The sequence below is a fragment of the Homalodisca vitripennis genome, chromosome 7 (genome assembly GCF_021130785.1).
Source record: "Homalodisca vitripennis isolate AUS2020 chromosome 7, UT_GWSS_2.1, whole genome shotgun sequence".
Lineage (NCBI taxonomy): Eukaryota > Metazoa > Arthropoda > Insecta > Hemiptera > Cicadellidae > Homalodisca > Homalodisca vitripennis.
The window spans coordinates 47,160,509-47,304,687 of record NC_060213.1 but is presented as its reverse complement, the minus strand read 5'-3'; the positions used below and the strand labels follow the sequence as shown (position 1 = coordinate 47,304,687).

The 144,179-nt window shown below is 33.6% G+C and overlaps 5 protein-coding genes across 5 annotated transcripts; 4 read left to right on the top strand and 1 right to left on the bottom strand.

Annotated features, from left to right (window-relative positions):
* The first annotated feature begins 26,157 nt into the window (after window positions 1-26,157).
* LOC124366704 (peroxisomal membrane protein PEX14-like) lies at window positions 26,158-31,025 on the top strand. The gene is made up of 4 exons (XM_046823302.1): window positions 26,158-26,198; window positions 26,724-26,889; window positions 27,097-27,332; window positions 30,702-31,025. The coding sequence occupies exons 1-4, from the start codon at window positions 26,158-26,160 to the stop codon at window positions 30,883-30,885; spliced, it is 627 nt and encodes a 208-aa protein (XP_046679258.1). The 3' UTR covers window positions 30,886-31,025.
* Window positions 31,026-46,418: 15,393 nt separating this feature from the next.
* On the top strand, window positions 46,419-85,207 carry LOC124366703 (tRNA pseudouridine synthase-like 1). Its single transcript, XM_046823301.1, has 6 exons — window positions 46,419-46,607; window positions 52,810-52,938; window positions 75,849-75,980; window positions 78,193-78,357; window positions 78,690-78,930; window positions 84,721-85,207. The coding sequence occupies exons 1-6, from the start codon at window positions 46,561-46,563 to the stop codon at window positions 85,060-85,062; spliced, it is 1,056 nt and encodes a 351-aa protein (XP_046679257.1). The 5' UTR covers window positions 46,419-46,560; the 3' UTR covers window positions 85,063-85,207.
* LOC124365818 (dual specificity protein phosphatase 19-like) lies at window positions 85,114-85,729 on the top strand. The gene has a single exon (XM_046821856.1). It carries the CDS (start codon window positions 85,114-85,116, stop codon window positions 85,720-85,722), a length of 609 nt encoding a protein of 202 aa, XP_046677812.1. The 3' UTR covers window positions 85,723-85,729.
* Window positions 85,730-95,971: 10,242 nt separating this feature from the next.
* LOC124366701 (probable chitinase 10) lies at window positions 95,972-128,901 on the top strand. Its single transcript, XM_046823300.1, has 18 exons — window positions 95,972-96,353; window positions 101,816-102,004; window positions 102,514-102,725; window positions 102,896-103,028; window positions 103,630-103,760; window positions 103,930-104,118; window positions 105,007-105,123; window positions 105,533-105,692; window positions 110,162-110,351; window positions 111,005-111,237; window positions 112,818-113,276; window positions 119,264-119,452; window positions 119,563-119,774; window positions 119,880-120,012; window positions 120,215-120,336; window positions 124,582-124,770; window positions 125,806-125,922; window positions 128,694-128,901. The coding sequence occupies exons 1-18, from the start codon at window positions 96,071-96,073 to the stop codon at window positions 128,850-128,852; spliced, it is 3,417 nt and encodes a 1,138-aa protein (XP_046679256.1). The 5' UTR covers window positions 95,972-96,070; the 3' UTR covers window positions 128,853-128,901.
* A 1,421-nt stretch (window positions 128,902-130,322) lies between these two features.
* Window positions 130,323-140,573, bottom strand: LOC124365817 (probable chitinase 10). Its single transcript, XM_046821855.1, has 8 exons — window positions 140,186-140,573; window positions 139,175-139,363; window positions 138,726-138,937; window positions 135,115-135,247; window positions 134,825-134,955; window positions 133,432-133,620; window positions 132,797-132,913; window positions 130,323-131,778 (listed from the first exon to the last, which is right to left on the bottom strand). Exons 1-8 carry the CDS (start codon window positions 140,331-140,333, stop codon window positions 131,623-131,625), a joined length of 1,275 nt encoding a protein of 424 aa, XP_046677811.1. The 5' UTR covers window positions 140,334-140,573; the 3' UTR covers window positions 130,323-131,622.
* Between the last annotated feature and the right edge of the window lie 3,606 nt (window positions 140,574-144,179).

Here is a 144,179-nt window from a genome sequence, read left to right as displayed (position 1 = left end):
CGCAACAGTTTATTTGAAACAGGGAGGAAAGTGATTTATGATTTGTAGTCTTAGTTGTTCTAAATCGCAACAGTTTATTTCAAACAGGGAGGAAGGTGATTTCAAACAAACTGGAAGATGATTTGTACAATTCTAGAAGGAAAACAAAATATTTCACGTGTTACTTGTCGCGTTTTTTAGAAATTTTACAATATAACAATATGTATTCAATGTGTAATCACAATACATTGTTATAATTTGCCTATATTCTTTCTTTAATTGGAAAAATTTTATATTGGTATACGGCATGCTTTTTATTATTAATCTCATTGTTTCCGTTGTTCTTGTTTTTTTTTATCTATTAGACTATTTTCAATGGTTAGTAATTGTAATGCTTGCAATTTTCTATAACGATTGTAACTGTAGCGGTGTCTGGTACTCCTTCATTATTGGAAATATAATTAGTCTTTAAATAAAACACTTTGGTAACTTATATGTAAAACTGTATTAAGTATTTTAGTTTGCTTGCACTATACAACGCAGAGATAAATACTAGGCTATTGTTGAGTCCCTCTATGTAATATTAATTGGGTATTAATGTAATACAGATAGCTGTTATTGCCTACGCTATTTGTAATGTAGAAAGCTCATGTTCTCTACTCTAGTGAGTTTAGTTCAGAAACTAGGGATTGCCAGAGAAGGAGGAGAGTGGCGCTTGCTCTATATGAGCAGTGGACCCTTGTCCGTAGGTAAACCTATTGTTCTTCCCACGTACGAGGCGATAAGTCTAGGGCCAGAGTCCATTTATGATGACCCTACCATAAACATGGGGTGGTCTCTTGGTTTAATGCAGACCTATTTTCTATTCTATCTGGGGGTGAAAGTTTTGTCCCTTCCCAAGTTCCCACGCTCTGTGAACAAACAATTCTTAATAGGCGATCCTGTCATAAAAATATTACAGACAAGGAGGTCGTGGCACTGGGGTTTTTGGAATTGCTAGTTCGAGGAATTCCCGGAATTCGCTGGAATATACCCCGTCCGCACCACATGTGAGATCCCAAAAGATTATTCACCAGTGTCCAGTATTCGTAGTCGCCACTTGCCAATCGGTCAGTTCGGTTCAATATTCAGTTAATACTTCATTAGTATCCGTCAATGTTTGTCTGGAAAAGTTATCTATTGTAGTTTGTAGTTGCAGTGTTGACAGTTTTTGTATGTTTTTTTAAAATACTTTGGTTTATTATAAGTGTACATTAATAAACCTCTTAAATCCAATGTAAGCCGTAAACATAGCCCCATATGGTCGTAGGCTATTATTCTGTAATAGTAATAAAAACTCCAATACGTAAAACGATCTTTTGCTGGCAAAACCATTATCCAGTAGGGATATGCCAGAAGTTCAAGAAAATGAAAATGGTTCTGATTTAAGAGAAAGTAAAATAGAACGTCATAATTCAAATATCCAAATTAAAAATGCACAAACTGCATCCGGTAGGTAAATGAAAAAAAAGCTACACAAATGTATTTTGAAACTGTTTACTAATGACTTTCAACCATTTTCTGTTATAGAAATAAGGGGTTCTGACAGTTTGTTCAGGAATTGAATCCGTAATACGAAAGTCCTAGTAGAAAAGTTATTTCTAATCACTTTATACCAGCTGCAATGTAGAACAGAAGTGATGCTAGGGTTAAAAAATGTCGTTAAAGTGTGCCTTACTACTGATTGGTGGTTGTATGTAACAAATGAAAGTTGTTTGGCCCTAATTGTATTATTTTTTTGTTTAAATCTTAATAATTTTGTTGACAATATAGGGTTGGTACACATTTAGTGGGTGTAAAATGTTTACTCATCATGTTACAAGAAGAATAGCGTACTTCTAGTATTTTACTAACATGTTTTTTCATATAATTTCAATTTTAAACATATAGTTATAATTTTTAGGGATGGCATCAATGCCGAAGAAAGGTCGTCCATCAACTTTTCCAGTAGATGAAACTAGGCGTCTCATTTCAACACACAGGGACAAAATTGTGGTAGATGGAAATGTTGTCGGAAAGAAAAACCACATATGGAATGACATATCTAATGCCATCAATGCAATACCCGAGCTGAAAACCTCCGTATCTGCATCTAATGTTTATCTTGTGGTGAAGGAGAACAGGTAGGTTCAATGATTTTATATTAAAGAAGACTTTTATTATGCATGTTTCTCGATAGCAGGTGCTCTATAGTTGTACCACTAGAATATTATATTTGTGCCACGGTTTGCTAACTTTCATAATCTCATTACTTTTTACGATATTAATCTGTAATAAGTTTAACCCTCCGTAATCTTTGGTAGCCATTGGTACAAAGAACCTACTTTTTGAGAAAATTAGGGAAATTTCGTCTTTTCAGGGGGGTAATATATATTTTGTAAAGTTCTAAAGAGTTTGAGGTTGTTTTCATAATAGCGTTTAATAGTATTTTCATTGCATTAGATAGTTTATTGATAATTAGTGCAATATGAATTTAAAATTAGGCAATGGCGTTTTCTATGCAACCTGCATTACACTACTCATCAAGCACTTTAAAATAAAAATTTTCTAAATATTAAATGTAAACAAATGTTTCTGCCTCTTTGATGAACTTCAGCTGAGAGTATTAACAGCTGTTAAGTATCAGTTCGCTTTGTATTAGATGTCGTAGCGCAGTCTGTCGGATCCGATATAAAACACTCCAACATCAACAACTATAATTAAAAAATTATTTAAATAAACTTTTTTAAATTTGACCGAATTGTGAATCTAAACCATTCTCGAATTCCACTGCAAACAATAAAAAAATTTCATCAAAATCTGTCCAATAGTTTCTGAGTCTATAAAGGACAAACACACAAACATTCATTTATATATATATATATATGTACTAGCAGTTACCCTTCAGCGGCGTATATATATATAACTTGCCGGGTGAATGTGCTACCAATTACACCACAGAGCGCTTACTTTTTCCGATTCAATTATTTTGTATTTGGCCGTATCTGCCACATATGTTTTTAAATATGCAAACTAACATATGATCGGAAGACCAAATTCCTGTCAAACAACTTTGATTTACATTAAACAGTATAAATGGCAATAGCCTTATTTAATTTCAATAAACATTGAATCACAAAAAGTACTTGTTCCGCCGGTATTTGGTCTTCCGATTATATGTTAGTTTGCATATTTAAACACATATGTGACAAATACGGCCAAATACAAAATAACTGAATCGGAAAAAGTAAGCGCTCTGTGGTGTAATGATAGCACATTCACCCGACAAGTGAGAGATCCGGGTTTGAGTCCCGGTGGAGCAAGTACTTTTTGTGATTAAATGTTGATTGAAAAATTAAATAAGGCTATTGCCATTTATATATATATATATATATATATATATATATATATATACATATGTATAATTTCAATAAATATATATATATTTATTACTACTTCATTGCTGAAATCCTGCTACTTCTCTTATCCTGATGTCTGTTTTTAAAGGTACGGGCTCTTAACTACCCTTCTTCACCCTAATGGATCTACCAGCTCTGTGGATTCCGCGAATGAAGAACAAATATCCTCGTCCAGTAACGAAGAGGAAGTTTCAGCAAACTCTTCCAGTGATGAATTCGCAGAAGAAGTAAAAAAATTTAAAATAACTTTAAGCAGGGAAGACTGGAATGATATTGGACCAGAACATGCCACATACAAGGACGGGAAGACTGGTAAGAGGACATATTTTCAATTAAAACGACACACATGGACACACGTTTTCAATTCATATTTATGGAAATATACAAAACTGCCATGTAAACTTTCGTACTCCAGAGGGCGAGTATCAATGTCAGATGTTTTGCATGCTATTACGATTGTTGGTAATTGCACATTTTGTAAATCAAAACTTCATGCCTTCATGTCCAAATTGCCAGAAGAAGGGGAAAATGCTGAATTCGTCTGCAAATATGAAGGAAAATTTAATATTGTACACCCAAAAAATTTAAAAAGAGATTTAGCTGGACATGCTTTAAAAGTAGCTTTGGATGATGTTGTAGACAAAAATATAGCATCAACCGCGTACCAAAGATGTCAAGCTGATAAACTCATGTGTTTTGGAGAACCAGAACCTGCGCATTTGCCCTCTACAAGTCAGTTAAGACGTGCAAAAGCCAAACATCTTAGCTCTTTACGAGCAGATGAAAACCCCATTGTAGCCCTGGGGAAAGCTATGCATACTTCTAGATTTGTTAACATAATAAGAGACGTTAGTTATGACAAATTTTCAGTTAGGTACCATAGTTCTGCGCAAATTCATGTATATAGACAACACTGTAAGAACAACTTTCCTGTTTCTGCATCAATTGATGCCACTGGAGGAGTAGTAAAGCGCTTGGAAAGAGCTCCGGGAGTAAAGTCAGGAAACATATTTTTATACAGCTTTGTGGTTAGAGACAAAGAGTCACAGAAAATATATACAGTTTGCAACCTTCTTTCGGAGAGGCACGACACAGAAACATTGCGCCATTGGTTAGCATGCTTCCTCCGGTGTGATGTAACGGCACCAAATGAAGTAGTGGTTGATATGTCCACAGCTATCATGTCAGCCTGCGTCCAAGCTTTTACTTCATTGCCGTCACTTGAAGCTTACTGTGGACGCTGTGTACAACTTTTGGGTCTTACAGAAGAATGTTCTGTGCCTGACATACCAAACTGTTTCGTTCGTAACGATGTAGCACATGTTATTAAGCTAGTTACTACTTGGAGATGTTTAAAAAATGCATTAAAAATAACAAAGCAATTTTACGTCAGGTGCTTATGTCAAATTTTACAATCCACCAGCATCAAAGACGTAAAAAATATTTTAAAACATGTAATTACAGTTGCCATATCACCTACGGAAGGCTCGGATATGGCAGGAAATGATACACCATGTGAAGAAAGTAAACAATTTTTAATTAAAAAAATTGGAGGATTTCTACAACAGACGAGGATGTCACTGAACAGGAAGAAGTAACAAAACCGAGAATTCCGAAAACACAGGGTATGAAATGTTCAGGGAAAGAAAACAACATATTTTATCGCATGGTAGTCTCAATTATTGAAAATGCTGAGGATAATAGAGTTGTTGGCAACCGAGGAAATCAGCAATATCTTCCAGATATTGTTAAGAAAATCCTAGAGATATCACCACTAATACCTACTTGGACAAGTATTATGGTTCCTATCTTTGAATATGGAGGCATTACGGCCAGTTCAGCTGCGGTCGAATCTGAATTCAATATATTGAAAAACATAATTTTTAAACACGTGACATTGCCTATGAGAGTTGATGACTTTGTTTTTCACCACATCTTGTCTATTGAAGGGGCTATGAAAATTGCTGCTGCAAAGGAGAAAGATGATTTCAGCAAAGATATGCTTGATGTTACTTCTGATAGAGAAGTAGAAAAAATCCAAGAAAGAATTAGAGAGTCGAGAGAAAAAGAAAACTGGAGAGGACTAGTGACTGGAGTTGAAAGTGGAAAAAGAAAACACAGCTCATATCTTCAACCCAACACGGAAATTACACTTGCTAATATGTCAAGTGCACGGGCCTTGGTCACGATTGGTCTACTTAAAAATGGAAATCTATTTGGACTTAAACCTTTAACAATTGGCAAAGAAAAGGTTATATTATCAAACACCTGTGCATTTGACAGTCTAGTACAATTATTTTGTATAGCATTTTCAGATAGTGTGCAGTTCAGAAACAAAGTACAAAATTCTGAAAATATATTTATGAAATTTGTGAAGGATATGGTACTGAATGGCATCTCAAGAAAAACATACTTGATAAGAGGCGAAATATTAATGGCTGAGTGCAAAGGAATTACTACTTTACCAGAGGGTATTAAAAGAGTACCATGTGAGATATGTATTTCACCGTTGGCCACACAGATGTTGCGTTCAGAACCTCCGGTTAATGAGCACAGTGTATGTACGACTACTAACTGTCCAAGAAAGGAATATAGTTTTGGAAGAGTACCTTTGACTGTTTACATAAATTCTCAACGAGAAATTGGTTTTTTGCAACAAACAATTGACCAAGAACTATACACAAGAAAAGCCAATTGTTTATTCAGCTTGGAAGTTACAGAAGGTGTATCATTTCGATGCCAAGGTCAGAGGATAATCACAATGAATCCTTCCGACTATCTTATTTTAGAACTAATAGAAACCGTTAGTAGTTCAAGTTTAGTACAGTGCGTACTTAAGGTACGAGACCTGCCGCATTCATTAAAGGTCAATGAAAGAGAATTTATCTTACGTGGATGTATCGGTTTTATTGGTTCAGACAATATAAGAGATGTGGGACACTATGTAACCTATGCGCAAAGGAATGATGGAAAATGGGAAACGTATGATGACTTACAGAATAAAATAATTCCTACAGTAACGAAAGACAACATTAAATGCCAACTCGTACTATACACCATTTAAAATCAAAATTATGTAATAAAATATTAAGTAATGTAATACTAAAGGTTCTGTATTTTTATTGTGCTCTGTAGTTATTAATAAGTTAAAAATATGTTTAACTAATATTTGTGTAGCCTATTATTTTTAAAGTTCAATAATATAATATTATGTTCATTAAATTACATTACAACTGCTCAACTAAATGTACATAAGTTGTCTATCGTTATCAGAATTGTATTGTATATTTAGTTTTAATTAATTTTATATTTAAAATGTTTTAAAGTTAATGTATAATATTATTATTTTTATATTAACATATGTTGAACAGAGAAGGGTGTTAAAAATTTGGTGTACTATGTATGTAATTGTTTTATTCATTTATAAAATATTTAAATATTCAATACGAATAGATAGTGGATATAATAAAACATGATATATTCTTATTGATTGTATTGCAAGAGATGGTAATTTATTAAATAATTTATTTTCATTCTCTAGTACGGTAAATTTATTAAAATTGTACATGTTTATAGTTTAATTAAGGGATTATGTTGTCTTTAACACATCAAAAAGTGGTTACAGATTACATTTTTGCTATTTGTAAAACTGCTGTATTACAAAACAAATTAGAATTTAAAAAGCGACATTTATATTACCACCAATAAACTGTACATAAATTAAAAACTGTGTAATGTTTTTTAATCATATTTGCCGACGTCAGATAGCGGTCTCCATTTATTGACAGTCTCAAGCACATCAACTTTTTAGATTTTTACTTCGATAATGAAGTAGTCCTAAAATATTAATAGCTCGTGTTGAGTGTTACAAAAGTAGTATGACAACGTAAAACAAGTTTTATTACTTAATTTGTGGACCACGACTGTAAGTGTCTATATGTTCTCTGTCTGCAGATTATTAATTTATTAATGGTCCAATAATAATAAAATAAATTAATTCGTTTAATCATTCTTATTATCGACCAAGGATTGAGTGCCCCTTGGTTTCCTTATTGGTAAATACCTATGATGGTACAACAACTTTATAACGTTGTACACAATAGTACAAAAATGGTACTAAAATATGATGTAACTGTAACATAAAATATCAACGTAAGGTCTAACTTTTATTCAGTTTATATATAGTAATTTATTAATAAACTAGTCTTGTGCAATATTATTCATGGGTGTTACAAAGAGGTACTAAAAAGGAACAAAAAAAATGGTATTAAATTAACAAGAATGTTAATTTGGAATGCAAGTGTCTACTAATTCCCCGGTTACATATTGCATTTTATTAATATACGAGTGTGGTACATCATTATTTATTGGTATTACAAAACGGTACAAAAATGGTAGAAAATATAATGTAACTTTAACATAAAAATGTTGATGGTGGGTGCAAGTGTCTACCTGTTTACCGGTTCATAGATAAAGAACATTAACATAGTACTTTATCAATAAACAGTAAGGAGTTCTTGTATTTTTAATAAATGAAACGTTTTAAAAATTCTGGAAGTGAATGGAAAGACCAATCTTTTTAGATCGGGAGCAACCGACGAACACCTGCAACCCTCATAAATTATGAAGGATATCTCTACTGTTGACAACAATAAGACCATAAAACCCTCCAGATGGCCTTCCGTTGTCCAGCGGCACGTCGCTTCGGCCGTCTTGGACCTTGGCTGGATTTGGCCTTGCAATATTCACACAGTTGTGTTGAATTGTGTGGATACCGATATATTACATACCTTCTTATTGGGAAGAGTATAGAGCAAGTTCTATGTTACTTATTATATTTTACTAGGGTCGATAAGACACGAAAGTAGATTTTCCATGACATAAAACATTGATGTCGGGTGCAAGTGTCTACCTGTTCCCCGGTTTATACATAGTACTTTATTAAAAAACTATTGAGGTACAAAATTATTTATTGGTATTACAAAAAGGTACAAAAATAGTACAAAATTATGATATAACTTTAAAATAAAAATATTAATGTCGGGTGCAAGTGTCTACCTGTTCCCCGGTTTATACATAGTACTTTATTAATAAACTATTGTGGTACAAAATTATTTATTGGTATTACAAAAAGGTACAAAAATGGTACAAAAATATGATATAACTTTAACATAAAAATATTAATGTCGGGGAACAGGGGGACCCACGTCTGGATGAGCTGCATAGCGGACATGCATTTCATTCTTTGTAATCTAAATAATGCTAAATATTTAGGAGAGATTTATTACCAACGTTAATCTATTGAAGAGTAAGGCACATCCGCAAGTTATGTTGTTCACTATATTCCACTTATTAAAGCAATGTTTGGTACGTAAATTAAAAAGGGTATGCCTATGTGTTGAATTTTGTGAGTAATAATATAAATTTATAACGGCGTAATATAACAAAAAAAGCAATGCCAGCATAATTACAATCTAAAATGTACTAAAATTTATAAATATCTATCAACGTAATACAACTAGTTCAATAACAATTTTACATTAATTTTATTCAACAGCAATAATAAATATATACTTTATTTAGAATAACACTAACAAATATTTGAATGATATTATTTTAATATTGTGTGTGTGTGTGTGTGTGTGTGTGTGTGTGTGTGTGTGTGTGTGTGTGTGTGTCTTAGTTTTCTTAGTTTTTTTTAATATTCGTGGGGCTAGAAAAAACTATATCTGTATCTCTGTCTGCCTATCTGTTTGTCTGTTTCCACGGTATCTCGAAAACAAACTCACCTATAGATTCAAATCTTGCATGTAGCTTCATTTATATATGAGGAACACTGAGTTCTATGACGGTGCATATCCAACCACGGAATTTAGCTGAGTATCATTGATGCCTATCACTCAGTAGGTAACACCATTTCTCTTTTGTGTGCCGGAAGGATGTAAACATTTTTTTTCTGTATGATTGTACGTCTCCTATCTGCCCACTAGACACCTCTAGAATTAAATGAGCAATAGATTTGAAATTTTGCATACAACCTCAGTGAAGCCTTTTACAACACGAGGTGTGGCGTACTCTTGCCTTGTAATTAATTGAGGTAACGGTAACAGACAAATAGTGGTATTAAGTGTAAAACACCAGCATAACAAATGCACAACCATTATCCAACCTTCTCAAGGAAAGAAACGCCTTTTTTAGATGATGTTTAGTATCGCAGGAGAGATCGTGATGAGAACCAAAGAGGTTTCCAAGGTTACATTAGAGTTCTCCTGGTGTTCTAACCTGGCTCGTAACATTTGCAAAGTACTAGGCTTCTATCCACAACCATACTATGGATTACGTGAATTAAACAACAGATGAACTTTCCCTAACCTTATTGAGTTGCATTTCCCCACAGGAATTTCTCCTAATCAGGTTCATCCTTCAGAGCCGGTTGTACTGGCGGTCACCTTGAACCTGTTAGCACAATGTTTTAATTTGAACCTCTTTTGCACTCTTATTTTTGTCGGAGAATAATGAGGCATGTGGAGTTTTAAAGATATGGCAATACGCAACTAAAGTTTTTTGTAAATTCCACTTATTGGGGGAATTGTCGGGAGATTCTTTGCACTTTTTCCAATCGTGCCTCCTAAAACTTCCGGAAATACAGAAACCAAAAATAAAAAATATATGTATATATGGGGTTATGTAATATAACGCGAGCTTATTAAATATACACAACTGCCTAATATTTAATATATCTAAAGTGGACTTAATACAGACTAAGTATTTGCATACATATTGGATGAGTTCGTAAAGTAGTCTTAGCCAATAAAATGTTTCAAGATGGTGACGATTCGCATTTGTCGCAACCAAAATTTTATTTATTCCCAATACTTATCTAAAATGACACATTTAAAAACGTTACATAATTATAAACCACTTTTATCCTTTCGCATTTTTATCATTTCAAGAAGGCTGGGACCTGTAAAATGAGACATCTTCCATTATTTTACGACCAAAATATGGGAATAAAAGGTCTGAGTTAACCGTAGTGTTCTTATAGTGTAAATCCAGGGAGGTTTTACTACAACAGGTCCTTTAGGTGATAGCATGTTTTGGCTGTTTAATATTAAGTAGGACATGGTTCCCACGAAATTACATGATCAGAACAATTTCAGAAGGATATCACAATAATATCTGAATTCCTTTTGTAACATAATTCCCAGATAATCAAAACCATCACTCCATACAAAAGTTTATGTATACATACTTTTAAACACGATATCTACGAAATTTCTTACTGGTTCACAATAAACTGTACGCAATGATTAGACTTTTCCTTTTAGTGTTTCTCTTAGGACAAGAAGCTGAGAAATTGCACGTTTAGGTGGAGATCAAAATGGGAGGATGTCAAAAGGGTTTTAAAAAATTAAAACAAAACCTTTGCTCAGATCACAGTGTCAGATAAGTGTCAGCTTAACATATACAATAAGGTGCCGACTTTCAGTTTCTTTGTCTAGTTGTCTAACGGTAATATAACTATTACTTGTGATTCTAACGATTGGTTCTAAATTAATCAAGCTAGGAAAAATATAATCTGGGGAAGAATTTTCGTTTTAAACCTAAATTTTGTAAACATTTTTCATGTCTTCAGAAAAGGAATTTTAAAGTGGGGAGAGTTAAATTATATCCACAATTGAAAAAATCCGCCAAAAAGAACTACCTCAAATAATTTATATTTCGATGTTTAGACTTAATTTTGAAGAATTTTCATTCTTTACATTGTCAAGATTTGTTTAATTGACCTCCATTTTATGTAAATACATGCTACTTTCTAAGGTTTTAATTACAACTCAAATTTGACTCCCAATTTTAGTTTTTTTACTATATCGCTTTGATGGATTTTTCCTTTTAATTTCGTTCAGTTTGCATGTTACACATCATTCTTAGGCTAATTAGTGTTACTTCTTTACTAATAATTAATTACCTGGAACGTCAAAATAGTATTTGCTTCTATACAGAACAAGCAGCAGTTGAATTCTCAAATAGCATCTTCATTGTATCATTATGTACTTAAAAGCTAAACGTGCTATTTAAGATTTTTTACACTTAGAGATGTCCGATGATCTTTGTTAACTGTTCTCCCTCCTAAGGAGACGAAATACAACTGATAGTTTAAAAGGATACTGTTGTATCATTTTTATAAGCAGAGTTTTACTTTGGGAGCTTAAGTATTAAACACTTGTGAATACAGATGCATTTATACACACAGTGATCTCTTTGAAATCTGAAGCATGTTTGTTAAAAGGAACAAAATAAGTTTAATCTAATTACGTCCATAATTACGTTTCTCCATGAGTGAATCGAATAACAATAAATTAAACCTAAATTGGCCGGAGTGTTTCAAGAGCAAAATAACGTGCAGTAATTACATTCAGTTTGACCTTATAATGCAATTATAAAAACAACTCTGTGCATCTTCAAAGGATTCGCGAGATAAAAGGTCAACATCACAAAGAGTGTTATTTTTGTTTGGTAATCCTAGTCAACCTTTGCAGTATTCTATTACTCATACAATTAGCGAATCTTCCCTTTATAAAGTAAGGATTCGTATTCTCCCCATGCAATTTCTTTACAATCAAATATATTCAGTATTAAAATTGATCTATTACAATATTTAACGAATCTACATTATGCCTTTTACAAGTTTCTTCTTTGAATTCGACTGATTCTAACGTAAGTTAAATGCAAAATACTGGATAATATTTTAACACAATATATATATATATATATATATATATATATATATATATCTATATATATAAAAATGAATGTTTGTATGTTTGTCCTTTATGGAATCGTGAACTATTGGACCGATCATGATGAAAATTTGTACGTATATGTATTTTTCCACGGAGAAGGTTTATAAGCTATGCCCATCCCTTTCCCGATTCAGGATTCCGCCCCACTGGTTACAGAAATACCCATAAGAAATGCATTGCAGCAAACATATGTTAACGTCTTTTCAAATTTTTAATCAGCTGTTCTTTGTAAACATATATTACACTTATAGTTTTAAAGCATAGAGTAAGCTTAAGAGAAACGACAAATTTTGTTTAAACTGTTTTTGCAATCACTGTTAAACATAGACTTTACTATCCAGATAATACAATTCAAATTTGACGTAAAAATTCACCTTTAACTGCAATATTTATTTAATATAAACCATGCTCATGCTTGATCAGAAGAGTAATGCAGATATCATAATTACTATCTTACGTTGGCTACAAATATAAAGAATGTTATAAAATCAACCTTAGTTGTTTTTTTTTGACAGAAGTATGGTTCTCAAAACTCCGTGTGTACATATTCTCTCGATCGAGACAACAAAGCAAGCTCAATCGTGGCATCGGAGATATAACTAATTTAATCTAAAATTTATTATAGTAAAAAAAAAATTTACTAAGTAATATAAGGACTTAGGTTCTTAAGATTTGCGTGCGAAGCCGTGGGTAACAGCTAGATAGAGGCAGGAATATGGTACATACCTTCATAATACGCCCAAGAGGCTCACGATGGAACGACTATCAATTATCTCAGCAATGTTTAGAATGTGATAGAAAAAGAATAAGTGAATATAGTGTACTGTTTTCAACGGGAAATTGCGTGCGAAGCCGCGGGCAACTTTTGCAAAAAATTATTGAAATGCGCAGCAAAGCGCGCCGGGCCCGCTAGTATATATATATATATATATATATTAATTTCGTAAAGCGTTAACTTTTTATGTTTGAACAAATGTGTTCAGTAGTTTACCATATCCTTAGGTTACTAATATATTGAAATAGAAATGTATTCTTTCTTTCGTTAACAGGGTCATTGAACGCATGATAAAGTATTATTAAACCTGAAAAACTACATAATAAGCTTTGTGTGTTGATCATGCGCAAATTATAAAGTACATTTCACCGATCAATTTCACCCAAACTTTATATCAACTCATATTACACAAAAACGAGTCTTTAATGCAGTTCAAGAAACAGTAGCCTCGTAATCTTAATACTGTAATTATTAGGGAATACTCTGTGTGCATTGATGATAAAATACTGTGTGTATACAGCTTGTCCTAGAACTCTGTACCAATATTTTCAGGGATCATTCTTGAACCAAAGACAAACCAAAATATTATATTAAAACTTTTGAAAACTCAAACAGAATTTTCACCATTTGGTTTTTTTCATTTAACTATTTTTAATTTGTGAACGTCTTGTCGAAATAAGTTTAAAATTAATATACACCTTTATAACGTAAAAGCCTAAATAACAGAAAAATTTAATTTTTGTACCCTTTATTTTCAAAATTAAGGCTACCTAAAATCTTTAAATATCTTAAAAACGACATGTGATCAAAGTCACAGTTATTTCATTTTAGTCAGAAAATTTAATTATAAATCCAGTGATATCAATTTTAAGCATACCGGTTCAAATTATTTGTAGATTATAAAAATCTGTATTTTCTTATGTTTTTATCAAAATAATCCTACATCTTGCAATTTTTTTTTGTCTCATTTAAGCATCGGCGTCAGCTATGTCGGCTTCGAAGTGCACTGGTTTTTTATTAAAGTACAAAGTACATGATTGGACCTCTCCGGGATTTGAACCCGTGATCTCTCGGTTAGAGAGCCGAGACTATAACCATTAATCTACGGAGGAGGACTACTTCCTGCAGTAGGAAGGGATATTATGACCACGCTTAAACGATGTAACATAATCAGCTGATTAGAACAGCTAAACTTAAAACAGCTGATTGTTGTGCCAACAAATAGTGCTGTTATACAATGACATGGATATGGATAGTACTCGGTTTTTTAAAAACGCATTATCTCCCTTACTTATCAACCGATGTTCTTAAACTTGGTATCATTGTATTTTTTAATTAAAATGTAATAAATATGACTTTTTTATAATTTGTCGTTTTTAAGATATTTAGGCTTAAATATCTTAGGAAGCCGCCAATTTAAAAGGAAGGTTCTAAAAAAAATTTTTAATCGTTGTGTTATAAGGGTAAATCCCACATTTCAGCTTTTTACAACAAGCCGTTCTCAGATAGAAAACAGTTACAGTTAAAACCAAAAAGCGAATTATTTAGTTTTCCAGAGTTGTAATATGATATTTTGTTTTATCTTTGGTCCAGGAAATTATGCTTGAATGTATTGGTAGTAAGTTCTGAGACACCCTGTATTTTATCTATAGTTTGTTATCCATCAAAACAAGAAGAATTATGTATTTATTTATGGCGTGTATTACTTTAAGGTGAATGTATATTATTAAGATATAATCTTCGAAATGAGAATCATTTCACACTTCAGTCAGAATTATATGAATTATTTAATGTTTAGGTTTTTATCAAACACTTTGTTGATACAATTGTTCTAATTTTATATCACAATATAGACTAGAAGAGCTTACAATCTTCGAAATGATATGAGTGTTGTGATGTGTTACGAGTCATTCTATATTAAAAATAGCAGCTATCCGCGGCTTTGTACGTAATTTCTTATTGAACAACAGGTCCGCCATAGGAATATCTTTGGTAAATGGCATAATAAACACTGAGATAAGTCATGGTTGCTGGAAAATATTATAACCTTCAGATTATTTTTTAGAATAAGTATTTCAGTTTAAAGAGCAATAGTTTGGGGCTCTGAAATTAGAGAATGAAACGAGCTTTATGAGTGCCTACGAAATAAGCAAATTTATTTTATGCGCAAACATTCCATATTTCATTGAATACCTCCAACAACTTCAGTAACACTTAAACCATCTTAGTTCAATGTGGAAGAATACGTGTGTAGTAATCTTAATGAAAGCATAATGCAATATATCTTATATCCTTTAATCTTAATGCAATATCATGTAACTCTATGGCAGTTTTGAATCGGAAGTTAACTTGTTTAAGGTGTATATATTTCAGTGTTCGTGGTTTAGAGATTTTAAAGTTAAACAAAATTGACACTGGTTCTTATTTTAGATTTAGCGTGTGAAGAAGCATTCCTAGTTTGAATCAACTATATTTCACATAGTACAGTATAGTTGTCTTCTAGCCATGACCAATGAAATATATCCATTAAAATATAATTCTTCCAAGGAATGCAAACTCCATTTTAAACCCTATAGATGGTTGATTTGCATGAAAGACATTTTATTTATCTATTGCGAACATGAAACACCATCAAATGTCATATTTCCTAGGATATCGAGTAGGTGAAAAACAAAATATAGATCCTCTTGTGGTTGCAACCTTTCAACCCCTATTGATGTTTGGTCGTTATGAAAATCCTTTACGTGTACCAAACTAGAACTTTCTTAGATATCGGGAAGTTGTAGAATTAGTGATGAGTGTGTAAGGAGGTTTGGCTTTTATAAATAAATAAATAAATATATATATATATATATATATATATATGTGTGTGTGTGTGTGTGTGTGTGTGTGTGTGTGTGTGTGTGTGTGTGTGTGTGTGTGTGTGTGTGTGTGTGTGTGTGTGTGTGTGTGTGTGTGTGTGTGTGTGTGTTTGTTGTTATTGTTGTTGTTGATGTTGATGTTGTTGTTGTTGTTGTTTTGTTTTATATATATACGTTCGTTGTTAAAACAACATCTTTAAGGATACAAATTTTGATGTCTCATTTGATACATATTGCTTTGGCTATTAAACCCAAAAATGTTATATTTTGAAAAAGAAAGAGTAGGTACAAGTGGATAGATAATTTTTCCTTAATGTCTCAGTTAAACTCAAGGAAATTAATAATTTATTCTCACTCAAAACTTATAATTCATTAAGGTAAATATAGCCTAATCCCAGCAATTACTGTATACGGACACACCATGTAAGCCAGAGTGGCCAAATATTTTTTACCTTGTACTTCCAAATTTCAATTTTTTTATGTGTCGGAATCAATCAAATAATTTAAAGACATTAGAATCTTTATATCCTCACTTTAGCATGTCTCAAAGTCCCGGAACAAGTTTGGTGCTATAAAAATTATACCAATCCTAAGCGTGAACATTTTTTTCTTGTGTGCAAGTAAAACTACACAGCGCAGTACTTTTAGCATAAAATATAAATTATAAACCTTATAAAAATCTTCAATATTACAGAATGGAGAGGATGCTCCTGGAGACATTTTGCTAATATTTAAAAGACAGGAAGAAGTCACGTTAATCAAGATATTGCTTCCCAGACCCTTCCAATATAATATTGTGTACCGTAAGGGTAAGTGATAGGTCCCCGGCTATATTTTGAGATAAAAATCATGATATTACTAAGTGCGTTACTTTTTCACATTACACTAACGAAAAATGCTAACCAAGGAAAAATTGGCAAAGCTCGGGTGTGGTTAACAGCTTGTAATAGACAAAAAAAGACACACAAAATAATTTTGAAAACGATAAAACAGTGGACAGTGTGAAACCCTGGAGGATCTTGTACCTACAGCTGTTTTGGGTTTTATGATCAATGTATGTTTGAAGTTGTCTAGGACCTTCTGTGATATCTTCTGGCTACTATGAGTATTGCAGTCTTATTTTCTCTAGACTAAATGGCCTAACAGTATATAGTAATTACCACACCTGTTTTCATATTTTCAACAATAAATAAAATTAAAATTAATTGGCCACAAGAGAAGATAGTCATCCACATAAAATCTTTGATAAGCAATTTTTAAAAATCCTTTATTTTAGATGAGAAATTAGAAAGATTCTTGTCCAGCATTGGCAAGTGGTAAACTTGTCTATAATGCTCTACCACTCTTGCATAAGGATCCTACATTTCAGGAGGTTCCGGACGGCCTAAACGCCGTGCTCAGAACGTGGAACAAATCCATCGTCAAGTTATGCCATGCCAGCAAAGTAAATTAAAACAACATATAAAATAGTGACGAAGTACATTCATAAAAGGTGTTACCGCTCAGTAATAATGATTTTTTCAACAAATTTTAATGAAATAATTAATACGTAAAAAACTACAGCACATCGCGCTGGTTTCAATATAAACAATGAATATACACATACATAAAAGATAATCTATAAAAGAATAGTGGCTACACTGAGTAGCCTACACTCGAGCAGGTGATCATCTGTTAGCAGCTCAAACTGCTAGGCTTTTATTGTCATTGTCAGTTGGTTTTGTTGGTTATGTTGTCTAGTCTTTCAGTTGTATTTGGGTGTTTGTTTGATTGTAACAGTGACTCGCAAACTGCCTAACAATGTATGTTAATTAGGATATGATTGATCATTTTCCTTAATCAACAGTTTTAGACATGGGAAACCCTGACAGTGATTCCCATAATGAAGATAATGAAAACATTAAAAATAAAGATGTAGACAAAGATTTCCAGCCAAGAGAAGCGTTGGTAAGTAAAACTAATAATAAATTGTAAAATGTTTAAAAGGGCAAAATACAAGATAATATTTTTGCAATTTTATAAACAGTTTTAGTTAACTCCTAAAGCTAAACGTAAGTTACTTCAAAACACAAAGTAACTACACAAGGAACAAAATAGTTCATACAAAAGTAGCATTAAAACTTGTCTTATAAACGCCCCAATGGGGGAGACTTTAATGAAGGGCCTACACTCTTATTCAATTGCTATTATTGAACAATTTGTTGTATTATACAACTTCCATATGTAAAATTCATGCACAATAAGAGTTATATTAAATTACCATAAGAAGAATCAATCAATATAAAAGTATCTATAGTCCTCAATAACAATCATATGTTTGAAATTAAAATATGAATTTAATATTTACAGTAATAATATCAAAATAATAAATGAACCAGAACAACCAAACAAATTATTACATCGAAAAATAAGAAAACTCATAAAGAAATTGATAACAAATCGAAAAATAAATGATAACATGACAATAATTAGAATAGAAAATGGAAACTTTTTGAACTATCTAGCCTATATGTTTTCTCGGGTAGGGTACGATAAGCGGACCCGGTTTTTGTATCGAAATTGGCAAACGATATTACTTAATCATAACCATCAATAAAATCAATCGATCTTGATCAATTATTTTGAACTGTTAACTTAAATAATCTATACCAACAGCTGTAAACACTTTCAAATAATACATGTAGGGTAGTATTACATAAGTAATTATAATCATTACAAATTTCAGTCAATTTTAGAAAACTACACCACATTGCTTTGAAAGATGATAAGACAATGTTTTTCGTGGCTTCAAGATGTTGGACTCGTACCAAAAAACCCATTATGTGAAATTTGTGGGAAAGAAACAACTATAACTGTGAGAGGAGCAAATATGGTCGTCTTCAGTTTTCCTAATTTTGGTTATAATAATTTGTTGATCATTGTAAGTATTAAATTTATATTTTAATTTAAAACATATGATTGCTATATTGAGGACTGTAGATACCATATTGATTGGTAAGTTAGTCTAGGATTTGAGATGCGAATATTATGTATCGATGACTAAATTCTTCGATATAAAAACCGGGTCCGCTTATCGTACCCTACCCGTTTTCTCCTGGGTAGCAATTTTTAACTGCTTTTAGGAAATGGTTGAACGCGTCCTCTTCAAAAAATCATACTGTACCTCTCTTTTACATAAATATTCGCAGAGATAATCTGCAAGAAGGTGAGCTGGTAGGCTATACCACTTTTCAAACTGTGTTTTATCACTCTCCACAAGCTTTCAACTGTCTGAGTGTTGGCACCAATTGCTGGGTTTAAAAGGTTTTTGTTATGATTAATGGTAAAATGGACAAAACCATAGTCACTCAATCTAAAATACGTTTTCCACATGTCTGTGACTATGGTTGTTCCAGGCTTTACATGTTTTAATACGAGAGGAATGAGGGTTTTTGCATCTCGTTTGGGTTGCAGTATAATAAGAGGTCTCCACCACAATAGAATCATATTTTTGATAATCTAAACTATTGAAAGAAAAAATGTTGACACGAATTACGTTATAGATACTTTAAGTTATAATATAATTTAGCTGTTCTAAATCTAAAATATTAATAATTTATTGATGAATAAAAAAACTATCTCGTTATGTGTAAATAAACCTACGTTTACACATAGTTTATGGCCTACGCATTGTATAACTGTTTTGTTATACAATGTAACAAAACAGTTTAACATTTAGTTACGTTTTACTGTTTTTAAGGATAAATGTGATGTTTTTACTCAAATACCATATAAGTGATTATACTTGGATTGAATTAATTTGGAACAATATTGTTATTTAATACATTAAAAAGAGCTGATAAACATTAATTGTATATATATATATATATATATAATCGGGTTTCACAGTGTATGTGGTCGCCTTCCGATTCCCTAACATTAATTGTAAATAACTGTAATTAAATTGGTTTTCTATTTCATAGTTTAAGTACTTCTAATTGATAATTTGATACCCTGATATGATTGCAATGGTGGCCTCTTACTATACTGCAGCTTTCGTTTGTTTTCAGGACCAATCTCAATTCTATACCTACCACCACGTTTTTATCCTGGTATGGTTTCAATTAAACCTAACATCCAGATTCCTTATACCAATCTCCCTTTGTTATGTTTTCGTTTTCCGATTTTGCATTATCAAATTCCACTACCACTCCAGGACCTCCAAGCTTTTCTTCCCTATTAAACTGTTCATCAATCCATACAAAACGACAGCCAGTCAGGTTCTTCTTGATGGGCTATGTAAATCCAAACTACACTCAAGAATTAAAAAGTTATAGTTTGTCTGATTTCTGGAAAAAAGTACATCAAACTCACAATGTTGCGCAGTCCAAACTTTGATCCTTGAAAGAAACGATACTTCAGTGCATTTTTACTAAAATTATGTCCACCTTTACCTTCTTTTTTGCATCTGAAGACGGCCATATTTGCTGCTCTCATAATTAAATTAGTTTCTTTCCCACAAATTTCTAATAATGGGTTTTTCGGTACTAGTCTTCCATCTTGAAACCACGAAAAACATGTTGTATCATCTTTTAAAGCAATTTCGTATAGTGTTCTAAAATTGACTGCCATTTTTAATAATACAAAGTCATGTATGTAAAATTCAAATATTACATGTATTATCTGAAGGTGTTTACAGCTGTTGATATAGATTATTTTTAAGTTAATTGTTCAAAATAATTAAGTAATATTGTTTGCCAATCTATATATATAAAAATGAATGTTTGTATGTTTGTCCTTTATGGAATCGTGAACTATTGGACCGATCATGATGAAAATTTGTACGTATATGTATTTTTCCACGGAGAAGGTTTATAAGCTATGCCCATCCCTTTCCCGATTCAGGATTCCGCCCCACTGGTTACAGAAATACCCGTAAGAAATGCATTGCAGCAAACATATGTTAACGTCTTTTCAAATTTTTAATCAGCTGTTCTTTGTAAACATATATTACACTTATAGTTTTAAAGCATAGAGTAAGCTTAAGAGAAACGACAAATTTTGTTTAAACTGTTTTTGCAATCACTGTTAAACATAGACTTTACTATCCAGATAATACAATTCAAATTTGACGTAAAAATTCACCTTTAACTGCAATATTTATTTAATATAAACCATGCTCATGCTTGATCAGAAGAGTAATGCAGATATCATAATTACTATCTTACGTTGGCTACAAATATAAAGAATGTTATAAAATCAACCTTAGGCTAGTTGTTTTTTTTGACAGAAGTATGGTTCTCAAAACTCCGTGTGTACATATTCTCTCGATCGAGACAACAAAGCAAGCTCAATCGTGGCATCGGAGATATAACTAATTTAATCTAAAATTTATTATAGTAAAAAAAAAATTTACTAAGTAATATAAGGACTTCGGTTCTTAAGATTTGCGTGCGAAGCCGTGGGTAACAGCTAGATAGAGGCAGGAATATGGTACATACCTTCATAATACGCCCAAGAGGCTCACGATGGAACGACTATCAATTATCTCAGCAATGTTTAGAATGTGATAGAAAAAGAATAAGTGAATATAGTGTACTGTTTTCAACGGGAAATTGCGTGCGAAGCCGCGGGCAACTTTTGCAAAAAATTATTGAAATGCGCAGCAAAGCGCGCCGGGCCCGCTAGTTTTGATATAAAAAAAACCTGTTCCACTGATCATACTCTCCCCATATTACTTAATATGATCAATATTTATTGCTTGTTTAGGTCGTATCAAATATACAATTAAAACTCTTGATGTACTAAGTCGCATCCAAATTTGTCAAAGCATTATAAATATTATACTATATTATTGTACTATATTATATCCGGTTTTAAGAGTTGACAGCAAACTCAGAGTTTCATGAATGTAGATTACTCATAAAACAAAGTAATAGACTTCATTATGAAAGAACTGTTTCAATTATTACCATGTAATATACCTTCTGGTGATGTTTTTAAACTGTACTATTTTTCCATGAAGTATGATATAATAGGACTGCCCGAAGACCAAGTGCCAGAGAATAGGTTTTGTGGCCAGTTCTTGAATCAAAGAATTATGAGAGATATTGGGGAAGATCTTGACCATATTATATGTATTTTAGTAAAATGTCATGATTTAGCTTTGAAGTCATTTGGCTACCGGTGTTAGACAATTCTTTTATAAAATTGTATTGTTTAATAAATAGTATACCTCATTGGCTAATTGAAACATATAAAGGCTATAATAAATGAATTATGAAAAATTACCTGATTTATGTATTTATTCAAATATATTACTTGAGTCGTCCAGTTTCAAAAGGCAATATGTCCATCTAAACTAAATTTTCAGGAATGAAAAAAAACTGTCATTTGTTTATGTTGCATTTGGTAAATTTCATTATTATACTAAAAAATCTACAGAAAAATACTTCATTTTATGTATTAATTGTAGACAAATCCAAATTTAATTACGTCCTTAATTCCATAAAAACCTTTGGACATAATGCGTTTTGCAGCAGTTTGCTGGACAAAATAAAATCACTTTTGCAGCATTTTTTTTATTAAATCAGTTTTGATTAAATTTTTATAATACTAGTAATATTTTGTAAAAAATATAGGTGAGTAGTTATTATACTCTTAAAATGGAATTTGTGGTGAAAACAAAATAATACATTAAAGATAGATTTATTAAAAAATATAATTTATTTACAATAAGATGCATTTATGTCAATGTAATTAAATTGGAATGTCCGCATTTTCCTCTTGGATGTCCCCAAAATCTGAATTATCAGTTTCTACGTCTTGTGCAGCAGTTAACCGTAGCTGTTCTTGCTGATTTAAAACATTACGGAAAAATCTCAAGTCGTCTCTTCCACACCAATTTTTCGTGAAATGTTTTGAAAGGAGTGTTTTAATATCATTCAACTTTGCTTCTTTTAGAAGGACTCCTTTTTCAATAACTGTAGGGTTCAAATTCTTTACAGTTTTCCCTCACTTAGCTATACTTTTGCCTTCTCCTGTATTTTGGTTGTAGTGCAATTCCCCTCTTACTACGCATCTATCAGGATTGTTTTTTGTTCTTGACACAACAATCCGTTTACAAGGCTGCATTTTAAAATGCCAGCTTGCAGGTTTTTTTTATTGCCTCTGCAACAGTACTCTTCCAATCTAGAACAGGACAGTCATCCCCCAAATGAATAACTGTTGCGTGTTTTTGAAAAATTTGGATATAGTCTTCATCAGTCAGTAAGGTATCATGTTTTTTTATATCTTTTTCAATTTTCCCAAAGACTTTGTCCGGAGGGATAAATTAATGGCCAACAACAGGGAATATAATTTTAAGAGTAGGTGGAGCATCACATAATAAAAAACTTTGACATCACGCCAATCATTATTGAATTTTTATTTTGACCTCCGCAACCATCAGCAAGTAGCTTAATGGTGCGGATACCTGTCAGGTCAAGCACCTTTAATCTGTGATACACAGCGGATGCTACTTGGCAAGACCCCTTTTTGAATTCATTTTCAAGCCAAATATATGAAAATACATTGTCTTTTGAAAGACGCTCAGGTCCTTCAGAAGGTCCCTGACAAATGCAAAAATTGTAAATATACGTTTGCCGTAGATAATATGCAGACTGATCTGGAATTTTAGGTATTACTTGATTTTTCTGACAGTAAAACTTTTAATTTCATAATCATTTTCAGTTCTTACTTGCTCATAAAAAGCATCAGCCTTTTTTTGTGTATAATTAACTGTGTTTTAAGGGTTTGATTCCTATCAAGGTCTGTACAGATTTTCATTTCTGCTTTCAGAGACAAACAAGTTGCGCAACAATTGATCACTGGAGCCCCAAAACCGATATTGTAATGGGTGTTACAAAAGTTACGAAAAAAAATCATATTGTACATTAAAATCATTTGTACATGTAGCTTCATACTGATTACATAGTTTACGAAAGCTCAAGTCACTTGAAAGGTATTGCCGGTGGACATTTTTCCCTCTGCAATAATGGCTCTCTAGAACTGGAACAGAGTCTATAAAAGCCTTTATAGCTTTCTTCCTAGTTAGGATCTGACCTGATTTTTGTCTCCTCCTCTAGTTTCTACTGGTTCAGTTCCGCTTTTTAAAAATTCTCTACACAGTCTATGATCAAATCCGTATTATTTTCTCTTGAATTTTAAAATGATAATCTAAACTTGTTGCAACAAGTTGGCTGTTAATTTTCCTTTAAAAATTACTTAACATCAATACTTTTGTACATTATGTAGTTTTATGTTGCCAACTAACATTATCTTTTACATGCTGTTAATTTATTTTGAGTTTATGCATTTTTAAACTGTAATACTTATAAATGTTAATGCATTTTATTTATTTGGACATAAATAATAATGTACAATTTTTAGAAATCATATTTGTATATTTGTTGGCTCAATTATAAATAAAAAATTGATTGTTGATTTTTAATAGCACAGTATAAAATAAAATAATACATATCACTTTATTATATGTTTCATCAGTAATGATAATAGAGTACTGGTAATTGGCCGAGCATTACATCACTCGAGGAACTGGAGAAATGTAATTTCTATCTGTCTATCCAACTATAGTTAGAGAACGAACTGACCTAGAAACTGAAATCAAGAATGCAGTTTCATTTCTATTTAGGCAATATCGAGTTCGATGACGGTGCATGTCATTCCATGGGATTTGGCTGAGCGCAAAGAAACTTATCGCTCAGTAGGCTGACACAATTTCTATTTTACATGCCTAAGGAGAGGAGATGTAAAAATATCTTTTCTCGTTGATTGTCTGTCTGTCTCTCCACAAGATATCTCAAGAATAAAGGAGCTCTGGATTTGAAATTTTTCAAGCAATCTCAGCCTGTTACGTTTTAATGTACTACTTCCATGTTCATGGTTGCAAAACTTGAGTCTTAATTTAAATTGTCTAAAAGATAAAATGTTATACTTCAGGATTTTATAGTATTACAGGTAATTTGCACCTTGCAAATTCAAGTGCAAACACTTGATGAGGGAATTTTGTATTTTACAGATCAGCAAAGCCGTGTTATTCCTGACTAATAAGAAACTGGTCCAGCAAGATCCACACCATCTGAGGATGTTCTTATTAAAAAAGGATTAACAGAAGATGAAGCCTCAATGGCATTCCAGCGAGCAGAAGTCATAAAATCCGTAAGTAGCAGTGTAAAAATTTAAAAAACTAGTCAATCTCTGTTTATGGATTTGTGTGTAATTTGACATTGTATGTATATTTATGAATGAATGTGGGGTTAATAGGTCTGTACTCCACTGACACCTGAACCCTAGATGACCTGTAGACTCGTAAGATAACACTCTATATAATATCAATTGGTTTTGTGACTGTTATTGAATATATTGTACCCATTTATAAAGAGAGATATGATAATATTTAAATTAAGAATTTATTGAGTATTTTTAAACTGATGAGTAAATTAGTTACAGGTCTTACTCTGAGTGGTGAACTTAAAATCAGTCGCTTATTTTTAACCCTTTAAGGCGTATGGACGTCATGTGACGTCTTCCTTTGATAGGCTAAAATGAGTCCTGGGTGAAATCCAAAAAAAAATACCAAAAGAAGTAAAAAATTGAAATCTTAAAAATCTCTTAAAAAATGTTTATTTACATTTCAAAGCTTAATAAAAAAGGATTACGTGTTCTACAAGTCAATATTTCAGTACTTTTTTCAAAATCAAATGTCTTATTTCCTCACTACAGCAGACTAATCAGTATTGTCTGCCATTTGGACAACAGTAACAAACTGGATGGTTGCTCAACAAATATGTCACTTTCACAAGATAAATATGGCCACAGTATGCAGTATACAAGGAATGGCTAGTATAATGTGGCGGCATATTCTGACAGCAAAGTGATGCGCGCGCGCGATGCGACCTTGAGTCGGTGGCTTCTACCTGGTCTCTACTATGATCTGGTGGTAAAACCAGATTACAAGTGAATGCAAGCACAAACATGGAAGTTAAATATGTTACCGATAGATGAAACCACTTTACAGACAAATATACCTAAGGGCAATCAGTAATAGCAATGCATTTACGATAATATAAAAATACAGAGGCTTAATGTCATATGACGTCCTTACTCACTATGTAGAGTTTACACACTCTCCTTAAAGGGTTAACTAAAAACATTTCATCTTGTAAAGATGTTCAGTTCGCTTAGGATTGGTAAGTAGAGGATAGGAGCCGCCTCCTGTTGAGATCCCAACAGGAAGGATGGTGAGGAATTATATATCAATTATGTCACCTCTGAAGGAGAGACCTGCTCTGTTCCAGCCTCTGTATTCAAAGCGGGCATGGGCCAGCACTCCCTCATATATAGGCTAGTAACAGCCTCTACCTAAGTGAGCTACACTCCTCAGGAGGGTTCACTTCTAGCTGGTTTATACCTTCCACTTAAACATATAAAGAGTACAGAAAAAACGTGTGTCACCTAAATCTAAGACGATCCTATGGATGTACAGGAGCAGCATATTAACTCAAATGTAGAGATATTGGTTTCCAAAGGTAGATCGATAGGTCTAGTTTTTAGAAACTATTTTTTAAAATAGTTTTTAAAATAGTTTTTAAAATTCTATTTTAGAATTCATGGAGCTCCATAAGTGTCCAACGTTAAGACAAGACAATATCTGCCAACACAAGCTACCACGCCCTGGTCTAAGAGATGGCTTTCTAATCTAATCTGTTATTATTGTTATCTTAATCTGTGTGTTCACTCTATTGGCAAATAACAGAAGCTGTTTCTAGTAATCATTGTGGCATGGCTGATATTTGCAACAACATTGACAGATTCGTTTGTGTTCCAGCAAAGTGTGCAGGCTGAGTACTCCCAGTCTCTTGTTCATCCCGCAGCTGCCGCCTCCTCTACTCCCCCCTGCTCCAGTGACATCGGTTTGGTCAACCGTTCATAATATCATCACCACAGTCACGTCTATAGGGGGAATCTTGTACGCCCTCTACTGGCTTTGGAAAGTAAGTAGATCAATCTGTAATGTTCAAGAGCCGTTTGATAAGCCCTAGGAAAGTCAGGGAGTCCTGCAGCGTTTTAAGAATATTTTAAGTTAGTAGATTTCCTGGGCGAAATGACACCGGTTGTTGGCCATATTGGATTATTTGTACTGTAAGTAGTGCTCGTTTGAATCATTTAACGTTTTATTGACTCAGTTGTGCGTGTTTCAGACTTACATATCACCTTGGTTATTTGGCTGTAAGCCAAAGAAGAAGCCAATAGAAGCTTCACTGTCAGATCTGGAGGCCGCAGTAGGCAACTGCGTAACTGATATACAGATTATCCGCACTAGCCTGGATACTCTGGCGGAACAGAAGGCTTCAGAGTTGACACAGGGAGTCGTCGTGTCACGGATACAAGAGGTCAAGTCCGAGATTGGGAGCCTCAAGGCGCTGTTGTTGAACAGGTGAGTTTATAAATTATTTACCAATTTGAGACAATATCTGTAGAGTTTATGCTTTATTTACAACTATTAATTGATCTCCTTTGAATGCTCATCAGTTTACTGATGGTAGGAGCATTTATCCCATGAATACAAATACGTCAACGTCTAGTTTATTTTGCTTTGATGTGAAACTTTCACTGTGGTAAAACACACATATTACGTGTTCTCAGTGTGATGCCAGTTATGAACTGTATCATTAATCTATTAAATATTGTTATAATGAATCTTTATCAAGTCTTTATACAATAATATAGTCCCATAAACTATTGTAATTGTACACTTTTTAATGTTACCTATTTTCTTTATGTTTATCTGAAATCCAATATTAATTCTTAACACCTTCACTGCGGTCATATATAGAATGACACAGACTACTCTCCATACTATTCTGCTCAGTAAAGCATCTGCCGCATCTAGCCATAACATTCTCCTGATCATGCTTCAGCTGTGCATGGAAGGCAGTTGTTTTCCATTTCTATGCAGTTATGTATTTGAAATGCATGCCTGACTGAAGTGCAAACAATAAGTAATTCTTTATATTGGGGCGCAAAACACGTAGCCAGGGATAAAGTCATCCACAAGGGTTCCCAAGTACATAAACACATTCCCCCTGTGTTAATGACTATTAACCTTTCCAGCGTTATTGACGCGGGTCCACGGCGGGCCACTACAAGCTCAAAACGTTATTGCCGTGGATCCGCGTTTTTGCATTCTTTATTTTCTTACTGCTATGTTAGTTGAATATTTTGCCGCTAGATCGTTCTGGTAGTCGAGCGACAAACAGACGGGTTGCCCTGCCTCGAATTCTATTACAATGGGAGTGGCAGTGGCTTCTAAATTCGCCAAACACTGTCTAGCGGGCTTACGCCCCGTGGCATCCACAAAGTCATTGACGGGAGCTCCCGTCAAGGCATCTAGCCAGTTAGTTAGTGAGAAGCGTCCGGTACACGCACATGTATTTCGGTTATCGCTAATTTTCTGTTGTGTCCTATTCTTTTTAAAGTAAATTATTAATATTATATACAGCAGTGTCCAGTGTTTATTTAGTGTTTTTTTACCATTATTCGTGTGCAATGGCGAATCCAGACGATTCGGAATTTGAAGATTTGGTAATTCTGAACAATTACTTGGTCAACCGCATATTTTACTACGGTCATAAGGATGTTGCCAGAAAGCAAGAAACATAATTTCAAGCCCCACAGGGCCGTCCTACAGGTTGCAGAGCGATAAGAAGGTTCAAAGTCCACGCGATAACAGTGGCTGCGGGAGACGCACGGAATGCCAGTTGTGACATCCCGCCACCAAATAAACACTCTTTGTCTACTTTTATATTTTTCTAATTTTATTAGTTTGTAATATAGTATATGTTTATCTGTAAAACTGTGTTTCATTCCCCTACTTACTGAATAAATGATACAAAAATTAGTGACAACTATACTGCTATTCTACAATATTCTCAAAAGTTAAAAATTAGCCTAGGAAATCCAAAAAGGGCTAAAAAAATTTTATTTACCATTAAATAACTCTATTTTGAGATACAGAAACAAAAATAAATTTAACTTTACACATTGGAAATTAAAAAAAATTTTAACTTAATCAAAGATCAGGATCAGTTTTTTATGACGCTTAAAGGGTTAGTCTTCAAATCATTAGAGTAAAAAGAATTTCCAGGAACAAACAAGAAACATTAGGCTAGAGTTATGTAGATTAGAGATCAATTGTTAACGTACGGTTTTGTTCAAAGATTTCCCACCACCAGTATTTTTACAGTAGTAAATAGTGTATGTTTAAATACGAGGGCAGTCGAGAAAGTAACAGACGCTTTGAAACTAAAAAATTAACGAAACGGAGACAATAACAATTTTTATTATTTACCTTTTGAAGGTAAACTCTTGGACTATTTTTCTACATCATCGCGATTTAAATTAAGACGTTTTTCTTAACGTGGTACAAGCTTTTCAATAGTATCTCTGTCAAAATCTGCCGCCTGCGAGTTAAACCACTGGTTTACTACACCAGCACGCAGTTCAGTGTCAAGTCGTTGTGTGAGGAACCATGTCTTCATTGCTGGGAACAGGTGATATTGGCTCAGGGCCAAATACGAGCTGTATGACAGATATTGAATTGAAAACTTCCCATTCAAGAGCTCTTGGGTATGATTGGCCATGTGTGGACAACCGTTGTCATGGAGAAACAAAATTTTCTTCCTTAGTTTTTCCCGACGCTTGTTTTGTATCACGCATCTTAAGTTTCTGAGTGTTTGCCAATACCTTGCTGAGTTGACAATCTGGCCACATTCAAGAAAATCAATGTAAATCACTCCATGACCGTCCCAAAACACAGTAGCCATGATTTTTCTTGCTAACAGTGTTTTCAAACACTTCCTTGGTTTCTTGAGTGAGTGCATGTGTCCCCATTTCATTGACTGCCGTTTGGTTTTACAGTTGATGTACTTTACCCAAGTCTCATCACTGGTTACAATACAATAGATGACTTGGTGTCCACTTTTGTCATAGTCTTCCAGAAATGTCAATACTGCAGCAAGTCTCTGTTTTTTGTGGTCTTCCGTTAGGATTTTCGGAATCCAACTGGCACAAAATTTGTGGTAGGCCTATCCAAGTTTATGTGAAATTGGGGGGAAATATTCTGAGAGTTCCGTAATCTTGAAATGACAATTTTCACGGATTGTTTCTTTGATTTCAACACAGACTGATCACTCACAAGACTAGGCCTACCACTACAATGCTCATCATGAACACTGGTTCGTCCATTTAAAAAATCAATAAACCACTGCCTCACTCTACTCTTTCACTCATTATTACAATAGGCAAAATGTACAATGTACCACAGTTGGTTGCATACTGACTATAGAAACACTCTGACACCAACGAGATGGCGCTAGTCCCGCCCACTACTGCCCCATGTCAAAACATCTGTAACTTTCTGGATAGCCCTCATATACGCCATTACGTATCATGGCAATAAATAATATTTGATTTCTTCCATACTAACAATCATATCTTATTTATGGATTTATTTTTCCTGATAGTAAATTATCTTCTACGTATTGTTATTGTGTAGTAGTAAGTAGCTGTTGAGTTAATTTTTAAAATCTGATAATTTTTTCATTACGTTATATTTAATTAAATTTTAAATTGATTTAAAATCATAATAGGATTATATACAAGGATAATATAATCCTAATTTTTTATAATAGGATTATAAAAAAGACAATACTAAACCATGACTTGAAAGAAATTTTGATGCTCTACTTCTTCACTTTAATCTTTACCATTCACAACTAATCAATCTTATGGCTGTTTGGTTTAGAAGTCAGTTTCCTGCAACTCCAGCTCCGCTGGGGATTCCTGCCTGGCAGCTGAGAGGAGAGGATTCCACCCACATAGAACCTCGTGAACGGGAGGAAGGAGGCTCGGGAGGTTCTGGGTCGCCCGCCAACACCAACGGCAGTGACAGTAGTCTGGAGATCGTCAAAGATCCAAACAACCCGTGAGGAGACCCGTGAGATGTGACAGCACTGTGCTCGTTCCTACCGATACACTGGTCTCAGATCGAATTTATCTCATTGTTTTGTATATACTGCATTCTTGTGTGGATGACACGAATATGAGAGTAAATGTTAAATCATCGTCATTGTATTAATTTCATTTTTATTTACATTCGAACCTTGTTTTCCGCTTCTCATTATTGATTTAGTTAAGTTGTTGTCCTTCCAATCTTTGGTATCCATATTATATTCCATCAGTTTATTAGGTTAATAATTAACAGACCAGTTCGGTTGTAGGTTAAATTGTTTTTGAATGGAATTGTTATAGAGATTTTCAGTTTGTAGCGTGTTCCTTTCAGTTATAGGTCAGAACTTGGCTTCTAAAACAGGTGAGCTAGAAAAATAAAAAGGTAAAATACTATTTCAACATTGTAACAGTAAACATTAACATATACAATGTAGTTTTTATTACGTTGACAGAGCCCTCTATGCTGTGTGGCCAAATGATTTTTGTTTCCTAGAAATAATTTAAATGAGATGCGAATTAGTTGTTTTATAAAATCTCCAGTTACCAGATGCTCCAAAGTTTAACAGAATCAAGACAAGAATTTATAGATGTACTCTTGATTGTTTAAAAAAGTACTAATGAAGTGAAATCTGTTTTTTTTTTTTTTTTCAAGAAAAAAGTTGTGGAAAATTCCTAGCAAGTATAGTGGCTTATCCTGAGGTTTTATGGGATATTCCAAGTCTATCTTCTCCATCCCCATCTGTTAACTTCAAACAGTTCAGAATTTTCAAATCTTCAGGTATTTGTAATAACAACACATTAGAATATTTTGGCAAATTTCTAAATTACCCACTATCCTTGAAAATATATTGTAGTGGCATCTTATAAATTTTTAATGAGATTAACTATAGATTAATACCTCAAACTAAAAGCACTCCTGTATCTAACAATACTAAAAAAAACTAATTTCTGCCCGCTATGGCCAAAATTGGTACCATTTAAATGAAGATCTTACTTTGATCGTGTGCTATGTTGGATAGTATAGAGTTCACTTGGAGATCTCTAATTTTAACCGTTATTGTTTTTTATCAAGCCCTTTAAAATGGGGTGTCACACATTGGGATTACTGTTTAAGATCTTTTACTTCTACAAATTCTAATTATTTTATGAGAGGTAATCGTTTTCTAATAGTAACCCTATCATATAACACCTCATTTTTCAAATCTTTATAAAAGAAGAATAATGGTTTGTGTGGTGTGGATGGTTTTGTCTGATCAAGACAATATATATCTTATTTGACATGTTACTCAATAGGTTGCCCCACTTAAAAATTTAAGAGTTGTCCTTTTACTCCCATTTGGAAAGTGAGAGATAATTTTGAAATCCATCAATAAATTCCTTGAGTTATGTTATTACATATCCTTAAAAAGGTTTGAAAATTCTCGTTCAAAATTTAGGTGTGGTATGTATGGTTCACTCAGTATTTGTTACACTGCTAATAATTTAATGTTTATTACCAGTAATAACTTACTAAAATGTAGGAATGTAACATTAAAAGTACAATAATTTATAAATAATTCTAAATGTGTAATGTAATGTAAAGGAATGAATATATGTATGTGACTTGTTTACTTGTGTCATACCCAAGCTCTGCTGATGAATGTTTTGTTTAATCCAACATTTTTAAAATTGGTTGGAAATTGTTATATTTTTTCTTATTAATAAAACATTATGGGTTCTTATCTAGATAAAGAAAATTAATGAAGCTTAAATTGCTAAACATATTACTTACTGAGGGTTGCCATAAATAAGTAGGCTTATCATAGTTAACATTGGCTAATAGTGTAAAGCTTGGTCCGTAAACACAGTCAATAATTCAAATTTGTATACTATTCCTAATTCAATGAATATAGGTACTTAAAAAAATATCTGAAGCAAAAAATGTTGAAGGCCATTGCCTGCAGATAAGAACAAATATATGATTTAAATATAACTGAAATCTCCAGTAAATAAAGTTAAAGATTTAAATTTTTCCTCTTAGTTTTAGTATTTTATAATATACTTTAATGTTTATATGAAATCAAAATACAGAGTTATATTCCAAAGTTGTTTCTGATACTAGTGGTATAAATTTTAACTCTGTGGTGGAATCAAAAGAAAATAAAATATCTCTGATTCTGATATATATATATATATATGTAATTAATAAATTATTTATATATTTACCTTAAATGCACTAACTGCACATTTCAAGCCACTTGCCTTATTTGGTGACCAGGGTTATTTGCAGTTCTAATGCTTGTATCTTTTTCCTCTTTATTGGTATGAAATATCAAAACCTATATATATTGAAATCTTTGTTTAGTTGTCAATATTTCTGAGGGAAATTACAGTGTGGAAGCTTTGGGAAGAATATAGTTTCATATTTTTATTGCTCATAATCTATAGCGGTATAGTTACAATAATTATTATTAAGCAGTGGTGTGTACCAATTGTATCAAAATGTTGCCCAAATATGTATTAATTGATAATTTAATTGTGCAAAGGAAATATCTTATTATTATTTAATACTTCATTAGAATGGTAATGATAACTTAATATGTTGTATCTTTTGTGTGCTGTATCTTAAAGAGTGGAAGACTTTTTTATCATTATGTATCAAAAGTGTGATTTTCTATTTATCTAATAATTTTCTGATGTTTTTTGTTATTGTTGAAATAAAATATGTGAAATTTGTTTTGTATGTGGTTATTTACTAAGCAAGTTTACTTTTAGGTTAATATTTTTCTCTTAATCAGGTTTCATGCTAAAGTTATAATACCTAGATTATCTCGTTTCAGCAGAATTCTGGCTGTTTCTGAATTTTGTTCCAAAGTTAAGGCGAGTATCACATTATGCATATTTTTAGCTGTAATCTGAATGCGGCAACTGAATTTATAAACACTCACCATTAAAATAAAGACAGTCACATTTTGCATTCAGCGACAGCATTTAAAACGTAACTTGGAGCATTCTCAGTCTCCATGACAAATTTGCTCAACTTGTGAAAGCTGTCATGTTTAGCGTTCTTGTCACTACAAATCAATTCCTCTCCTCCCACTGGATCCTTCTTCCTTCATTCGATGTGTTAGTCAGTCTCAATAAGCTATTTTGTCAAAACACCTGGTTATTTGTGCCAGTTATTATTTTTTTTAGCTTTCCAAACTGTTTGTGTAAAGTTAAATTACAGCTTAATTTACAGATCAAATTAGTAGGCCTACATAATATTTAAATTTTTACTAACAGAATTTTATGATTCTTTGCTAGGAGTTACAAGTTTACTACTTTAAGGAATGCTACGATTGTAAGTTTTATCCCATAAGAACAATGACTTAAAAGTCTTTTAATCACTTTTTTGTCACATATTTACAGAACAATGTTTTTTCTGGTAAAGTGTATACATTTTGAGTAGGTATTTAAACAATAAAATACAAACAAGTTTGAGATGTTATTCGGAATATAATAATATACATAAAAATAAATATAATATCATACAAAAATAATCAAGAAAAGTTTGGATCCATACTAATTACACTTAAAATTGAGACACCTCCCATTACTCTACAACCACAAATAAGAGAGTAAAAATACTTACTTATTTGTGTTATAATTTTTCTTATGGGACCAAAATCAAGATGGCCTCTTAAGATTACTGCCAGTTGTTCTCTTGCTGGTATACATATAATTGTAACTTGGTATCCTTGTTAGTAGCTTTATGTAGTATAGGTAAATCAATTTCTCACATAAGATAAATCCATTAAACAATGAAGCTCTCAAGCAAAAATAAGAAAAAAACATGACCTAATTTATTAAAGTATGTTCAGTAGGAGGCATGTAGTTGTGCCTGTGCCTTTGTGGATGGTGGTAAGGCATAGCACGGGTAGAACTGCTTGCGTTTTTGAAAACAGACTAAGCACTGCCACCACTTACCTTCCCGCTCGCAGGTGATTATACAAAGACCTATATTTTTACATATGGCTGTACAATTTGACCTGCTTCAGCCACGCGCACAGCTACATCCTCCTACTGTATGGTACTGGCCTTTAGTGAGACTCACTGTATTTACTATGAGAACACTAAATCTTCTCTTTTTTAAAGTTAGAACTCACAGCAATAGCTAGGACCAAATCTGGTTCACTGAGCGAAGACATTTTACCTATTGATGAAGATTTGTGCAAAGCCAGCATTTCAGTCGTAGTGACAAATACACATAACTCGTCACTCACTGGTCTAAAACTGTTGAGGAAGATATAGAAATAAAATTTTAGGAATTATAAATAAATCTGCACTGATAAACTTTGTAGCTCCCAGCGTATCCTACTCTGATTTTCAATTCAAATTCTTAAAACATATATTTGATAAATCAAAAACACAATTACATACTTAAGATCTTTACATTTCCAAAAGTGTAGGATAAGTATTGAAACATACATAATCAATTAAATAATTTATTATTGTGTACTGTAGGTATCTCACGTGTGGTATAGCGGGGTAGATTCGAGTGAATTCCTCGTACTAGCCATTCCAAAAATAGGCGTTCATACTCAGGGTCGAACTCAGCTTTAGCGAGCCCCAAAGAGATGTTCGGCTGAACGCCGTCATATACTGCCACCCGCATCCCTACAAGTGTGGCGGGGCCGGCCTGGACTCCCTGAGGGCCCGTGTCCCGGTAAAATTGTCCGAAAAACAGGCCTACTCACTGACTATGAAATATGCCATTTATTTATGTTTATTAAGGACCTGACGGGCCCTTCTTAAAATCGTGTCTGTCTGTCAACTCATCTGATCTGTGCAGCATTTCTTGATAGAAAAGTTATGAGAGATTAAAACTTGGTAAACAGAGTGGTACAGACTGCCTGTGATATAAAGTTATCACAGAAACTAACTTTAACACTCTTTCTTTCTCATCCTCCCCTAATTGTACAGCACAGAATCCAACGTTTATTATTGTCAACTTTGTAAAATGCCCCAAAAGAGTCCAGCTGTGGGATAAAGGGTTTTATTGAGTAATTTTAAAATGTAACCCTAGATTGTGTGACAGATCAATTTAAAGGTTTATTTACACTGATAATTTTTGGCAAAAATATCTTTAACCATATTTACAGAGTGTACCAAAATGTTTTAAATAGGCCTTTAAACTATGTTAGCATAATAAAAATGGAACAACACCAATTGTTTTCCAAGCTTATTATTAAGCATAATGTAAGTGAAAGTGTGGTAGGAGCGCTTTTAATTGTGTTTTCTAAACGTAAAGGGGAAGACTGCAGACCAGTAAAATGGTCGATTGTAGCTATTTGAGAGAACTATTCAGCTATTCAGAGCTAATAGGCTTTATGAACATTAAAAAATGTTTTTAAATTTAATTCAATACAAAAGTAATTTTAAACATTTCTTGAACCAATCTACATAATTATGTTTTCTTTTTTTGCTTCCGTTTTCAAACAGTAACAGACAAGTTAAAATGTGAAATGACTTTCTTTGAAAAGGGGTTTTTTATTAGTTATACAATTTTATTGTATATTGCTATTTAAGAAACTTTGAATTTTAGGCTTTTTTGTATTCTTTAAGTTTGAGCATTTCTTTTGATTTTCAAAACGTAATAAATAGTGCACCAACCGCACGTTCCTTAAAGAATAGCTCAATAATAACATAGTTATGGTGGGAAGGGTTGATTCAGTGTGAATGTTAAGTTTAGCTTCAGTTGACCTTCTTCTTAGTGCAGCGTTTGGAATTGAACATTGTCACAGATCTTACTCCTGGAATCGAGAGTCATGTTATTCTGAAAAACCCAAAAACATCGGTTACAAGAAGTACAAACTGCACTATTTACATCGTTTCCGTATCAGATTCACAGTTTTATTTGTATTCTTCATATGAACGTTACTCCAGATTCCAGGAGTCAAATCTGTAATAACGTTAGATTCTAGACACTGCACTAAGAGGAAGATGAACTGGAACTAAACATTGAATCAACCCTTTCCATTGTAACTACGTTATATGTCGACAACTCGGTTCCTCCACCTTGCTTATAGATCGTGTCTAAAACATCGTAGTGCACTCAATTGTGCACCTAATGATACAATGAGAATACCTCTTCACGTAGATTACACTACTTTTTTCATTCTATGTGTCTCTGTTGTCGAAATGATGTAGAGTTCATTTTGAGCTTCTTCATTGGTTTCATTTTGAGGATTGCTTTACAATTAAGGAGAACTACTGAACAAGACAAGTTCAGAGATGTATGTGAAATCAGTCATTTAGAGTATCATGGTAGTTGATCAAGCCACTGACTATCTTAAAGGAAAAGAAGAGATCAAAAGTTTCTCTTGTAAATGAGAGCTGTAAGAGCTGGTATTGTGCAATGCATTGAATATCTACATAAAGAAAACCTATGCAGCTTCTGACACTCATCAACCGACTTCTGAACCATGTCAAGGACATTTCTGTGGCCTATCTGATGGGGTATCCAAATGACGTACAATATTCTAGCACTCCAGTACTGGATACTAGAGAAAATGCATTACTAAAGATAGGAGCAACAAGTCCAAGGATAGGTGGCCTAGCATACATTTTTGCAAAGTGTAAACCAGATTTCAGGCCAGGTGGCATATGCACATTAAACACATTAGTATGTGTTTTTGATGTGGTATTTAAAATTGAGAAGATTTTTAGACTTAAAACAAGTCATAACCTGATACATTATTCATAACACAGCATTGTTGTCTCTTTATGAATAAAAATATTATATTGTAGACTATCATCCTGAACCTCAAGCTACTGTCATGAGTGTGATGACATCTCATCGGACCACATCAGTGATCAGTAAAGAGGATCTACTTGCAAACAAGTTATTTAATAAATACATCTTGACCCGAGGCGTAGGTTCTGTCAGATATCGCTCAAACTATATATATCGTGTGGGGGACAAAGGCAGCTATCCATAAATAAATTAAAAATTACAATTATTAAAAAGTACGTAAGAACAAAGTTCTTGAGTCATAAATTAAAAATAACATTAAGATCTCCCGTCACAAAGCTAAATCCAAATTACTGAGCCAGTTTAGAGACCCATCCTCTAAACCACTCAGACCAGCTAGACCACCAGAAAACAATCGCAAAGGGCAGTCCTTTACAATGTGCTCCATTGTCTGAGAGTTTGCGCTACAATCATACGTCTGGTCGTCAGTAATACCCCACTTAAATTTCCAGTGATTGCTTCTTCCAACCCCAGTTCGAAAACGATTCAATAAAACCCATTCCTTTCGAGGAATTTCCAAGCCACCCGCTGCTTTCGTAGGATCGGATATCAAGAACTTGTTCCGTCCATCGAATGATTCCCAGGATGACGCCCAGTTAGCATTAGGCGTAAAGTTCTCCTCTATCACTTTATCAACTGGGATGCTGTTCGTACTGATGGCTTGCGTGATTTGAGCCGGCTATCTTGCTGAGGAAGGTCGCGCGTAACGGGCAATTCGGGATTGGACACGATCTTATTGAACTCTCTCAGAAGAGCCTCTTTGCGTCTAATCTCAGGTGGTGCTATATTGCTCAGCACTGGGAGCCAAGGTGTTGGTGTTGCCATGAGAGTTCCAGTAATTGTCCTCATGGCCCTGTTAAGAACGACATCGACCTCTCGCACATGTGCACTATTAAGCCACACAGGAGCACAATATTCAGCAGCGGAGTACACAAGGGGAAAAAAAGTGGTACGCAGTACTTTTGCGTTGGCCCCCCAAGTTGATCCAGCAAGATGCTGTACTATATTAGCCCTTGTTTTCAGCTTTGCTGCTGACTTTTGAAGGTGACTTTTAAAAGTGAGAGATCGGTCTAAGGTAACTCCCAGATACTGCGGATGTTCATTATGTTTCAATTTGACACCATCAAGAGTTACATTTAACTTGTAGTTCGCCAGTCTGTTATTTAGGTGGAAACATGATACTTCAGTTTTAGTAGGATTTGGATTTAGCTTCCAGGCTCTAAAATAATCTGCGAGGACTGAAAGATCATCAGTGAGTGCCTGTTTTGTTTTCTTTATGTCCTTATGTTGGTAGGCTAAGGCAATATCATCCGCATAAATAAACTTTCTGGATAACGTTGTCGGGATGTCGGCAGAGTACACGTTGAACAACAAAGGAGCAAGTACTGAGCCCTGTGGAAGGCCATTTTTATGTTGCCTGAAAGAACTTTCCTCACGGCCAAGGCATACTTTTATAAGCCTGTCGCTAATCATTGAATTAAGAAGCCGCAGAAGGAAAGGGCAAGGAATTAGATTATAAAGCTTTACTAAAAGGCATTTTTCTCCAGACAGTGTCGTAAGCTGCAGTGAGGTCTCTAAAGACTGTAGAGGTTTTTGTTCTCTTTTCAAAACCATTCTCAATAAAAGTTGTTAGCGCATGCACCTGGTCGCAGCAGTTACGACCAGGTCTAAAGCCAGCTTGATCTATAGGAATGCTGGCATTGAGAATGGGAAATATTCTATTATAGATCAACCTCTCCAGCAGCTTATAACACACACTCATCAGGGCTATGGGCCTATAGCTCTCAATACGCTCTGGGTCTGTGTTGGGCTTCAAAACGGCGATTATTTTAGATCTTTTAAATGCTGCAGGCAGGTTACCTGTAGCCAGTATTTCGTTGAACACCGTAAGAAGCCAGTATTTAACTTTGATTCCTGAGTACTTTAGGAATTCTGGGAAGACATTATCGATACCGGCTGCCTTCCCAACTGACAGAGCGGTGATGGCCACTTCAATTTCATCAAGTTCAAATGCTCTCGATATTTCCAACGGAGCTTGCCGACTGCTTTTAAATTCGTTTAACTTGTAATTAACCAGCTTGTCAGATGGGTGGCGATCTGACTTGGACAAAGTAACAATACGCTTTGCTATTGCACAGGGTTTCGGATGTGACAAAGAACTGTTCGTCGAAGGCTGGCCGGTGGAGAGCTTTCTCAAGAGGGACCAAGCTTTACGGCTACTATGGGTAAAGTTAAGATTTTCCATTGTGTGTACCCACTTTTCTCTTCTTGCTTTGTCAAGAGATTGTAGCAGCCGATCATCTGTTTCTGTGTTCCCTGTGTGATTGAACTCACTGTAAAGGTCCTCACACTCTTGACTCCAACCTGGCACATAGCTCTTTCGAAATCCTCGTGGAATGCACAGTTTAGCAGTAGCCAGGACTAGCTTTGTGAACCGGTCATAGTTTCTTATCGTGGGAGGGATGAACCTGATGCCATCATCAAGCCTGGATGTAAAGGCTTTCCAATCAGCTTTGTTAAAATTCCAGCGAGGCCGAGGGAACGATCTTACAAGAGGAATCTTGATTCCGGCTGAAATAAGCACAGGCCTATGCTGAGAATGAGGGAAGGCACCAAGAACTTTCCTCCCAACTGCTAAAGGCTGAAGAGAGCGGTCACAAGAGCAAAAACATAGGTCTGGAGTATAACCACGACGCCAGCGGGCTGAATAAAAAGTGTGGGCGTCTTTGGCATCATGTATTAATATTAAGTTGTTATTTTCAGCCCAACTAGTTAAACTCGTACCATTGTCGTCATCCGATGAGTATCCCCACGAGCTGTGATGACTGTTAAAGTCCCCAATGTAAAGGACGGGGTGTCCAAATATGGGAAGTACTGTGTCAGACCATTGTCTATTAGGTGGTTTTTAGACATTTACTATAGTTGTTTCTGACACTTTCACCACCAGTACAAAAATATCGTCATCACAGCTCTTGTAAATCGGGGACAAATCATCGATGCCCTGCCTAACATAAGTTGCCACTCCGTATTTTCTGTGGCCAATGGCTTCTACAAGTGTATATCCAGGGATATTGCCTCTTGCACAGGTGTTAGAATTCTCAATGTGAGTCTCCTGGAGTGCTAGGACATCGACGTTGTTCTTTATCATAATTTTGCTTAGGCACTCACATTTAGATCTGCTAAGACCCTCGGCGTTAAAATAACATATATTTAAAAGAGAGCCAATATTTAAAAAATCAGTATTTGTTTGGGCCTGAGAAGGACCGTTTGTTTGGTCTTCGATAGCTGCCATAACTGGGAGATCACAAGAGTGACGGTCCAGCTACCAAAAATTTGCTGTTCGTTTAGCGTTACCCAGGGAGCACGTGTAGCAAGCTACGGACGCGAACAACTTCACCCCCAAACTCAAGCTCAAACTATATGTGGGTGATGTAACATTGGAGAGGTATTAGGGGTATAGAACCCACCCAAGGGCCCTAAAAATATTTATGACAGCAATCGAACTTGTTAGAAATAAAGTGGTAGTGTTACTTTGGATTAATCATAGTTTATTAAATTTTAGATTTATTCAGATTCATGCAATACTCCTCAGCTCGAGTGTTCTTTGATCAGATTCATTCTACCTACTCAAGACCGAGTCCTAGAGGAGCAGTAAATCCAAGTGAAGATGACTAACCTTATCTAAATCATTAAACAAAATTCTCGGTTGAAAAGCCAGTCTTGGTGAGATCGTGAGAATAGAGAATACCTACACAATTGGTGAAGATATGTGGTTAATGATGGTCAATTTTCTTTAATTGTAGTCATGTCACTCTAGAATAATAATATTCTTGAAATTGAAGGACAACGTTTCCAGGATCAGAACCAGGCTTCAGAATATCTTGGCAATCAAAGACTACAGATAGTATTCTACTTATCCTAGTCAAGTCTTTAACTATACATAAACCATAAGTAAATAATAAAAAATATAACAGAGACTCGCTTAAGGATGAAGCTAAGGCTCTATAATGAAGAGATAAAGAGCTTAAATCATTTGAAAATCAACAAAAATGAGTAGAGTTTTTGCACTATCTTCACTTAAAAATGTTTAGTATATAGAATAACACAATAAAGCGCACTAGAAACACACAAAAAATGATGAACAAACGCTGGGATTTTGGTGTCTGAGTATAGTTAGGTAGGTAAGTTTGTAGACGTTTGCTACTTGGAGACACTGGATAACATTCCGACTCTGCTAAAGGAACAGGTGGTCTCGTATGTTCAAACTGAGCTCAGTATGTTCCAGCTTCACAGCAAAACTATATAAAATATTCAAAAGATTGAATATCTTAATAACGTAAAAAAAAATCATTTACAATGTGCTGTGATTCTCGGTTAGCTATTAAAACAATCGAAAATCTGCAATGTATCAATCTTCTAACTGAGCTAAACATTAAGATATGCTTAGAACTTATACATTCTGACTAAGATATTGTTTTCCAGTGAACCCCAACTCATATAATCATCGAGGGTAACGAGAATGTCAATAAATTAGCCGAAGAGGTCAGCCATATTGGATGAGATGATGTTTTGTATTTAACTGTTTCAGGAAGACTGAACATCATTTTTTAAATAAAAAGTCTATATTAGACAAATTAATAGTATTATTTTGTAGTCCTTTAAATCACGATGGTATTGAAATATTCAGACGATATGGTACCACGGGCATGGTTTAAAAGTATTAAGATGAACAGATTATATATAGTTAACATATGCTGTTTAACAATAGACCATACATATACGTATAAGACGCTGAAAAAGATTTATTTTCTCAAATTTGCTTATATTGTACTCAAGAAGTAGAAGAAACAATAAAACTTTTAATTATGCTATGTCCTCATGAATATTTTAGAAATAATTCTTTTAATATAACTTTAAAGAAAGTTAATCGAGATATTATACAAAAAACCACAAGAGAGTGCAGTTGAGGGAGGAGCCTATTTTGCCCGTAACTTGGAGCGGCCAACGAGAGCTGAGCGACGTTGCCAAACTTGTTCCCCGCTGTAACACACAAGCCACGCGAGTCCAGCATTATTAAAATACTTAACCGTTACGCTCGAAAGAAATGTTAGAGCTGTCTTGAATTAATTAACTACGTATTACAAAATGTAATTTTACGGTCATTTTAAAAAAAAAGTACATCTCTGTAGCTTATTTCCATGTTGAGTTAAATGGATTGAAATAAATTATTGTATTATATTACTCATATACGAAGATCGTAGGATTTAAAATCTTTAGCCGAAATATAAATTAAAAAGAAACATAAAAATACCGCAAAAAAAACGTTAATTTTCCCGTATTTAACAGTTAGATAATGCCATTATCATTGATATATAATAAGGCATTACATGTGTGCATAGTATAATCATGTTATGTTAAATGGATTTTCAATTTGGTAAGAAAGTTATCAAATACATTTGAAATATATGTTCTTTTCCATAATATACTTATTCAGTACATAACGATGGGAATTGTTGCCGCAACGGTTTTTGTTACGCACTTCGGTTCTCATAAATTTATAACCATTTGAAAGCATTTTTTCCTGCCTGGCTATTAATAGTCTTGAATCTGTGTTATGTAAAATTGTTTTTTATAACAAGTGGGTGATTTAAATATTTTAAACTGGTCATAGTTGAAAAATCATACAGCACAAGTATTTTTATAATATGAATGCACTTTCTTATAAAATTCTAAAGTAACGGGGTTTCTATAACATCCAATGAAATTTAAACACAGTACATAATAGATGATTCAGACGAGTGAAAATGTGGAGGAAATGGGTGAAAATACCCTGTGAACAAAAGCCGCACCAGCCAGCAGTGGTGGTAATACCAGACGGATGAGTCATACTATTTCCAAGAAAACAGCCCCTTCCTCCTTCTGTCTCTGACCGTCAGTCAGTGCCTATTGTCGCTTCATCAGTGGCGGTTGAAAATACTGCATTCTCTTCAATTCCAGTACGCGTATATTATTTTGTGCTGAATTTTACTGTTGATGAACGTTTTCGTGTTTTTAAGTGTTGTTTATTGGTAGCTATTATAAGTGTACCAATTATTTTCTGTGTAGTGTCAATTGTAATATAATTGTTATTGTGATTCCTTATTTGGACAAAATGGAGTGTGATGATGTTTGTTCAAGGTGGCACAGCCATCCGGAAGTAAGAGTGGTAGCGGAAAACCCCTACATAGTGGGAGAACGACGTATTATTTACAACGTTTACAACTTTTTCAAAAAAACTGTCATTGACAAATTTCCGGAGAAACTCTAAACTTTAAGCAAAAGTGGTTAAACTGTGTGCTGAGGCCTGTGGTGTAAGTGAAAGAACCGTTAACAAAATAAGTAAAGAAGCTAAGCTGTCCGAAGAAGATGGACCTTCATCATCAGAAATTAAGTTTTCAACGCCAGGAAAAACAAAGAAGTCGAAAATCAAAAATAACAGGCTTTGACGACTTTGAAAAAGATGTTTTGAGACGAACTGTCCTTTCGTACTACGACAGAGGGGAATTTCCCACATCAAAAAGAATCACGCAGGATCTCAAACAAAAACTTGATTACAACGGATCGGTAATTCCAACAAATAGATTATTAAGGCATGTTGGTTTCAGGTATAAGAAAACCAATGATGGTAGAAAGTTTTTATTGGAACGAAAATTATATTGTAGCGGCTCGTTTAAAATTTTTGAGAACTATGCAAGAGCTTAGAGAATCTGGTGATTGTAGGCCCATATATTACCTCGATGAAACATGGGTTAATGAAAACCATACTCGAAAATACATATGGCAGGATACGACTGAGTCTGGTGGACTAAAGGTTCCTCTCGGCAAAGGTAGAAGATTAATAATTTGTCATGTCGGTTCGGCAAAAGATGGGTTTTTTTCGGTCTAAGACAACATCCAGTTCGGACTATCACGATGAAATGAACGCTGAATCGTTTAGAAAAATGGTTTAAAAAATTGCTATGCATTTGGAAGAAGGCTCGATCATCGTTATGGATAATGCTCCATACCACTCAGTACTCGCCGAGAAAATTCCAAAATTCATCGTGGAGAAAAGGAAGAGATTCAAAATTGGCTGTCTGTCTCGAAAAAACATACAATACTGTATGAAAGAAACGAAACCAGAACTTATAATGAGGGTTCTCCCCATATAAAACCCAACAAAAAACTTATGAACTTGACGTATTAGCCAATGAAATGGGACATACAGTTGTCAGGCTCCCTCCTTATCACTGCCAGTACAATCCCATTGAAATGGTATGGGCTCAAGTGAAGGGAGAGGTAGCACGTAATAATAAAGACATTTAAAATAACCGACGTTGAGAAACTTGTTCATGATGCTCTGGACAAAGTGAATAAAGAAGACTGGCAATCAAGAGTTCAGCACGCAGAAGCCTTGCAGCAAGCTGATTTTGAAAAGGAATGTATCCGCACAAGTGTTGTAGATCAAATAATTATAAACTTAGCAGACAATTCTGACACGAGTAGCAGTGAGGCAGAAAGTGAAAATGAAGAAGACTCCGAGGTTTTGGCTACGATGTTGCCGCCTGAGAGCGAATAAATAATATACAAGTGCATAGGTAAGAATATTATTAAGTCAATCATGCTTTTTAACGTATTTCATTTTAAAATAGTAGGCCTAAAAATTATTTAGTGGAAAATTTGATTATTTCATTTATTAATTTAAAAATATAATTGTTCGATAATTTTAAAATTGATTATCTTGTTATATTGTTTTAAATTATTTTTAATCAAGCAACACGTTCATGCAGTGTCCAATATAAGCAAACATGTATATTAATTTTGTGTGTGTTTAGTAATCGTTTAAAATCACTGAAAGTTGTATCGTATGGAAATAAGCAAGTACTTTACTCTGACTAACTGACGGGACGATTTGTTTGTTTTAATCGATAGTTAGTTTGTAATAACATTAATAAACTATACAAGTAATTTAAATATAACATAGCAAACTGTCAACGCATTTTAAATATTGTTTTTCAATTATACTGATAAGTTTTAAATGTTCAGTGTCAGTTTTAGTTGTGACAGCGCAGCGGTTTATCAGCCACAATGCGCCAGCCGTGCCGGGCGCGGCAGCGGCAGTTGTGTGGCAACGTCGCGCAGGCCAGTCCATTCTATTGGTCGCCGCCAACTGCACTCTCTGGTGGTTCCTTGTATAGAAGTCCTATTAAATCACGTGTCTTTGACATTAATACGTTTTTAGGAATAATGAATTGAACCATATAGGAACGATATATGAAATACATTAGAAAACATGAAGTTGTTATTGATAGGATTCTTTTGTCCGTGGCCCCAAACTCATTTCGGGTTTTTAGGAACGGCTGACGTTCCCAGACAAGAAGCAATTTTCAATTCTGAGTTCCTGCTTTCTATGACACCCTTCCTTAGAATCTTCTGTCTCTGACTAACACTACATTGGTAGGACATCTTTTAATATTTTCACTACAAGTAAGAAAGCCAAGGTGGCCGAGCGGTTAAAGACGTAAACCTATAAACTTATTCATAATATTGCACGTTGTATTGAATGTCACACAACTCCTATCACGTCCACATTCATAGAAGCAACCAACATGGCAATGCACCTCGGGGCTTTATGACGTCAACAAAGCCCTCTTATTTATTATAAGTAAATCAGAAAAAAGAGCCGGTCGGGACCAACGAACTTGGTCGGGACATGTGCTAATCGCCTCGCCATGCATGCATGAGGCAATAAAATCAAAAACCTGTCTGCTATTATAAGTTGAGGTTAAGGTTCTTATTGTTGATAAGAATTCAGATTTATATGAATTTTATATTTTGAAATCGTTGAAATACATTAGTTATGAGACGTTATTTACTACATTTGTCCTACTTTGGAACACGATATAGGTATTCCAGTATGTAATTTCCTGTAAGTCAATAATAGAATGTAGTGTTTTTAGGTTTGAATGAACCGGCATGAATCTTAGGGATTGGGACTATGGATTGAAATCTAGAATTGGCTTTTCTGTCACGGTACACAGTTAACGAGTTGTTTGCAAGGTTCTGTTTATAAGAAGTCTTCAGTTAACCTATATAATATTTGGTATCTTTTGTTCACAATGTATTAAAGAATACCATGATGGACTTAGGTTAGGATGTATAATCTAAATCCATACTGTAAATATTTTCCTTGTAAGCCAATGTTATTAAAACCGGTTGTAAAAAATAAAAATTTGGTGGGGTTAGAGATGTAAAATACACAGGAATGGTATCATTGAAGTTAGTGGTCAAAGTTGTCGATCAAAATTTAACTATTAACGTATTCGGCTTGTCCTCCCGAACAAAACTGTATATGATTTTAGAATGTGCAAATCAAGGCTGCAGTATAATAAGCGGCTACCATGACAATCAAATCATCGATATTCATGATTAGCCTATCGAATCCTTGATATTCATGATTTAAGTAAAACTACTGAAACCAGAATGTCGAACCAAATTACATTATGGGTACAGTAGAATTCCAACTATCCAGATTAATTGGGATCGGACCCGATCCAGTTAATCAAAAATCCACATAATTGGTTCAAAAAAAGATAATTTTAGGAAAACCAAACAAAATAGCTTAAAATATTTATAGTATTTATAATGAAAAAACAATGTCAGTGACAATGTTTACATTACGTGATATTGACAAACAGTACTAAATCACAGTAAAATACATTATTCTTTAAAATACTAGACAGTTAAGCTGTTTTACTGCCTTAAATCAATTCTGCGCCACCAAGTGTATCATCTGTTTGATGGTGAGTAGTTGCAGGATTCTGTGACTGGTGTTAAAATTCCATTGCCACCCATTATTCACTTTTAATGAACTGACACTTTTCATTTTCTCTGCAAAAAGCATAGCTTTTTGAAAATAATCAGGCCTAAAAGAGGCTTCCCAATGTTCGCTCCTGCATGAACCACTTAAAACACTGCTTTTTCCAGTTCTTTATTCTCCGCTGTTTTCATAGACTTTCTCAATGACCTTCCATCTTAATTCTCGAGGATGGCCATGATATAATATAAAAAGATATATATGGAGATTAAAACAAATCCATAATGAAAAGTGCCGAGTTATTTTTTGTATGACTATGTGAAAAGAGCCAGAGGGTTTTGGATGAAAATGCAAGGTTCTAGAAAAAATTTACCTACAATTTATTTTGGATCATAAAAAGCCCATTTTTAATTCTTTTTAAAGGTAAATGAATTATGCATCAGAAACTAATTAAGATTCAAATTTTTACATAATTTTTAAAATTCAAAAAATTGCTTTAGAAAGCAACATTTATACGGAAACAAAATAAAAAGAAAGTTGGAGGTGAAATAACTAATATAAAAAAACTTTATTTTAAAATACTTTCATGATAAGGAGTGTTTAAAAACAACCTAAGTCATATTGTACCATAAACAATATTGTACCATAAAGAAAATAAGCGGTCCATCAGAAAATATATAACAATAAGATGTTTAAACAATTTAAAACATTAAAAATCACTTTAGACAGTGACTGTTTTATGGAAACAAAATAAAAATCCAGTTTAATGTAAAATAACTACTATAAGAAAGATTTATTTTTAAATTTAAATACTTTTATGATAAAGAGTATTTTAAAACACCCAAATATCATGTGTAATAACCTAATATTGTAGAATAAACACAATTATTATAAAAATTATAAATTATTAAACATGCAAAATTATAAAACATAAAAAGCATTCGGCTAGACATCACGACACCGTGATCCAACTGAGAACGTGTTTTAGTTAGTTAGTTATTAGTTATTTACGTCTCCTAACAGCAGTACAATTTGGTTTTAGAAAAGGTCTTTCTACAGCCAATGCCTTAATAAAAATTGGTGGAACAAATTCTAGGCTGCTTTGAAGAAAAGGAACTTGCTGCGGTCACCTTTTGTGACCTCAGCAAGGCCTTTGACTGTGTGTCTTACGAGCTTTTAGTAAATAAACTTCAGCACTATAAAATTGAAGGCTCTGCCTTAAAAATTTTCCAAAGTTACCTGAAAAATCGCAAACAATATGTAGTAAGCAACAACAAGGAATCAAGCAGCCTAGATGTAAATTGTGGTGTCCCGCAAGGGTCAGTGCTTGGCCCCATACTTTTCATTATTATGATCAATGATTTAAGTGAATGTGTACCTGCGGATGTCGTCCTCTATGCTGATGACACTACAATCATAAATAAACAACCTAGTAGCAGTCAAGCATTGGCACATGCTAAATCAAATCAAAATCTCATTCAAAATTGGTTGACTGCTAATGAATTGGTATTAAATACAAATAAAAACAGTGACAACCTTTTTTGGCCTTAAAGAAAAACCAGAACAACACACAGAAAATCCAACTTTTTTGGGCTTAACCCTTGATCCAACATTATGTTGGCATCAACACATAATTGGTCTCAAAATTAAACTTAGCAGAAGCATTTTATGCCTTAAAACGCTTATGTGGTGAATTGGACCAGAACGGGATCCGCACTGCCTATTTTGGTATTTTCCAATCACATATTACCTATGGTCTTGTTGTATGGGGTGGAGCCTCCCATGCCGAAGAGGTATTTATACTACAGAAAAAGGCTATCCGTATCATTGCTGGAGCTGGTAGGCTTGATCGCTGTAGGGATATTTTTGTACAGCTCAGGATTCTCACTCTACCTTGTCTGTATATAATGCAATGCTTGTTGTATCTTAGAAAAAATGAAGACAGAATTATGCTCAGAAATGAAATCACTCGTACAATACAAGAAATAGCCATTTAATAAATTTACCCCCACATAGACTTAGCAAAAGTGAAAAAAAACCCTCTGCACATTGCATCTAAATTCATGAATAAATTGCCTATGGAAATGAAAAAATTAAAAGACTGTTCTTTTAAATCAAAATTATATAATTTCTTGTCAAATAATGCATTTTATTCAATAAGTGAGTTTTTTTATTGAGTCAATGGACTGACAATGACTTCTTTAACTAGTGAAGTACAATTATAAATTATACTGACCTACCTATGTATTTGTGTGAAATATCTTGTGGCCAATAAATTATTCTATTCTATTCTATTCTATTCAAAGTAGAAATAATAGTTGAATAAGTTAGTTTAGTTCATGTATTGGCCTTTGGTATGATATCAACCAGTATGGAATAAGTTTACAGGTACTAAAATATAATAGAAATCATTTTGTTCCGAGACTTCATTGCACTTTTCACATAGGAACGTCTCGTCTCGGAACGAGACTCTCGGCACTCAAGCGTGTTTTTTAAATCATCTCACAGCGAGATTCCTGGCACGAAAAGGGTTAATGTCTGATATTGTTGATGTTCCAATCTTTTACTAAGTTTATACGGGACACCTTTGTCCTATTAGATCATTTTAACTTTATCGGTCAACAATAACATGAGGAACATGAAAGTATCAACTTATCAATTCACTCCTCTGCAGGTTGAAGAGGCACTGGCCGACTGACAATTAATAGAATTTAGTGAGTGCAATAGTAGGGTGGTGAGGCAGTATGAGTCATCGTTCCCCCTTCCTCCATGCCCACCACTATTGCTGCTATGTTCGCAGTTAGTCCTATTTGAATGAAACTGTATTATTTCTACTTTTTGCACATTGTCTGTTTTTGAGGTTATTGGACGTCCTGAACGCTGTTCGTCTTCAATTTGTTTTTAAATCGGTCATACCACTTGTATACAGTCTTCAGAGTTACCACATATCGCTATACACAGTTTTTAACATTTCATAAGCTTCTTTGCTATTCTTTTGCAACTTAAAACCAAATTTCTTTGTTAATGCATTGTTCAAAATCCATGATGTATGACAGACACAATAAACACGACCTCACTCTAGCGGCTCTGGCAGTCGACTGACAAGTTCCAGCGTGTTGAAACTTTTCACTACCTGTCTCAACAGATGTAGCGTTAGCAGTTGCTGCTATAAAAATTAATTCACTGTACATTTTGATCTCACCTCGTATATGGATTTTGTTTCATAATCAAAAGAAAACAACTGTTTAAATTTGTTTGGGAATCAATTCTACAGTGGGTTTTGAGATACTATTTGCTCTTATAGAAATTTAAAGACTTTTACTTTTTTAATGTACTGTACTCTGTATATAATATGTCAGCTGTTTAAAAGACATGTTTGTATTTTGATTATTTTATACATTATAAAAATCTAAAATATACATCTCTATAAAATGCAAAACCCCCCTCACTTATTCATCACTAATTTTCCATCACGATATATCAGTAACTTGAAATTTGGCACATTTATGCCTTGTCATTACATAGAGAAACTAAAGCATTTTCATAAAGATTACAACAACATCCATAAGGGTTGAAATCTCATGATTTCTTTGTCTATGACCAGTTTTATCAGTGTAATTAAGATCTTTTTGAGAAACTATCTTACTTACCTAAAAAAACAAATGCTTATTTTAAAGAGTTTAATACAATTATTGCATACTATTTTTCTGTATAAAATAATAAAAGTTTATTTATGGTGTATGTAGACATTTTTCCAGTGGCACTTGACGTAAGGGGTTGGCAAAGAACTATAGATTACCACCAGCAGGATTGGTGTAATTTTATAGTCTCAGAATTATTAAAAAATTGTCACATCCACTGAATATATGCTATAGGCCTAACATATATTTAAAGGATAAACCATACAAACGTTACTGTAGAATGGATTAGGCTATACTACAATAACAAGTATATTTTGAATGGCTTATTATGTAATTAAGTAAAACTGTATCTAAAGTTAAAACATTTCATAACTCGGTGTCAACATTAGTAGTCTCTAGTGCACTGTTTAACATTCCGTCCTTATGGTACAATACAAAGAATTGCTAATGGGTCATTACATTTGACGTCGATACCGATTACATTCACTTCAAACTAAATAGTTACCACAAGTAACTTCGGTACTTTGGGATTATACCGACTACACCCAGACATGAATCGTTATTTGACATTTTGCTTCTACTGATTACTAGATTAGCGTAGAACAATATTTCGTCAATATAAAACAGGAATTGTCTTATCGCAAACCCCTCCCCATCCTCAGACAGAGGTCAAAGTCGAGCGGTCTAGTAGATAACGTGATTGCAGAGTCTCGCCGCCCGTTCAGCTGGTGCGTCGCTTTGTTGTACTTCCGTGTTTACCCCTATATTTTTCCAAACACAAAAATTCAACAAAAACAAACATTACCAAACAAAAACTAAACTCTTTATTGAAAAAAAACACTCAAAACTTGTTTTTTATTCTTGATCACACTCTGCCACCCAAAATGCGAGTGCCTCCGGCCATCAGCGTGGCGCAGCACCGAAGGAAAAACGTCAACGAAAGAAAAACATCCCTCGAGATAGTACCTATCAGTAATATCAAATTCTAGAGGGGCTGATCAGAAATATAAATTGAATTGTAATGGAAAGGTAATTATGTACCGTGCAAAAAACTTAAATAATCATGTGATGCCGCGCGGCCTGCCGTAATCGGGATTCTTCGAGAAAGATAAGATAACAGCGACAACAATACCGATCACAATACCTGGAAATGCTTGTAAGTTTGTAATTTTGTAATTAAAGAGTTGTTTTTTCATTCTATCATGTTTGTTTCTATAAATTTATATTTTTGTGTTCTTCATACTGGTGTGGTCAGTATAATCCCAAAGTACCGTAACTTCCATAAGTATTACACTTTGAGTTTTTTAAGATTTAAGCAATAGGAATTTTATCACACCATCTTTCTGATATATTTATAATGCGTGGCCAATAACAGATTAGCCAGTCATTCTCTATTATATTGAATGTCAACAAAACTGTTTTTGTAAGTTATGTTCTAGTTCAGACCAAATGATGATTGTGCATAGTAGCTTACAGTAATAATTAGAAAGTGTTTTTTTTATCACTATTGTGAGCTCCACTTTACAAAAGATGAGGATTTACATAAATAGCAGTTCTTTACTATACAATAAAAATGATTGTACCATTATTGTATTATTAATTATTTGTTGTTTGACAAAAATACATTACTTCTAAAATTGATTTTTTACAGAGGATTTCAAAAGCAAAATGTGAGTGGAAAGCCAACGTATGACGACCCCCACACAATTTGTGGTTTGTTGGAGATTGCTCTAAAAGGGTGTGAACCACTCAATCATCCAACTATAATTCCTTCTAGCAGGTAAGATACAAGCAACATAATGTCAGTAACCATTACATAACAATTATGACAAACAAAGAAATACTTTATTCATTGTTCTTCTAATATGTTATAGATCTGTAGTATAGCTCTTCTCAAGAGATCAGAATTCTTATAATTCAAGGCAAATGCCACAGGTCTGTAGTGTTGCTGTTGTTAAGAGATCAGTATTTCTGTAAGTCAAGGTAAATGTCATTGGTTTTTAATGTTGCTGTTCTTAAGAGACCTGTAAGTCAAGGTAAATGTCACGGGTCTGTAGTGTAGCTGTACTTGTTGTGGCAATCTGGCACCACTTGTTTTTAATATGATCCTTCCCTTATTCCTAGCAATTATATGCCAGCTACGTTAATAATAGATCCATCATAGATCTGATAAGTGATAAGCAAGGAAGCGGGCAGTTGGTCTGTCTGCAGTGGGAACTGATTGTATTCGGTTCTAGGTAGGAAAGTTCAGTAGACAGGATAGCGATAAACGCCTAGCTACTATTTTCATATTTTACCTGGTACATGCTGACAATTCAAGCTATATTGTGAAATAATATTTTAATGCAAGGGTATATAGGAGCAGTGCTTAATATCCGAGGTGGGGAAATATTTTGGGGAGATAATTGGCAATGTATTTAAATAATAATGGTTTTTTAGTAACCATGAGCTGTTACTAAAAAAAGCTGGATAGGGCGGGAGTGCGTGGTGTAGCCCATGAGTGGTTCAGATCATACCTCCGTGAGCGGAAACAGTTTGTTTGTATTGGTGGCTATGAAAGCTCGACTAGCACAATTATGTGCGGTGTGCCACAAGGATCTGTTTTGGGTCCCATATTATTTTTAATTTTTATTAATGATCTTTATAGAGGCCCCTTTTATGGTAAACTAACTGGGTTCGCTGATGATACAGCTTTATCTTATAGTGCCCCAACTGAACTACTTCTATGGAATTATATACAACAAGATCTATACTATCTTCGATTATGGTTTAGTAACAATGGACTTGCATTAAATGCTCAGAAATCACTATATATAAATTTTTCATTAACTCAAACTTTCAATTATGATGAACCTTTGAAGTACCATAATTTGAGTTGTCAACAGAATCAATGTGATTGTGTCACCCTTACTCAGGGCAACACTGTGAAGTACTTGGGACTCCACATTGATGAAAACCTTCTTTGGAAAGTACATATAAAAACAATTAGAACATATTTACTTGTATTTCTTAGAAAGTTTTATTTTATTAGACAACTTTGTCATGACAATGTATTAATAAAAATGTATTTTGCATTTGTTCATTCTAAATTAAACTATGGTCTGTCATGCTGGGGCAGTACATTTAAATCACATTTAAAGAAAATTACAAGTATTCAAAAATCATTCATTAGAATTATTTTTCGGAAAAATAGATGTGAACATGCTTTTCCATTGTTTTTTAGGCTAAGAATACTTCCACTGCGGCATCTATATGTTTTTAAAGTGCTATGGTTATTTTTCCAAATTAGTGGTAATCCAGGAGTCACTGTTGATCTGCAAACAACTCTTGGAGGTTATATTACCAGGCAGATCGGCATGATCAGGCCACCGAGAGTTAATAGCTCTTTGCTACAGAAGTCTTTTATATACCTCGGACCCAAGTTTTACAACAGTTTACCTGTTTATATTAAAAACTCACCCACAATGAATACCTTAAAAATCCGTGTCAAGGATTGGCTCTTGAATCATGATACTAATCAATTGGAACAATTGTTTGCTGTATTAAACTAGTTAATAATAACTACACTTTTCTTAAACAATACTATAATAACCAAACAGGTAAGATAATATGTCCCTCTAAAGAATAAGTAAAAAATCTATTTAAAAAAATAAAGTTATAAACAAATTTACTTTTGGGTAAATTATTTTTGCCTCAAATGTACAGTAGTTGCCTCAAGACGGATAATAGATACAGTAATGATATTGCATGTGATAGCTTATGTTTTCATATTGGATGTGTGGATATGTGTGTTTTGTGTGTGTGTGTGTGTGTGTGTGTGTGTGTGTGTGTGTGTGTGTGTGTGTGTTTGGTTAACAGGAGACAACAGTAAAATTCCAAATTGAAAATATAAAATACTGGTAACTCCCACGCAAAATCAGAAGAGTTTATCTTCTCTTGCGTGTGTATTTATTCTCTCAGCAGTTCTGCATCAGCTTATATTTCTGTTTTGTTTAATAATTTCTATTATAACATTTATTTTCAATAATAGAAAAACACATCCTAATTAGTTAACACGTTATTTGATCAAACACTAAGTATAGAAGTATAATATTGTTGTTGTTTTGTTACAATTAATTGATTGTGAAGAGAGAATAAACGTTTCATTTCATTTCATTTCAAATCATAGCTGGTTTGGCCCTGATGTTTCTCACCTTGAAAACCGGTCCTCTTCTGGAGATTTATTCAAATTAAATCTTTTATTGCCAAACATCTTTTTAGTATAGGCAACCGGCATGTTTTTTCCTTAAGATATTTACAGTTTTTGTGCTAAAACTGTCCTTTTACACTAAATACTAATACTAAAGTTTTGGCACTTCTATCTGTTATATATTACTATCTATATTCTAATATATTTTCTGTAATATGGAAAAAACAATGTATATTATATTAACATTGGTAAAAGCAAAATAATAGCAAAAGTTAATTAACCAATAACAAACAATCAACATATAACAATCGATAAATAAAAATCAACAAATAGCAATTAAAACCTTTATGAAAAAAGTTTCCAAATGGAGTATTAAAAGTTTTCAGTTAGTTTATTTTTACTGTATCTTTTAAATTAATGAAGAGAGAGTTATTTTATTTCTGTAAGCAAAAAGTTAAAAATCTAATACTGCTATGGACATGGGCATAATATAAGCTCTTTAAAATATTAATTTTAATTCTCCAACTTAATCGCAGAAGTATAAAAATTCCTTTGGAAACTTTATATGGTTATCCCAATTAAGATTTGACTGTATGTAATGCCCAAAAAATTTATTGTGTCATACTGATGACCATGTTTAAAGGAAAATTGTGTTTTGAGTTTTTAAATATATATGTAGTTTGTTGGCTGTGCATCAGTTTTCCACAGTTTTTGTAAACTATCTAATTCAAATAAATTATTTTAGTTTGAATTCTAAGCGATGTCATCTGCAAAAAGCAGGAGGTGTTCAGGCAATTAAGGTTTGATGGCAGGTAATTTATATAAATTATAAATAAAAGAGGTCCCATAACTGATCCCTGTGGAACAACGTTTCTTACCAAGGACTGAGTAGTGAATTCTACATTTAAAAATACAAATTGTTTCCTGTCTTTGAGGTAAGACAAAAAAATCAACATGTCAATTTTGTCAAACCCATAAAACTTCAGCTTAGAAACCAAAATGCCATGATGTATACTATATCAAAAGCTTTTGTCAAATTATAAGATATAGATTTCCTGCGTCCAGTTGTCCTGTTGACTAAGATCAGAAACCCTCTATTCATTTTAATGAATCTTATTTAAAGACTGTAGAACAATTGAATATAAAAGCTCTCCGGTAAAAAGCAGTGGGAAAATTACAAAAAGTTAACAGTACGTCTTTTCGTTTTTAAACCTGTTCAAGCGAAAGAAATTCATAAATTAATATCAACGTTGCCTAACAAGTGGTCTACTGGCTGGGACGAAATTCCCTCAATAATTGTTAAAAGACTGTAAGGAATATCTTGTGAAGCCAATAACAAATTTGGTTAATCAATCGTTAGGAACAGGTGTTTTTCCAGACAAGCTTAAATATTCAGTAGTGAAACCCATTTACAAAATAGGTGAGAAAACTCAAGTCAAAAAACTATCGTCCAGTTTCATTGTTACCAGTGTTTTCCAAGCTATATGAGAAAGTAGTAAACCATCAATTATACAAATACCTAGAAAAAAATAGTCTGATTACTGGATGTCAATATTGGCTTTAGAAAAAATTACTCAACTGACACAGCACTTACCAACCTTGCAGAGGAAGTTTACAGTGCTTTGGATGGATCACAGTCTACAGTGGCAGTGTGCTGTGATTTATCAAAGGCATTTGATTGTGTAGATCATTGATATCTTAATGAAGAAAATTAGAATTATATGGAGTAGAGGGGCACATCTTTAAAATTGGTTTAAGTTCATATATTACAGAAAGAAAACAAAAAACAACTTTTAGTATCAGACTATAAAAAGTATCATTCAGAGTATGAAAATGGTAGTGTCAGGAGTTCCGCAAGGATCGATTTTAGGGACCATTACTATTTACATTGTATACAAATGATCTACCACAAGACATAGACACGAAAATTAGTCTTATATGCTGATGAAACCACAGCTATAATCAAGGAGAAAAACTTACATGTAATTGAAATTATTAGTATAGAACAAAACTATAGTTAAATTAGAAGAGTGGTTTAAAGTTAATGGAATGATTCTGAATACTACAAAAAACAAATATTATTCACTTCAAAAACAGACAGCAAAGAGAAGAAATGTTTACAGTCACAATAGATAAAGAACAAATAAATAGCTGCAAAAATGTAAAAACTGTTGGGAGTTTGTTTTGATGAGCATATGACTTGGACAGAACAAATACAAAACTTATGTAAAAAACTCAATTCTATTTGTTTCAATATGAGCTGTGTTACACACATCACAAGTTTAAAAACAAAGATGACCCTATTACTATGGCTATTTTTTACTCAATAATGAAGTTTGGAATTTACATTGTGGGGCTCAGTAGAGATAACAGAAAAAGTGTTAAAAATCCAAAAAAAGATTATAAGAATAATGACATTCTCATCAAGAAGAAGTTCTTGTAAAGAAAAATTTAAGAAACTGAAAATTCTTACTGTCCCTTGTGTGTACATGTATGAAGTACTGAGTCAAGTTCATCAAAATTTGAACTGGTTTTCTAAAAGAAAAAACTATTCATCAACACAATACTAGAAATACCAATTTGTTAATATATCCAGTACACACCACAGCCATATTTGAAAAAAGTTTGTATTATATGGGTATTAAACTTTACAACAAAATTGCCTAACAATTTCAAACAAATGCCACAAGTTGAATTCTTAGATAGAATAAAAAGTATGTTTGTCAAAAAGGCTTACTACAAGATTTCCGAATTTCTAAATGACAAAAAACATAATAATTTAGTTATGAAGATTAAGTGTTTTCTCCTAAGAAACTTAATTTAATATAATACAAAATTCAATAATTGATCTCCATTTTGTTATTTGAATATTGTTATATTGTTACCAATTTTATTGTTTGATTTTATTCATGGTTTTATTAATTTTATTGTTTTACTAATTTTATTGTTTTATTTGTTAATTGTTTTAGTAATTTATTGTTTTATTTGTTAATTATTTAACTAATTCTATTGTTTTATTTGTTAATTAGGTTAATGAATGATTGTTATTACATTATGGTGTACTACAATTTTAATGTTATCTGACTCAGGAATGCTTTACAAAATAAATGTTTGACATAGGTTTTAATATACTGTTAATTAGTTTATAGTTAATTTATTCATAGCTGAAAATATTAATACTGTTATTTAGAATAGAGCTTATTTATTTGTTAGTAAATCATTTTTAGCTAGAATCTTGTTTAAATCTATTAGTACTAACGATGGGAGACCGAAAAAACAAGGGAAATTTCTGACTATGTCATCTGTCTTACCAGCATAGCTGGATCTTGTAAGATGTAATATGACAATAAACATTCATTCATTCATTCACTCTAATCTCCGTTTAACCCAATTAGCCCCTTATAATAAATTTTTAACTAATGTACAATAATACTACCCAAGATAATTAATTAAAATAATTATTAAGACTCAAAGAATACCCATCCTGCTACAAGGGTCAGAGAGTGTGCACGACCACACTCGCTATACGTCTGTTTTGGCAAAACTGCGTCCACTGACAAACAGACTGATTGCAACCAGTTTTGATCCTCGGTCAAAGATCGACTGACTGTATCTTTCACACTGAGCAACCCAATCATATCTGATCTTTGTCATCTGTTGTAACTCGTTAACTTTGTAATTTACTCTTTGTTCTTGTCTCTATCAAAATGTTAATTATGAGAGAGAGATAACAGAAAATCTGGTTCGGAAGCAACCAAAATTTAAGTTTGAGGGATCACAAATAAAATTAAAATGGAAAACATTTACATCTGGAGATAGAAGGATGGTATTGAGCATTAGGAAGTGAAAGGTGCATGTATTGAGGATAGATGCCAACTCAACGATGTTGATGTAGTTTCTTGCCTCGCTTCATCTGAGGGGGGAAATTCCAGTTAGTCCAGGACTGCAGTGGGATCCATGGAAGAACGGGTCACTTTCTGTTGTCACTAAGAACAGTCACTGGCATCGGGGTAGGAAGCAAGTTCAGAGAGGAATCACCTGTGTGGGACCCGAGGCGACACTTCCACTACCACGAGGACAAAGGGCTGGACCATTGTGAGCAACCACGACCGGAGCATGTGATGTTCAGATTGACTCCAACTGTACAACTTCTAACGAGTACAAGAAAAGAGGGCATTGAGGCCCAAGATGGCACTACTCTGTCTAAGAGTGAACCAAGTACGAGACTTTGTCAGTGACCGCGACCGGACCATATCTCCAGAACAGCTGCGATGGTGTGACGATACAACTGATTGCTCAGGCATTTAAGGGACTTACCAGGACAGTGGACAGACAGACAGATGGGACCACGTGATCCACCAATGAGAGGCAGCTGTTAACCCATTGGCCTTGTATCACGGAACGGTTCCATGACAGCTAGTCTGGGCTCAAAATTTATATCACGGAACCGTTCCGTGACAAGTACAGCGTCATCTAAATAATTTTTTTTAACTCCTTTTTCAACCAAATGTTAGTATAAATTAGACTAATATTGTTGCAACACATAAGAAAAACTGCAATACTACAATTAATTGAAATTTAAATGAATAATAAGTTACTATAAGAATATTAGTGTACTACAAGAGAAAAAATCAATATTCTTGGAATTTTCAGTATTTAGAAAAAACAAACAATGCATATATATATATATATATATATATATATATATATATATATATATATATATATATATATATACATATTCTAGTATTGCTAGGTAGAGAAATATATTTCAAATAAAATAAAAGCAACAATGGGGTATTTTATTTTATATTATTTGAGTAAAAAAATTTTTTTATTTAAAAAAATTCCAAAACGTTTTTAGTTTATACAGCATTATTATTTTTAAATTATGATCAAATATATCACTATCTATTTATTATTAAAGCCCATTTCATGTTAATCCAAAAAGATATAAAATATAACCAAATAACTTGAAAAATAAATTTTTTATAAACACATAACAAAACTCTTACTTTTTAGCATTTTTAATAGGATAACTCCAGTTGAGCTGATAGTAAAAAAAAGCGTGTTAATATGTATAAGCCAATGGGTTAAATCTGACAATAGGCCTAATGGTTACTGGATAACCTCTCTGGTTTATTTATTTGGCATAGGAATGCCCTAAACTATTTCTACTGCTATCAAAGAGTCTTTCACTAAATACTAAAAACTAAAACCTACTCTACTGGATGTTGCAAATATTATACAGTGGTGGTCACACGCCATACAATTCTGTCCATTGCCTGTGTCCATATACATGACATCAAACTCAAGTGTGAATTTTGACAGCATGAAATCAGTTTACTTGACTGTGATATTTATACCATTTTTAGTGAAAATGTACGTTTCTCCTGACACACTCCGATATTGGAAAACTGCCATTTTAATCGAGATATCAGTCAGTAAGTTTATAAAATTTTTAATCCACGAGTGTAATACTATGCCTGATTAGTTTCAGGTTTTGGTAACTGGCGTAACTCCAGTACAGGAAGTCTATGAATTGGAAAAAAATTTAGTTATTAGACTTGTTTCAGCTTTTTGATTAGCTCCAAACAAAAAGCAGTTAAATTAAGCAATTGATTGAATTCAGCTGTAATCTGTTAATTGAAATAACAGTGTTATCATAAGCACATGAAAATGTAAAATATTAAAAACAGTATTATTTTTAATATTTAATTTTAAGTATTTATATATTTTGTAAATAAGTACACTGATTTTCTAAGATTGATTGGAGCTGATGTGATGATTTTGAAGTTCTCTTGTAGACTCACTGCAGCTGAACAAACACTACAAAGTATGTGACGAAAACGTTACCCATCTGAAACTCAATGATAACATAATAAGTTATTAGTTAATGTTTCATTACACGTTGACTACTAGCATTTGTATAAAATCATTAATATCATTCAACATCTAAAGATGAAATATATAGATGACATGATGTTTCTCATAATAGACTGTAGTTGACAGGTGATAACATAAATTAAGATTGACGCAGGCAGTTATCAATTGTTGGTCTCTTTTCAATGTGTCTACAGGGATATTTGTCACCTATGTTACATCTGTAATCTTGATTCCCTACTGTTATTAACTTCTCCTCTTTATAGTAATAGAATCCAATACATTTAATCTTATTTCACAATAACTAAAAAATTATCCAAAATGAAAATCAAACATCATTTTCGTGCACCACTCATGTGGATCAACATGTACCGTTATTTAGTTATATTTTATATAATACATATTCTCGCAACCCTATTACTCGTTACTGGTTAATATAAGTTACATGTGATGTTCTTGGAACTAAATTCTTGGCGAATTAATGACATAGTTGGCATGTGTATTAATATTTTCTCTCATGAACTTTGTTGCTGCCGTTCCTGCTGCTGAGCAACATCTCTTGTGCCAATGTGCACGAGTTTAGCCGAGTCTCTGATTTCAACTTCGAGTCTCTTGATTTTGATTTTAACTATGAGTACAACTTTTAATCTACTAATCTTCACTTTTTCCGACTACTGCTGCAATGTTGAACAAAAATGCTGAGCCCGCACTTGTGAGTTGACATCAACGTGAAGGGAAGTCAATTTTAAAGTTTTATAATTATTAAGTTCGTATGCAAAACATTGGAACCATTAGGCCCACCTTCATGATATCATTTAGTTCACTATCACTATTTGGCAGCAACGTGGCAATACATTATTTTATTCTTAACATCTAGAAGTGGTGCTTTTATGTTTATTCACCACACTTAAACATATAAGTAAACTTTGCAAATTGAGTATTCATTACTACGACCTCAGCAGTATCCAAGCCCATGTGTTTCGTCCATACGGTACAAACATTTACCAAATAAAACATTAGATCTTTTATTTTTTTATAAATATTTATTAAATGAAGTTTGATTTCAAAGCATTACCCATTTTAGTAATAAATACACAAACCTCAGTTTCTTACCATAAATAGTAGTCTACCCAATATTGTAATTTCTTTGTTACTTTTTAAGCGCATGTTAATAAAAATATCATAAAAATTTTTCCTATTGCTTTGAGTGCTATGCACGCTTGGTGCCCGGTTCTAAGTTGTTAATATAACAGCTCATTAGTTAGAATTAACTTTTACCATCCACATCCTACACAGTTAATACTAGTCTTTGTAGAAGATCCTTTCCAGTTGCACCTGATCCTGTATTAGTTTGTATTCGTAACTCATCAGCATGCAAACTTTATCCTTGAGCCAATGCTCTGATATATTTAAGGTGATTTGCCTGTTTCAACAACAGTTTGTCTCTTCAGTAAAGAAGTTGTTAATATAGAAGCAGCGGATCTCCAATTTCCACTGCAAAACACACACACACGTTAGTATAGGATGTGGTTGTGTGTAAGAAAATAACATTACTTTTGCTTTTGTAAGTCTTTTGACGATCTTTAGAGATATTAATTGATGTACTTAATGAAACTGTCTATTCTACAAAATATAATAAGCAAAACATTCAATTGAAAAGAGAAGATGAGCAGATGGAAAATCATTTGGCACAAGACAGATATATCTAGTACAAATTACAAACCATGAGAAGTAGAGGCAGTCCTAGGTGGAAGCAGTCGAGCACAGAGATCTGTAGCTCACTTAGATGCGACTGTTTCATCATCACCAGCAGCTGCAGACAAATTACAAACTATGAGAAGTAGAGGCAGTCCTAGGTGGAAGCAGTCGAGCACAGAGATCTGTAGCTCACTTAGATGCGACTGTTCCATCATCACCAACAGCTGCAGACAAATTACAAACTATGAGAAGTAGAGGCAGTCCTAGGTGGAAGCAGTCGAGCACAGAGATCTGTAGCTCACTTAGATGCGACTGTTCCATCATCACCAACAGCTGCAGACAAATTACAAACTATGAGAAGTAGAGGCAGTCCTAGGTGGAAGCAGTCGAGCACAGAGATCTGTAGCTCACTTAGATGCGACTGTTTCATCATCACCAGCAGCTGCAGACAAATTACAAACTATGAGAAGTAGAGGCAGTCCTAGGTGGAAGCAGTCGAGCACAGAGATCTGTAGCTCACTTAGATGCGACTGTTTCATCATCACCAGCAGCTGCAGACAAATTACAAACTATGAGAAGTAGAGGCAGTCCTAGGTGGAAGCAGTCGAGCACAGAGATCTGTAGCTCACTTAGATGCGACTGTTCCATCATCACCAACAGCTGCAGACAAATTACAAACTATGAGAAGTAGAGGCAGTCCTAGGTCGAAGCAGTCGAGCACAGAGATCTGTAGCTCACTTAGATGCGACTGTTCCATCATCACCAACAGCTGCAGACAAATTACAAACTATGAGAGTAGAGGCAGTCCTAAGTAAAACAGGACCTAGTATTGATCCCTGTGACCCATACTAAATTAAAATTGTCTGTGATAGCTTGTCACAAACCTGCCCCTGTTAAGATCTAATTTTGAGGTATCATGTTATTTGTTGTAGGGCTTTACCTATTCTAATGTCAGATAGATACAGTTTATTTGAGAGAATATTGTGATATACACAATCAGATGGTTTTAGATAGATGTAAAAAGTTATTGAATATACAGGGCAAAAGATTAGTTTCTTTTTCATTTTGGTTAGATTTATACATTTTTCGTATTTGAAGAGAAGTTACATATGTTTATATATATATATTTCTTGTGTCCTAAACGACTGGACCGATTTTGATGAAATTTTGTATGTGTTTTCAATGGAATTTGAGAATGGTTTAGATTCACAATTTGGTCCACTGGAAAATGTATTTTTAATTAATTTTTCATTTGTAAGTAGTTGTTGATTTTGGAGTGTTTTAAATTGCATCTGGCAGACTGCGCTACGGCATATAATACAAAGTGAATTGATACTTAACAGCTGTTAATACTGTCAGCTGAAGTTTGTCAAAGAGGCAGAAACATTTAATATTTAGAAAATTGTTATTGTAAAGTTCTTGATCAGTAGTGTAATGCATATAGCATAGAAGAAGTTATTGCCTAATTTTCAGTTTAGCTTTCACCAGTGGTCAATAAACTATATAATGCAATGAAAATACTATTAAACGCTGTTATAAAACACCTCATTGCCCAAAGCCGTGAGTGTTCGCAAATAAGGTAATCGAATTTGGTTAGATCGAAGCTAAATGAAAAGAGCCGAGAGAGAACGCTTTATGATCAAAATTGGTTTTCTTTGATACATTTTCTTGATCGGACCATAAGGCAAACTCCACAATAATACTAGAAATGTCTTAGACAGAAAACTAATTTTAACATACCGAATTTGATTCTTAATAACCTAATTAGTTTATCGAGGTTCATCTCTATAGATTAATTGTACTGAATAACTTATCAAAGCATAAACCACGAAAGATAGAGGCAGGAAATATGGTACATACCTTCATAATGCGCCCAAGAGGCTCAGGACTATCAATTATCTCAGGAATGTTTAGAAGATGATAGAAAAATAATACGTGAATATAGTGTACTGGTTTTCAACAGGAAATTGTGTGCAAAGCCGCAGGTAACTGCTAGTTCCATTATAAATTTTACGTGATAGTGTAAGAATTTTTCTGAAGCAAAGTTTTACAGAATAAACTTATAAACTTTGATACATTATGTTTGTAAAATATGTCATAACTATATAATTTATATAGAAGAAGCAAAATCTTTTATTTTATTTTAATTCGAACAGTGAATTTATAATTCTTTCTTCAAAAGTTGATCATTTTTAGTTGTTATTTCAAAGAATAGTATATCAAAGTTTAAGAAATAGATCTTTAATACTTATATTCCCAATGTCCATTTTCTGTTGCTGCTTTGATAATTATGGGCATATCTAACTTAGTCCAATATATGGCTGATCCTAGTGAAGGTGAGTTGTAAATTGTCTTCCATTGCTTCATTTGACACATGTCTATTAGAACGTAACAAAATATTAATTCTAATGTTATTAATTTATAATTGTTTACAGTTTGCATTGAAATTATAACATGGTTATGATGCATATACAAGTGTTCATAAAAACTGTTCAGGCATTAGAATTTGCGTTATTTTTGTTGAAAAATGTTTGTGTGTGAAACATGTAAAGGGTGAAGCAAGTAAAGCAATTTAACATTTGCACAAAAATATATGATGTACTGACTGGAGGTGGTTTATTTCAATTATCTGTTTACTTTTACTAACACTAAAACATAATTTAGCATTAGTAGCATGATTGTACTTGATCAATTATTTTTTTCACTGTTTAGTGATATTTGACAAAATAACTCTCAGCTAACACTCTCATCACAATGTCAACATTCATAGTAAGGATATTTAGACTTTTGTAGAACCTCTGAAAGTGTTAAATGAACAAATCATTTATAAGTGCACTTGCTGGTAAAAAAACACGATATCGGTTAATATATGATTTATCAGTTACATTCTATCCAATTAGTGTAAGGGATAAGATACTAAATCTTCATTAGTTTCATGGTCTATTTTTATGTGTCTTTTAAGTTTCTTGTTACTTCATATATTGTGCAGTGAGGTTTAATTATGTAAAAGTGTGTAAACAGCCACAATTTTGAAAATTATTTCCTTTATTTTTACTTTTAACTCTAGTCTTATTAAGTCAAATAAGAAAACAAAGTAACAATGCTGTAACTCACAATGTTTATAAGTTATCAATTTTTAAGTTAAAAACACATACAGACTGGTAAATCACCCAAACCCTTTAGGTTAAGTGTTAATAGGAACTTACTTACTTAGGTGTATAGAAGCGCATCTTGATGTTAGGTTTAACATCAATATATGTCAAATCAAATCAAATTCTTTATTGCCAGAACATCTTTACAATGTATAGCAGTGTCAGAAACAAATTCGGCATGAACTATCATCTATTACATGCTTTGCCTAGGCCTAGTAACAAGTGTCTATCCAATTGCAGCATAATAATCACTGATGTCATATGGGCTGATATTAATCAATAGCTTTTTTACACTTTTCTTGAAACAGTTAATTTCAAGAGATTTAAGATGAGAAGGAAGAGAGTTGTACAGTTTAACGCATGTTTCAGCAAAACAATTTAAAGTAGTAAAACCTACATTGACAGACTACATTGAGATATTCTAAGAGAATTTGAGTTTCTAGTTATATGGATATGTACAGATCTATTTGTAGGTATGGCATTTAAATTTCTTTTTATATACAATAGGCAATCCAAAATATAAATTGCAGGTACTGTAAGAATACCATACTTTTTAAATAAAGGTTTACAGTGAGTCCTTATGTTTACATTAGCTATAATCTTAATAGCACGTTTTTGTAAAATTAATAATTTTTTTGTGTTACAATCATTGCCCCATACAATAATTCCATAAGACAAGAAACTATGAAGGTATGCATAGTAGACAGTAATGAGGATGTTTGTAGTTACAATATATCTTAGCCTAATTAATATAAAAAATACCCTTAGACACTTTATTGCATAACATTTCAACGTGCCTGTCCCATTTGATGTTACGGTATGTGTTTTAGTTGTGTTCATTATGTAGAATGAATTAGCAACTAATACTATATTGACATCGATATTTGTTGATTCGAGTTTGTTACTGCTCAATCATAGTTCCAATAACCCTAGCTATCCATGTTGATCAATTGCTGATAATAATAACATACTATGTATAAGGACTACATATTGGTTTACTAATATGGTGTTCCTCAGTCTGTCCTACTGTAAATACATTTAGTATATTACGTGTTGAAGTTTTGACCTACTGTAGTAACAGGGTGTAAATTACCGTTTTGCAGTTTTGACCGGATGCCTCAGCCTTAGAAATCATCTTGTGCACCAGTAGTGTTGATTTAGATCCCTGAAAGTTGAGATTTGAAATTAATAAGATGCATGAAAATTGACCGCAATTACTAGAAATAATATAAGTTGTTTGTAAGTACTGTGTTATTCTGACAGATGTTTGATAAATAGAGGGTTGCTATGAGGGATTTGGACCCTGAGGAAATTTCATAATCCAGTAATGGGTGGAATTAAATAAAAACTTGAACTGAGCAGACTCTGAGAAAAACATTATTTTAAACATGAGAGTTTTGATAGGATAAGAAGAGCAGGGCTACCTTTATCGTATTGGAAGAATAATCCTATTTCTTTTGGATTATGAGATTCCTCCTCTTCTTAATAATGAGATATTTAAAGGAACTCACAAAAATGGGATATTTCATGACAAACAGCAAAATGGTTAACGTAGTGGACACAAAATGTACTTTTCTGTGAGTTTTTTTGTAATGTCTCTATGTTAAGAAGAGAAGAATAAATTATCCCTACAATCTGGCAAAAGCAAACCTGCTCTTCCTATCTTATATAAAAAAACATTCTAAAACCATGCTGTTTACTCTCTTTAATAATAAAAACCTCATATGTTTTAAATATTGTACTGAGGATTACAAGATTGGATTGTAACTATAAGCAAGTTGCTCTTTCTGGAATCAAGTTATTCAATTCTTGATCTCATGAGTATTTAAGCAAATGTAAATTCTCATTAATGTGCAGATCTTTGTTAAGATTAAATTTCTGTTTTATTTGTCTGACCCCTGATGACGGCTAAACATGTTAACAAAAGCCACTGCGTTAAACATGGACGTTCCTTGTTAGTATGCTGACTACTAAGTAGTCTTGTTAGTATGAGAAATTGAACAGCCACAAAATGGTCATGTTCTGAAAAGATTATTACAAAATATATGTTATTTAATACATTTTTCTTTAAGTGAATGCATTAAATTACATGTAATATAAATGATGAGAATCATTACAAGAATACTTTATAAGTGTTAAATACAAAGTTAGTTAAAAAAAGTATCAGGTCTGTTTTTTCTATATATGAACAGTTTTTTGCCTTACAGTTTTGAGACTCTTACATAAATCTAAGTAGTTTCCTTGTAACTACAAACCTAGCCCAGCATCATTGTGCCTTCTGATACCACACAATTTGCCCACCATCTTTTTTTTCATTCTTTTATGACTAGAAGCTGAAAAACCACTTATTGCTTTTAGTTCTTAAAGAACCTTTGTGCTCTCCGTAATTACAGATATTCGGGATGGGTAATGTTGGAGGTAGGTGGTACCTTCTGTCGAGATACATAAGGAGGAATATTGAGTAATATCTCAGTTATGTCAACTTAGAAGAAATGGAGACCAGCCTCTCGGAGTAGACAAGACCATCCTTCAGAGTAGTCAAGACCTATCAATCTTGTACCCCATACATCAACTTGACACTTGCGGTTAGTTATGTGCTGCTCCTGAACATCCATAGGGTTGCTCAGATATAAGTGACATATCAGTTTTGCTATACCTATTGTAGGTTCAACTGGAAGGTGTAAACCAGTCAGAAGTAAATCCTTGCATTCTTTATGTTTTATCATTGTTTTCCCACTTGTTTAAATCTTACCATTCTTTTTTAGGACTTGGATCACCTGAAGATTTTTCTACATAAAACTTTGTCTGTGTATGATTAAATAAATAAATAAACTTAGGAAGTCACTGACCAAAAACAAGTAGCTGGTCAGTGTACCAGATACACAAATAAACAGTTTATAGCTTGCTCTCACATAAAAAAAAAACTAAAAGGTCAACAGACTGCTCTCCGTGACGTCTACACAAGACTACAAAAAAACTACAACCAAAATTGATTGTACTAGTTACCCTAGGTTTTTAATATGATTGAATACATGATAATTTTATTGTTTGTCTAATTATCAAAATGGAAAAAAGGACAAAACATGTGAAAAGAATACGACTTTAAAAATAACTTTGGTGAAGAACAAATTTTGTATGTGCCAAGTTTATTTTACTAAGATGCTTATCAATTGGGAGTGCCAATGGGAGTGGTCTAAGACGTTGGACTTTGAGTCTGAGTTAGAGATAGCGCAGGTTCGAATCCTGTCTTTATCAGTACCATCGACCTTGTACTGTATCGACTCTCACCCTAATTCTGTTTGATAATATCCTCGCACAGGCCAGTGGCCCATGAGGATGGGCAGAATAAGGCAAAAATGGAGATCGGCTTCTCCTTTTTAAAAAAAATTAAGCTTTTCTGTCTGATCTGTAGTTATTCTTATTTTATTTTCATAGACCTTGTACACATTTTAACCTAATAGTATCAAAGTATGATATCTAGTTTTTTGTTGTAATTGACTGAAAGGGATTAGTACATCTGAGAAAGGAAAGGATTGCACTACAAATTGAGTGATTACTGACCTGATAGCTGATGGAGTAACTACTGACACATAGCACAATAAATTCCCATTGTGAAGTGATCAGTGGAAAGATTAGCCGGATAGCATACTGAGACTTAGATAGAGTCACAACGTAGCTCAACAACCAGGCGGAGTTGAAGAGCAAGAAGATTAGCAGGTACGGGCCGAACGCTTGGGATATCAGTTCCACTTGTCGATGAGCCTGCCACTGGAGACGTGCCAGCATCTGGAGTCTTTCCGATGTGGGAGAGAAGCATTGTAGAGCGTTCAGCTGGTAGTGGACATCCTTTAGGACGAAAGACACAGCAAAGCAGAGCGAGCAAAAGGTCAATCTTGGTGCACTGGAGATCAAGTAGGCAGTGGGAAAGAAATAGTTCTCGTCAAATTTGGAAAAGTAAATCATGTGAAAGGTATGGAACAGATAGTCTAAGACACTTATAGAGAAAATTAAGAAGAAGGGACCAAGGATGTTGTGGGAGTGTTGGGTCTCTTGCAACAAGAAGTAGGTGGAGTTGAAACATCGGAGGATATCAGTCCGAGAGAAAATCAGTGTAAAAAAGTAGGATAGTACGATATTCATTGGAAGGATTATTTTTGTGAACCCTTTGTACCCAGGGACATACCAGAAGAAAAATGTTAGACCCAAACAGGCAATGAGACCAAAAATCATTTGAGTTGTCACCACTCGGAACACTGGTCCTAAAACAGTTAAAACACATTTAAGTTTTATACACAAAAATAGTGTAAAGTGTGATTACAATCTTTGGTACTAACAAGGATGAATCTTCAAATTTTGTAGCTACAATATTGTAACACTTTTACAAAGAATTATTATTATTATTCATATTTTTCTTTATCCTCTTGGAATATTTGTCTAAATGTGAGAGATCGCCATTTTATATATCTCTATGTATAAACAATCAAAAGCCATAGAGTATTCAAAGAGGATATCCATTACATATTCTTGATCGTTCAATTGGTGTATTATAGATTCTATTAATTGGACAATTCTATTAGCATTGTTAGTGAATCTGGCTTTTATAAATCTATCCTGTTTTATGGTTATGAGGCCTTCTTGCTCCAGGTGTGGTATTATTCTGGTACAATATTTTTTTCCAGAATCTTAGAAAATGTATATATAAATGATATTGGTCTATAATTGTGTGATCTGCTTGTTGTACCCTGATGGCAGATGCAAAATTTTGATGTGTAAACATTTTGCCAATCATAAATGTAAGGAGTGTTAATTATAAATGTTCGTTTGCATAGTGTTTCTCAGCCTTTGATAGAATTTCATCTAAGGCTATTGTATTTAAAAATACAAATTATTATAAATTTATACCTGTTTGACCTGATTGCTCTCAATAATCCACATAATTTAACCTTCAACCAGAATATCCATATCTATAATACATGAAATAAGAATAATGTTTCCATAAGTTACAATAGACTCACGAAATCACTAAACAATTATTTTATTGGTTTTTCAATGAAATTGTACAATAAATTAGACCCTAAATAAACAATTACCCAATAGAAATATATTTTTGTCTAACTACATCTGGCTTATGGAAACTCTGTTTTGTGCAATAGAAGATTTTTTTGCAAGTGACATTAGGTTCTAATTTTTTCACTCTATATTTATAATATTTTAATATACTATATCATGTAAAAAAGATTCAACTATATTTTTATACCTTTAATTGTGCTATATTACCGTTTTGTATGTTTTAAATTTCTCTAAATGTCATCACTAATGAGGTTAGTATTTTTTATTTAGTTTGGTTTAAGGGTGTTTATTGTGGATGGGAACTCATTTATATATTCAGTGTTCTTTTACATTGGTCTGGTTGATAATTGTAAGGAATGTTTTTAGGTTGGATGTTATCAACGATTCTAGAATAAAGTCTTAAAATAATTTGATTAGTATTATATTTAATAATATAAAACCTGATTACAAATTATTAAGAAAATTAATGTGTAGTACACAAATACTAATTACATTGAGATAATTTATATGATTTTTGTGGCTATTATGTTGTGTTTTTTTTTAGCTTAATAATAATCCCGACAGAACATTGAACTGTTTCATTTGTGAATAATGCTTGGTTTGATTTTGAATATGATGAGTTACAAACCCCCCCTCCCCCTTGTATACTAATGGAACCAATTGGTGTTTTTTTTTTTTTAATACATTGATACATATATTTAGCAATATTTTAACTACAGTTTTAGTTTAACTCCTTTTAACAACAACTAATTTTTTCTTACTGTACATGGAAGGGAAGGCTTAAACCAAGAACGCTTCTTTCTAAAACCATAACTGGCATAATGTAGCCTATAGATTAACCTCTATTTTGAGAAAGAAATTCTTTTTAGCAAAATCCATAGGAAGTTGGTTGAAATTAATAAATTAAACTAGAAAATTCACAGGAGACCACATGACAGTTATTTAATAATTTTATGTTTGTGGGAAAAAACCATAGCAGTACAAAAAAAGCAAACAAAGAAAAGGAATTACAAGTTAGTTTTTTTGTTATATAAGTCAGAATTCAATATCCAAATGAATCAGTGAGTAATGCAGGAAAACATATTGGTGCAATTATTTCTCTATTGATAAACCAGACTCAAATACCAAATATTGTTCGTTAAGCCATTTTCCCTCTTCTTGATGCAATCACATTCGAATGATTCCCCCAATGTAAGTAACTTAGGCATACAAGAACTCCCCTAGGCTTCCAAAACTTCTTCACTAGTTTCCTAGCCAACTTAGGCTTCGAAGATCTCTTTAGGAGTCCTCTAGCTAGCTCAGACTTCTAAAAACTCTTCACTAACTAATTCCCTAGTCAACTCAAATGTGCAAAACCTCTCCAGTACTCCTCTATCTAGACTTCTTCACGTAGCCTGTAGACGTACAAGACCTCAAGGTGTGAAAGTCCTCTCCAATAGTTCTTATGGTCTCACAGACATTTAGACCAAGCAGTATATTGTGTAAAGTTGATCTTTTACTAAAACAATCCCTTTAAATATTTTAGTTTGATCATTTTACCTTCCTTAGCTCTTGTAAACTTGAACGGAAGACTGAAGAGTACATAAGAGAAGTAGAAGGACGGACCAAGAATTGCTGTCTTACTCAGTATAATCTTCATGTTAGACTAATGGCTCCTCATAAACTGGAGATTCTGGTATTTTAGCAAAGTGTTTTACTCCATGTATTTCCATCAAATTAAATTGTTTATTGTCTTCCTATAATGTATTGGTGCATTGAAAGAAATTATTGTTACTGTTTTAACTGATTATTGTGTGTAGTGTAATCAGTGTCAACCCAATATTTTTCTTCACGAAAACATCGATTCTGAAGTACAAAAGGAGCAGTAATACCTGAACAGTAATGGAAAAAATATTTTTAGGACTTAATATTCATACCAGTGGGTATATAATAAAAGACAGCCATGAATAAAACTGTTTTGATTAACAACAGTCTTCAATGCCAATATTGATAAGAGAGAAATGAAGACTGCTATTACATAAATTGTTTTTGTTCTGATTCGTTAATATTATTTGCAGCCTCGATCAAAGTGAAGTGAATATGTTTGAAATTTATTAATTGCTGTTTTAAAAACGTGCTTGGTCATAAAAACTTTATTATAAAAATCTAGTTATTGCTTTTTATGTATTTTCATTTATATGAATAAATAAATATTACTGTCCAGTTCCTTACTGACTTACTTATTGATCTATTTAAAATAACACTCTTCATGTTGATAACCTAGAGAGTTAAATTGTGGTAAAAAAAAAAAAACATTTTATACAGCAATATTCAGCCATATTTTACCAATTCCTTCTAGTATCTTATTATTTTTAACGCTGTCATATAACACCATAAATATCAGAAAATACCCTATGGTAAATGACATGTCAATATATTTTTAAAATATTGTCAATTATAGGGTTTAAAAGGTATTTGTAATAAATACAGTGTAAAAATGTATATGAACACCCAAACCAAGAAACCGATCTTAATTATAAATATACCTTCCAGTTCAGTCAGAGGTAAGGTAATTTTCACAGGTGGCTGTTATCTCAAAATTTAAAACTATACATTATTAGCTTCACCTTTTAATTTTAATAGATTTTAGTTTTGCTTGGGTTGAAAAACATTAAACCGTTTTCAAACGTTTTACACACCCTTTGTAATGATGACCAATATTTGATCTTACTCTTTCAAATAATCACTAATAACTTTAAACAGGAATTATGTAATGAAGTTAAGAAATTTTAAGAAAGCTTTGAGTATTCTTTTCTTTTTGACTTTGTGTAGTCTGGTGCTGCCAATATTTCCATGACAAACATTTCAGAGTCCTTTGTTTGAAGTTTGTTTTTAAGGAAAGAAGGATTTTTAAGGAAATAGGATTTTTTCGGACACTTGCCATTGAGCAATACAATATGTTGTTGATTGTATTATATACACCTCAAAACAATTAAAGGATCACTTTTTTAACAGAATGTACTCGGTTAACGGTTCGAAATTTTATAATTATTATTTTTTTATTTCAAAGTCGGTGTTGAAAGTAAAATACATCGTTTATGTTTTTTTATATGATATTTTATTTTAGGCTCGAATAGTAAAGAAAGTTTAAAACAGCAAAATTAAAACGAAAACAACTTATTAAAGTACAAATGTAATAAGAAATGATCTGGTCTTTTGAATCTCACTTTCAATACCTTGTATTGCCACCTCTAGCTGATATAACCGCACGAACACGCGGTGGCATGGTTCTGATGAGTCGTCTGAGGCTATCTTGAGGTAACCGCCTTCATTCTTCTCGTAACGCCATTTCCAGCTCATCCAAAGTCCTGGGTTGGTTTGGGCGGCCCCGGATACTTCGTCCTAGTTGGTTCCAGACGTGCTCAATCGGGTTTAGGTCTGGACTGCAGGCTGGCCACTCCAGCAGTGGTATGTTGTGTTCGCCCAGGGACTCACGGACCAATCTTGTTGCATGTGGTCGAGCTCCGTCTTGCATAAATAAAAAATTTTGACCTGCCTGCTCTGTTCTCGGACGAATATGAACGTCTAACACCTCGTCTACATAACGCTGGGCTGTCAAAGTACCGTTTCAGATTATGAAAAGGTCTGTACGACCGTCAATTGTTATGCCACCCCACACTAATACTGAGCAACCGCCAAACGGAACTCTGGGAGCTAGGCAACAGTTAATAAACCGTTCATTTCCTCTTCTCCACACTCGAGCGCGGCCATCATTACCAAAAATTGTAAATTTTGACTCGTCTGAGAACATTACCTTACGCCACTGTCTCAGCTGCAAACGCCTATGGTCTCTTGCAAACTGCAATCTGGCTCTCTTATGACGTGCAGTCAATCTCGGCACTCGGACAGGTCTCCTAGATCTCAATCCAGCTTCCCGGAGTCGATTTCTAACAGTCTGATCCGACACACGATTTCCAGTCGCCTGGCTTAGGTCGTTTTGAAGTTCTCTAGCAGCTAAAATCGATTACGAAGTGCATTAACTCGTAAAAATCGATCTTCTATGTGCGTAGTGGATCTCGAGCGGCCTTGTCCTGGGCGTCTTCGAAGAGTTCCTAGCTCCTGATGTTGGTTCCATAATCTTGAAATTACTGACTGACTCATACCTAAGCATCTACCCACGTCTCGTTGGGAAACTCCCACTTCTATCAAAGTAACAGCTCTACTGACATCACTCTCAGACAAAAACCGTCTAACACCCGCCATAACAATAAAAACACACAGAGCTAACTATAGAAGCCTAATCCAGACTGAACGAGATCAACTTTTGACAAAACTGAGCCTGAACCTTTCCTTATCTCATTTTTGTTTGGACATGATATCGAAATAATCGCTCTTATCTTTTACTGAATTAGTCAGAAATAAACAAGAATTATTTATCTTTTCTAGAGAGGTTCCTTTATCAGTGTGCAAAGTTCAAGCATTCTTCTGTTATTAATACTTGTTTTACAAGACGCAATAAAAGTGATCCTTTAATTGTTTTGAGGTGTGTAAATCAGTATAATACATCAATACAATGTCCGGAAAATTCATATTTCAGAGTCTTTTATCTTGACACTGAAATAATGGAAATAAGCTTTGAACATTGATCAATTTATTTTCTTTGATAATGATGTTAGTAATCATCTTCCATTACATATTACGTTTGGTTATTGTTCACAGGACAGACAAGGGAGTTCATGCCCTCTGCAACACAGTCCACGTAGACTTAGACGGAGACCCAAGGAAGATCTGCTCACGTTCAATCCATCTGCATTTGAACCAATTCTTTACGTTCAATGACCACGACATCAGGTAGCCATTTGTGTAGACTGACATGACTTGAACATCAATCAGTAAACGCATTCACCATGTAATAGAGAACAGCAACTTCTCATATGTATAGGGTGGGGCACACCACCCATCCACGATGTATATCGACTGAACCAGAAACCTACCTTCTTTTTTTAACGTAAACCCAATATTTTGACCCCTAATAATTTGGGAAAATAATTTGAAACTCCCAAAAATGAGGGGGGGAGGGGTAGGTCACTTGCCAGTAAAGCTTGTTTTCATTTTATATAATTTCAGATTGTGCCTGTCAGTTGTGATTTTGTTACATGTATTGTAAATATGTGTAGATTTTAGAGGTTCATTGGGTTTTTTTGTTACAAAATTGTATTACTTCCATTATATATAAACTATAAATGGTAGGGATCTTAAGTTCACCGAAAAGGTGTTTCACCGAGTCTAATCTATTCAATTTTAGCATAATTCTTATTTATTGCTTTTTTTGTTTTATCAATATTTTATCCAGATTTTGCTTCGATATTGCGCTGTATATACATATTCCGTATGCTAGGTGTGAATGAATCAACACAAAGTATACTTTTTTCAGAGCATCCAAATCACACAATTCCGACACGTGTCACAATGCATAAATCCCTGATAAAGTCTTGTTTAATACATGTTCCACATGTTGGTTCCAAGTCAGGTTTTCATCTATGATTAGTCCCAGAAATGTTGAAACATTTTCCTGATCTATGTAATTAACGCTAATTGGTATAGATATTCCAAACTTTGCCTATTTTGTTTTGATGAGAATCTTATGAAATTTGTTTTTGTTGAGTTCAGTAACAAATTGTGTTGATTAAGAAATTGTTCGATATTAGCCAAGTCTATAAAAGCTGATATTTCAATTTTTGTCCTGTGATTTTCCTGTTACTACCAAATTTGTATCATCCACATAAAAGCACATTTTACTGAAATTGGTCCTTTTAGCTATTCCTTCAAGATACCATATAAAAAGTAGAGGTCCCAATATAGACCCTTGTGGCACCCCGTGCTTTACTACTTGCTGTGTAGAGGCAACTTTCCGAATATAGTTATTGCACATTATATATTATGTGAAATGTATTTCTACATACTGTTTTCTATTGTTCAAGTATGAAGTAAACCAAGCAAGCTCTGTTTTTTATATTCCCAGTTCTTTTAATTTAGTTTTTAGAAAGTTGTGAGAAACGCTGTCAAATGCGCGTGACAATGCCTATAACTTTTTTTCCAATATCAATTGAATATATTATATTTTCTATGAATTCCACACCAGAATCAGAAGCATGGTGGAAATGAATCTTAAGAAAATTAAAATAATTGATTATAATACTTAGAAGTCACAGTACCATGAAAAAAACTGTTATACCTGTTATTAAAAATTAGCAAATTTCATAGTTTTCTACCCGAACATGAATTTAAATGTAATAATATATTTTTAATTATTGTACAGTAACTGATTCCATCATGGAAATATTTAAAGTATTTTGTCCTTTACCAAACCACCTTGACCTTGTATTGTATCAACTCTTCCCCTTATTCTGTTTGATAAGATCCTCGCACAGGCCAGTGGCCCATGAGAACGGATAGAGTAAGGCTTAAAAGGGGATCGGCTTCTCCTTTTTTTGAGAAAAAAAAACATAACAGTTTATTATAGAATTTGCTTAACTGAAAATTTAATTAAATAAGTCAAAGTAGAAAGAGTTTAGTCAACTTTTCAGTTACTTCATAAAAGTAAAGCTACTCGTATGTTAAGTTTAATGAAGAATGAAGTGATATGAGGTATGGCTATGAATAATGTCTTCTCAGTAATCTTTGAAGTGCATATAAACCACCAAAACACTTGGGCAATAGACATATTGTGATACACAATCATTGCTGTACTCTTATTTTAATGAAATATACTCATGTGTATTGTTAGACATTATTTTCCAGCAAAACTAAACAATAGGTCTTAAACAAATGGAGGCTACAATATATTATATTGTATGATTACAAATATTGGAGGCACTCTAAGAATAAAATGTTTCACACTACATAGCTATTATTCATTTGTCTTTGGTGCATTCCTACTTATTCTGTTACAGCATCAGTCTCATTATTTTATACCTACAATATTATTGCTAATGTTAATGTTTGTTGTGGCTGATCTGTTTTTATATTTAGGGTAGTTATAGATATAAATAATTGTCCACAGGATCCTGAGAGTGCAGCAAGTGCCTGACCAATTCCACAGCCGCCACCAGGCCTATGAGAGACAGTACCTGTACCGGCTGGCAGTGCCACGTGCTGGCGCGTTATGGCGGCAGCGACCACTAGTACCGTCCCCTCTCACTGAGCACAATCGTTGCTGTTTCCTCCAGTTAGTATTCTGTTTTAGCTTTACAGAAATACCACAGTATATTGTTGAACAGTTTATTGTTTTCCTCTGAAACCATCAGAAGTTGTGACCACTAATTTGATATATTTTGATGAGGTACTGTATAAACATTAACAAGCTGTCTGAATGTTTATAATTGGCTGAGCGATAGTAAAGTCAATCACTTGAAAGGCTGGACAAATTTAATTTGTGTTTGTTACAATATCTTTCAAACGAACTGGTCCATAGGCTTGAAATTTTGCATGAAGCTTCATTGCAAAACAACACTGAGATTGATCTTTCTTATATTCATTGATAATTTTATTTGTTCTCAGGGATTCTACATTTGACTCGGAAGCGATAAAGGCAGCTTGTGGCATATTTGTTGGTGTGAAGGACTTTGGTGCACTCTGCTCAAAATCAAGAGAGAAATTAGGGAGAAACGTTACGACCGTGAGGGATATACGCAGCCTAGAGCTGTCCCCTTCCGCTCCATTCATCCCCAACCGTCAGCTTACTGAGGACTACACCTTCTGGCAATTCTCCTGCATTGGGAAATCATTTCTGTACCATCAGGTAACTTCGGACAGACGTTTTAGAAAGGCTAAGTGGTTAAATGGCAGAATCTTTTAAAATTGTAAAATGTTTGATAGTTAAATTTTGTTTTATCCCATTAGAGAATTCAATATTTTCATCACTTTAAAAAACAAGCTTAACACTTTGGGTGGTGGTGCTGAAATATGTGATCATCCATAGATTGTTGACCATTTAGTGTTTTTTTTTTTTTTTAAATCTTAACTCAGAAACTAGTTAAGGTAGAAAATCAATTATTAATAGATGAAATTCTGTTGGTTTCTGCTTTATTGTAAATAATAATTTTTTAATTATTATAAGTATATAAAACAATTTGATATCACTTTAAAAAAAGTCATCAACAAAGTTTTTCCTTACAACCAATTAGCAAACCAATTATTTTACAATATTTAAAAAAAGTGTAATGATGTATAAGTAGAATTTTCTGTAGATTTTTTGGTCAGTGCATGACAATGTAAGCATGAGCGACCAAAAAAATAAACGAGCAATATCATTAACTAGCTGTTGCTTTGTAAACAAGCTAAATTAATACAGCGCACCTGTTACGTAAAACTATGAAAAACACAATTATGAAGTATAATTAGTGATTATATGATACAGTAAAATTTAAAACTTTGATTTTGTAAGTTTTAAACCTTTTGTAAAATTTCGGAATCCGCACTCACAAGTTTTAAAAGATCATTTCTCTCAGAGATATGTTATATTAATAACAAATTATTAAATATTTTTAACATAATACGTGAGTTCAAACCTATTATTCTTATAATCTTTCGTCCATGTATTTCAAAATTTGTTTATGCTGATTGGGTATAAGTGGATATGAAAATAACAGATATTTAAAATATTACCCATTGTTAGAAAAAGAAAGACATGTATTTAACCATCAGAGTGGCGAGAACCAACACTCTCAGCCAAATATCAGCTTATTTTCAAATACATTATATTAAAACAATGTTAAACTGCTGAATATTGTATTATTACTCATACAATTAATCATATAAACCATAGTCTTAATTTTGTGCACAAATATGCAATATTTGATTGACATATAATATGCAACTTTTGCCATAGCGGTACGTGATCCAATATTACATCAGACACTATGGCAAAAGAGTTTGTATTTAGGAAGCCCTGTATCGTAACCATATGATCTCGGGTTAGTAAAGGGGGAAGTAAAGTTATATAAAGAGGATCAAGTTTGGCACACAGATGGCTCCTTGATCAAGGACAGATCTGACTATGGGGTGTGAAGTTCATCATCTAGAACAGCACTCATTGAGTCTGGGAGAGAGCATTTCAGGCGGAAACATACACTATTCAAGCTTGCGCTAATATAGGATTGATTAGGAATTATGTCGATCAACGGGTAGTGATATTACCTGATAGCCAGGCCACTCCTAAGGTCCTCAATTTGACAGAATTTACTTCAAAGGTAATACAAATAGAAGCTTTGTGACCGAAGTAGGCTAACAATTATGGCTCAAAGACGCCCTTTCTTAGACCTGAACTGGCTTTTAGTATAAGCAAGTCAACTGCTTATACTTCAGACCATTAGGAAATGGTTCCAAGATAATCACTGTCATCTGTGACAGAATTTCTCTGGGCAATCATTTGATAAGAAATTCATTAGAGGCACCAACATCCAATTCACTAACAGGTGATTTCCCTTATTACTGAACATGATCACTTCAGGAAACACTTGCACACTTTAGGACTCACTACTGAAGAACCAAGTTGTACACTTTGTAATCAGCCGAAAAAGACTCCTAAGGACATTATTTTGGATGGTGAGAAACGAGAGATAAGGAGATGAACACTATTTGGAACCTCACAGCCAGGTGATGAAATTAACATCAGAATTGAGCAGAAGCTCTTGGATCTCCATAAAGATACAAGGGTAGGCAGGCCCTACTAGTGGAACTTAGAGTGCACAGACATGTTAGGAATTAAGAATATTTTATAACCCCTTCTTTAACCTAATGTAATCCAAACCTTTTTCATAGTCTGTTTTCTAAAAGAACCTTGTCTAGGTAAAAACACAGGTAAATATTTTTTTTTTAATTGTCATAATCATTAATATTAAGTACCAAACTTAAATATATCTATTCATAAAAAAATTTGCTGTCTTCCAGTATGTATAAGGTAAAACACTTTTAAAGTTTTAAAAATGTGTTTTCATTTTGCAAAAGAAAAAAAACTGTTCACAACTAAACACTTTGTACCTGTGCCACCCTGAGTTAAATATTTGAAGAACATTTTCTGAGTAGAACTTAAGAACTAATCTTAATTAACTGACCTTGAGTTTTGTCCCTTTAGAACATTGTTAAACTTCAAACCATTGTCCTCCCTTATTTTTGGTTGCATAGTTTGGAAAACACCTCATTTTAACAGATGGCTTATACCCTTTAAAAACATTCAGAAATAGTCTGAAGTATTTAAACAATTTCCATTATTTTTAAGTCTTAGAGATTTTGTTGTTAAATAACGCAATAATTTAGGAAAACTGAAAGTCATTTTGATGCATATTAGTCATATCTTAATAGTGATATACCTCCACATAATTCTACAATAAAAATAAGGGAGTAAAATATATTTATGATTTAGCATTGTTCTTGTGTGGTAAAATTGAATTCTTGGCTCTCTCTTTAAGAAATGTAAGTATTTTAAGTTGTAAAAAGACCAACTTAAACCTTTTGCGCTCTACGGGCAAACTTAGTCCAACATTTATAAATGGCCATTCCACTCCTTAGGCGTACTAAATTATTCATACTTTCTCGGTCTCGTATTTCTCTTCCAGTTCATTCCTGACATTTCTACAGTTCATGAGCCCCACATTTAAGTTTCTTTTGAATTGTTTTTACTGTTTAACCCTTTGGCTGTTTCACAACGATATATCTTTGTTGGTAGTTTTTCTGAAAACTGTTTCAGAACGATATATTGTTGTTTCACAGTCAATTCGTTTTAATGTAATTTTTTTAAATAAACTAGCGTAACTATATATCAATCAGTAGAGAAATACATGCTATACAAGAAAATAAATGTTTATGCTCTTTTTACGTACATCCGCTGTAATGAATCCAAGACCATTGTCGCGATTTGAGTGGCCTTGGCGGGGGGTGGGCGGGCTTGCACTGGCAGTGCCAACACGAATCGCTCGCTTGGCGCCTTTTATTGTTTTCTCGGCTGCCTGTCTGTTCTTTTGAGGTTATTGTGCGCTGTTTACATTATCTCTGTGAAGTGTTATAATAATGAGTGGAAAACGATCAAAATCTCCCATTAGTGAGAACACTCAGATAAACATTGTTCAAACTGCTGGTTTGAATTTCCGAAGTGACAGTGACTCCGAATATTCTTCTAATGTAGATAGCAGTAATTCTGATCAACAATCTAGCAACGATTTCATAGATGACACGGACGAGGATCCTAGTTATGATCCTTATCAACCATCAACCTCAACAGGACTTCAACGAGGTAACATACAATTACCAATTAGCAGCCGTAACCAGCCTGATGTGTCATCATCTGACTCTGAGGTAGATGAAACTCCGCCTAGGCCTAGGCCAAATCTATCAGTTCCAAGGCGTCGTAGGCGTTGTACAGTTAGTTTGGAAAGAACTGGGGCTAGTCAAAATGTGAACTGGGGCCACAAAACGATACAACTGATAATCAAAATGTTCTACAAAATAATCCAGCTGACGATGATGATAGTAGTAGGGACGAAGTAAAGGAAGGCAATGATCCACCTTACAATCACCAATTTACATTTTCTGAAGTAAGTGGACCTAAACACTGCCCTCCACAAAACTCGAAACCTATAGAGTACATAAAACTGTTTTTTACAACTGCAATTTTAAATGTTTTTGTTACTGAGACAAACAGGTATGCTAGGATCTACATTGCTGACAATGAGCAGACCTTATCACCTTTCAGTCGAGTCAAAAAGTGGGTAGATGTTACCCTAGCTGAGATGAAAGCTTTTTTGGCAATCATAATAAACATGGGCATGATCAACAAGCCTAGTATTGCCAGCTATTGGGATACCCATTTCACACAAATCACTCCATTTTTTGGCAAAGTGATGACTTCAAATAGATTCATTTTGTTATTAAACTTTTTCCACATTGTAGATGTCACTAAACTAGTCCCTCGCGGAAATCCTGGGTATGACCCTTGTGGTAGGTTTCAACCTATAATCGACCATGCAAACCGGCTGTTCAAGCTTCATTACAAGCCAACTAAAGCCCTATCTGTAGATGAGTCTTTGGTGGGAACTAAAAAACAAATTGGACTTACTCAGTACCTGCCCAAAAAAAAAAAAAACACCACAAGTGGGGTATTAAATTGTGGGTCCTTTGCGATTCAATAACACGCTACTGTGTATCTTTTTACTGTTATAAAGGAGCTCAAGGATCAGAGGAAAATGAAAGAGTTGTTGAGACGGGTTTGGGAGGCACAGTTGTAATGACCTTGCTAAGAATGGCAAATTGTTTGGGAAAAGGGCACAATATGTTTCTTGACAACTTTTTTACTTCAATTGCACTTGCTAGAACTTTGTACAGTCACCAAACTTTTGTTAGTTACTGGAACTATTAGGAAAGACAGGAAAGGTATACCTAAACAGATATTGGGAAAGTATGCTGTTGGTCAAAAGACCTATGTAAGGAAAGGCCCAATGCTCATTATGGCGCATAGGGAAAAAAAGAGCAACTCCTCTCAATTTTTAATCCTATCAACTGACTGCCAGGCTGCTTCTGAGGCATACTCTATTAGAAGAACTGAGCTGAACAGTTCTGGGTATGACCCATGCTAAAAACCTAACAGTTTTATGTCAAGATTTAAAAAAATGGCAAACAGCCAAAGGGTTAACACATTATTTTTCTATTCAAAACATATGATAATTCACCCAGCATAGGTCACCTGTTGACATTGTTGTGTTAGTTCTGTTGTGTTTGTAAACAATTATAACATTGTGTTTTATATTTTATTTTGATTATCATATAAGATTATATTGTTTCATTTTTTGATGCATAGGATGAATTATGCAAACTAATATTTATTATAATTCTAGTAAATATTGTGCAAACTGAGCAATACTAAAAAAGTTAAAAACAACAAGGAAAAAAGTTGTGTAATATTTATAAAATATTCTATAGTATTTTTTGTTCTAAATTTTTTATATCAAAGAGCAGTACGTCTGTCTGTCTTCCGACTTTGTGATAGAAAGAGACATGAAATATATATATATAAAATAACCTGACATAACGAAAGAGTCAGACATATATATAATGGAACTTTATTTTGGGATCAAAAGGTAAAAGGGCAGTCTGCCCTCTGAGTGATTTACTCTTTGGTTCTGTCAGGTCAGTTTATTGGTTTATTGCCAATAGACCATTGCATTGGTTTATATAATTATGTCTTTGTCAGATTCAAAAAATGTTTTTCATGATGTAGCAATATTTAAATAAACAAATTTATTAATTACTTTTTATTTTTGAAACAAAGCATTATGCATTAAAATAATTTTTTTATAATTTTTTCACCACGTTATTCTGAATAGTCGGGTATATAATACCATCAGCTCACATATGAGGTCACTTGAAATATGTAATAAATATATATCTGGCAGTGAAAAAAGAAATGGAATTCAAACAACAATAAAGTGGCCTAGCTTTGAATTTTTTGAAATAGAACAAGATTTAACAACATAAAAATATTTATTGCTTGTGTTCTAAAACCGCATGAAGTGAGTGTGTTATCTTTTGATTTATGCAGGTGAGACGAATGGTGTCTGCGCTGGTTACATATGGCCAGGGAAGAGTTGATCTCGCTGATATCCAGCGGTTAATAGACAAACCTGTCCAGGACAGCTGGACTCCTGTTTACCAGACATTGGGAGCTTGCGGTCTATACCTGGTGGACGTGTTGTATCACGCAGAGGACTTGTCGTACAACGAGGAGCTCACCGCTGAGCAGCGCAAGGTCCAAGCCCTAGAAGAGGAGGCAGCACAAATAATGAAGCAACTTACCGAGTTTGATGGTACCGTCATGGACAAGATCAACCTAAAAACAAGGCTAATAAAGATTAAGAATTCGCTTGCACGGTTTTCGTGTTGAATTCCTGAAGTTATAAAAAATAATAGTGTATTTAAGTGGTCAAACATTAAGATGAGTTTTCTCGAAGCGCTTCAGAAAAAGAAGAGTGATCTCAAGCAGACTGATACGCTCGTGAAAACTTCAGCCGGTGACGTGTTTTTGGAGAGTCACAATGCAGCCGGGAGTATAACTTTGCATAAAATTGATTCCGATGTGGGATACATTGTGGATTTGAAACCGGATTTGCAAGTGGCTGGGGTTGTCCCAGGGTTGTTTATGGGTTCGCAGGATGTCACTCAGGACTCGGATCTTCTACAAGAACACGGTATTACTCATATTCTCAGTGTCGGAGTTGAGGTTCACAAGTTTCCGAGTGTCAAGTATACGATATTAAAAGCACTGGATCTACCAGAGTTTGATATGAGACCAGTTTTCGAAACGGCAATAAAATTAATTGCTGATGAAATTGAATCCGGGGGTAGAATTTTAGTTCATTGTAATGCTGGTGTTTCGAGATCAGCTTCAATCGTGATCGCTTTTTTGATGAAACGTGAGAAACTGTGTTACAAAGATGCATATTTCGCTTTGAAAAACGTGAGGCCTTGCATTAAACCGAATGAGGGTTTTGTCAAGCAGCTGAAATGTCTTGAACAAGAACTCTTTTTAAATAAAATTGATTGATGCAGAACAAAATATTTTTATTCATCCTTTATTGTTGTAGTTGATAATAATTAATCTCTTTTAAAAATAGTAGCAATTGTTTAAAACTTAAATATTCAAGTCATGTGAATGTTGTAAAAGGTGAGTAATATATACAAAGAAATACACACAAAAATGAATTAAAGTCTTCCTTGAGTCATACTTGTCCCTGCTACATGCATTTATAATACTTGTGATAAAATCTAAACAAGACAGACATTAGTGTATGAATCATATTAATCATTTCATAACCATTTCTTGTGATTGAGATGTGTCAAGAGTTTACACAAACATTGTAAAGTGAGTAATTTAGAATCTTACAATTTGATCCCTCATTAACTCTGACGTTAATGACTAAACAATTAATTAGTGATTCACTTGTGATTTTCATTCTTCATACCTAGTTAGGTATTCACACTGTGTATTGGCAGTGGTTTCCAAATCAACAGTTGGTGCTGTCCACCTGATTAAATATTAGTAAAATACACTTGTGCCGTGCTCAGTCCCGAAAGAGACATGTATAAGTACGTTTTACTTTTGTTTCTTGTTGCGTTCCTCCTAAAACCAGCTGCTCTTGAAGACTCCAGTTCATCTTCAAGTTCAAGCAGTGAGGAAGACAGTGAAGAGAATCATGGAATATCGGGAAAAGTACATTTTAAAAATTGTGCAAACCAAAAATGCAGTAAGTATTACAGTATTTGCGATCCTGTTATTTGTAATTGTATTTGTGGAAAGAATGAGCAAATAGTTTATTCACCAGATAAGAAACATCAAACTTGCTGTCAACCGATGGTAACGCCATAAATCAATCAGTAAATAATAGGTACGCTTAAAAAATAGATAAGAATAGCCCAATACAAATGTTTGACTATTCAAAAAATGTGGGTGGTAAATAAAGTTGCCATTTCACAACTTAATTTTTAGCTAATGTTTAAAATCTTAAAAATAACAATTTATATAGCAACAAAAAATGTTGAAACAACAATTGAGCTGAAATGCACAGCAATATTTTTATTGCTTGTATGTTCACGTGATCGTTAACCTTGCATTACAACTATTAAAAGCTAATATCTGCATTATTTATTGATCAATCTTTATGCTCTAAGTGTTGAAATCTATATAATTAGGTGTAGCAACTTTTTTATTCTGTAAACATTTTTATAATTTTATTACAGTGCTAAATACTTAACCATCTGTCATCTTGAAACAATAAGATATTATATAATATTAAAATAAAAATTGTAATAAAAATATATATGAAATATTAATTTTTCTCATGATTTGAGACTATAAGAAAAATAATTGTACCAAATTTCAGTTTTATATCTTTAGTGGTTTTTGAAATGAAAAATAAAAACCAAACTAAGAGACAGCCAGTAAACAAAAAGAGATTGCATCTAGCTTTTAGCTCCTCATGTTCCATGGAACAACATCATAAAGTTTATATAGAGTTTTGTTACACCCTGTATGTTAAACAATATGATTTCACACTTCAAATTACGTGTCATAACAAAAGAAAGTGATATATTACTGTTTTATTACAACTTCAACATCCGCACCAAACAATAAATAACCCGAACTGACTGAGTCAGTTACAGCTGTGCCATAATGACTGGTAACCAATAAAAATTATAAAGGTAATTAAAAAACATTACAGATCATAGGCTTTCATTTTGTGTAATTAACATGACTAAAAAAAAGTGTTATAACATATGTGAAAATGAAATAAGATTCATCGGTTTTCTGAATACTGAAACTTTTGTTTGTTTGTAGTTATCCAAATAAACATATAATTTCAAAAATTTGTTACATTAAAACTATAACCCCTACATAAATATACTCAAGAATCAAGAATAATTTATTTTCCTAAAATGTAGGTATAAACAATACATAGCTTACAATAATTCCATTTTATACCAAAAATTTACCCACACAAAGGGAAAACAATAGGGCCTCAAAGGCAAGCCTGTTATGAGGTTCCTTCATATTTAATAGCATAACCTGCTGTCATCAGAATTAAATAATGGTATTATACTCTTTAATTATGGCTTCCTCCCAGTCCATAATTAAAGAGTATAATACCATTATACCATAATACCGCACTGGCATCTGCGGATGACGTGGTGTTAGTTTCCAATGACAGAGATGAACTAATGGAGATGACAGGAATATTAATATTCAAAACCCGGTCAATAGGACTAGAAATTAACGACGCTAAGGCAAAGTTGATTTATTTTAGGCGAGGAAATAATGGTAGAGAAGATTTGGAAATACTGAACCATAAATTCGAACAGGTTGAAAGATTCAAATACCTCGGAGCAATAGTTAATTCAAAGAGTAATGAACTAATAGAAATCCAAAATAGAATAAATTTGGCAAATAGAAGCATGTACGCATTAAATAATATTTTAAAATCAAAATTACTGTCTTACAAAACAAAATTAAGAATATATAAGACTGTTATAAGACCAGTTCTTCTCTATGGAGCAGAGACATGGATTATAGATAAACAGGCAGAAAAGAGATTGGTTACATTCGAGAATAAAATTTTGAGTAAAATTTTCGGACCTATTAGAGATGGAGATGGATGGAGAATCAGGCACAACCAAGAAATCAGAGAGATGTTTCAATCTTCAGACGTTGTAGGAGAAGCAAAGAGCAAGAGACTTCGGTGGGCAGGCCATGTGATGAGGAGGGAGGATGATAAATTGATTAAAGAGGTTTGGAAACACAATCCAGTTGGAAGAAGACCTCGAGGTAGACCCAAAAATCGCTGGAAGGACCAGGTGGAGAAGGACTTGCGGAAATTGAGAGCGGGTCAGTGGGATTGTGAAGACAGGGAGAGATGGAAGCAGCTGGTTGGCGAGGCCAAATACCACCTAGGGTATCCATGGCCATGGGAGTAAGAGTAAGTATTATACTCTTTAGATATAATCAGTGCAGTCTTAAATAACAATTTGTCTTTGTAAAACTCAAACTAGACACAAATAGATAAATACAATTTACATAACAATACAATACAAACAATTTATATAACAGATACAATGACCAAAAAACAATAAATAATAATTTTATCACCTAAGAAGTTATATTTAATTCAGCAGATCTTCTATATTGCTTATGGTAAACAGCAGCCATTTTAAAATGCCCTTCTTAAATTTGTTGAAACTTCTTGCACTTTTTAAATCATATGGTAGCAAATTGTACATTTTTGGTGCAATAAACATATAATTCTTTTTGTAAAAGGTTATGAATGGTCTAGGGACATAAATATTTTTCCTACTTCTTAATTTATTTCTTAACATATTCAAATTTTTTGGGGAATTACCACTGTGCTTGTAAAATGCTGCCATAACTTTAAAAACAAAAAGATGTCTTAATGGTAGAATTCTCAAGCTAAGGTACAATGGCCATGAATGGTCAGAAACTTTTTTTCTTGTCATAACTCTATTAGATATGTTTGCTGGATTATCAGTGGCATAAGGTTGCTGATGTAAGTTCCACCCCAGCATACCAATGCATACTCTAACCTACTTTGTGCTAACGAGAAGTAAACAGATCTTAAAATATCTGGAGGACAGATCTCTCAAAATATACATAGTTCTTATAACATTATTTAGTTTATTTTTAATTTGTATACTCCAATTTAATCTTCTGTCTACATATAGCCCCAAATATTTAATATACTCACAATCAACAATGTTTACACAGTTTTTGTTACATTTACTTGACCTACCCAAACAATCAATGCAAGGGTAAGTTATACTAAAACAATCTGACTTTGCTCCTGCAAGAGAGAAATTTATATACACAGTTTTCTCAGGGCTTAGCAGTACAGTGGAGTCCCGCTAATCCGAACACGTGTAATCCGAACATCGGTTAATCCGAACAGGTCCAGGAGGAATTATTTATAACGATAATGAACAGTTATAGGAACTAATTACATAAAAAATTAAAATGGGTGCATCATTTCGTACATAAACAAAGAAAACTTTAATTAAATAGACATACTGTACAGTATTTTATTAAGACAAATTGTGTACGGTACAGTACATAAATAATGAAGTTAAATACAGTATCAAATTGAAACTTATAGGTTAAGTATGAGTTAAATTACTGTATTAAGAAGTGAAATCAAACGAAAATTGGACGTACAGTACTGATATTATTATTGAGTACAATATTAATTGTTAAAAGACATAAATTCTGTTACTGTCTTCTGTCGCATTGAAGAGAGTCTATTGGATGACGCGTAGTTACGTACAACTATTGAACGCGTGGACCCGTACAATATCCAGTACGCTCACATTGCTTAACAATAGAACTCTCACACTAAATACGGTAAATGTGCTTAGTATTCGCAAACACTTTTATTTGTCAAGAAATACAATGCAACAGTCAGAAAACATGTTTTAATAAACAATATTGATAATTCTATAACAAAATAGACCCATTCTCAAGTTTAAGACCGTATTTTCTGTAATTCTGGCTAATCCGAACAATCACATAATCCGAATAGGGCTCGGTCCCAATTAGGTCGGATTAACGGGACTCTACTGTAATTTGTTTTCAGTAAACTACCATTTTAGAGACGCTAAATCATAATTCATATCCAACTCAATTTGATTCAAATTCCTAGCAACATACGTAAGAGCTGTATCATCAGCAAATGAAGTAACATGCCCTCTAAACTTCCCATCACACAAATCGTTAATAAATATTAAAAACAAAATTGGACCCAAAACAGAACCCTGTGGCATCCCATTTTTAGCACACTAATATTACTAGTAAAATTTTGAATTTTTACACATTGCATTCTGTTTTGGAGATAACTTTTAAACCAATCATGTATTTTACCCCGAAAACCATACTTATATAATTTATCTAACAGTACATCATGATTCACACAATCAAACGCTTTCTTTATGTCCAAAAATAAACAACTAACCTTTTGACCCAAATTGATGTTATTTGTAACATTATTCATAAAATGCAATAATGCAGTCTCTGTGCTTATACCCGCTTGGAAACCAAATTGATTTTTGCTAAAGAAACTTGTTTTTTTCCAGAAACCTTAACACTCTTTTTTTAAGAGCTTTCTCAAAAATTTTTGAAAAGGTGCTTAACAACGAAATTGGACGATAATTACTGCAGTCTTGCTTTCCCCCTTTTTTAAAGATAGGAATCACTATGGCTGTTTTTAATGCATCAGGGAAAACTCCTGTAGACAGACAAATTTATAATAAATGCAAGAATTTTTTTTATGTTTGAGCAAATGTTTTTAACAAGCACAGAACTTATTCCATCAACCCCTGTAGTATTACTTTTTTTTAGATTGTGAATTAGACTAACCACTTCCTTTTCAGACACATAATCAACAAACATAGACTGCCCCTGTAGATTACTATTAAACACTTTTCCTGCTTCCAGGTTATAAAAGCTGTCATGTTTTTTTTTTTTCGTGCTGATTTAACATATCAACAACAGAAATGAAAAAGTTATTAAAGGCATTTGCAGTCTGTAGTTTATCTTTAATTAGAACATTATTCACATTCAAATACAAATTTGTATTACTATTTATACCTGTAACATTGTTTATTACTGACCAAGTTTTCTTAGCATCTCCTGCACAGTCCTTAAACAACTTTCTATAATAATCATGTTTAAGTTCTCTTATCTCTGAATTTAACTTGTTCCTATATTTTACATAGTAGTTATAAAGCTTAACATTATGAGGGTGAAGTTCATGTAAAATCTGCACGTGCAATCCTAGTTGGTTCATTTATAAAGGAGCTGAAACCATTACTTGCTAGGTGCAACTTATACTTATCACTTATAATATCATTAGCCAAAAGATTAATATTCATGTCACCAGCAATTATACAATTTCTTGCACTTTTAAAAGTTTGGTTATTTTCTAAGTATGATTGAAATTCATCTATAAAATTCAATTTTTTAAACTGGTTATATCTGTACAGTACAAGAATATTAAATTTATAATTTATTGCTTCAAAATCAATTCCAATAACATCAGCAGTATTAAATTTTTCAATAAAAACATCCATTATTGTTATCATTTTTAAATGACAATAAACAGCTACTCCTTTCCCCTTACTATCATCATTACAATTTGTTACTAATTTATAATTATTTATCTGATAAAAACTTGTTTCACTGCTAGTTATCCATATTTCAGTCAGAACAATCAAGTCAGGAATTCTTTCACATACAGACAGCTCACTAACAAATTTATTAAAATTACATCTTAGACTTCTGATATTTTGATTCACAATAATTAAACATTTTTTTTACTGCTATTAAATACATCTTTCAGATTTGACACGTTCATAAATTTTTATCTACATACATAAAAGCTAAAACATGATACAATATTACAGTAGGCCTACTATAGAGAATAAAAAATACACCTGACACTAACAGCATTGTACTTTGAACCAATTTAAGCTCCTCATCCATATATACATAACAAAAATTTACAACATAAATACCACAACCTAAAAAAAAATTGATTTAATATAAAGGAAAGCATATAAAGACTAGGCCTACCTTTTTAAATTTTTTACTTTTCAAGGTCAGCCTGACAACCAATCACTATCACTGGAGCGTTTTCCTCCTTTCTAACAAAAATCTTTCCACCTCGCACCCAGACATACTTCAAGCCTCTTTCACGCTTTAACTCTCGAACCCGGGCATGTAGGATCCTCATTGTTGGACATAGTGATTCATTAATGTGGACTGTGGTATCCGATGGCATGTTCATGTGGTGTGTCGACAAATCTCTCTTTACACGCCGTTTTCTTAGCACTTCCTCTGCATCCAGTCTCCTTACGAATTTTACGATAATGCCAGGCGGTCCATTATTGTGCTGTTTCTTTCCAAGTCTGTGACAGGCATCAATCATAGAGTTTTCAATTTTAATATTTAGTGCATCACCAACCTTTTTCACTACACTAAGCACATCTTCGTTTGGTTCAACCGGGATTCCTTGAATTTCAATACAATTTTGTCTTGAGTATTGCTCACAGTCAATTAGACGTCGCTCCAGATCTTCACACTTAGTTTTTAATAATAAATTCTCAGCCTGTAGTCGTTCAAAATCTTCTCTGAAGGACTTAGGTTCATCAGCCTGACTTCAAAGCAAGTTTGTATTCTCAGTAAACTTCTCATTTGCTTCTTCAGTAAGCTACTCAATTGACCATAGTTGCTCCAGAAATGGAACTTTTCAGTGATGCTACTCTGAAGTTTCTACATAAAATATTAACTCCTATGGAATTTTTAAAAGTTATAGAATTTTGTGGATGCAACAGGGTAACTGCCGTAAATCATGACTGCAACAAATTATTATAGGTTTTCTTTTAATATTTGTAGCCAATTAAACAACAGACAGTTATGTTTTATATACATCAAATAATGATGAAAATCTTGTTTTTATATGTTAGGGTGTAATTCTGTATTCTTAAAAATTAAATCATGAATTAAAGTGAAATAGTACAGGATCATTGGAAATCCAATAGTTCCGCTTCTAGAAGTATGATTCTCATTATTTATGATTGTCTAACAAGATTTGACATGTGATTTAATACCAAAACTTGTGCTGGAAATAAAAAAAATTTTAAAGGGTTCTAGTTGACTATTCATTATTCTAATATGTATATATAGTTATTATTATCTCTATTATTATTGTTGTAGAATTAAAATGTAATCAGTAGTTTATAAAATAGTGTTTATCCCTTTGGCGGCAAACCTCTGATACATCAGAGTCAAATTTTTATATATAATTTATATAAAATTTTTATATAAATATGAAATTTTTGGATTAAGAGTTCTAACAAAAACCATAAATGGATAGCCAAAGTAAGTAACAAAACAACGTGGTTTTGTAAATATTTGACTTTAAGTTTGTATATCTATGTTCATGCATGTACATGTCCTATGCAAATGTATCAACCAAAGCTGCTCAATTATAAACAAACAATAATGCTTAAGCATGTTTTTGTCATTCTTTGTCCATTCAAAACTGTAGATGTATAAACGCAATAAAAAATATCATTAGTATGTAAAAACTATGGAAGTTTGTTAGTTTTTCATTTTTTTGTCTATGTTGAGGCATTTCATGCCTTTTGTTGCATCTCTGTACAAACATTAGCTGCTAACTTTATAAGTTATACTTGTTCGTACTTACATAGGGAACAATAATAAAGTTGCATAGAAAATGTATTAGTATATTTTGTCACTTTTTTATTTAAAAATTTTATCATTAAAATAAATATTATAAGTCACATTGTACTTCCCCCCCTACACACAGTAAAACAAAAATTATCCCATTATGTTTGTTTTTGGACAACTTGTGAATTGTTTTGTGAAACACTATGCAAATACCAAATGTACAAAAATCAAAACTCAGTTATAAAAAAAATTAAAACCAGTTATACAGATGCTTACTTTTTTAAATTTGGTATGTTTGTTCCAATTTACATAAGGAACAATAAAAAATTCATACAAATAAATTAAGATCATAAAATTACAATTTGTGTATTCCAAAGTTTTTGAAAATTGAATTTTTTTTTGTTCTTTTTATAAAAAAGTTAACATGTTTCATCATTTAAATAAATATTATGTTATAGCCTTCTTTCTCCTCTACATAATAAAAAATACCAAAATAGTGCGTAGCACTGAGAGAAGTGACCTGTCATAAATGGTTGGCTCTGACAGCAAAAGTGCTTGGCATTCAAAGGTTGAAAGAGAAGGGTTTTGACTTAAGGCTTTGAGACTTATAATCCCTCTAAGTAATTCCTTCCTGATGTCATATACATAACTCACTGCCTTTTCCATTGCTCAAAGCAGGATTTGTATATTATCTATGTTCATACATGTACATGTCCTGTGCATGCACTTTTTGAAATCTTGAGAATTTGCCGTCTGTAACGCATTGTGTTGTATCTCTGCTACATCCTGAAATCAGTGTCCTTTCAGCGGACGTTTTATTTTTGGGAAAAAAAGTTACAAGGAGGAATATCAGATGTGTGAGAGCCTGGTTAACCTCTGTAAAAGTTGAAGCTTAGCCAACAACTTCTGGACACGCTGTGATGTTTGAGCTGCAGCATTATCATGATGGAGTTGTCAACTCCTTCTTTGATGCCTATCAACAAATGGTATTCCGTGACCAATGTAACATTTCACGATAGTATTATTTAGTAACTGAACCTACAGTAATGAACAATATAACAGAATGTGATACCAATCCAAAAAAATGTTAAGGTGAAGGTTAATGTTAAGGTTAAAAAGATGTTTTGCATAATTTAGTTATATGATTTAATCCTATGAACATAGAAGTTTACAAAGAAAATAAATGAGTATTTGTAAAAATCAACAAAACCTTTTTACCACACTAACATAAATAAAAATATCATAACCTTTTTTGTATACAACACAATCAAATGCTCTAGTAAAATCACAACAAGTGACCCGAGTAAAGGTTTCGTCTTCAAATGCATTGTGAATGTATCAAAACATTTAAACAAAAATATTTTTTACAGAAATGAAGAGTTTTCATTGTGTTTCATAATGTTTTTTCTAATAATTGTGTGCAGATAATTTAGATAAAACTAGAAAACAATTTTACAGATAAAACGTATTACTCGTAAATGTCAATTTTCAATATTGAACTAGTCTAAGTGTATAACTATTTAATTTTTAATTTAGAATCTTTGTATAGTTTTAAAACTATTAAATAGCTGTAATTATTTTGTTTGTTATAGCAATTTACCTGTTATTCATTTTTAATGTTATAGATGTTGATGTTAAAATTTGTTATTACTCATATATAAATACTGTAATAATTAATATGTGTAATTTGTCACACAAGATTCTTGATGAAGAAATAATTATTTATTTGACTGCATTATAGCACACTGAGTTCTCTGAATCAATTAATCAAACTACTCTATATACAAATTAACTTTTTAAACATTTTACTATAGTATGACATACTATATGTAGTGCATGAATACAAACTAAATACACAGTTTTTATTAAACATACAAAAACATCAGTTAAAGTGTTACACATTTAGGCGTAGAAGTGAATATAAAATTTATGATGACAGTTTCCACTTTTAAACACTTTTCATCATGGCTGTCAGGGGGTGACCAATTGGTAACATATTCACATTATATGATTAATTGGCTCCTCGTACTTCATATTAGTCACATTAGTATTCATCCTGTATCTTAAGTGGTCTCGGAACTGACAGTATTATTCCCCTTTTGAAATATTTCTTAAGTAACTTACATTCAGTCCCGAAAAAGACATGTTGAAATCCGTTTTGCTTTTGTTACTTGTTGCTTACCTTGTAAAGCCAGCAGATCTTGGTGATTCTGACTGGTCTTCACATTCAAATAGTAAAGAAGATTACAATTCAGATGAAGATTTAAACAGTGAAGAAGACTCCAGTTCAGATGAAGATGATGATGATTCAAGCTCAAACAGTGAAGAAGACTGCAGTTCAGATGAAGATGGAGATGAAGATTCAAGCTCAAATAGTGAAGAAGACTCCGATTCATCTTCTACTTCAAGCAGTAAAGAAAACCATGGTATATATAAGAAAATTAATTTTAGTAAATCGAGCAGGTCTGCTAAATTCTTGTCTGAGTGGAGGATGTCCATGTACATTTGTTTGCACATTATCTTGAAATAGTTTGAAATACAGGGGAAAGACTTAGCACAAAAGTTTATCTTTTGAATACTAGACACAGTTGGAAGTATTTTTCACCCCCCCACTTCAGATTAGAAGTTTTTTGACCAAAGTAAGCCACTCAGACTTATTTGGGAATTAGTTCCAAGATAAGCACTGTCATCTGTGGCAGAGTTACTGTGAGCAATCATTTGGTAAGAAGCTCATTAAATGCACTAACATCCAATTCATTAACTCGCTGATGGAGCTGAACAAATACCTTTGGGAACAGAACTGCTTATTTCTGAGTGCAGTAAATTCAGGAAATAATTGTACACCTTAGGACTCACTACTGAAGATCCTAGGTATAGAGTATGTAATCAGTCGGAGGAGATTGTTAAACTCATTATTTTGGATTATGAGACGCTTGAGGTTATGAAAATAATTCTATTTTGAACCTTACAGCCAGGTGATAAGTTCGATTTCAGCATTGGGAAGAAACTGTTAAATCTCATAGAAGCACGGGTAGGCAGGCCCTACTAGCAGAACTTTGGTGAGCAATAAACTTTGTTGACACATTGGGAACTATAGTAGATTAGTAGACAGCTGGAAGTTGGCATTTTTCACTCCACCTCTTGGATGTTTTTGTTTTACCAAAGTAGGCTTCTGAGACACGTGTATTCTAGATTGGGTTAACAAGGCAAACTCATCTATGGCACCAGTAATATAATTCATTCAAACCAGAAATGCTTCTACATTGCAAAGTATGTTAAGGCAAGACTAAGCCTAGTTTTATATTCAACATATATAAAATGATCAAATATTAGTTATAGTAAGTTTAAACATCTAATCAGAATTTTCATCTCATTGTCATACATTTCGGTGTGTTGGTTTACTCAATTTTCAAGGTTTATTTATTTATTTCATTATTTGATCTCTCTTTTCTCCATAATCTAGTCAGTTGTAGTTGTGTATACACATATATAGATATATGTGTGTTTGTGTGTGTAATTCTTTTTGCGAATGGATGATTTGAAACTACTTCAGAACCGTGTAGAATATACTTCAAGCTGAGCTCAGATAGTTATTTTCTAACATGCAAAATACTGTGCTCAAACCAGGATTCGAACCCGGGTCCCTGAGGTAATAAGTTGAGACGCTAATTGCTCAGCTACCGAGGATTCTGACCAGGCCGTAATAAGAACAGATCTGATGTTTATCCAATTAGTATAAAAATGTATGTTTTCTTTTGTTTGTTTGATATTAAATCAAGGTAGGAGTTGAAAACAATAATCCAATTTAAGGAGTCTCTTCAAGCCTTGTTATATATAACTTGTATACATAGTTGACATGTAAATTCAGCAAAAAGATGTCAACATAAACGGTGATTTGGAATCATTCTGGAAAGTCAGAATGAAAGTACATGATGACATCAAAAAAGGAACAGTGACGTACGTCAGTTCAGTAATGATTGAAATGTGTGCCGTCTTCCATATTTGAGCAAACAGTACCCAAATTATAGCCTATTAATCAACTAATCAAATAACATCTGTACTACTTGTTCACTGAAAGCTACTATTTTTCACTGTCACTACAACTGACGTGGTTATCCCAATTGGGAGCCTTTCGCATCCTAGTTGGGTATCCGATGTAATCAATGTTCAATAAGGATGGGTTTGGAAATTTTACTGGCATCAGTGATTGTAACCATTGCTGTCACCCTCCCTGCCATGCTTGTCAGAACTGTCGCACAGATCTCTGCACATATTGTCTACGAGCATGTGAGTATCACTAAGGAAATGTTGGTAAAACTGACAAAAAGCTGTGATGCTTGTATTGTTACGTGTAAGTTACCATTCAAATTGATCGCAGATTTTGCTCAAATGATTGTTCCGTGTACTTGGCCTATTGAGAGGATGATATATTGATAAATGTAGTTGTCACATAAGTAGTTTTTTTTTTTTTTTTTTTTTTTTTGTTCTCTTAGGACAAGAAGCTTAAAAATTGCACTTAGTCCTGTAAGAACCTTTGCGCTGCTTCCGGAGTGATAGGATATTCAGGATGGGTAAGGTTATGGAGTAGGGGTCGCCTACTATCGAGATCCATGAGGAAGAATTAGGGCACTACATCTCAAAGTCATCCTGGAAGAAGAAGGGGAGGCCAGCTCTGAATGAGCCTCTACAGTCAAAGTAGGCAGGGGGTGGCACACCCTTGTTGAGGTTAACAAGAACCTCTGAGGTAAGGGAACAAACCCCACCAACTCCAACAGTCATCTTCCACAGTAGATTAGACCTATCGAATTGCCCATGAACCCCAGAATCTCAACATTTGCAGTTAGTGATGTGCCGCTACTAGACATCCATAAGGTGGCCCAGATTGAAGTGGCACATCGGTTTTTGCTGTGCCCAGTGGTGGGTTCAACTGGTAGGTATAAACCAGCCAGAAGTGATCCCTACTGGGTACACATAAGTAGTTAACAAACGCCTTCACTGTGGCTCTCTACTGAATGACCTTGAGTACTCCTACTGCCAGTAGGTACGCCCTAAGGCATCTGCCTTATACAATGTGATACTTTTGAGACAATACTAACTAACACTTCAAGATCTTATGACTTGACACTACACACAAACCTATTACCAGTAGAATCAGATTGTAGAATAACAGGTTTCAGTCCCACACCTTACGTTAGGGATATTTGCGGTCTAGTGTACAAGGGTCACTGGTCTGTGGCAAGCTGGTGGTAAGGCCCACCATAAATTAATGGTGGTTGGCTTGTGTGGAAGTTCACGGAGAAATCTCTCTCAAGTTTGTATAAAAAACTCTTTTATTTCTAACTCAAATACAAAATCTATTCTGCATTGAAGTAAACTTGAAAAAGAAATTAAGTTCAAGAATAATAGCCTTCTTTCTTCTTTTAGACACTTTTCTGAGCAAGAAAGAGTTTTTCTTTGTCAAAGGTTTTTGAATAATGGAACATCTTTCTTTCTTCTAAACACAATGTTTGATACATGTAGTAGTATTTATACCATACAGTAGGTGTTACTTGTTTTAAGATCTAAAACCAGTTTTTATGATAAAGACTTTTTTGGGTCAGTTTTACAGTAGTTACTTATAAATAATAAATCTATTACATTTGAGTATAAATTGTGTTTGTGTGTGTAGCAGTTGATGCTAACTTCTATCCTAAACAAATTTACCTTTGATGCCAGTATATCATAATTCAAAACTTATCTAAAGTACTCCCGCAAAATTTACAATACAATTATACACATAGAATAAATAGAAATAGAAAAAAAATAGAATAAACAAGTAACTATGAATAGAATGGGTTAAAAATTGATTTAAAACCGTATAAAATCTAGGGTGAAAATTTCATCAACCGTATACAAGGGGTTTGCTTGTAGTAAACCCTTCAATTCATATTTGAAAGATTTTAGTAGTGTGCTTCTTAAATAGTTTGGGAGGAAGTTATAATATTTAAAATCAACAACGTGAATATTTTTGGAATGTGAATGAATATAATAGTTTATGTAAAAATGTTTACATTCCTTGTAAATATATTGTGAATACCATTGTATGAAACAAATATGTTAATTTTTTATTTGTTAATATAAGGTAATCCAAAACAAACATACCATATACAGTTAAAATTCAAACAAACAAAGTTATCACAGTGGTCCCTTTATAGAGCTCTCCAGATTAAGCACTGTTAATCAGCTATTATACCTGAGTTCCAGCTACATCCTGATAGATTTTCTCTCGATTCCAGCTGTGTGACTAAATGAGATTTGTCCAGAAACAAAACAACCCAATGGATGGTTTTTTATTAACTTTTTCAACACTGGTGTTGGTACAATTATACATCATGGAATATGGATAAGGAAACAATGAAAGGCAGGGTTAAGATATGTTGGGAGAAATCTGGCAACACTGTCTTACTCATCAGCTGTCCCTCTCTCTATCTATACCACTCGCGCCTCGCTACGTCCATCAGTGCCGGCCTAGCTGCCTTCAAAGATGGAGCTCGTTGTTACCGCCAGATGCGAAATTCGTGCTGTGATACGTATTTTAAATGCAATACAGATTTCACCTATTGAAATTCATCGTCAGTTAATCGATGTTTATGGGGAAAACTGCATATCTGTTCAACTCGTTCGGAAATAGTGTAGAGAATTCAGTGAAGGCCGCATGGAAATTCACGATAAAAACCGAAGTGGACGGCCTTCAGTTTCAGATGGAGTTGTTTGAAAAAGTTGAGACAATATTGCTTGAATATCGGAGAATCACCATTCACGAACTTGCTTTGCTTATTCCTGAGATTTATCACTTATTCCCAAAAATTAAAGGAACACTAGGGTGGCCAATGCTGCAGTACCGATGATGAAGTCAAGGAAGAGGTTATTCGATTCCTCAAAGGATTCTTATACCCCTCGTATATTACTAATATATGGTAGATTTTTTCAATAAAAGTACATTCGCTATTATCACATCGCTTTATCTTTATTAAATAGACAACTATTTGAATAAACAAATGTAGCAAAGTCATATTTTGTTTTGTGTTGTGAAGAAGTTAATAAAACATGTATGTTATAAACATGTTGTAACATTATAGTAAAACAGGTGAATAATATTCTAGACTACACTTACACTAACTCTAATCAGTCCCTATCATACTCTTTGGACAGATACAGAAAGACAAGTTCAGCAAGCAGGGGTACCAACATCAAGACCATCTTAATCCCTTTCTTTATGTTCATTGGTACCTGTGACAAGATCTGGAACTCAGTGTGGATTGACTAGCCTCTCTCATACTTGGGTTGGGGGCTCTTATCCATCTATTGAGTTTTCCTATCTTCTCTATTAGTACCTCAAAGGAACTGTGTTAAACTTCAAACTCTTTTACACTCTTATTTTTGGTCATAGAATTTGGGGTATGTCTAATTTTTAGTTATGATAAATATGTATCCAGATGTTTTTCCAGGTTTCTTGTAAGATGTTTATGTTTTGTCAATGAAACACAAAAAGTTCTAATATTTCTAAATCACAAATAAAAAATATTGAAAAAACTAAAAATTGTTTGGATGCATTTTAATCGTGACTGTAAATAAACTAAAATAAGGTTGTAAAAGTTTTTGAAATTTAACATTATTTGTACGTGGCTAAACAAAAGATCACCTACAGAAGAGTCAGTACTTAATATATCACCCATATTGTAAATGAGTTTGATTCTCTGAAGAGTGACTTAAATCAATTTATTTAATAGGACATTTTTCAGAGACTTAATGCGTTGAACTTTGAGTTGTCATATTATTCTTCACCAGAACAATCTACTTAATCGTTTTACCTTAAATATCTTCTTGATAAGCTATTTCTTCTTTCCAGGTGGTAAACAAGAAAAATCAGTAGTGTGCTACTTCACAAACTGGGCTTGGTATCGAAGTGGTATAGCGAAGTTTAGACCAGAAAATATAACTGCCTCCCTATGTACTCACATCATATACGCTTTTGCTTCCCTGGATGAGACAACTCTGACCATAGTTCCATCTGACTCTTGGGCAGATATTGACAATAGTGAGTATTTTACAATATAGAATCAAAACGTTTATATTCAAGCTAGGGTTCATCTATTGAGAAATTTCTCATCCTGTGAATGAAGATTTAACTTTCTAGTGTTCATTATGATACTGCCATTGAAAACTGCAAGTTGTTTTTGACAAAGATCTGTGTTTCAGATATTTTGAAATCCTATTTTAGGAGCAGTGTTCTAACATCAAATTATTGCAGTGCTTGGGAAATTAAATTTGAGATACTTTTTATTGTTTTCAATCCTCAGATAATACATCATTCACCTGAAAGAAAACCAAATATATGAATAAACACAACATTTTGTCAGAATCAACTTATGTCTTTCAACATAGTAAAGGAAATAATACCTAATGGTCATCAGTGTTGTATACAACAGGAAGATAAATTTACTTTATTTGAATAAAGATAACAATTCCAGGAACTTTTAATTCTGTCTCCAAAGTTCCCAGCAGAGTGAGTCTTTCATATCTTTCATCTTCATTCAACTCTTACAGAATTCTTTGAATTGGTAACTGCACTCAAAGAGTATGGACTGACAGTACTGATCGGTATTGGAGGATGGAACAACTCGGCAGGCAACAGGTGGAGTAGACTTCTCAGTAACTCCACAGCACGAACAGCTTTTGTTGCATCTGTCATCACTTTCATGAAGAAGTACAACTTTGATGGTCTGGACATGGATTATGAGTATCCTGGTTGCCCTCAGGTATTTGGTCAAAATATTTTTTATTCTATATGTTTCTTTAATGTAACTCTCAACATTACGTCTGCATGTATACTTATTTAAAATTCATTTTCCATCACTATTTTAATTTATTTTGCTTTCAATATTTCAATGCGCCTTTATTTTAATAAATTTACTGTATTATTTTGTAGGGCAATAGAACAGCGGGTCTCCCGACTGACTCAGAAAACTTCAACTGCCTTATGTCTGAATTGAAAACTGCCTTTGAAGAGAAATATTTGCTCACAGCTGCTACTGCTGGTGGCAAAAAACTTATCGATGAGTGTATGAATTACAAAATTATTTCATTAGTTAAATGTATAAGTTGAACCACTAATAGAATTGTTCATATTGTAGCATTTTGTAAGTTTATATAAAGCTGTTTAGTTGTGTAGGGTTTTCAGAAGGTTAGTTTAACTAAACTAATAATTGAATAAACATAATAGTGTGTAGTGAATAAAATAGCTTTTTAGGTGATTAGTGGACTTCTCCATGGCTTATCACTTGGTTCAGCGTTTTTTTCACTACTTTTTTATCACTATGTGCTGATTATATCATGAAAGAACTATGTCAGATTGTAATTAATAAATTAGTGTATTAGGTCAATAGTGAACTGCAGGGCTTATCACTTGGCCCAGTGTTTTTCTCACTATGTGCAGGTTATAACATGAAAGAACAATGTCAGATTGTAATTAATAGTTTCTAGATGATTAGTGAACTACTCCAGGGCTTATCACTTGGCCCAGTGTTTTTCTCACTATGTGCAGGTTATAACATGAAAGAACAATGTCAGATTGTAATTAATAGTTTCTAGATGATTATTGAACTACTCCAGGGCTTATGACTTGGCCCAGTGTTCACACTAGTCTTTAATTACTATGTGCAGGTTATAACATGAAAGAACTATGTCAGATTGTTGACTGGGTGAACGTGATGGCATATGAATACCACAGTTCCGCAGATGGGGAGACAGGAGCCAACGCTCCTACTTGTGGTACCAATTCTTCTTGGGGTGCGGTGAGTACTAAATAAGCTCTCCTTATAAAGTTCCATCATATTTGTTCAGTTTTGATTCTGTAATTAAACCTTATCCTCTTACCATTTCAAGAACGTATTTCTGTAATTTAGACCAAGAGAAAGGACTTTTTCAGTTTCAGCAACTGATAATGACCTAATTTGTTGTTAGGTCGAAACTATCAAGTATTACATCAATGAGCTGGAATGCCCTCCTGACAAGATTGTGTTGGGGATACCGTTCTATGGTCAGACCTTCACAATGGTTGACACTTCCCCAGCACAGTTTGGCGTACCGGTTTCTGGCCCTGGCACAGCAGGCACTTACACCAGCAATGCAGGCACTCTCGCATACTATGAGGTGATTGGCTTCCTTGATAAACATTCACAGAACTAGTGATTGGCTAGTTAAATTAAGACTACTGTTAGTATCTACTGCTATTATTCCGTTTCATTTCTTCTACTGGAGAACACTTTGTTTACAAAAGTAGTAATAAATCGTATTTGGTATGAAGAGTGGTTTAGACAACCAGTTGTTGAGAACTCTTTTGTTTCTGTACAAAATCCATCTTGTTACAAGTTGTATTAAAATTTTATTGTATTGTAAGAAATACTGTAAAAGTTAGTTTTACAAAGTCTGTCATTTATGTGTGTGTTTGGAACATTTAATAAATAATTAACCGCTGGGTTGATGACAACTTGAAAATCAGTCACACAGTTATAGCTCATATAATTTTCACATCCTTTTTTTAAATTGTGTTATCAAAGCAATTTAAAAAAAAAACATTGTGATCTAAAAATTGTTTCAAATGCCAGTATGTAATTAGTGGGTCACACATTTCAAAACCGAGAGAGAAAGAATAACTTTAGTCATAAACCGTTAAGATTTGAAAGGCGTAAAAAATTACATTATATTATATTTTATATGAACAAAGTTGCATTATTTTAATTAAATATATCTCTCAAAGTTTCTACAGGACAAGAACTCATCCACTGTGTCATAAATTTATTGATATTGTCTTTTCAAAAATTACAGTCATAAAAATGGTTTTTGAGGTGCAACCCATGTATCCATTTTGGGAAGGAAGGGGAATGTTGTTTTCAAAATCATTAATCTCTAGTAACTCTCTCTTTAAATTATCTTTGATCATTTTAACTCATTAAAAACTTATTCAAACTTAGAAAGTGTTCAGAATATTCCATGAAGATGTTACTGTTATATTTATCCATGTAAACTGTATTGTTTCAGATTTGCCTGCTGATAAAAAGCGGTTACAACTATGGCTACAGTCCAATAAATGACAGTTACGCATGGAGTGGCAATCAGTTCATCAGTTATGATAGCCCAACGGACATAATCAGAAAGGTAAAAATTATTAAGTCATTGCAAAAATTGAGTAATTTCATGTTATATTTCAATCTTACTCCATAACAAATGTGTTAATCTTCGAGGAGGCATGTCTTAGGCCTAGGTCTATACTGATCCCAATTATATTTTAGATATGGAACCTACCTCTTGTTGACCACTTGATTATTATGTTTCAGTCTTGTCTCTTAAAAAGAGGTTTAATTTAAAAGGAGCTATGTTTTGGGCTTTGGCATATGATGACTTCAGTGATTCACACCCCTTGTTGACCACTTGAGTGTTGTGTTTCAGTCTTGCCTTATAAATAAGTGGTTTAATATAAAAGGAGCTATGTTTTGGACTTTGGACTTCAGTGATGCTTGTGGATGTGGAAGCTACCCCTTGTTGACCACTGATTGTTGTGTTTCAGTCTTGCCTTATAAATAAGTGGTTTAATCTAAAAGGAGCTATGTTTTGGACTTTGGACTACGATGACTTCAGTGATGCTTGTGGATGTGGAAGCTACCCCTTGTTGACTACTCTGAACCAAGAGCTGAGATGTCTAAATTCCTCAAGAATCCAATGTTACTGATTCTCCAGCATTAATTACAGCAGAGATTGTTACAACCAATGGAATAAAGTGTTTGAATCATGGTTACTTTATCATTTTTAAATGGTACACCTTACAAACGTTCATAACAATTCAAACGGATGGACTAAGTAACATTTATAAGAAAAACTTAACAGTGTTTAGTTATTTTTTATTGCCAAAAAGTTTTTTTGTTTTATATTAATGATTACTCACCTTCAAAGTCCTTATTCGTGGGTTTTGGAACAATTTTGATATATGTTAAATTATCTTCTGACACTGAACCATATAGGAGGTACATTTTGTGATCACTTATCATGACTATATTGTTCTGTAACTGAAGATGATGTAACATGAATTGAAACTGGTACCAAATACCACAAATATGAGGATTGATTAGGTCACTTATATACTAACAGAAAAATCCAGAGGCTTTCAGTTTCTGGTTTTGCACAGTAAAATGGTTTGCCAAATATAACTTTTAAATTCTGAATTGATGGATTGGTCAATTATATTATTGGCTCCTTATATGAGTCTTATATCTGGCCCATGTTTAGTACTATGATGTCAAGAACCAAATATATATTTCAAGGTGATTCACATGATTGGGATGTAGCGTGTTGGTCTTTTTTGACAAGAAGCTTACAGTTATGTTGTGGGGGGAATTACAGACAATGCAAAAAGTGTATGGAAAAGTTAAAAGTCAAGACAATCGGAATGTAAGATCGTAGCCATCACTCAATACAAAGAGAGAAAGATAGACTAAAATAATACAATTACTTTCTTTCTCATTTCACACGTGCTTTGTGAAGCACATGAAATGCATGTAATAAATTTATTGAATAAAGATTTTTTGAACTTTGAACACGATTTGACACTCATATGTGATTGTAACGACTTATGACCACATTTTGTGGTTTGACGTCATTGCGATCAGTTCTTGAATTATTTCAACTAAATAACGATCAGAAAACGTTATAGACAAAGCAGAAAACATATATTTGTATTGTCTTCATGTTCTAGTTGTTTCATTTTATTAGATAATCGCATATTCAACAGGCTTCTGTCAGCTGATCGCAGATAATAACTTCATGGCGTGAGTAAATAAAAGAGTCAAGACTTGGTTACAAGGCCCTACATTAGTAATGTTAGTTTCTTACATTAGTGAAATAGATTGTTCTTTTAGTGAAGTGTTTGAGATTGTTATAGATTATCTCAAACCTGTTATAAGTTGTAAAAACTGTCAGCTTTTGATAGCGAAACTTACAACTGCATGGACAATGTGTCTTTGTTTTTCATACAGTAATAAGTAATCTTATGCATACAAAAATGGTATTAAAAATGTATTACTAGCTCTACAATAAGCATTTTAGTGAAATAATAATCAAGTGTGTTGTACTGTATTTTAGCAAGTGCGCAGTAGGAAAAAGTGCACATGCTAAAAGAATTATATCAAAGGGTTAAATTGCCTTTAAATGTATACACAATATTCACTCATTTATCGTCATATGGCCATAAAGAATTGAAGTTTTGAAGTAAAGTTTATAATTATTGTTGCTACCCTATGACATTTACTGATGATAAATCTGAATAAAATATTAGATTGCACATCTCGAATATAGTGTTATGGCTTTCAACTTTAACGATGTGTAACTAACTTTATTCCTCTCTTCTTTGAAAATATTTAGATAACATGTTTTGCCAAGGGTCATTAAGGTACATTGCCAGCATAAACTATAACTGTTATCGTTTCATTTACATTAATTAAATTATTCAAGCTTTCTATTTAATAATGTGATTTTTCAAGCTTAATAAATTTCTTAGCTCTAATTATAAACCATTATTGTAATGATTGTTTAGCATTCACTTTCTTTAACTTGATGATTTCAAATGTTAATTTCGTAATAAAATATGACTAGGGAATTATTATTTTGCAAATGACTGACTAAAAATCAGCATAGTCAATATCTATTTTGGTAGTGGTAGAAAATTTAGATCAACAGTCTTATAAAATTTAGAGTAATGTCCACTTTACTGTTTTTATTTACGCTTGTTTTCATATACTCAGGATATACCACTTCCGCTTCCGGTTGCTGTAAGTTATCAGTGTCATTTTTATAACGTATTTTATTTATGGTTATGTTGTCCATAGTATAAAATAATCATTCTGGCTCAGTCGGAAGAAGTAGGTAGATTTTGTGACAAATGAAATATTAATTTTTTTTATGAATATAGGATTCCACCTACATTTGTACAGAAAACAATTTTTCTCTATCTATAAAATAACAGATTTGTGAATTATTTTAAGAAAGCTCACCATATTGGAGTGAAATGGTGAACCAAGCTGGTCATTGAACTCAGCTGAGATATTTATAAGATCAATAAAACTTTTTTACGAAGTTTGATACTTTTGTCAGTTTTTGGTGATTGGAATTTTCTAATAAATGTCATGTGGTGCCAGAAGAAGCGACAATCTGCACATTATTAATAGTAATGTGACTGGTGTTCATATTTGTATTTTGAAATAAATGTTACAAATGCATGTTTTTAACAAAATTGGGGGACCTAGTTGGTGGCCTGTTTTTACCAATTCAGACATGAGTGAGCATGAGGTTGCATTATCTGTTGTGCAACATATTATTTTTAAGTTTTTAACAGGTGTTAACCATTAATAAGATGTTAACCATTGAACATTTTGAATTGGCTGATAGGAAATATTCCTTATCATAGGCTCAATTGTTTTATTGATACAGCAAGGATGAGAAAGTGTGGAGATTTGAGTCATGGTTGACATCCAAAGTAAGGTCTCACTGATGCCGCTATATTTATGCAGTTTTTGACCTTAACGAAGGTCAGACACTGTTGAAGATAAAAGTATCTTGGCATCAGAAAAGTCTGTACCTGATGGTTCCAAAATTGTTGAGCAAAAATAAAAATAGCTCAGATTGCAAATCACTGAGATGTTTTCGGCTCAATTTCAATAAGAATGGGATAGCTTTTGAAGTGCATAGTAAGGTATGATGAGATGTGGGACCATAATTATAACTCAGGAACAAAAGAAGCACTGAAGAGAGAAATACTTATAAAAAATTAAGAGATTGATGACTCAAGTCATAATTGTTTCAAGCGTATGGAAAAATATATAGAGCGTACAGGACTCTGAAAAGTTTAGACTTTTTGCATGTTCTTCATTGATTAATTGACTAAAGGCTAGCGAAATCATTCCTAAAACTCTTGTTATAAATTTATTTTAAATTTCAGACGGTTGTTGACATATTTCGTGGATTACATGTAAATCTCATTTGTTCTCTACAATTAAAAGTAAAGACCTTCTGAGTCTAAGCGATCTTCTCCTTAAACCACTTTAAACGGAAAACCACTAAAACAACCGGGAGTTGATGATTTATACATCTTAAGCATCAAACTGGGGCCAGGAAGGTTAAAATGAAAGTTATGAAGCCAAATTGTGGTACAGTAAAAGCCATTATGAACATATTGCTGTTGGTATTCGCAGCAACTATCCAACTGAAGCATGAAGCATGAACGGAACAGTCCAACAATCTCCAATTCCCAAACTTACTATAATAAGCAAGAAAACTGTAACAAACAAGAAAGAAACACAAAACTTTCAAATGTTGCTGGGATTTAAAAGATGCATTTGCCCTTTTAAACATTGTGCAGTGATCTCAATTCAGTCTCTAATAACTTTAGTACAAAATGCGTCAGGGGTGCCCAGAAGGGGGGGGGGGCATGGCGCAATTTGCGCCATCAAAATTTTTGGGGGGGGCATGATTTTTTTTTATGTTAACATTTTAAAACCATGACGATAACCAGAGAAATGAGAATTATACTCAACAGTTAAGTTAAAAGTACTGATTAATCATTTAACCATATCATCAAGATTCAAGATCGAAATTGCCATAGCTAAATATTATTCCGCCGTTTAAACTAACTCCAGGATCTCCGTGTAAATCCTTAAGAGAAATATTTTATTTGTTTAGGGCGATTAGGTTGGCAGTGGCTCAACTGGCAACACTGTCTTGTCTGCCGTCTGCTGTCTGTCACAGTCACATCACAGCCGTTAGTGATGTACTGATGTGAATGTGAGTCGTGAGTTTTGGTACCTATTGCAACAGAACAAAACTGTCTCGTTTGAAGAAGCTCGGATACGGACGTTAATGAAGGTTGAATGTGCGTGTATTTGTTATGCGTATGGTATGTCTTATGTTATGTTGTACAGTTGTAGATTTGTGATTTGTTCATAACTAAAACTAAAGATGCCTAAGAGAGCAAAAACGTTGTACAAATTTAAATGCCTAGAAGTGATGTGCAACACGATCCATCGCAAAGACAAATGGTTGGATCACTGTAAGAAGAAACATAGTTACAAGTTTAAGAACAATTTAAAAATCAATTATAAAGTGGTTGAAATAAAAGTCGACAATGGCCCATGGCAAAAATACGTTCCAGACCCAAGCCAATCTACATCCCTGGATGACATCCCTCATACTTTGACGAGTAGGCCTACCCAAGACCAAGATGAAGATGTTTTTGAGCCAACATCAGAAAGTTTCCAAGATAAATCTACCAGCGAGATCGAGACTGATGCAATTACTCTACCACTACTAGAAGTCACAGACTCTGAACTAGAAACACAAAGGTAGGCCTAACTTTGTAATAACTAACTAATGTAAACCTAAGAGGCAAAAACGGTTTTTACTTAGTCAAAATTTTAATATGTCTAGGCCTAGGCGCAGAGCGCAGGCTGTTATATTGTTTTATAGAGGCAAACACGATTAACACGAATACTAAGCCTTTATGTATCCAACCTACCTAAAAACATAATATCTTGTAAAATGTATGGTATAGCCTAACTTACCCAAGCTTGTATTCTGAGGAGTCAAACCAAAGTCTGATTTGGTTCTGCCGTATTCACTGTTATAGGTATTTTGGTACTGTTCAGCACTCTGTGGAGTTAGGTTAGGTTATAACATAGGCCTAATAGTTATGTACCCAAATAGTTTGACCCAAATACTGAATACAAATATAACCGTGTACAACATTCTTGACGTTCTTCACTGTCTGAATATTGTTGTAGTTCGCCAAAGTCCCGTTAGAGTTCAGAAGCTTCTTGGTTGTTTATCTATCGACGGGTAGAGCATAGAATTGGCGTGCATAGAAGGGTTAATTTTCTTCAGGCAAATGTTGGAAGTTATAGGCAATAGGCCTACCATTTTTTGAGAATTTTAAAACCTATTAGCTTAGGGCTTAATAACTTCTCACAGACTAAACAAATTTTGTATATATTTGTAGATCAAACCAAGAACTGGAAGAACAGGAACCTGACAATTTTGGAACAAGTGATGTAGATGAACCAGACTCGGATATTTCATCTAATGAAGATCACAGTGATCCAGCTTCATATGCTAACCTCAAGCTCTCTCCTGAAGACATAAATGTGGCTCTAAATTTGGAAAATCAAGACTTATCATCAATAGAATTTCCTTCAACGAGTGGAAGAAAATTTAATCCTCTGTGGAAAAATTGTATATTGCCCAATAACAGTGTGAAACCTAGGAAGTGGCTAGTGTACAGTAAAAAAAGGACGCTGTATTTTGTTTGCCTTGCACACTATTTGCACTTCCAACTGAACGGTCTGTATGGGGAACAACCGGCTACAGAGGGTGGACAGAGCATAGAGGAGAAAGAGATTTTTTACTCCACGAGACTTCCAAAAATCATATATCTGCAGAGGTTGCCAGAATTCAATGGATCTCACAAAAGAGAATAGATTCGAGCCTTGCTCAACAATGTAACAGAGCAGTTGACCAAAACCGAGAAGTCCTGTCAGTTGTCATTGATTGTTGTAGTTACTTGAGTGAGGAAATGATTGCCTCTCGCAAAAAACGATGTTTTAGAAGGAAAGCTGTTAGGTTTATTTAGACTTATAGGAAAATATAGCCCAGATGCGAGAGTTTACCTTGAAAAAATTGATAGAGCAAGGGCTGAGAATGTAAGACTGGGATCTAATTTCTTGAGTTACAGGAACATTTTTGATCTTATCAATACAATGAGTGACGTGGTAGTTAATAAAATTGTAACAAGTGTGAATTTAACCAACATTTATTCGATTATACTAGACTCTACCCAGGATGTGAGTAAAAAAGAATGTACCACTATCATCATAGTTCGCTACATTGAGCACATGGATGATACACAACAAACTACAATATCAAACGTAAAACCAAAAGAGCGCTTGGTCAAGGTTTTTACAAGTGGGGATACATCCGGGGAAATGTTGTTTAGAGAGCTAAAGAAATGCTTAACAGCCCTAAACCTTGATCCCAAAGGTATAGTGGGCCAGAGTATGGACGGTGCAGGGAACATGAGAGGGCAGTTCAAAGGTCTCAAATCACTAGTCACAAAAGAAAACCCTAAAGCTTTTTATGTATGGTGCTGCTCTCACAGGTTCGCCCTTGTTGTAGAGCAGTCCCTTGATATATGCTGTCAAATGAGGAATTTGTTTTCATTCTTGGAAGATTTGTATGTTTTCATGTCAGGCCACAGGAGACACCACCTTTTGCTCGAAAATCTAGAAAAGGGGGAAAAAAGAAGCAAGAGACGCTTAAAAAGAGTACAGACTACTCGTTGGTCGAGTAAAACTGACGCCCTTCAAACCATTGTGAGTTGTTTTGAAACAATAAGAGATACATTGCAAGATTTGTCGACTGACAAGAATTCTGACAACAACACCAAAGCCAAAGCAATAGGCCTCCTAAAGCAAATGACAGATTTTGAAAATATAAGCACAATATACATAGCATCTTCTTTGTTCAAAATATTGTCTCCCATAACAATTTGTTTTCAGTCACCTACCATTGATTACAGTATAGTCCCAAAAGTTATTAAAGAAACACAGGAAAAACTGACGTTCATGTGCCAAGATTCGGCGTAGGAAAAGATTGAAAGTGGCATTACTTCCTTTGCTGAAGAACACAACATTTCTTTACCCACCAGACAACGAATCAATGGAAAAGGAAAAGATTCATGGACGAGTTGGCAATTGAGGAATGCATAGAAGACCCTATTAAGAAAGTAAAGGTTGATATTTATTTCAACGTTCTAGACTCTCTCTACAACCAGCTAAATGACAGATTTCCAGAAAGTTCTCTGGCTATGGTGTCGCAGATGGGATATTTTTCTCATGATGGAATTTTGAAGATGGTAGATGATAAGAAAAAAGGCCTAAAATGTAATCCATCTTCAATTGAGAATCTTTGTGAATACTACAATCTAGACAAGGAATTAATTGTAGATGAACTAGACATCTTCATTGATGTTTATAAAGCTACTCACTTGGACATAGATATTTCTGATGTCATGTCTGAGAAGAAGAAATCAGAGAGAACCAGTACTGCTAACCCCGAGGATAGTTTAAGTTCTGACCATGATGAAGATGAAGAACAGGAGGACGTTACAGTGACTGACAAGTTCAAGAAAAAGAAAAATGTTGACGACTGGGTGAAAAGAGGATTTATTAGACCATACAGGTGCCTATTGAATCTATCAGGATTCCCTCATCTCAGTATACTTTATAGGATACTGTTGTCTCTGCCAGTCACAAGTTGTTCTGCTGAGAGAACTATGAGTCGGTTGAAGATAGTTAAGAATCGTCTAAGAAGCACCATGGGGGATAGTTGGCTTTCAAGCTTGCTCATTCTTTCTTGCGAGAAAGAAATTCTAAAACAGATCTCAAATGAAGAAATCATCAACAGGTTTGCACTTTCAAGTGTGCAAAGAAAAAAACTTCTTTTGTCAAAAATTTAAGAAAAGTATCAAATGAAGCCAATTTCAACCTTTCAAATTTACACCCTATTTACCACACAGTAATCAAGTAACTATTGTAATGTTTTATTACTTTTTTCTTTTTTGTAAAAGTTGTTATTGTTATTGGTATTAGTAGATAGAATTTACAAAAATGTACTTGTTCAGATGATATCTTTATTCCAAAAATCAAACCATTTAATGATACATTTTGTTAGATTTTTGTTATTTACTCTTGTAATGTAAAAGTAAATACAACCTACAACACAACATCAGTAACAACCTGTTCCAATTTATAATAATTTAGAATACCTAAACTTGCCAACATTATATAGCTTATTAATTTACAGCTATGTTTATTCCATTCACTTGTGAAAACTCTGGTTATTGTTAAACATGATGCCTCCACCATAATAGAAACAAAATTAAATTAATACATTTATTAAACTTTTTAATACATGCCGTTTTATGAAATAAAATTTACAACACTATTTGGATTATAATAGGGTAAACTATACAGTCATTGGCACTTTAAGATGCTATTCCTTACGTCTGTTCAATATTTTGTTTCTCAGACACATGAAAACATATATTTTGTTAATATTGATTGATTTTTGGCTTTATACTTTCTTTTTAACATTCACAATAAATTTAAAAAGTAAATATTTATGTTATGTGGAAGTGGAAATATTTATTTTGTTATTATGTTACATAATTATAGTGATTGGCACCTAATTCCACAGTTATTGGCATTCTGTTTGACAGTCATTGGCACACTTTCATATTTTGCTAAAATAAGAGTGAGGCAATGAAATCATGCACACAACTTACTCTAAAATGTATAATGTGTATATACAACTATTGAATACAATAATTATGATTGCATAAGTAGAAAGTTTAAAAAATAATATTACTTCTATAGCCTATATGTGACGTTAAAAATTCAAATAAACTAGACAATAATAGTTTGCCCTTCTACAAAATCTTAATAAAACCATTAAATGTTTAATTCGTTGGCAATTTCATTTCCAAAGTCCAAAACAGATGTTGCATACAAACAACAGGATCATGTTGATCAAGGTCCTCTCTGTTTTGTATACATTTTATATGATACAGTCTATCACACATGTCACATTCAACAGGTTGGGAGACTTCTTCGTCTTTGAAGTTAGTCCCACAACTGTAGCACAATCCATTTTTTGTTACAGGAAACAACTTTTTCCCCCACAGACTTAGGCTTATGTGATACAGACGGTCCGTTATCAACATCAATTGACTTTTCAACTTTGACTTTCCCACATAATTGATCTTCATAATTTTTCTTCTTAACAGAAATCTTACTATGTTGTTTAGTAGAGTTTTCCTTTCTGGGCTTTACTTAACTTCTTTTTCTTCTCGTAGTCTTTTCCTTTCTGGCCTTGGCTCTTTCTATCTTTTTGCCTTTTTTTCTTCCTTTTCTTCATAAATTATTTTCCATTTCCTTCGAAGAAACAACGTAAGGTACTCTTTCTGTTTTTCTTTTGCCTTTTCTGGTTGGAGTTTCGGGCCAACACGAGAACATCAGCCAAAGCTGGACCACTGCTTTCCAGATGCTTGGGCAATGCCTTGTGAAGCATGTAGCGCAACACGTGAACCTTCACTTAACTTTTTCTCGGGTGTTGTATATTATGGTCAAGTTTTACATTTAACACTGTTGTACATTGTCATTCACATTTTGATTGTTGAAGATATGTGGTGTCATTTTTTAATGCATTGGCACTGACATCTGGTGCAGGTAAATTAATTTCAGGATCATAGTTTTTGTTGTTTTTGTAACATCAGTTGTGTGGCATCTTTGACAATAGGCCTATCTGGCACACATACATCAGTGACAGTTTTTGGAGAGTGTGGATTTAGTTCCATGACAGCATGTGGCGAACCAAATTTTTTGAGGTTGCTTTATTTCTGGAAAACTCCTCCCCACACTCGATATAGTGTGAAAAACAGTGGAGGTTCATTATTTTCCGACACAACTTTCTCTATATTGCGGAATTTTTCTATCATTTCGTCTCCTACAATCCCTTCGAATTGATCCAAGGTAACTACATCTTTACCGCTTAATGGTACAATTTTTCATTTGGGTTTTACCAAGACACTTTGTATAGTCCAATTGAGTTGCAGTTCCAAGGAAACAAGCCACAGGCTCTAAATCCGTTTAGTAAGTGTTTGAGGCTTGACCTCGTCCACTACATGTTTCAGGATTGGTGCAACATTCTCCTTAGTTAAAGCGTCTGTCGGGTGGTTACTACTACGCCAATTAAACACTGCCTTTTTTTCCAGCCTGACTTGATTGGTCTAAATGCAGCAACATCTGCTGGCTGCATTATTCTGGTAGCGTTTGGGTATAGGGCTATCAGTATTATTTGCAACTCAGAACACAGTTGGCTTAGCTGATAGGAAAGATGGCTCTTATGCCCATCTACAAAAAGGATAACTGGCCGTGTGATATTTTTTTTTTTCAAGGTGTGCATTAAAAACATTTACCGATGTACTCATAAAAGACTTCGATTTCATCCATCCAGTGTTCGAATGACCAATACCCCAAGAGTCTGGTACAGAATTTACAATTGTTTGATGGTAATCTATGGTACGGATAGATTAACATCGGTGGAACAATTCGCCCACAAGCAAAAAGAAAACATCACAGTAATGGCGGCTTTTGAATTTCCCTTGTCAATTTCATAAACATTTTTTGATCCTGTGGAGCTAAAACTTTAGAACCCTTTGGACACAGTAGGAAATTTGTCTCATCGCCATTAAAAACACGAGTCGGGTCTTCAAAACGTCCACCGCATTTTCTTCTTTCAAAATGTCTTCTATAGTTTTAAACCAATTTTTAATATCGTTTTCGCTGACGCATGAGCTTGCAGAAGTTACTCCTTCGGGAGTCCTTAAGGATAGGTTAGGGTGCCTTTTTAAAAATGCTTGATACCAACCGAGGCCTGGAAGATTGTTTTTTAAAAGGATTAGGTCTTTCATTTTGTATTAAGAATTCTTGAACGCTCAGTTGCAAATCTTCTTTCCGTCGTGGGAAACCTTTCCGACAGCAGTCATTGATCCATTTTTTTCAAGTGTATCCTCTTCTTCCTTCGTCAGTACAGGTGGAGGACCAAGTGTGTTTTTTGAAAACTTGTCACTAAGCCGAAACTGAATAGTTGACCGAGGAACACCATGCTTTTTTTGCTGCCGCCTTTTTGGTCATTCCATTTCTAAACATCTTGTAAAGCTGCCTCAAGAGAATCGGCTTTGTAAGAGAATTTAGGCATAATTTGAACTCCGTTGGTGATCTGAAAAGAAAAAAGTTATTTATTGGCATGCCAATATCTATACATTGACATAGTGCCAATCACTGCTAGGTTACAGTGATTGGCATGCCAACGAGAAATATATATATGTGTGCCAATGACTGTTTCAAATTGAGTTGTTAAACAATAACAATATTCATAAAAAGCCCATTGTTTTTATACTTCGAAAGATGTTATTTTTTGGCTTAAAATAAACAATCTCTTAAATACATAGTCATTGGCACTCCCTCCGATGACTATATTTCATAATTTTTAAACATACAGTCATTGGCACCCCCTTTGCAGGTTTGATTTTGAGGTTATTTAACTTAAAACCTATCAAAAATGGTTTCAACTCCTTCTACATTACAGCTATCATTGTCTTAGTTGCAAAGATTTATCTTATCAAAGGAAAATTAACATAGTACAGAGAAGCAACTCTAAAGGAATTCACAAGAAGATCAACAGAAAAAGCTTACCTATACTAAAAATAATTTTTCCAGACACCACGTGCAGTCTATCTGCAAACATCACAATACCAATTGGGGAGAACTGTTAAGAGTATCTAATGAACTATGTTGGCATTCAATGCTGCCAACCTAAATCTTGTAATGAACAAAATAATTACAAAGTGCCAATGACTGTACTAGTGCCAATGACTGTATGGTTTACCCTATGTTGTACTATTTGGATTGTACCTATTGTATGATCAGCTGTAAATTGTATCTCATTGTTTTCATGACAGCAACATACTAGACTAGTGACTATAATTGCTATTGGAACTACAGTATAATTACTTATAAATAAAAGTGTTTAAAATGACATATACATTGAAGATTGAAGTGCTATTATTTCATTGCCTTAACCTTTGATAACCTTAACCTTCAGTTCTTCAATTCTTTTTCAATCCTTTTTTGGTTTTTTGGCTGGAATCTAACTTTTTATAAACGTTCCAAAATTGTATGAATGTTTACCAAAGTTGCTATGCAATATTCTTTTGCAATAAAGAATTATCAATGATATTATTATTCAACTTTTTATAAGTAACCTTAACATTTAAAAGGCAAAACCTCCCTTACTGACCTTTTAATATCCTATTAAAATATTTGTCATGTAGCTATTCCTGATGTAATCTAGTACTTTGATAAACATATAAATATTAAAAACTATAATAATTGTTTACTACTTTTTAGTCCTCCCGTACAAAGAACGGGTGCACTGCTAATGTCAAAAATTATATCAAAATTCAAAAAGATACTTTATTTCTATTCTAAAAAAGATAATAAACAGTGGTATATATTTTTTTACAATAATGAAAACAGAAAGAATTCCTCACAAGACCAAAGGTAAATGATGTCCTTTGGAAGATTAGAATGTAAGATGTGAATTTTATTGTCATACACTGACTAATGTTAAAAACTAAAGGGTTGGGTATTGGGGTACTTTGGGGGGGCATTACACTTGGATTGGGGGGGCATGCGCCATTGCCCTTGGGGGGGCTGGGCACCCCTGAAATGCATAAATAATTTTACATAAAATCTGCCAATAGCCGACTGCCCTAACCTGCCCTTACCTCTGACAACACAGGACTGTGATATTCTCAGCATAGTCATTATCAAAACAAAACTAGGTGAATCTTTTTACTTACAGAGGGCACTGAGCCAAGGTCCTACCCTTGAATATCAATGAATTGGTGTTCTGCTTTTGAAAGCTTTTGACTTCTAGCAGTAAAAATAATTTTACTAACCAACGTGGAGCAAAGCAAGTGGACAAACAAACAAATGTACTTCGATTCTCCACCATCACTGTAACAAGAAAAATTTTGTTCTCTGCTGCACTAAATCTCTCAGCTCTGTTCTTATATCTGTGAACTTTTGGACTCTTGCATACTTCCATCATTATCTTATTTGAGGGATTACTCAGAGAATAATGCATTCTGCCACATCCACACCAGTTAAACAATTATGTGAGGAATCACTACTAAGACACAAATTATTACAATTAATTGCACCAAGACAGGGTTTTGAAAATTAAATAAGGGAGAGAAAATGTTTGCAGCTGGTTCCAGGTCTTGATGGGAGCACTTCACCAACATGTAAGTTTGACATTCCTGATAGCTCAGAGAAAACGCACATCCTCTACAGTCCATATTCACTTTGGTCCTTTTTAACATAAACATCTTTATTATTACCTTCTTCTGGATATTTTATTCAATGACGAATACTGAGGTCTATCTTAGTTGTGAAAGTTCTTGAGCAATTCACACATTCAAACTCGTCACGAGCTACAATGACATAAATCTGATCAGATGAGGATGAAAGCAGTGGGCCCTATATATTTATCATTCTTTTTACACAATACTAGGCTATCTTATGAGGATAGTATACCCAGGAAAGTAAACGTTATTAGTTGTTCTTGATTCCAGCGGGTAATGAGGAAAAAGCAGTAATGTGTTACTTTACAAACTGGGCTGGTTATCGAACTGGCCATGCAAACTTTTCACCAGCGAATATCGACCCATCTCTCTGTACTCACATCTTGTACGCTTTTGCAACCTTGGATGATGCAACTCTAACAATTGTTCCATTTGACAGTAACGCTGACTTTACAAAAGGTGAGTAACTTGTATCACTTAATTTTTGTTGACATTTATAGCAATGCTAGTTTACACCATGGTTCGATATTCCACCATTCTTCTTACTTTATCATCATATACATTTACAGGATTCTATGCGTCAGTGACAGCATTAAAAAAGAAAGGACTGAAAATCCTGTTATCTATCGGAGGTTGGGTTAGCTCTGAGGACGAAAAGTGGAGAAGACTTATCCGCAATGTGCATGCACATTCAAACTTTATTACTTCAGTTGTCAAGTTCCTCAAAAAGTACAACTTTGATGGTCTTGATATGGATTACGAGTACCCTGGATGTCCTCAGGTACACAATCACATTTTTCCATTCAAACTTCTCTAATGGAGTTAAAGATAGCTTAGCTTAAAATTAACCTAGACAAAAAGACATTTATTTTTGTATTATTAATAGGGTAACAGATTAGCAAGTTGGACTACCGATTCAAAAAGTTTCAACAAGCTAATGTCTAGCCTGAGAAGAGCCCTTGGAAACAAATATTTGCTTACAGTTGCTGCTGCTGCGGGAAAATCAAACATCAAAGAATGTAAGAATTTTTGTAATTATATCTTTATTTAGATAGGATGATTGTATATCGTTCTCATAGCCTTACTTAATATTTTAATTTATTTCCTAATATAGGTTTTATATTGACCATTGACTAAATTTAGAAGTTATAAATAATAGACAACCTTAGGGCTTGTCACTTGGTCCAATGATCTTTCTACAGGTGTTTTTTGTATCCACAGGTTATCACATGACAGAACTATGTCAGTTAGTCGACTGGGTAAATGTGATGACCTATGATTACCACAGTTACGCTGACGGTGTGACAGGAGCCAACGCACCATATGGCTCTTCTACAGGAGTGGTGAGTAATGGTTAAAGAATAAATTATGAAATGTGTCTATAATCATTGAGAGCAGTTTTGAGTCCATGATTTAATTGTGTACTCTGTTTAGTTAATTAGTAAAAGAAGACTTTATTTTTTATTTTAATTGTGATTTTAATGAATGCATAATAGATGTCAATTGTAGGGCACCTTTCTTGTACAAAGGTTTAAATGGCCATTGTTAATTTTAGATACTGGGTTTTATTGTGCAGTCTTAAGCAACTGCTAAGCAATTGTTTATATGTATGAGTGCAACGTTAAATGGGCGATGCCAATCGTTGACACTTGATTATCATGCATCGGCTTAGTAAGCAAATGTCACTTGTAGAGACTTAGTTTTCATGAATATAAGTTAGTTTGAAATGTCAAACTTCTGTTGTACCACAAAGATGATTGAAATTATTGCTACTGGTACTTAGTTTTTATGTACAAGCTTAAGCATATGGTGTTAATCAGGACATGCTTCTCTTTGACTTTGTTACTAGAATAGAACTGAATCATTTGAATCAAGATAAGAATCCTTCTTGATCTTAACACCCAGTTGTTTAACTTCTGGTGGTTCCAGTTCAGAGATTTTAGTTACTTTTTTTAATGATGGGTTCTTTTGGCTTTCTCTGTCCCAGACTGCATTCTTTACTCCCTCATGGTTCAGTCTGGTTTATAGCTGTGTTTATGCTAGTAGCCACTCATTTGGGTGATTATGTTATTTCTGTTCTTTGGTTAAGTGGTCTAAGAAGTGATACTTTTGTCTTGGATCTGGCCACAGACAACTTTAGTAATTTAATGTTAGCTTATAACTGACAATTCTCACATGTGTATGTATTGACTAAAAAGATTATTTGTTAATTCTGTTGTTTGTTATTTTATTTTAGTGTAGTTCAACCTTTTAGCCTAACATGCATGGTCATGTGTGCTGAGTGTAAAGGCAAGATCAATAAAAGATCTTGATCCTACAAATAACAGGTGCTACAAAATTAATGTTTAGACATGAGTATTAAAATCTATAAATGAAGATATTTCAGTCTATCTTTCTGTCAATTCTGAAGCTACTACTAATATCCTTCAACAAATGCATCCAGTAAGTCACTCTCTTCCAAATATTGACCCAATGAACTCAGTCCTTTATCTGAGCGTCTTTTGGTTGCTCCGGAGATCGTAATGAAAGATATTACAAGAATCTTTTAATACTTTGATAAGTAGTTTGCAATCCGTGGAATGAGCCACCAAAGAAAATACTAGCCTAAACATCTTGGTTAGTGAGCTTAAACAGTCTGTCTTGTTCTCCCTGCTGTTTTTTTTTCTAAATTGTCAAGTCCCCAATTCAGTTCACAGAGAGATATTGCTAGAAATCGAGCTTTTACTCTAGAAGTCCCACAGCAATTTTGGTGGAATTGATGGAAATGCTGAAATTCAAGTCGATCCCGTTAAAATGCCAGTTGAATTCAGATTAGGAATTAGAGAAACCTTCAGGTAACAAAACCAGTCTAAGTAGCAACAACTTAAAGGATAAAACACATCCTTAATGGTGATATGTAGTTGTTGGGACTCAATATCAATGGAAAAGGAAAGATTCAGTTCATGACTAAAATTAAACCAAGAGTGCCTAAGGAGATTCTGACTGGATTTGATAACTGAATAGGAGATATTCATTGTTCAAATACTAGCATTCTTCCAGTATTGGTTTGCTATGTTCCATCTACAGTGAAGAACTTAAAAATTTGCTCAATTTGTGGAATATCAAACAAATGCTCATTAGCATATTGTTCAAGGTATATTTGAGGATATTGTTGTTGCTGTACTCATGTCATTGTTTAGATTAAGTTTATTTACATTTATTTATATAAATCTGGAAACAGATTGATCCAAAAGGGGCACCTGACTCTCCATTTCTAGACAAATATCTGTTGTAGTTGTCATTCTTAAGATATTCAACAACTGTATCATTTAGAGACTAAAAATAAAAACAAACAGATCTGGCTCGGAGGCTATGAAACTGTCAGAAAGAGAAATTAATTATTAGAATTAAAAAATTACATCCGGGCTCTGAAGGATTTATAATGTTACCAAGTTAACAATAAAATGAGTTACAGAGTAAAATATGTAGATGCAGATGCAAAGGAGGGGTCAATAATAACAATAAGAAGGTGATAGGGAATTATGCCAACTCATCAACGTTTTTCTTGCTTCATACCAGATACAGGGGGCAGAACATCTAGCTCGGATTCTCAAGCCTTCCAGGGGGGTCGACCGATGTCCATGAGTAGGGGCATTGCTGTCAATGGCATCGGGGTTGGTTACATGTTTCAAGGGATTCCATCTGTCTTTCGCACACTAACGGGTTAGAACCGAAAGGACTTCTAAAGGGACTCAGACATGTTGCCAATGGAAGAACAAAGAGGCGAGATACTGTTTTGTAATTGTGTTGTGTAATGTATACAACAAACCTTTAATTAGTACTTATAATTTTCTTGTTATTTATTTTGACATGGTATATATTCTAAACTGTGACATCAACTTTATGCTGGTGATGTTTTCTCTACCTATAGAAGTAGTGGCAGGTGATTTTGGTTCTGCCATCAGCCAGTGATTTTGTTGAAGAGTAATGTGCAATCAGTAATATGCCTTTGAATAACTACAAAACTGAGGTAGTTACAACATTTACCCATACAAAATGCTTCATTGATTTCAGTTGTAGTCGGCAGCAATTGAACCGAGAGAACATATAGTTTGGGATCTTAAAATCAGTCTGATACAGTCTTCTACTTTCCCTTGTACATGTTCAAATGTTATGTAGTGTTCTTGATTCTGTGTTTGATTTTATTCATTACTAGTGTATGATACATGAGTTCATTCTCACCAGTCTGGACTTACATGATAGTTTAGACATTGGTGAATTCATCGCCACACATCTTAGATTTTAATTTTTTGTGTATATTGAACGTTATATCTTAAGGATGTTTTATACCTGAAGAGGAAAACCCCAATCTTCAAAACCTAGTGTTTTATTTTTATTATATATATAATGATGACAAAGTCTAAATTCCTATCATCTTTTAAATAATGGTCACTTATAGGCTATCCATTACTGAAATGAAATATTTCAGAATCAGGTCTGAAAAGCTAGTTATTATAATTTAACCCTTTAAGTGCCGAGTTTTTCAACAGTGTTGTTACAGGCTACTACTGAGTTTATTGGCCGTGCTCAGAGCAGTTCCGCAGACAGTGTAATGTAGCATGTTTCTCACCCACCACGATCAATTTTAGCAATATCTTTATTTACTAAATTGCCATAAGAATTTCTTGAATCATCACAACAGGTCCTCGTTAATAAATTAAGTCCACATTCTGATCTCCCTCCTTCTCAGTAAAGTTAAACTGCTAAATGTTTAACTCACAACACATTCAGACAAATCTAAAATTGATAAAACGTCCTTAACGTTATTAAAACTCATTCCAGCCATACCGACTGAACTACAATCAAAATATAAAGTAACAAAAACTTGCAATAGCAACTTCAAAAACTAGAAAACAATAACGTTCTGTTTTTAATGTCCAGGAACGTATGTAAATAATTCCTTAGTTTACTGTCAGAGTGTAGTAGCAATTAAATAGCACTACTATGGATTTGTAGTAGTTCAAATAAATACTACTTGAGGCCAATGTGTATTATTGTACAGCTGTCAGATGTATTGTAGCGAAGCAGCTGTTTTAACGTGTTAACACAGGCATGGTAGTTGCACACAAAAGTGGAATCGCTCGTGTTAACGTGGGTGTGGCAGTTAAGGGGTTAAGAGATTACATGATATTAGTGCTTAATTAGTTTTAACATGTATACTGTTAACATGTTACTGTGGGTACAGGGGCATATCATTTTAGATTGTAACCCAAGATCAGAGTATGCCAGAGACCATCTAGCCGCTTAAAATAATAAAACTGATTTATGAAAAAAATATAGCTCTTCATAAAACAAGCCATTGTGTTCCATTTTTTTGCATAGTGAACAGGATACACTGCCACCCTCTGTGTTCAGAGTACCTCGGCGTACCCTTGAATATGATGTCAATTCCTCTATTAACTAATGCTGAAAAATTATTTCCTGTATCAAATATAACAAGCAGTATGTAAAACCATAATTAATTTCTTCTAGGTTTACCAAAAGCTATTATATATTTTCTAAGAATGTGTTAAGGATGTGGTTAGATTGTATATGTTCCTTGTTATTAGGTGGACAGTATAATGTACTACCTTAATGAATTGAAGTGTCCATCTAACAAAATCGTGTTGGGGATACCTTTCCATGGGCGGACATATACCATGACCAACCCTGGCCGACCACAGTTTGGTGTACCAGTCTCTGGACCAGGCACGCCTGGCACTTACACCAGGGAAAGTGGCTTACTGGCTTATCATGAGGTGAGTTTTATAACCTGTACGTAGTCCATGAATCAATTACAGAGTAGGAGTATGCTAGCCCACTTGTCCCATAACATGCATCACTGAGGTTGCATGTAAAATTTCAAGCTAAGTTTACAGCTGTCTATAGTTACACAATTTAGTGTGCAATTTTTTTCGTTGCCATCATGGTTACCCATGATACCAATGTAAAAATGTTCCTTAACGCTCAGCCAAATCCCATGGAATTACATGGAACCAAAACAGAACTCAATGTTGCTTATAAAGAACTCAAACTCCATACAGCATTTTAACTTAATTCGTAATTTTGTTTTGTTCTCAAGATATCGTGCAGACAGACGGAAATGAAATTTTCTAGTCCCTTGAGTGACAGGCTTTGCTAACACTCAGCCAATAAAATAGCCACAAGTGTTCTTTTCACTATAATAATATAAAAAATAGTGCAAAACTCAATTTATAAATGTCACATGCCTTTGAATAGATGACTTATTGATGAACAAGAATGAATAACACAATTGATCATAGTGTTAAATATAAATATAAATCTGGGATTGAAATATAAAACATTCAATCAACACAAAGTGTTTAAATTTATTAAGTTTTGTTCATTTTTTTAATCAGCATTTGTCATTTTGTATTTTTATTTTGTACAACAGAAATTTGTCACAGACTTGAAATCTGGAATCTGAAATCCATGTCTGTCTTAAGAGATCTAAAATAAGTTGAGGACGAAGATATTTAACACTAACTCTTTGTGTAATTTTGATATAAGAGACAACTAGACTAAAAAAGAGGTCTGTCTGGTTTACACAGAAGCCATCCAGTGTAATCTAGATGAAGAGGTGTTCTCATTGTCTCATCAGGTATCTCATATTTTGTCTTCAACATTTTATGGACATTTTCCATTGGACCAGTGCAGTCAGCTAGCTCAATTAGCCATATATGTGAGGATATAATCACGTTTAACTACTACTTATTAACCCATAAGATTTGACTACATTTTGGTATTTTACATTCTTTTTCTCTAATTTGCAGATTTGCTTGCTGATGAAAAGTGGTTACAGTTCAGGAATTGATGAAGTCAATGGCAGTTACGCATGGAAGGATGCCCAATTCATCAGCTACGATGGTCCATCAGACTTAGCCAAGAAAGTAAGAACTAAGAGTTCAATACTTATGAATTTATCATGGCACTCTATTATATTGTTATTTTTATGTTCTATTACCTCATTTAAATTGTTCCTTGTACTTGTTGATATTATTTTATCACACGGTAAACCAAAATGAAAAAATTAAATTACACCCGCATTTAAATTTCACTTTATGAACTGACGGATCAAATTCTTTTAAACCATCAAAGGATGGCTGATAACTTCTACCATTTGATCAGTTTTGATATATTGATTTTGTTCAACATTAAAGGGTATCTAATTTAACCACATAATGGTGTCATAAGATTGATCTAAGAATTTTGCATGATTCTATACATTTTTATCAATACATTTCTTTTTGTGAACGGTTGAATTATTATTTTCATTTGGAAACTAAACAAAAGTATTTAAATTAAACTTACTAAAAACCCATTAAATTGTTGATAAAAATACAAAGCTACTGTTACTAAAATACAAAAGTTACTTCATGAAGTAGGGTTTCAACACGGGTTAATACGAGGTCAACACCATAAGTATCCCAATTAAAATTATTTAAATAAATGCAACCAATTTATATATTTAAAAAAAAAACATTGCTTTTCGAAAAACTTTAAGCTAAAATAACTCATATTGAGGGTGATACTAACTCAAATTAATATTACATTATTAAAACAATAACCAATTAATCATGATTATTTAACAACATAAAATATACAATCTTTTCCATTACTAATTAGGAAAATTTAAAATTGTTTACTTTAAAAATTATACTTACACATGAAATATATATTATTATATGTATGTAGTTCTTTGATAAATTTTGTAGTGGAATATTACAAAGCCCAAAAAACTGTGTATGTATAAAGTTATCGTTATTATTTTCCATTAATATTAAAAAAACTATGCTATACACCTGTTTAATTATATTTAAAACAGCATTTATGTGGGTTTTCCCACAAGATCATTTTAGTAAGAAAATATATTGTGGTTTGTAAAATGAAAGTATGTGGTTTACTCTGTCTGAAACTCTGTGGTATATGGTTTGTATAAATAATGTATATAAACGTTGAGGTACAGATAGTTTATAGCCTTTGTTAAATTCGAATTTGAAATTAATACAAGATAGAAGTATGCCACACAACGTGTCACGTAACAGACTTCACAGAGGTTCAAAGGTGTTCAAAATTTCAAGTCTAAAGCTCATTGCAATATTGACAGATAAAATGACAGACAATCATATGGAAAAGAACTGTGTACATTTTCTGGCAAACAACCGAAATTGTGACAGGCTACTGAGTGATAGACTTTATTGATGCTCAACCAAATTCCAAGGTTGGACATGCACCATCATAGAACTCATTCTTGTATATGTAGAAATGAAGTTTCATGGACATTTAAGTCTACGGATGCAATCTTTCTTGAGATATCTTGCCACATAATACGTTTACAATTTTGTTCATTAATAATAATTAAATAATAACACACACAAGTCACCATAAAATAGCGGTGTATGTGTTGGGATAGTTAGGCTACAGGTGTTAATATGTCACATGTTAAAATCTCTTGTGAGTGTATTTAGTTTGTTTACAAATTTATTTATTCTGCTGTTTTCTCGTTGCTATCATGATTACACATAAGACCAATGTTAAAACATTCACTAATGCTCAGCCAAATCTCATGGAGTGACTTTCATTATCGAAGTCAGTGTTCCTCATATAGAAATGAAGCTGAATGCACATTTTCAAGTCATTAGGGCAGTTCATATTCAAGATATCATGTGGACGGACAGGCAGAAATACAATTTTTCGAAACCCTCGAGTGATAGCCTTCGCTAACCTCAGCCAATTGTTATAAAATATCATGAATGTTTTGCTGTTTTTTTTTTCAGAATCAGCTGTATAGAGTTTAAATATATTCTTTTTATTTAGTTTTAGTGTTTTTTTTTCAAATTTTTGTTATTTTATATATATTTTAGTCCACTAAGTCATTTTCACTATCTATGTCTATGTCATCATAACACAAAGAAGCAGATTGTCTATTTGTGCATAGGATATTTCAATTGTACTATTATAAACACTAGAATTAAACTCCAGGACAATATAAAAGTGACATGCAATAACACACGGTATCTGTCTGCTTTGTGCGACTACATTGAACTCACCAAGGTGCAAACACTCATGACAAAGGACCAAAGAAGTGCTGACATCTAGTAGAAAACATCAGAACTACTTGCACAACATGCGATTGTCATAGAAATGCTTCTGGCACAACATTACTGCAGATAACAGAATCAAAACTGTGAAGGGGTTAAAAATAGAATATTAATATCATTAAAATATTCCAAGACAACCGCTTATTGTCTTAATGGTAAACAAAAATGAAATAACAAGTCACCCATAGAGGTTAAAGATGATTCATCTGATGGTCTGTTCCATTGTCAGTACTCTCAGTTCAAAATCTTTCTAAACTTTTTTGCCATGTGAAAGCCACTTTCTATACTAATGTAAAATGAGATGTTGATATTTTTAATTAAACCTTAGTCCCATAACACTGGACATTAGCACTAAAAATTGTATTTTTGTCAACATCAATAAATTATTAAATGCAACAAAATGTCAGATTTGCTTAGGCTATATAATTCTAAAGTAGATCAATTGTGCTGGAAGAATATATCTTTCAAATGCAAAACAATTAATTAACTCCTCTATCATCAAATTTTGAAATGGTAAAAAAATCTATGATTTTTTTAACTTTTGTTTCGTTTTGTTTCAGTCTTCTTTCATCATTTCCAAGAATCTGAAAGGAGCAATGGTCTGGGCTTTGGACCTGGATGACTTCAACAACGTGTGTGGATGTGGAAATTTCCCTTTACTAACCACATTGAACCAGCAGCTGAGATGTCTTAAGTCGCAAAAAGTTCAATGTTACTAGAGTTACTATCATGAACAATATCAGAGAATGTTACAGCCACCTCAATCAATCTTGTTATAAACATTCACTTTACCTTTTGACACATCACACCACATTTATAGGTAATAATAACACTATAAGGTACTATATAATTTGAAATAGCAAGGTTTAGTGGTGTAACTAAGAGCAGTTAGTATGAGGGATTAGACACCCTCCCCACAAAGTCCTAAACCTTTTTAAAAATATACTTATAACAGCAATCCATTTTATTTGAACAACAGTTACATGTTTTACTTTGAATTAGTCCTATTTTTTTAATTTAGATTTATTCCATGTCCTCCTCTTGGTGTGGTGTGCTTCAATGAGATTTCTTCATCCCCTACCCCAAAAAAAGACAAATTACGACACTGCCAATATTCTAGTATTAAGGCAGGGCTTCGGAAAATTTAGATTTGTATACGCTTGTGAAAAGAAGTTCAGAGGAGTTGTGGAATATCTTTTTTTATTTGAGGGAAGAGTCTAAGATCCTGCACTTAGTCCTAAAAGGACCTTTGTGCCTCCCTTAACCGTACATCGGGCGCTAAACGGAGTTTTCCTCCGTGTATTTTTTATCATTAAAAATAGTACTACTTTTCTGATGTTGGCAGTCGTTTCCCGCAGTGTACTTCACGAGCATCTTTCGGAGAAGCGAAACAATAGCCTCCCGCTTATCTTTGTCAAAATCTGTCAGTATGAGGTCTACTTCCGTGCGAGACTGGACGATTCCTCCGTGAGCGCCCGATGTTGTGTTTGTAGTGCTTGGACGAAATCTCCGTGAGCGCCTTATAGTGTTTAGTTTTTATGGAGTAATAATCCGTGTGCGCCTAAATGTGTGACCTGTGATGGTTTCTTTTTAAGTTTTACAATATATTTTATTTGAATTTTGTGAAATGGAGAATGAAGACGAGAGACTTGTCAGTACAGTACCCGTGTGCTAGGGAACATTTCAGTACTGTTTATGGAGTGAAAATTGTCGTTATAAGAACCAGAAGGAAAATGTTTTGAAACTTTGTGTAGTGTTTAAACAAATTTTTAGTAAAGAATAAATTATGATTTTAGAGTAATAATTGACATTACAATTGTATAATATCTCAAGAATTGAAGTAAGTTGTTTTTGTAAGAAGTTAAAAACTGAGTTAATTTTCTTATATTATTACAGTAGGTTAAACATTTTTACAATTAATTGCATTATTCCTTAAAATAAATCATGTTGTTATTATACAATAACATTTTTTTAAATTTTGAATTTCTTATTTGGAAAATTCATTACATAAGAGAGTTATTTTTATTTAATTTCTAAAAATGAATATATTACATTGTAATTAAATCAGTATGAATATTTAAACAAATAAAAAACAGTTTAAACGACTATGATATCCATTATTCGCTAACCTGGAGGAAACCTCCGTGAGCGCCTGATGGTGTTTCTAATTTTAAGCACCTGATGGAGGGTTAATTGTATTTTCCCATCAAGTTTGAGGCTTCTGCAAAAACCAATTGGATTTGTTTGCTCCAGCTCTCACAAATCCTTTTGGGTATTGTGGAATACATAACATGCTTACTTTTTTTTACTAACATTACAGTTGTGAATATTTTTATCAGTAAATTGCAGCACTGAATTTAAGTTAAATGAACTTAACAGGACCATTGTTAGTCTGTTGTAACAGTTTACTCAACTTTGCTTTGAAATAGCCATAAGGTAGTTGATGTGAATTAAAAATGGTCAATGCTCATGTCTTTAATGTAATATAGTGTATATCACTGTGGTTGTGTACATTACACTTCTTACAACTGCACTATACAGAATTATCTGCACAAAAGCTTGTGTGTCAAAACGTTAAAAAATTTATTCGATCAAGGAAAAGAATTTAATTTGTAAATAGTGGCTTGGTAGAAGCTATGAATCAGATCAGAGTTGTTGTGATTTGGATTCTTACATTTAATTATTCGAATATCATAAATATGAGTAAAAATAAAGTCAAACAGTTTGAGCCTGATAATTTGTAAATGCCACCAGGAAGGCTTCATGCCTAATGGTTGTGATCAAAGCACATTTACAAACTTTAAGATAATCAAAACAAATGTTGAGTGTGAAAAGTGTTTACAAGAAACCGGTTTTGGTTTCTTGTAAACACTTTTTATGTACAGACAGTGTAATGAGAACCAATATATCCGTAGTTATATTGAGTTGAAATTTGTGTACAATATTTTTAGCATTTGTACATATTAAATTTGTGTAGGAGTCTTAAAATTCCTGTATTTGATGTTACTTTAAGTCTAGTGATTTAGAATATTCTTCTGTTTATTGTCACCATAATATGTTTTTTGACTTAAAATTGAGTTTGATTAGAAATGTACAAAACAGTTTATAAGCCTGTTTCATAGCCTTAACAACAGTTGTACCGTAGATCAAATGTTGTATAGTACAATGTTGTGGTGTGATTAATCTGTAGACTTTCATTACATTTTGTATGTCATTTGATACTATGTTTTATTGGCTAATTTGGTTAAAAAAACATAGGTACAAAATCGCAAACTCAGAAATTAAATTACCAAAACAGTTTACATAGTTTATTGATTCTATTAGCAACCTAACCTATAAAAGTTTCTACTTGGCCATGTTCTCCGTTGTGAGTAGAATCTGGACAAGGTTAGGGTTGGTTCTGTTCTAGTCACCAAGTAGATGTGGCCATCTCAAGAAGATGTAATCCGTCAAGAATGTTTGCATCTATGGATAATTAGCTGATAATTACTAACAAGCAACTCCTGACGAGTTGCAAAATCTCAACTGCTGGTTCAACGTAGTCAACAGAGGATACCTCCCGCCGCCACAGGTGTTGTTGAAGTCATCGTAGGCCAAATTCCACAACATTGCGCCTTTCAGTTCATAGTCCATTATTAAACGAGACTGAAACATTGTGTTAAAAGAAAAGAAGTATATTGATAAGGGATAAAGTTAACATTAGATTTTAAATTATTATAAAAATAAAATATATAGTGTTTTGTACAAATTTGTAATATCAGGGCTCCGTTTTTACTGTGGAGCACTGCATCCTTGGGTTCCATTTGGCTGAATAACAAACCAAGTTTTTTATTTACAAAATTGAAATGGAAAATTGTATAGATAATACAATCAGTCTAAAGACAGACAAACATTGCATTTTTTGCTGGATCTTGAGTATTAGAATTCACTACATTTAGTTGAATAGAAACTATGTTTGTTATTTCCACACTAAAAGTGAGCTCTGTAATATTGCAGTTGTGCTAGTTATTCATACTGTGTATAAAATCTAAATTTAATCTTTCATACAGAGATGTAGTTGGTTAATGTTAATTTTCACCATCCTTTGTGGAGCCTTTTTGTTAAATTTAGTACACCTTTTTAAATTCCTTAACTTCTTTACTAAAATATATTTTCAGGTAATCTGTGTCTAATAGGTTTAAAGAGCTGCACAGATTTAAAGAAATGCAATGTTTACTAGAGACTAAATTAATGAGATATAAATTAGAATTGTACCCTCAACTACAAAATATGAAACCTTTTATAGATAATTCACGTTTCCAGTTATATTTGAACAAAAATTGTAATTTAAACTTTTGAACAAGAATTTAGAGATAAACTGTGAAATTTTTAATGATGTAAAGCACTACAAATTTTCAGCAAGTTTTACAAAAAGTTCAGCTTTTTACAGCATATTAGTTTAAAATATTAAAAATGGTGAATGTTTCATACACAAACGGAATGTTTGTGCTGTATTGGGAGATAGATGATTAAGAATTGTGTAAAACTATAAAAAAAACCAAAGACATCATTAATTGGACCTAATGTTGGACTCTGAAGGACAATTAAGAGAGGTTATTAACCTCTAATATATATATTCATTAATATATATTCATTAACAATAAATATTGTCTTAAATACTTACTTTCCTGATGATGTCGATCGGACCATCGTAACTGATGAATTGAGTACCATTCCAAGCATAACTGCCATTCACTTGACTATGGCCTGAGCTATAGCCATATTTTATCAGTAGACAAATCTGCAAGAATACAACGCAAGTGAGTAAAGTTGTAACTACTATACTAAAGCGTGTTTTAAATTATACTTCTAAGTGCAATTTTTGTAGTTAAATCTGTGACCTCTATTTCATCACAAAGTTGGTGCTTTACTAAATAGTCGTTGAAGTCAGCCCACCTGTATTTCAGAAAAGGGCCTATGAGATTGGCTCTTTGAATATTTATTATTCTGTTACTAAATGTTGACATATGGTATTGTACTGAATCTCATTTTATAAATAGTAAATCAAATACAAATAGATTATTTATCTTGATTTGATTTCTTTAAAAAAGCTATTTAAAGCTGTTTTACAGCGGTTTGCGCATACAAAGATTGACTTTTATATATAGTTGCAGATTCTCAACATTTTGTACTAATATATAACAAATTAAGACTCAGTTATACAGATACTTACTTTTATATTTTATCACTATTGGTTTTGAATGTAGAGAATAAAATAACCTTGTTTAAACTAATAGCGATAAACAAGGAAAGATTCACCTCGTAGTAGGTTTGAATGCCAGTGCTTTTGGTGTAGGTGCCGACCGTGCCAGGACCAGAAACTGGCACACCAAACTGTGCCGGCGAAGTGTCAACCATGGTGTACGTGTGACCATAGAACGGAATCCCCAACACGATCTTGTGTGAAGGGCATTGCAGCTCGTCAATATAATACTTGACTGTGTCAATCTGAGACATGGCATGATTAATGGTTAAAACCTTATTCTTAAAACACAAATAAATGATTGTGCAATATCTGGTTGTATTATCTAAAACTTCTGCACTACTTGTGCCAGTAGGAATGACATGAATTCAATCAAGTTGAGCCGGTAAGAACATTAATTAGCTATAGGGGTATCCATAAATTGCTCTATCAAACTTCACCATTATATTTTTCAGATCAAAATAAATTTAAAAAACATATAAAGTATAGTTCTATCTTGCTTAGTTTACCGTCTGTCTGTCTGTTTGTGTCTTTTAGGAAAAAATTATTACTTTAAATTAAAGGTAAGTTCAAACTTTGGAAAATGTTTAATCTTATTAAGATCTGTTTTTAAATCAAGTTTCAGAAAAATATCATATTATTTTTTTATAACCACCTGATAGTTGTATTTAACAGATGAGGTTACTCGCTCATTGTTGTCATTTTGTACACTTGATATAAAAATTTATTCGATGCAATAATTAAGTTTTGTCAAACGGATCCTTAAACTTTATTTATGTATTGTAATCAATATGGAGTCACAAATTGATCACATTACAATAATTAGAGTAGTATTTAAAAGATATCAATTAAAAACTATCATAAAATTTAAAATGATTCCCACAAGGTGTAACTACGATACAAATATAATATAACTATAATTAGAATAGTTTATAATTTAATTTTGTACACGAACTACCTTTGAATATGATCGCATAATTACGTAAGAAACAAAGTAAAGCAATGGCTCGGCCCCTGTCCATATCTATAGCTCTAGTGTTGGTACAACATGAAATGCACTACCAATGTTTCAACATATACTCATATTCAACATACTCATCCCTCCCCAGGACTAATTATTGCCATAAAGAGGTGCTTGGCCTCCAGTCTCACAATTTCTGTAACTGTGATAATGGTAAGACATGACATGCACCACCAATGTTCCAACAAATACCACTCCCCAGTACTAACTGTTGCCATAAAGAGGTGCTTTTGTCCCAGTCTCACCATTTCTGTAGCTGTGGTATTGGTACGACATAACATTCACAACCAATGTTCCAACAAATACTCACCACTCCCCAGGACCAAGTGTTGCCATACAGAGGTGCTTTGGTTCCAGTCTCACAATTTCTGTAACTGTGATAATGGTAAGACATGAAATGCACCACCATTGTTCTAACAAATACTCACCACTCCCCAGGAGGACTTGGTGCCATAAAGAGGTGCTTTTGCGCCTGTCTCACCATTTCTGTAGCTGTGGTAATGGTATGACATAACGTTCACCCAATCCACTAGCCGACACAGTTCTGTCATGTTGTAACCTGTTTAAAAAAGGTGACCTGTGAGAAAAACACTGGAGCAAGTGTCATACTATCAGGTAGTCCATTAATAATTTTAAAAACATAATCCTACTCTTATGGAGATTTTTTTTTTCTTGATCAATACCTACAATTATGAGTAAAATAAAAATATTTTCATACATCTATCAATGGTTATTTTGCTACAAGAAGTTGCAGCTGTGAGCAAATATTTTCCATCGAAGGTAGTTTTCAGTTCAGCTAACAGACTATTGAAGTTGTCTTTGTCAGTAGGGAGACCTTCTGTTCTTTTGCCCTGAAAAATTAGAATTAAATCGATCAGTAGAATTCTGAATTAAAATTCATCTTTTACTGTATGATGACTTCTGTACATCTATTTTTTGTCCATATTACTTGTACTGAAATTTAAAATTTCCAATTATTTCTCAAGATATATTAGCTTAATTTGATTAATTTTTTTCTGATCAACAAGAATTAAAAACTTTGCCTTTTATACAACAACAGAATGTAAAAGTTTCCTCTTTATAAACGTTTACTCTTTGTTTTCTACTGTAAAGATGCAAACTATTCTGTTTTAAATTGATTAAAAGAACCTGAAAACTTTTATTTGTACCAGTAATTAAATACATTTTATGAGACAAAATTAAGTGATAAATATATTGAATTATTGATTAAACAAAATTCAAGACAAAAGTGAAGTGGAAAAAATTCTAATAAGGAATTCAAAGAGAATTCCTTGGTTAGGTTTTAAAAACAGAAATGAATTTATGACTTTTTTACAAGAATTGAGAGGATTATAACAATTGAGCTGGTTTCAAGTTTAAAACACTACGACCTTCTGTCTAAATTACTGCAGGTAACATCTTTCTCATTTAGAAACAAAAACAAAAAAGTTGTTTAATTTGTTTAAATGACTCATAATGGAATGAATGTTTAGTGGAACAATGCACGGAATGAGTATTTGTTGAAGAGTAGGAATTAACTACTTCTTCAATGGTATTTGTCTGTTCAGATATTGGGATTTGAAATGGAGACAAATGAAAATTCAATGCTGGGAGTTATGAGGTAAGCAGTCATATGAGGCAGTCAATTCAAGACAGAATTACAATTTTATTGAATTTTCAAGGAAGAAATGAGTAAAACCATATTTAAAGATTTTACTACGGCAGACCTAGGTTATGAATAGTTGGTCTCACTTAATATAGAGCCACAGTTATGGTGTTAAGATGGATGATACTCCAAAGATATAAATCAAAAACTTTTAGATGGCCTGAAGATAGATGTCACCAGTGGAAAGTCATGGAGTTAGTAGCCTTGAGACCAACACATGACATGTCCTACACAACCATGTTTTTGCCTTGGACTTCCCACAAGCGAACATTGGTGGTAGGGTATTCATTGATTTGCCGATCACGACTGGTCGTGATGTTTATGGCTAAAACAGATGTAGAGTTGGTTGGACACATCAATTGAGAGCTAGGACACTCTCATTCTCCACAAGAAACATAGCCTGGATGGGGAAGGATCTTGCCTATTCCAAAGGCACGATTATCACGTCAAAAGACAGGGTCAAGAATATAGGTATATTATTGGACAGGCGGAGAATTTCAATTTCTGAACGAGTCTTTGAGAAAGGCATCCATGAGGATGGCTGTAAATAGTAGGTCCATGAAGAATGTGCAAGACCCCAAGCAAATAATGGGCTTGGTCACGCAATCCATGCTAATTTATGGGGCTCTGATGTGAGTTGGTGCAATGTGTTTAGTCAAAGGTAACAGTGCACTGCTCAGGATACAGCAGGCTACAGCACTTTGAATCACATCAACTAACAAAACAATGCTTTTGGAGATCATTTTGGTGCTAGCTTGCAATCCAATATACACGATCAAGCAGGAAAGAACGGATAGTTTCAATGAAAAAGGAACAGGACAGAGCTCCACAACGTTTTTATTGAAGCCTGCCAGTAGGTGTAGGAAGTGGCAAGCAATTGTGTCTGGATCAGACCGATTTTCCGGACACCCAGGTGTGATTAAAAAATTGGAGAGGTCAACTTCTACCAGACACAAGTGTTTAGGATGTTTTAATCGGTATGAGCACAAGATTAGGAAAAGTGACACCTGTCGGTACTGTCCAGGAGAAAAGGGCTGTGCTGAACACACATTTACTTGTGCAAGGAGAGAAGATTCTTCTAAAGATGTCCCTGCTGGGACATCAAGTATCAGTTCACCAGAGATGTTGGTTGTCTGCATAACAGAGTCCACTGAGACCTAAGCTATCTCCAATATCCGCAAGAAAAGGGAGGAAGCTTATTGATAAAAATGAAGAAGCAACTACAGTATAGTAAAGTCACCTGTCTGGCTGAAGTAACCTCAAGCTCCCCAGTGGTTCTGACGTGGTAGACAGAGGGAGTTGGGATTTGCAGGTCACTGATTTTTACAACATAGCCAACACACCATACAAAAAATAGATATTCAGGAAAAAATTTACAAACAAAAAACTTATTATCTTAACAAAGCTAAATGTTTCAGATTTAATTCATAGTTATCAAACTTTAAAATACGAGCCAAAATTAAAATTTTGAACATAAGAAAATGTTAAATACTGATCCACTATGTTATTTTGATGAAGTACCAATTAAATTAAAAGGAATTTATTATTGATTCAAATTTTACCTTTAGATTAAGAAATGACTAAGTATTGTAAGCACCAAAGATTAAAAAATAATTCTGTAAATTTAAAATAAATGGTTTTAAATTTTTGTAAGAAAAGTGTTAAATTATAATTGTTTTTAAAGGTCAACTAAGTTGATTTCATTGTTCTAAAAAGTTATAATATGTGTCGTTCACTACCAAAGAATGGGTATAATCCTTCAAAAAATAAAAAAACTTATGCATAACCATTCTTGAATAGGGTGTTAAACATTTTGTTTTTACTAAAACAAGTGAGCATGGCGCCCCAATATCCAAAAGCATTTAAATACTTTCAGTGTTTTGGAAAATGTAATACTTTATATGAGATATATAATTAAGTTGGTAGACCTAACTTCAAAAATTAGAATGTATCTTTATATTTATAAATATTCAAAAATGATTTGTTTATCATCACTGGTCTCATTTCATATTTTCCCAAGAAGTTTGTCGAGTAATAACTGGGTACCTACATGTAATATAAGTAGGTTTACAAATTATGAATACGATACTCAAAGGAAATTAGTTAGGGTAGTCAACTAGGGTAGGCTAACAAAATTGTGAAAGATCTTTTCTAATAGGACACTCTAGATTAGAGAAGAAATACTTCATTTTAAATGTTTGATAAAAGTTAACTGTGTGGATAAAGAATATACTTTTCATCATGGATAAGTAACTAATCTTATATTACAGGATAAAACCAACACTGTATCTACAGTTTATTGCTTAACTTTATCATGACTATCAGTTAATTGAACCATGTACTTAATATTTTTTTATTCCTGACAGCATTTATAAGAATAAATGTGATTCTACGCTTCAAAACAACTAGGATACCAATAATTCATGTCCAGATCACCAAAATTGTAATAACCCAGGAAAGTGATGACAGATATGAAAATTAGCTGTCCATTGCAAGGATCTGATGACAATTTGATGGATTGTTGCTCCATCTTTCTTCTGCCTACTTATTCCTTAATCCAATTGAGATAAACCACCTTTAGAATAGAGATCAACACTCCTTCAATGCAGTTAACAAATTCTTGCGTCCTGCAGAAGTTTATGAGCAAGTAAATGTGATTATACCTGAGGACAACCAGGATATTCATAATCCATGTCTAGACCATCAAAGTTGTACTTCTCTAGGAAAGCGATGACAGATGAGATAAAATCTGTTCGGACTGTGGAGTTACTGAGAAGTCTACTCCATTTGTTGCCTGCGGAGTTGTTCCATCCTCCAATACCAATCAGTACCTTCAGCCCATAATCCTTGAGTGCAGTCACTAACTCATAGAGTTCTGCAAAAGTTTTATTAAAAAAATAATTATATAGTCCTATTACTGCAAATAATATAATAAGACAAGTACACATAATCAAAGCTACAATGAACTCTTGTATTTGATTTCCCCGATAATTCCTTGATATGAATTTCTGCTTTGGATAGTTAGTTATGTCTTTTCTAAAATCATGAAATTATTTACTATATTCTGATAAATTTTACAAAAAATTAGTTTTTATTTTCAGTTATTACTTACTGTTTTGTATATCCGCCTGGGGTTTAGAAGGCACAATGGTCAAAGTTGAATTGTCCAGCGAAGCAAAAGCATAGATGATGTGAGTACAGAGTGAAGCGTTTATATTTTCCGGAGTAAACTTTGCTAAGCCACTTCGATCCCATGTCCAGTTTGGAAAATAGCACACCACTGATTTCTCTTGTGGACTAGCTGTAATCAGAGTTGAAAAATTAAAATTCTTCCTGTTGAATACAAAACAAGCAATTTAAAAAGCCTTACAAATATTATAATGAGAATTTTCTTGAGTTAAATAATTGGAATAATAAAATTGAATGTCCCAACTTTGTCATTAATTTTCTCCCTCTTTTAGGACACCCCTCTCTTTCACAAAATAGATTTTCAGCGGCCACAGTATCACTTCTTTCCTGAATCTACTTTGGCTTTGAGTTTCTTTAGATCATCAATCAGGTAATTCTACAGGTTTAAAAGTTATCAAGATTTCTCCAACAAAGTAAGACACGTAACAGAAAGCTGGAAACTGACAGGTCGCCATTTTTTAAACAAAGGCCAAATATCATTTAAATCGTAATTTCTCTATACAGCTAATAACAATACAACTTTTTTATTGAAGGATATTATCTATTTAAAGAACACATTTTTCTCTACATAAAAGTCATTGTAAGAGTTTTAAATGTACTCATTTCCACATGTCTCTTATAGGAGTTTATTTCCATTATAACATTAATACAAATTTACAAAATGGCCCTATACTAATTATGTTTTACAATTACTTTCATTTTAAAGTAAAGAGGACAGTATAACATTTCAAAGATTTCAACTTAGTAAGCATTTAGTGGTGGAGTAAAACTAAGATTTATCTTTCACTCCATCATAGCAAGGGCTGGGTCATTTAGTTTTGATTTTGGATAAGATCCTGTTCAGTTTTATCTAGGCTATCTAAAACTAAAAATATAAAGCTATATTTAAATACTAACTAAAATTGTTATTGCGACAGTCTCTTTAAATCAGTACCTTGTTTTGATATCCTGCAATGTTCTCCACCAATATTTTCAGTGTTTGAACTCAAAGATGAACTGGAATCGGAACTGACGACTTCTTGAAGATCAGCTGTTTTAAAAATAAAACCAACAAAAACAGAAAGTATAATAAACTTACACATTTTTTATATACAGTTAAAATAATGTAATACCGCGGATAAGAAATGGTTCAATGTATTGCTTATAAAAAAACAACTTTAGAGGAAATAACCTTCTTATAAGCCAGCAATGACTGAATGCCGAATTTTCCGTGCAAAACAGTCACTATCTGTTAATGTTCAAAGTACACAATGCTTAATTCTATTTAATTTCCTGATAGAATAATTTAATTTTCCCTTCCTACGTTTCTCAAGACCAGCAGATCTGGTACCGGACCCATAAACTGGCATTATCGAGATTGAACTTTCGACTCGGCTGTGGTGGGGATGATACCGCCTGAGTCATCTACTACCGAGCAGAGTCCCGCCCCGCTGTTTTTATTAGGTTTCATAGTTTGTATTGGTAGCACTTTTCTTCTCTTCGAAAAATGTGTTAGTTCTGACAATTGACTCTAAATTATTTCTCATTATACAAAATTAGTGCGTACAAACTGAGACTGCGAGAGAAACGGTCGCAATTACAATCCTACTTGTAAGGAATTCAAAGTAACTTTCAAAATAATTGTCTTGCATACAGTACAGTCTGAAAGCTTATCAGGAAACACTTTAGTGCTTGATGCACTTTTTTATTTAATGTAAATATGTACACAACTCCAGAAAGACTATATACATGTTTCTTTACCTAGCTGACTTGTTTGTGAGAAAGACAGACAGATATTCAGGTGGCTGAGACTGATGAGCTTTTATGTGTAGTTTACTTAACAAACTGTCAACTAGTGCAGCTATTATTACGTTCAATGTAGTAGAGTATATTTCTGGATTTGTAGCTCGGGTAATATTTGTTATGCTTAACTGTGAATAACGTCTAGTGATATTAACTAGAACATTGTAACATTCTTTGTTTGAAGGTTATTTTTGACGATGGAAGGATTGTGAAGGAAACAGGATTTTTCCGGTCATTTGCCATCGTTCAGTGAAACAAGAAATCAGTAACACTACGTTTCGAGATCTGCAATCTGATCTCTTCTTCAGGTAAAGAACTAACCTAATACATAAATTACAAACTAGGTTAAAATAAACAAATCTTACCAAAGCGTTGTGGCACGCCTTAGTCAGGGAATCACAACCTACATGTTGTTTTGTCATATTCACTAACTCTATAAACATGCACTTAATAATTGTAACATGTAGTATTTTTTATATTTCTTGTAAACATATATGTATCTTTGTGCAATTATTATATGGATTTATTTTTGTTTACAAAGAATCCAGACAGGTCGACGGGGATGTACCCCTCTATGGGAAATTCTGGGAAATATACCAGTGGGCTGCAGTACAGATAGTGCTCCTAGCTCACAGGGGAGCTTTGTACAGCAGGGGAGTGAGGAAAACTAAATTCTCAAATATTTGCTCGGAGAGAGGAGTTCAACAAATAGCGTGATCAGATGGGATGGGCAGTTGTTGAGTCAGTGATGTTTGGGTAGTGATGTTTGCCTACAGTGGCGGGTCGTCCAACATCGCCCTAGGTCTTTGCATTTATTCGGGTGAAACACCCTTCCGGGAAACCTATGAATTGTTCCACTCAGACTGTTTCAAACCGCTGAGTAAAGGAGACGAGTTTGGTCCTTGATGTAGTTGTAGATCGATGGTAGAACCCTTGGTACGAAATATCACTGTGTTTCTGACGTAACATGGTGATCCAGTCAGGAAAAGCAGTGTGGAGTTTTTGACAAACATTTAGCCTTTCCTGGTTGGCAGATGAAAGATGAAGGATACCAAGCAGGGCGCGGCGTAAGTAAGGACAGCAGCAGCTTAGTCTTCTCCAAATGGGAAGAGGTTGGCATAAGTAGCGAGGAGAGACCGTTGCGGGAGGCTTTCTCCAGGTTTGATGCGAGTGATAGCGGCTAGTGTGGTGGTCAAGGTGCGGTTTAACACTATTGTTAAAATTGTTGAAATTAGTTGAAATTACTAACGCCTACAGAGGAGAAACCTGCAGAGTCCGATCCTCTCCACTCAATGTTTCAAGGGGTGTGCCGCTGTGCCGCAGGGTTCAGTCTTGGACCAGTGATTTTTTATAATGTTCACTAACGACTTCCCCTCGTGCATCAGACCCTTTGGGGAATGCTGCATGTATGCTGACGATACTGTCATCCTATCATCTGACAGTTCCGTGGAGAGTCTCAAGATTGACTCCTTTGTTGCAGTTAATGTGGCGGTCGACTACTGCAACAATAACGACCTGGTCTTCAATGAAGAAAAAACAGTGCAGCTTGTATTTGGTCACAAGAATGAAGAGATTGCCTGTTTTGCCAAGTCTCCGGACCATGAACCACTTCAAGCATTTGGGAGTCACCATTGATGTCAATCTTTCTTGGCAAGACACGTCGACATCCTCTGCAGGAAGCTGAGCAGCGCCTTATCCGCCCTGAGAAGAACCCTGGCATGTCAGTTCAATGGAATCAGCAAGAATTGCTTACACGCCCTCTTTGAGAGCCATATGAACTATGGTATTGCGCCTTGTGGGGTGGCTCATCTGGCACAAATCTATTGCTACATCCTGGCTGCAGTAATGTCCGCATGCTCGTAGTCTCTCTCTCTCACTCTCTCTCTCTCTCCTCTCTCTGCCTCTCTCCTCTCTCTCTCAATCTCTCTCCTCTCTCTCTCTCTCTCTACTCTCTCTCTCTCTCACATCTCTCTCTCTCTCTCTCCTCTCTCTCTCTCTCTCTCTCTCTCTCTCTCCTCCTCTCTCTCTCTCCTCTCTCTCTCTCTCTCTCTCTCTCTCTCTCTCCTCTCTCTCTCACTCTCTCTCTCTCTCTCTCTCTCGCTCTCGCTCTCTCTCCTCTCGCTCTCACTCTCACTCTCTCTCACTCTCACTCTCACTCTCTTCTCTCTCTCTCCGACAAAATATTGCATTTTCGAGGTATTTCTGTAATTGAAATTTGGCAGACTTTCTCTAATACTGTACTCAGCAACATAATATTGGCCTATAACTGTAAATGTCTGATTTACAATTGTTTTTTTTGTAAATTGAGTTACTTTAGCATATTTTTATATTTCTGGATAAACATCTGAAGATGTACTATTTATAGTATGTTGTAGAGGGGACATCAGATTATTAATCTGTTACCCAGAACAGGCTACGAAGCTACATAATTTACAATAATTTTAAGCAAAGCTGATTTCAGAAATGTTTAATAATCAAACAATATAAATAGAATAAATTATTTAATACTTTCTTTCGCTCACTGATGATGTTTTTCTCAAATTGTTTTTTATGTGTTTATAATAAACAATGACTAGTTACATGTTACACTCCACTTATTTCCAAACCAATATATAAAGCTCTTAGAATATTTTATCAACTATAATCGATGTTTCTGGATATTATATGGTGTTTATTCACAAACAAAAACATACCTTGTCTCCTACATACAGTTGTCTCTTACGCCAAGCTCACATACATTCAGTCACACAGAACAATACACACGTTACATGATACCATAAGAGTATATAAGGAAATGCGTGACTGGTGTTGTGCTTAGTTCTACATTGGATATTTTTAGAACGAGGATAATCTGAAATTATATTTAAAAAATAACTATTAACATAAACTATTCTGTACCTCACAACAGACAATTATGTCACTGTAATTAAAGACTAAGTTATTAAATAAGTAGGATAACTTTTGTAATGTGTTAAATTTAACTTGCTCATTTTGAACATGAAAGAGTAATAAAATTACAAGTAATCAGCTATATAAAAACAAATATCTAAGAATCACCAGACTGCTATTTAATTAGCTCCTCATTATTCAACGATTAAATAACATTTTGGTGTTTTTATTTATACCCATATTCATGCAACAAACAT

Coding starts and splice junctions, on each gene's coding strand:
- LOC124365818 (XM_046821856.1), top strand. CDS start 85,114: ATGAGTTTTCTCGAAGCGCTTCAGAAAAAGAAGAGTGATCTCAAGCAG.
- LOC124365817 (XM_046821855.1), bottom strand. CDS start 140,333: ATGTGTAAGTTTATTATACTTTCTGTTTTTGTTGGTTTTATTTTTAAA. Junction 138,938..139,174: donor CCAGGCGGATATACAAAACA/GTAAGTAATAAC, acceptor AAACTTTTGCAG/AACTCTATGAGTTAGTGACT. Junction 134,956..135,114: donor CAAAATAACCATTGATAGAT/GTATGAAAATAT, acceptor TTTTTTAAACAG/GTTACAACATGACAGAACTG.
- LOC124366701 (XM_046823300.1), top strand. CDS start 96,071: ATGTTGAAATCCGTTTTGCTTTTGTTACTTGTTGCTTACCTTGTAAAG. Junction 110,352..111,004: donor TCTGAACTAGAAACACAAAG/GTAGGCCTAACT, acceptor ATATATTTGTAG/ATCAAACCAAGAACTGGAAG. Junction 120,013..120,214: donor AAAATCAAACATCAAAGAAT/GTAAGAATTTTT, acceptor TTGTATCCACAG/GTTATCACATGACAGAACTA.
- LOC124366703 (XM_046823301.1), top strand. CDS start 46,561: ATGAGACGTTATTTACTACATTTGTCCTACTTTGGAACACGATATAG. Junction 78,358..78,689: donor AATCGTTGCTGTTTCCTCCA/GTTAGTATTCTG, acceptor ATTTGTTCTCAG/GGATTCTACATTTGACTCGG. Junction 78,931..84,720: donor AATCATTTCTGTACCATCAG/GTAACTTCGGAC, acceptor TGATTTATGCAG/GTGAGACGAATGGTGTCTGC.
- LOC124366704 (XM_046823302.1), top strand. CDS start 26,158: ATGTCACCTCTGAAGGAGAGACCTGCTCTGTTCCAGCCTCT. Junction 26,199..26,723: donor CCTGCTCTGTTCCAGCCTCT/GTATTCAAAGCG, acceptor TTTGTGTTCCAG/CAAAGTGTGCAGGCTGAGTA. Junction 27,333..30,701: donor AAGGCGCTGTTGTTGAACAG/GTGAGTTTATAA, acceptor TGTTTGGTTTAG/AAGTCAGTTTCCTGCAACTC.